This window comes from Carettochelys insculpta, chromosome 6 (assembly GCF_033958435.1).
Source record: "Carettochelys insculpta isolate YL-2023 chromosome 6, ASM3395843v1, whole genome shotgun sequence".
Lineage (NCBI taxonomy): Eukaryota > Metazoa > Chordata > Testudines > Carettochelyidae > Carettochelys > Carettochelys insculpta.
The window spans coordinates 23,591,107-23,735,285 of record NC_134142.1 but is presented as its reverse complement, the minus strand read 5'-3'; the positions used below and the strand labels follow the sequence as shown (position 1 = coordinate 23,735,285).

At 43.3% G+C, this 144,179-nt stretch overlaps 1 long non-coding RNA gene across 1 annotated transcript; it reads left to right on the top strand.

Annotated features, from left to right (window-relative positions):
* The first annotated feature begins 61,885 nt into the window (after positions 1 to 61,885).
* On the top strand, positions 61,886 to 128,244 carry LOC142015275 (uncharacterized). The gene is made up of 3 exons (XR_012646115.1): positions 61,886 to 61,904; positions 126,727 to 126,845; positions 128,206 to 128,244. It is a non-coding gene; the product is annotated as an uncharacterized LOC142015275 (long non-coding RNA).
* The last annotated feature ends 15,935 nt before the right edge of the window (positions 128,245 to 144,179 follow it).

Sequence of the window (144,179 nt, the reverse complement as noted above, 5' to 3'; positions counted from 1 at the left end):
AAAAAAGGAAAGAAAAGAAAAAAAATCCAGTTTTGATTTTCAAATTGCCAATGATGGAGAATCCCCATAGAGCAGTGCTTCTAAGAACTGATCCCCATGGATTAGTGGATATTCTTTAGAATCCTCCTGAATTACTGTTTGAATGGAAAATATTCCATCAGCACATCTTGATTTTATCTCCTATCTTACAGAAAATTCAACCATTTCCATCTCGTACATGGGTGTCCAACCTTTTGGCTTGCCTGGGCCGCATTGAGTGAAGAGGAATTGTCTTGGGCTGCATATAAAATATATAATATAGTTAATGCATATAAATCACATAATAATGTTAAAAGTTTACAATCTTGTGGGGCCGCATTACTAGCTGTCCAGGGCCGCATGCAGCCCACGGGCCACAGGTTGGACATGCCTGATCTAGTATTAGACCAAAGAGACCGTTAGTATTCCTTTCATTCCTAATATCATTTTAAAACCAATTTTTTGTTGTCCTTAATGCTCTAGACAATAAATCGTTCCTCGTGACGTTCTGAGTCCCTTATCTATTTTTCTAGAATTCCTAGCTTGAGTTATATTAATTAATATCAATTTCCTCCTTCTTCCATCTGTAATGTAAGTTTTATTTATAACCACTTTAGCTTTCTCTCTAAGGCAGGCAGTTTATTAACCAATATGGCCTTCTTTCTCTATTATGATGTTCTGAAGAGCTCCATTTTGCCCCTAAATTTGTGTGTTGTTTATGTTCTTATCTTGTGAGATCTTCAGACCTCAGACTGTGGTCTGTTCTTCTGTTAACACTGACATCAGGGAAAAGACACACTGTTTCCTGTGTTGACATTAACAGCAACTGTCCCACAAAGCCCAAAATTGCACAGTGGTTTTATAAACTGGAAGGCCTTCTTCCCATTTAAATCCCTGTAAATTGTTCTATGCCTTTTTATGATTGTCTAGCCTGAAGCACACATAGCAACTCTCCATTGTGGTTTACAACTGCCCAAGTGGCCATGCCATCTACAGGTTCCAGATGTGCTCCAGCTTGGAGACCATTGGAAATATCAGATCTTCTGGGCCTGTAGGGAGATGAAGTAGCGCCAACACACACATAGAAACATAGATATCTATCAATACAAAAAAGCAGTAAAGTAGCACTTTAAAGACTAACAAAATAATTTATTAGGTGAGCTTTCATGAGACTGACCCACTTCTTCAGACCATAGCCATACCAGAACAGACTCAATATTTAAGGCACAGAGAACCAAAAATAGTAATCAAGGTTGACAAATCAGAAAAAAAATTAAGGTGAGCAAATCAGAGAGTATAGGGGCGGGGGAAGGGGGGTGGGATTCAAGAATTACATTAAGCCAAGTATGCAAAAGAGCCCCTATAATGACCCAGAAAATTCGCATCCTGGTTCAAACCATGTGTTAATGTGTCAAATTTGAACATAAAAGAGAGTCCAGCAGTGTCTCTTTCAAGACTGTTGTGAAAATTCCTCTTCAGTAAGATGCAGACTTTTAAGTAATTAACAGAATGGCCCACTCCATTAAAATGTTGGCTGACCGGTTTGTGGATCAGGAGTATTTTTATGTCTGTTTTGTGCCCATTAACTCTTTGTCCAAGAGAGTTTGAAGTCTGTCCAATATACAAAGCATCTGGGCATTGTTGGCACATGATGGCATACAACCTTGATTACTATTTTTGGTTCTCTGTGCCTTAAATATTGAGTCTGTTCTGGTCTGGCTATGGCCTGAAGAAGAGGGTCTGTCCCACAAAAGCTCACCTAATAAATTATTTTGTTAGTCTTTAAAGTGTTACTTTACTGCTTTTTTGTTTTGATAGTATATAGACTAGCACGGCTTTCTCTCTGTTACTATTCAACGTGCAAGGCACATAGACATCTATGAGCAGGTGGTACAGCAGATGAAGAGAAGGAGGTATGACTGGGACAAGCCGTATTCACCTTCCCTGACCATCCCACAATAATGTTAGTGAAGCATCCCTGGCAATCTACCAGTGCTTGCAGAACCACAGAATAGTAGCCCTTTCTGTTGACGTACTCTATGGCAAGGTGGTCTGGTGCCAAAATACGGAGGACCATCTATGGCTCCACTGTATCTCGGGAATCCAATTGCTGCAGATACTTCTGCTATGTCTGTACAGTGCGCCATGTTACACTTCTGTGTAGCAGGAAAGGAAAAATGGTCCTGTACACTTGTATAATAACAGCCCCTATGGTGGATTTTCCAACTCCAAAATGATTTCCCACTGTCTAGTAGCCATTTGGCTTTGCAAGTTTCCACAGTACAATTGACACTCGCTTCTCCACTCCTGGTGCAGCTCTGATTCTATCATCCCTGCTTGGGCAAGCTCAGCACACAGACCCAGGAATGTACCCTTATGCATCTGAAAGTTCTGCTGTCACTGGTCATCATCCCAAGCCTGCACTGCAAAGCGAATCCACTAGTCAGTGCTGATTTTTTGGACCTGGAAGCAGTGCTCCACCATCAGCAGCCACCAACTTTAATTAGTTCTTGCTATTACCCACAGCATGTGTCCTCCATGAAATCATCAGGGCCTTCCAATTTGGTTCTTGAAGCTCTGCAAATACCAAAGTATTCTGCAACAGGTGGGGAGGGATAGCTCAGTGGTTAGAGCTTTGGCTTTGTAAACCCTGGGTTGTAAATTCAAACCTTTAGGGGGACTTTCAAAGGTCTATATTAGATTAGGTTAGATTTCAAAAAATCTGTCAGGGATGCTGATAGGTCCTGCTGTGAGGGCAGGGGACTGGATTCAATGACCTCTTGAGGTTTCTTCCAGGTCTATGAGATATGATAAAGCATGAGTCCTGCAGTTGCAGTGCTTACAACAGGAGTCCAGAGCTCTGCTGGCACCTCAGAGGTTTATGGGATTTTTTAAAAAGGCACAAACATTATGAATTACAAATAACATTATGGGGTGGCATCAATTACATGCGCTCAATGACCCCAATCAACTAATTTTTGGCCTCAATTTTTGGCATTGCCAAAACTTCCCCTGAATGGTGATGAGTTTCATACTAGGATATCTATCAAAGGTGCACTGCCCTATGCATCAGTACAAGCACTTCTGATAAGTGTGCACACTCCAGACACAAGAAGCAAAATATGCACGAGCGCAACAGAGGTACTAGCTGCATCAGATTTAGCCAATGTAACTTGTATCGAGCCAAGTTACAACTGTGTAGATCTGGCTGGAGTTTATATATTTGGAAAGTACCTATCTTATTATAGCATAACCTAAGCCATAAATAAAAATTAATTGACATGTCTCTGGGTTCCAGACACAGCGAGAAACATCAAAATAAAGCAAAAAGCCTGTTTTTATATTCACTTTTGCCAGGGACAAGAAACAGAAGTTTCAGAAAATTCTTGGGAAATCCTGTCCACACATTTAATTAACATGCCAGTTTTGCAAATCCAGTAATCATAAACAAACCAACAAACACAAAATGTTTGCACTGGAGGGACTTGGGGAGAAGAAATTAGGTGCATCAAGAGTCCCAGAAAAACACAGAATTAGCAACAGATGCAGAAGTGGCAGCTCCAGATGCAGCTGAGGTCATGGAAAGGGATTTGGATACAAAGCCATGTCCATTTTACCCTTGATGCGCGCCCAGCTTCTTGGGCCAATGCTTCAAAAACACCACAGCTGCTGTCTTGCCCAGAGAAAAGAAGGCCCTTAATTAAAGGGAATGTTCATTTACAGCACGGTTGGGGACTGGGCACAGTTTCAGCCATGTGGCAATACAGACATGTGGGAAAGGAGAGCTGGCCGTATCTGAACTTGACAGCAGCATGGCACAAGATGAAAAGGTCCTTTGAAACAGCTTGGAGGACTGAGTCAGCTAACTTGGACTCGCAAGGCTCAGGCTGTGGGGCTATACTATAACAGCGTAGACATTTGGCATGGGTTGCCCCATCAGCTCTGGGACCCTGGGGGCAGGAGCGTCCCAGAACCTGTGCTCTGGTAAAAGCCAGATTATCTACACTGTACTTGTATAATACTGTAACCCAAGCCTGGTGAGACTAGGCCAGCCTTGGCTATTTTACTAGTGTTCCCTAACATGTTGCTCCTCTGAAGGATCACTGCTACCTCCAAATTTGCTTTTTTCTGTTGCTCCCAAATGTTCCCCTGCTGTTGCTACCAACCTGCCATTAGTACAAGAGGTAGCACAGATGTCTGAGAAATTCAGTAACAAAAACTATAAAGACCAAGGTTCCCAACCACCACAAATCAGCTTAGCTCTGCTATTTCTGTTTCTGGCCCCTGGAAGAAGTTACTATTGGAGCAGTCAATGGAGTTACACTGATTTCATGCAAGGGTCCTTTAAGTTTTATACACTTTATAGGCCTACTCATGCATCTGATGAAGCGGGTCTTTGCCCACGAAAGCTTATGCTCCAAAATATCTGCTAGTCTATAAGGTTCCATAGGACTTCTTGTTGTTTTTATACACTTTAATGAAGCTATTGATATGCAGCTACTGTTACACAGTGTAGAAATACTGTAGAAGCTCAATGGAGCTTCCTTAGTTGACATCAGCTCACGCTCTTGCCCAAGAACCTTGTGCCAGTATAATTAGGCAAAATTCTACACAGAATTTGCAAGTACATGCATGACATTGCACAGGGCAGTGGAGAGTCAGGCCTCAGGTATAATGCCACCAGGATATAAACAAACACATCCACTACTGTGAGCAGATGAATCTCTGACTACGACAATGGATACCATGCCATGCAGCCTGAACAAGATAGTGGGTTAAATATACAATTGATCACTGGGAATTGGTGTTTTAATGGTGATTGGTCTCACTGATTCAACCATCTGACCACACAAAAAAGCAATAATTTAAAATGAAGAGCTACATTCTAAAAAGGCACCGGATGGGAGAAGCACACAGACAATTGATTAGACTGGAATACACAGCAGAGATGGCTGCATAAGGGAAGGCTGCTTTGTCTAAGAAAAAGTTGGCAAAAGTGAGACATAAAGAGTGTCTCATATACATGCCATTCACTGTGGTCATTTCCAGTTCAAAGACTATTAGCATCACTGTCCTCCCTGAGGCTCATCTAGGCCATTATAACCTTTGCTAAGCAGAATTACTACAACTGGTGATAAAAAGGAGATTACAAATATATTTGTTGCACAGAGTTTAAAATGAAAGGACTCAAAATTGCCGTAGGCTATAACCACAATGGTGGCTAATTTAATGTACTGTTCAGAGCCATTCTTCTTTAGTCGAGACAGGTGATTTGGTGTGATTCGTACCAAAAGGTAAGTTACATTTTGCAGAGACTATGCCCATCACTCTACAGAAGGCGGAACATCAGCCACCCGTTTAACAGATTAAAAGTCCTGGGAAAATTGTGCCTAATTCTGTAAACTTGTCCTCATTTGACCAGACTTTCGGTGTGACACAATGTATTAATGCACTAGCCCTTCACATTTTAAAAAAAAAAGGCCTGGTTTAAATCAGGCTTCAGGGAAATTAGTTTGATGGTCTAAATTTAGCCTCTACTAAAAATGTATCCACATAAAGAAACCCTCACCACACAATTATGCAGATGCCTGTGTAACTGGCAGACTGCTCAACAGAACATGAGACTGGAATAGCAGGGGCAGTACAGGTCAGTATGAGGGGGTCTGGCAGATCAAAATGGGAAATGTGCACAGTGCCTGGTTCTCACCAGAGCCATGGTCCATCCCTCACTTTCAGGAACACTTACCCTTCTATTTTCAAAGCAGTGTCTCAGGATTTAGTCCTAGAATGACATGTTTGAGTACTTTTTTTGAACATTGCAGGAGTTATAGCCATGAAATATTTGTCTGTTCAAAAAAAAAATCAGCTGAAGTTCAACCAAAATTGTAAAGCACTCATGGGCTTTATCCATTTAATCCAAAAGTCAAAAGCCACCCAAAGCACAGGGTAAAAACAATGAGACTGTAAAACAAACATCAATATTCAGCAGAAAGATATTGATAACACTTAATTTATGTTAGAGAGAAGAAGCCATGCTCATTATTGAAAGCAGTGATTTGCAAGTGTCGTTACTCATGTGTAGTCATTATTTAGCGTCACTGTTACTTCCTTTTTGAAATACTCTCCAATTTTGCGTGGTCATCATTCAGGCAAAATCCACTGATGGTAGTGGCAATTTTACAAGCGTAAGGACTGAGAATAGATAGAAGGCCATCTGAAATTTTTTCTTGCATTGGGTAGCACCATGACTGCTTCCACTGAAGTCAACTGGACTATTCCTGCCTGGGTAAAGTGCTGTTCAGAGGCCTGGACTAGTACTTCACAATCCAGTCCAAGTAAGCAGCAAACAGAGCTCTCTCAAGAACAAAGCAGGGACAAAACTGTGACCCAGCATCACAGTTTAGCTCCTGCTTCATTCTTATTCAGGACTGTGCAATAATTTTTGATAGGAGGGACCACTCCCAAGAATTTGGAAAATGGTCAAGGGCTGAATTCTTCCATGATATTGAGAGGAGGTGTAGGGAATGGCATGGAGGTTGGTTACAGAAAGGAACTTGGGGTCAGGGAGGGAGGTTGGCTGAAGGACGTGGTTGTGTCCTGGGGCAGGCAACAGGGCAGGTTGCATTGTTTCTACCGTAGCTACTGTGGCACAGGACTGAAATAATCAGATGCTACCTGCCACCAGAGTAAAAGAAGAAATTGATAAGCAGATAGAATTTTCCTGTCACAAAATGAAGTTTCAACAACAATAAATGTTTTTATTTTCCCAAAAATTGTCAATTTGTTGATGGGGGTGTTAAATGAAAAAACATCCCAAAATGTTCCCATTTGGAGTTGTGAAGAAATTCCCACTTTTTAATGCTTTACTTTTTCACCTGTAAAGTAGAAGCAAGGAGAGGGGGAGGAAAGAAGGCTTTTTAAAAAGTGAGAGAAAGTGGGATTATTCCTATCAAAAATAAACTAGGAAACAAAACGTATTTTGTTCAGTCAAAAATTAAAAAGTTCATTAAATACTTCAATTGAAATGAAAACAAACTCTGATTTTTAAAAAAATGATTAAACTAACTTACTTTTGTACTTGTCTTACCTAGTTTATAAATTAATAAAAATTTTAAGAAGTATGTGTCACATTACAAGTGGACGAGCATAATAAATTATCACAATTGCATGGTATAGATGCATTTTACTTGGGTGCCAGCCATTTATGTCAAGGATGGGCACAAACATACCCTATTAATTTTGACACAAAAGATTTATAAGAATACTACTCTTAATCATGTACATGCACACCAATATACACACAAAACATGTAAAGGAACTATAGAAAAAAGCAGGAGTAGCTTCCAAAGAGTTTTGTTATTTAATCTACTCAAAGAACAATTGTTAAAAAAAATGTTTTCATCTCTCTGAAAATAATCAACTACTACTAAGGCAAACCGCCAACTCCACAGAATTCAAAATGTGCCCAGGAATATACGTGATGGAGAGGGGAGTGAAAGATTTACTTTTTTGTGCAAGGAATAATCTGCAGAATCTGACCAATTTTTTTTGTGTTTACTATTCAAGTTACAACACGTTAAAATAATTTACTTATTGTCTGCAAACACCATGATGTACTGACTAAAAAAACTATCATCTATCTATTTCTACACTGAGAAAAACTGTGCATTAAAAAATCCATTAAGCTAATACTAAACTGGGCCTTGAAAGGAGTATGTGCAGAGAAAATCCATAAACACCGACATAAATTCACTTCAGATTTTTTTGGCAATATTAGATTTGTGTAGAACATATTTGCTAATGAAATTTCAGTTCAAAGTTGTGTTTTGAAGCTGTTTCTACATCCTTGAAGGCCTTGGAGGGGTTTGTTCTTGGCTAACAGTTTGAATCATACATCATACAAGAGCTCTGCATAAACAATGATCAAACAGACAGGAAGAATAACCAGGAAATGACTAAACAACTAAAAGAAAGGATAATGATGAAATGTTGATTTGCCCCTGTGTGGCAAGCTTAAGGAACCTGTACAGAGCGGATGTCACATTTTTTTTATCAATGCATGTACCAGAATTTGCTTTTGGCAAACATTGCTTAACTGCTGCTGTTTTTCATGAAGTCAATGAAGACTGAGTTAGATAATGAGCTGGCATGCACTTTTGAAATGTTTACTGTGTTCCTTAAAGTAAGGGGACATGCTGGTTCTTAAGCTAATTTGGGGTGGGGGGTTACTGGTTCCCTCGGCTACTACTCCCATTGCCCCCTCTTCTCCCTTGTCTTTGGAATAAACAAAAAAAATTTTAAATGTGTCAAACGATTGAGTTATACAGTTATAGATGCTGGAGATTCCAAATGGCCAACCACTGATTCATGTCAACAGCCATATTAATTTCATCTGTTCTCTCTGTAGTTAACACTGAAAGAAGAAAAAAACGCTAAAATCTAATTGGGGTAAATGTAGCAGAAATATAGTATCTGAATGCAAGAGCTTCCACAAACAATTTAGTCTTTTACTTCTGTGTTTTGTTTTGTTTATTTGATTTGGTTTGGTTTTATTGAGGGGGAAAATATGTTAAGGGGAGCCACCTTGCTAATGCAGTGTTCAGGAAGGTTGCCTATGGGAATTTCCCGTCCTTTGTTAACTAGGAATTATATGTGAAAACGCAGTTTTTAATTAAAATTGGCATTTCCCAGCTTTATGCTGGCATTGTCTATCTTGCTAAACAGTGAACTCATTTGTGATTCCAGCAGTATCCAATCCCATTCTCAGAGGTGATAAATCAGTTCCCACCCCACTTTCTTTGTGCCAAATCCTCCAACCTGTACTCCAGACTTGACTCTTATCCCTTTGTAGTGAACAGATTTGCTTTTGTGAGAACTAAACAAGGACTGCAAGATTTGGCCTCTTTCTGAGAAGAATCTATAGGACTCCGTCTTTACTATTTTTAAGTTCTTTTTGGAGATCAGTGTTCCTGTAAAAAGCTCATGCCAAACTCTGTGTCACTTGCCTTCAATATATCTACACATGAGAACACCAGAGAAACCATAATGGTTTGTAAGTGGTATAAGAACCTTCAGTGGTTGCACTTCAAAAGTCCATTCTGATTTTGAAAGCTTCTACCATTTTCTGAGAACATGCTGCTGAAAACAGAAATCCTTCTAACCCCAGAATAAACCTTTTAAGTGAAACCATTGGAGATGAACAGATATGCACTGGAAATGAAGCAAGATTTGTCCCATAGTATAACAAATTATATGTAACAAACAGTGTTGCTTGATACACCCATTAGATTAATAAAAATCCCTCTGACACATAATGAAGCGACATTTTATTCTAGGTTGGAGCTTTCAAGGTTAAATATACAATCAAACTCACAATGAAGAAAAATGTTAAAATTAACATTACCTTCATAGGGTGAGAAATCAGACCCTATAGTTGAAAGAGGTTTTCACAGTTAGCTGCATTTTATTGTCTTTTTTTCTTTTTATTTAAGAGGGTTAGAGAAAAAAAAATCTTTAGTTGCTTACAATTTCACATAGTCTGATAGCTTTTATTTAATAAAATAGTATTGCTGCCTTTTAGAAATCATATATGGTTACGTGCCATGCAAGCAATTCTAAATAATTCATTCCATCTGACAGTGTAAGTAAGAGAAGAAGAAAACTATGTAGAGATTTTGATGAAGATGCTGAATTCAAATTAATGGCTAGATAGCTACCTGTGATTTTACTGTTTAACCAATCAAGCAGTTGTTGGCTTTTGAAAGCTAGCGAACCATCTACTTTATCCAAAGAAAATTCACAGGCTACCTCTCCAAACAAATGGCCAGCCAGGTACCAAACATAATAGGACAAAATCATGTATTCATATAACATAAAATTCTGCATATAAATTAAGGCAACCACCAAAGCTAAACAATCCTTTATTAAAAATCTGCTACATGGGAGTAATCCCAGTGCTGGACTTCAGTAGTCCTAAATCATTGCAGTTCGGGGCCTTTTGCAGTGATATTTCTGTATCAGTAAATCAATGTTCCTGGCCTTCTAATGTTATTCCAAGAAATACTTTCATTTAGAGCTACATTTAAGGGAATGAAATGCATTGAGAGACAACTACCCTAGGTTGCTGTACTCCACCATATGTCTCCAACTCTCCTGAACAGGACCACGTTAGACTGCTTTCAACACAGCACACTGAAACCCTTCCTGGGGCGGAAGGACTTTGTCCAAAAAAAGAAAACTGAAATATCTCTCTTATGTGCTGTATTCAATGAGGGATAACCATGGGGGCCAACAGCTTACACACACACACACAGGCCTCAGAGCCCTATGGAGCAGCACTGCAGTGGGAATTTAAAGAGTACTGGGGGGCAGCAGCCAGGTGCCCCAAGCCCCTTTGAATTGCTGGGCCCTGAGGCAACTTCCCCTTCTACCCCTTGTCAGAGGGCCTAGGGCTAACCTACCCAAAATTCTCAAGGACTGAGGCCTGGTCTACGCCAGGGATCAAAATTGATCCCAGATACACAATTCTAGCTACACCATTAGTGTAGCTAGAATCAATGGATCAGGATCGACTTTATTCCCTGGGGTAGTTTGGGGCTCTTTGGGCTCATGCCAACGTCCCTTACTCCATGCGATAGTGTGGAATATCAGGGTCAACGGCCAAGCCCAGAGAAATCGATTTTCCAGCATCTTCAAAGATGCAGCAAAATTGAACTCTAGATGATCAACTGCAGCATGTTGAACATGCAGGAAGTACAGAAGACCCTCAGGGGCAGCCTACACACATCATCATATTTGCTTCCCATGCTTTGCTTCCTACTCTTAATACAGGTTGAAACTCTCTAGTCCAGCACCCTCCAGAGAAAACTTACCAAACCTCAGGAAGTCAATATTGTCTAGCACATTACTAACACATCCACTGCTTATTGGGCTCTTTGAAGACATTTAGGGGAAAATTACAACTAAATAACAGTGCTGAACACTGCGAGCCAGGACGGCTGGTTGTAAATAAACTTTATGGGACCACAGGAAACTTGGACACACCCAAGGTAAGTGGACATCCGGCTAACCAAAATCATGCTGGACCAAGGATGTTGCTGAGCCAAGGAATGCCCAACTAGAGAGGTTCAACTAGTAGAATCTTTTATCAGTGCTGTACCCAGATACATGGATGCAGTGGAAGATCACTCAAGCAGTGGACAGTGTGTCAGGCCCAGAGGACCACCCAAGCAGCAGTCCCTGGGGAAACTGCTGCTCTGGAGGCCTTCAGCAGCTGGTGCCACTGGCTCCACCCCCACAACACCAGCCCCTTGTGGCATGCCTCTCCCAGTAACTGCTGGGCCAAGATTTACTCAGGGGTATTTATAATATAGGCCATGCTCAAGTCACAGGCCATGATTTTTTTCGTTGCTTGTGAACCCCCATCCAAGGATTTTACTAACAGCACCTGTGATTAAATCTGAGCCTTAACCATGATGCAAAATATCAGACCCACCTGCCAGAGTGTATATTCATAAAGGACAGCTGTAAAATCATTGTAAATTTTCAACAAGCACCCAATACACTTTAGGACAAAGTTTGTAAGCGTAACTACAGATTATGCGTGTTCAGCCTCAGCCATCTTAAAGGGGCCTGATTATCAAAGGATCAGTGCTTTCTGAAAACAATTTGGCTATGTCTACAGAAGAAGCCTTTGTCAACAGAAGTGACTGTTAGAAGTGACTTCCTGGCAAAACTTCTGTTGACAGACTGCGTCCACACATAAAAGCAGATCAAAAGAGCAATCTGCTCTGTCATCAGGGAGCAGCCAGACTGCCCAGCCCTCTCTCGACAGAACAGCTGACAGGAAGTTCTGCAATAAGGGCTGCCCAGTGAAGTGGAAACCCTATCTGTCGACAGAAGGGCCCCGGGACATCTACATGGCCATTTTGTTGACAGAACATTGTCGAGAAAGCCGCTTTACCTGAATGGGGAGAGGTACAATGCTGTCAATGGATGTGTCACGTTTTATGGACACACTGTTGACAAGGCACATTTTGCCTGTAGACGCTCCACTATTTTTTCCAACAAAAGCCCAGTTCTGCCAGGAAAAGCTTCTCATATAGATAGAGACTTCCTGATCGAGGAAGCGCCTGGAGAAGAAAAGATAAGTGATTTGCACCTGGTCACACACCAGTTGATGACAAATGTAGAAACTGAATACAAAAAGGTGACTCTGGTCTCCTAGCTGCTAGCTAAAATACCCTCCTATTTAACGTGCTAGAGCACCACATATATATTTTAGACACCTAATTGTGTGCTGAATAATAGTTTGTTTGCATCCAGGCATAATTAATCTTCCAAATATTGGGTCTATCTATTTCATAAGCTCCTCTTAAGATAGCTGCAAACTATTGCTAATAATTTTGAGTCAATGGTGTGTTTAGAAGGTTATCTAAGGCTACCGCTTGGAGGATTAAAAGATTTTCTTTCTTCCAGAGCCCTCTTTGTTGTAAGCAACCAAGGTAATACAAACCAAGGATTTATTCAGGAGAACCAGGACAAACCAACAGAGTAGATCTGTGAGACGCTGAAGCAAGAACACATCAGACCAGCGAGCTTACAGAAAAAAAAATTCTCCAAACTTACCAGGTTACTGAGGTAAAATTAAGCAGAATTTTTAAAATTCTCTATTCTTTTAAATTAATACCAAGAGACATCTTATTTTTAATTATTCAGCTGACATCCTGTTATGGACATCCTCATAAAGCATCATAGCTGGCAAGTTACTTGAGGCACTAACACATTTCCATGTTTCTGACATACAAATACTTGATTTCGTATTTAATAACTAGCTATATTTGTGAGGGGGGTGAATGAAAGAGCTTTCACATGATTGTGGCTCAGAAACAGTTGTCCATTGGCACTAGTGACAGAATTAATTCTTCTTTCTAATAAGTGTTTGTTAATAATTTGTATGTGGAAATACGTATGTAAGCTACACAGTATGGTTCTGTGTCCTCCTCAGAGCTGAGTGAATAACTACATTTTTTATTCAGAGGACAAGCCAAAAATATTCCCCTCAAAATTGGTGTACTCTGAATTGATGTTTTCCTATCACCAAACCAACCAAAAGTGGTAAAAATTTCATTTGGGGTTTTTTTGCTTTATTTTGGATAGCTTTTAGATGTTTGTCACATGTTTGTTTGTAAACGAATTAGTTAAATTTCAAAATGAAAAATCAAAACACTTGCAAACACAGTAGCCAAAAAGAACAGTTCTGACATTCTTAAAAAAGTTCCCCTTTTTCTACCAGAATTATTCACTGAATTGGACCTAAAGTTGTAAACAGTTTAGGTACCTTGAAAAATGCACTTTTTGGTGAATTTGCTATTTGGCCCCCGCTCCCAAAAAAATGCACTCAAACTCTCCTCTAGCAGCCAGAATAGAGGTTTATGACTCTGCTGCTGGCTTTGAGCTCACAAAGCTGGGTCTTTCAACTCAAACAGTAGCGTCTTACCTACACATCCAGAGGTCTTGGCTCCATTTTCTGCTGCCAACAACCCAGAGATGTCACATCTCAAGAGGATGGCTGTAGTGGGGATTCAAGTGTGAACCCACCCGGGGCAACACATTATAGGTATATGCATAGGGCTAGATCCTGTCCTGGCTGGGTTAGTAAAAGGGACTGAAGACACTGTTCAATATGTCCTCCCCTATCGGAGTCTTATGAACAGGACAGCCCAGAGAGTTTGCACTATGATGTTGCTCGCACCTGATCACAAACCACATACTAAGTGCAGAAGATGCCCATTCGAGAAAGAAGTGGCTAGGCATGTGTATTAACTGCCTCTCTCTCTCTCTCTCTCTCTCTAGAAAACATGACCTATGAGGGACAATTGAAAAAGTTAGCTTTGTTTAGTTGGGGAAAAAAATGAGACATGAGATGATCACTGCTTTCAAGTATCTAAAAGTTACAAGGAGGACAGAGGAAAATTATTCTCCTTAACTTCTGAGGATAGGACAAGATGCAACAGGCTTAATTTGCAGCAAGGGAGGACATTAGGAAAAACTTCCTCGCCGTTACAGTGGTTAAGCACTGCAAAAAAAATGCCTACAGAGGTTGTGGAATCACCATCTTTGGAGATATTTAAGAGCAGGTCAGATAAATATCTTTCAGGGATGATCTATATGGTGCCTGATCCTGCCGTGAATGCGGGGGACTGGACTTGATGATTTCTTGAGGTCCCTTCCAGTTCTAGTATTTCATAATTCTATGAATGAGGTTCAATTTAGATCCCTAATTTTGCAGTCTTTCCACGTGTTTAATTCCCATGGAAGTCAACAATATATAAGTATGAACTGGTTGCAGATTCCTAAATGCTCAAATATTAATCAATACAACATGTAGGCCTGCCATGTAGGCCTCCCATCCTTGTGCCCAGATCACATCATCACACATTAATCATGAACCCCAGCAATACCCAGACATAGTTATGAGGACTGAAGGGAAGCTATCAGTCTGCTGTGGCTTTACACCAGGTATTCATCGTTCTTTTTGTGCAGTTTGTGTGTTAGTAAGTTATTGCTGTAGGGAAAAGTATTAATACCAGGGTGAAAAGAATATCAACCAAATAATCTTACTCTCTGAATTAGCCATGTTAAAATTTGAATACGGCAGGATCAAATCCGTGACTGCGTATGTTCAAAGTTCATTGCTAATAATACAACATATTTGGGAAAAAATCAAAACCCAATAAATCTTTTCAGTGCTGTGACATTTTCTGTCCCTCTCAATCATTAAAATCGACCTCCAAAATGCATGAATTGCAGCTCTTTTTTCCCTGAATTCCCCCAATCTAACAAAGCACTTGTGCTTACCATAACAGTCGGTTTGAATAGGAGAGGCAGACCCCACAGAGAATAGGTACATGATACCGTAGATTGGTGAGGAGCTAGTCTACAGAAAGGAAGCCACTCTGCAGTCGACAGGGAAAGATGGAAGGAAATAGAGAGGCATCAGACATCAACCGGTGCCCATGGTTGTTGATGATGATGATTATGATGAACAAAGCACTTAAGCTTATGAGCAGTCCCATTGAACAAGGGCTTTGAAATGTTACGGCAAAATCTCTTTTGAATAACTGAAGTCAATGGGAATACTCACGTGTTAAACTTAAATACACACTTGAGTGGTTTGTTGGACCAGGGAATACATATTTCAGACCATTTCTAAATGAGTTTTCTTTGCTATCATGAAAAGGATGAAAAATATGGAAGCAAATCTGTGTACAGTGCCTATAACCACAATTAAAGACATTCAGAAATTGGATCTAGACAATGCGTGGCTTTCCCAGGTAGATAGTACTGCCAGCTTAGACACTAGAACTTTGTGAACAGATGTTTTGAAGCATTATCAATAGGGTTACTGTAGAATTTACTCATCATACATCAGTATTTGCAGTGGCGTTCCTGCTGGGCAGCTAATTTACCCTGCTCCTAAATGTTCAGTTCAGACAGTAGTTCACATGAGGATGAATGAGCTCACAACTGTTTGAGATGACAGTCTGATGCAGCCTTTTAAGGCCACGATGGCTTAGCCTAACTTGCCCTCGACACCAAACACTTGCAGTGAGCTGAGAGTGTTGCACACATGGACAGCTGCAACAATCAGATGACAAATGTCAGATGCAATTTAAAACCACTTACCGCTTGCATTAAAATAAGAATAATTATTAAGTGCTACCGCCACGTTCTGCATGGTGCAAGCATACAAAATGATGCAGTCCCTGTCTGTGGACTTTATGCCCTAGGTCAGTCATATACAAAACACCTAATACATAATACACTGGTACAGCAGCACAAGCTTGAAGCAGTGAAAAAACAATCTCAATGTCAAGATTGTTAGTGAAGTTGTTATCATGTGTACCCGGCACTGTATGTTACAGCCTGTCTGGTGCCATGTACCTCCAATAAGGAATGCAGCTCAGTCATGTCAAAACCACCTAACATCCATTAGAATAGCAGGCACAAAGTAATATAAGATGGACTCACTAGCAGCTTCTGCCAGAGGCAAGTTATATAACCACAGGTATTGTAAACCAGAAATGCCTCTGAGAGGGAGTGAAATGGAAGATAATTGGGTGAATTCCAGAAAAAAAAAAAAGAAAAAGCATGTGCTTTTCGCTTATTGTAACTAGTCCCTTGCAGAGACAAAGCTCTGACTTCAGGCTGTAATTGCTCCTTGGTTACGTAAGCTTTCCCCTTTTCAATCATTTTCCACAGCAGAAAATGCATCGGTCTACTTCGACCAGACATTTCCCATGAACTCAGAGCCACCAATACCAGGGCCAGAATACCTCTCCATTACAGTAAATTCATCCATATCCAGCAGCCCCACGACTGGGAGGTTGCTGGATAGTAAAACAGAGCTTTTCTTCCTCTGGAATGCACTAAAATGACATTCCGGCCCCATTTTTCCAGCCACGCACAGCTGGAGCTTTCCCGCCGCCCACATCTGGAGGGATCCTGCCACACGCACCTAGAGCTGACCCACGACACAGCTGGAGGAACCGCACCACACAGCTGGAGCTACTCCCTTAGCCTGGCAAAGACTAAGATTTGTTGCATCCACACAGATTGGGCAAACTGGTTTATAGCCCAATTCAGTCACAATTGACTACCACAACCATTGCTGAACTGGGTCGATTTGGCATGTGGCAGAAGATCCAGCAGCACTGTCTCTCATCTCCATTTCTCCCAGCCAAGTCCTCAGGGCTCTAGAACCCTTTCATTTCTCTTTCCCACCATATCACTGGCCCACCTGTCACCAGTCAGCACACACATGTGTGTATAACAGTCTGCAGAATCCTTTGTCCTGCACATGAACAGAAGTAAAGCTCTCTGTTGTGCGTTAACATTATTGCTAGTTACTTGGGTGGGAAAGAAAACCAGTGGTCCTGAGATCTGGCACTTGAAAACAGAGACAATGCAATTATAGGAATAATTAGCCCAATCCTCAGCTGATATGAACTGGTGCTATTCCAAAGGCTTCAATCAAGATATGCCAATTCACAAGCATTAATAGTAACACACAGCTCTTATGCCATGCTTCTCATCAGTAGATCTCACAGAGCTTTACGAAGATAAGTATCATCAGACCGAGCCTGCAAAGAGGGAAACTGAGGCACAACTCGCAGGAAGTGATTCACCTATGGTCACCCAACAATAGTACCTGGAATAGAGCACAGGACCCAGTGCACTATTCTATTGGCTAGCCCACACTGGAGAAACTCTGATCCATTGTATTTAGGTGATGCAGTATAAGGGTATGTCTACACAGCAGCCTGATTCTGAAATAAGCTGTTCTGGAATAGATATTCCAAAGTAGTTCATTTCGAAATAACACTGCTAAACACAAAAAATGCATTTCAAAATAGCACTTTGCTATTTCAAAATACATCATCGAAACACATAGGCCGTGTCTACACTAGCCAAAAACTTCGAAATGGCCATGCAAATGGCCATTTCGAAGTTTACTAATGAAGCGCTGAAATACATATTCAGCACCTCATTAACATGCGGGTGGCCATGGCGCTTCAAAATTGACGCAGCTCGCCACCACGTGGATCGTCCAGACAGGGCTGCTTTTCGAAAGGACCCCGCCTACTTCGAAGTCCCCTTATTCCCATCTGCTCCTAGGAATAAGGGGATTTTGAAGTAGCCAGGGTCCTTTCAAAAAGGAGCCCCATCTGCAGGAGTCACGTGGCGGTGAGCCACGTCAATTTCGAAGCACCGCGGCTGCCCGCATGCTAATGAGGCGCTGAATATGTATTTCAGCGCTTCATTAGTAAACTTTGAAATGGCCATTTGCATGGCCATTTCGAAGTTTTTGGCTAGTGTAGATGTAGCCATACAGACTATTTCAAAATAGCGCTACTGGACGCACTATAACATTTCAAAATAGACACTGATCCTCATTAAATGAGGTTTACCAATTTTGAAACGTCAACCGCTATTTCAAACATATTTCAAAATCGCAGTTGGTCACGTAGATGCTAGATTAGTTATTCTGAAATAATGGCTCTTATGCCTAAACAACTTTGTTGTGTAGACCAATCCTAGGTCCAACCCAAAGTCTGCGCAGAGCTAACTGCTGTCTTTGCCACACTCCCAGTGATGGCTTTGGTGGAGGGAGAGACGTGAGTTGTCTCTCATAGTCCATTGGAAAGCTGATTGGAGTTGTAGCTGAACTATAGGTTTTAGTGCATTGGGGTAGAATTGTGAATGGATGTTCTTGCCACGTTTTGTGATCTCTGTGAAGCAGAAAGGCAATTTGGAGAAATATGACTTGCAAAACCAATAACCCCATCTGGGCAATATATGCTTAATCTTTTCAGGACTGTAGGGCTAGTCTGAGAAGGATCCACAACACAAGAGGTCCCAGCCATGCGCAGCGGAGCAGCTCCAGTTGTGATAAGGTTCCTCCAGCCGCACAGCAGCAGGGTCCCAGCTGCAGTGGGGTTTCCCCAGCTGCAAGGTGGTGGGCTTGACAGCTCCAGCTGCAGCCATGGGTGGGCTCTGGCAGCTCCTCCAAACATGGTGGCTCCTTGGTGACTTGTGGGCATTTTGGGGTTGGGGAAATGGGGCTGCAGCAGCCTGGTGGGAATGGGCTCTAAAACTTGGGGTTCTTCCCCAGAAATCATGATGGAAGGACACCAGCATCACAAATATCTCTTGAAGAACCCAGCTTTTTTTTTTTTTTTTTGCTCTCATGGATAATATGGTTCATTTTGAATTTCATCCATACCTCACATGGTAGATGTACCTACATTTTCCGTAAATGGAAACTAAATCAAACTCCTATTTAAGACTGGAGAGACCAACTTCAAATTATGGAACATCTTGTCAATCGATGTCCTAAACAATCCTCTCCCGCTAGTATCTCATCCATCTACTCTTTGTCACCTGAAGAAATTAATTGGATTGCCAACCTAGACTTGGACATCTAACGCTGCTGTTTCTGGACCACATCAAAGAAGAAGAAAGAAAGTGGAGCTCTTCTGAAAATTTTGACCCCTCGTTACAAAGTTCTAGTACCTTCATTTTTAAAGGTCATAGGGCCTGGCGTAAATTGTCGTGGTTCTGCTGACACCAACATACCTAACAGTTTCTACCAACTGAGGATCTACCCCAGATGGCATGCATATGCATGGGTGTACGTACAAAAAGAGACAAAACAAGCTCCCTGTGTCTACACGTGCCCCTTCCTTTCAAAAGCGGCATGTTAATGAGCGAGTTCGAAAGATGCTAATGAGGCACTGCAATGAATATGCAGTGCCTTATTAGCATGATGGCAGCTGCGGTGATTCGAAAGTGTGGCTTTTCGATTGTGCACTGTCCGTGGAGATGGGACCTTCCAAAAGGACCCCCTCCCAGTTTTTGAAAGCCTTCTTCCAATCACCAGATGGGAAGAAGGGCTTTCAAAAACTGGGGGGGTCGTTTCAGAAGGTCCCATCTCCACAGGTGGCGCGCAATTCGAAAAGCCACACTTTCGAATCACCGCGGCCACCATCATGCTAATGAGGCGCTGGATATTCGTTGCAGCACCTCATTAGCATCTTTTGAACCTGCTCATTAACATGCCCCTTTCGAAAGGAAGGGGAACATGTAGACCCAGCCGCTGTCCTTCTATCCAGACCCTTTTTCACCCCTGTGCAGAGACCCATTACTTCTCCAGTCCTTCTGTTTCAGAGACTGCTCCCTGGTAGTGCCCAACAAAAGGAGAAGGGTGAAGCCACCAACGTCCATAGTCCATCATCCATGTTGGCTGAATGCACAGGGAAGTAAATGCATGATGTACCCTGATAGGGGGTAATGCAGCAGGTACGCTCTCCAGCATTCTGTGGTGCCCCACTAGGGATTGTGCTTTGTTGAGACCCAATGTCTCGAAAAGCCACCCCGCCCCCACTCAAGATAACTGAACCCACCTCAAGACGCAGGGTTCAGGTTAGTTAATGTTCCAAGAAGCTCACATATTTATAGAACTGCTTGGAGGATTCACCCATTCCTTCTCCATCTATGCCCTGATCATGTCTATTCCATAGGTGAAATCAGCAGTTGTGAGAGGCAGAGAAAAAAAGGGCAACATTTTTTCTATTGTGAAACTTCCTTCTCTTCATGCCATAAGGCAGCTGTAAGACCAACTCCACTCTTCAACACCAGTCAGCTTTTGCAGCTGCTGTATCCTACCTACTCTTTGGAACAACGCTATATACAATGTAAAAGTTAACCAAAGTTTACAAATTCTAACTGAAAGCGCTTTAAACAGCTGTGTACTTAGAAATAGAGCTACAGTCATGTACTGTACTTTGTGTGCTTAAATAGTGCACGTAATATAGTTCACTGCAATAACTTCTCAATACTCAGGTTTCTAGCATGTTTGGAGGATATAGACAGGAATTAAATTTCAGTCCTGGAACTAGTACTGGAGTACAGCCAGTCTCATGTGATTCATAAAAATTTCCCTGTCCTGATGTCTTGATGCCTTGACAAAGTTTCCCGAGGTTCTTCCTCTTATTAAGGTCTCAAGTGTTAAACATAAGTGAGAAGTATTTTCATCTAGCAGCATCCATACTGAAACTCCAGTTAGAACCTTTGAAGTTATTTCTCCATCATGCATAACATTCAATATCACCTCTGTCTGCATATTAAGTCTTCTGCTATATAAAACTGAATAAGGTAATTTTAAAATAGATAACAAAAAAGTAAGAGTTTATAGCAAAATGGCAACCATCACCATCCCACCAAATGACGCTTGTTAGCTGTAACACAGCTAACGTATTTTAGCCTATTTCTTAATATTCAGCTCTACAGTTCTCTAAAAAATCCTACAGTTCTCTTACACTCATGTTTCTCAGCTGTCCTTGAAAATGAGCTCAGGTCATCCATGTTTGTTCTTATTTATGGATTTGCTGGGTTGGTTTTTTTTCTGTTTGTTTTTACTTTCCCCTAGTTCTTCTGTGTGGGAGTATCAGAGTGACAATACGTCAGAGCATTTGGGAATAAAGATGGTGAGAAAAATGGAATTTTTGAGTGTTTTGCATTTTGACAAAGTCCCTTCTAATATTCTAGAAAACTATGGAAAGGCAAAGAAAAATTAATCCCTATTATAAAGTAGTAAGTCTTTTTAGGATTATTAAGTAGCCTCTATATTCTCATGGAAATATTAGTCCCCCTCCCCTTATTTCAGCCATAAGCTTTAATCAGCAGATGGTGAATGCACCCCTCACTCAGGCAATCTGAAAAGCACATGACACAGAATGATTCTCCCACTATCCCCATATAATACAGTCTTATCCCAGCAGGATTCTTGTGGAAGGGGATGCACCAGGCAGCACCTGGGATTTCCCCTTGCTGCAGTGACAGTGCAGGATTTGGTCAAGGAAAGTGGGAACATATGTTCAGAGACACTATGTTCTTAGGGTGTCTTACACTGCACTTAAACAACCACAACTGGTCCACGTCAGCTGACACAGGCTTGAGGGGCTCAGGCTACTGGGCTGTTCAGTTCTGGAGTAGATGGATGGCTCAAGCTGGAGTCAGAGCTCTGGGATTCCATGGAAGAGGGAGAAAGGGTCCCAGAACCCAGGCTCCAACCCAAGTCTTAATGTCTACACTGCAGTTAAACATCCCCATAACCCAAGCCCTGCAAGCCTGGTGTAACTGACATAGGCCAGCCACAGGTGTTTACATGCACTGTACATAGACTCTTTGAGACTGAACGCCTGATAGATGCAAGAGCTGATATTTTCAAAGCCATCCTTAAATGATTTGAATGACTAATGCCTCTCAAAAACAGTATCAACTGAGCATACCAACCACTTAAATGTCAACCAAACCTGCCCCTCCTACCTCCACCTCACTGGCTAACACTGCTCATGCAAGTTTTTGGAAGGACATACTGCAAAAAGAGGGGTCCATGCTAGAAGCAGGCCAGAACTAGGTGCTGAGTCTACACAGTCTGAGTTCTGGCTTAAAAGTCCAGTTCTTCAAAAAGCTCCAAAGATGTAACACAGCCATAAAAATCACCCTCACCAGTTAAACCAAGTGGGTGGCTGTTTGGGGTCTCTAGGGTGGCTCAAAGAAAGCAAGTCTGCCAGTGCATCTAGGCCAAAAAGTTTTGAGATGGGAGAAAAATCTACATTTTCATTAATAATATTTTCATTCATCAGAAAACTCATTTATTGTGTCAGTGAAACTGCCATGCTTCACTAGCCTATGGTGATAATTTGATCATACTCAAAATGATCTAAGCTGATTTTATGATTATTCTTTTTTGCTTCATTTAAGTGACACCAAACAACCACACAGGCACTATAAAATCAAGCTGCTTTTCCATGGGGTCTTTTATTCCATTTTACAACTGAATTGACTGAGCTACAAGAAAGAGCAATTACTCTCCCTGCACCACTCAGAGTGAAGGTCATGTCTGTGCACAGGGGTGAATTTCTAGTACACATTTTGGACCAGATCCCATACTCAGATGGAGAGGTATAGGTTGGATATGAGGAAAAACTATTTTACCAGGAGGGTGGTGAAGCACTGTAATGTATTACCGAGAGAAGTGGTGGTTACCGAGAGAGGTGGTGGAACATAGTTATGGCTGGGATGATTTAGTTGGGGTTGATCCTACTTTAGGCAGGAGGCTGGACTAGATGACCTCCTGAGGTCCCTTCCAGCCCTAGTATGCTATGATTCTATGATTCCTTGTACAACCAGTTCTCCCACAACTTTCACTGTGTTTTTAACTGGTATGACTTTAGTGGAAGTTTGTGGGTTTCCCAGGAATGAAAGAGCAGGCCTTCAAATGCAGAACTCTCTTGCAGCTTTCATTATTAGAAAGCATGCTGCTTCTTGCATAAGCCACTCTTCCTGGGGAGGTTAAAAAGTCAAGCTTGACTGAAATATTGCATTCAAGTTCTCTGTCCTGAAGCCAAAGACTTCATATTTGAATCCCTAGTGTTGTAAAAAATAAAAATAGCAACGTTTAACTGGGGCAAATAAATTAAAATGAACATTTTCCAGTGCTCCCTAATGAGGAAAAAAGTCCAGTCTTTTCATGCCAAATATCTGTAACGTGATCCAGAGGATTTGGATGCATTTGGGGGAGGCTGATGATATATGCAACAGGTAAAGAAAAGGGTCAAAGACAAATCATGGCAGTGATTAAAAGCCAAACAGTGTTTTGAGTCACATTCAATCATCTGGACCTCACTGGAGGCAGCTGGCTCTTTTGACCACAAAAAGGACTACCTAGCAAGCCATGTGGCTTAGGCAATCCCAGCTAGGTCACTCTGAGATCAAGTTCGCAGGAGGGCGTTTAACCTTTGAAATTGGACACAATGGGATGCTATTGGATTTGTAAAGACTCCTTGAACACGTGCTTTCCTGAAAGGTTGTTGTGAGAGTGAAGATTAACTATTATGACCCAGAGCATAGCCAGTCCTTTCATGGATGTACCATGAGTGGAAGGATGCAATAAGCATTCACCCATTGTCATTAAGTATCATTAATGAAGAACAGATTATAGGCTGCATTGCTCAGGGACTGCTTGTACAGCTCTAGCACAGTGGAGCTAGCTGCAGATCCGGACTGTGCCCTCTACTGAACAAAAACAAAATAGCTTCTCTATCAACGGAGTGCAAGAGGCCCCATAAGTGGGGCATAGAAGCAGGTATGCCAAAGAGAGCAGAGCACAGGGTGTATCTTCCTACAGAACTGCACAAGCTCTCTCTACCCCACATGCCAGGAAGCTCCCGAATCCATACGGCCTGCTAGCATTCTCCCTGGGGTGATGCAACTGTATGCAGTCTCTGGGGCATGCGGTTCACTATCACCTGGGCCTTAATGGGTCATGTTTGATCTGAGCTGTAATTTAGGTGCTAACTTAAAATACTTATTATCATGCTTGTTATTGGATAACTAAAGGGAAGGCTCAGACTATCAGCTGGTGTGAATTGGCATAGCTCCTGTGAGGACCACTGAATTGCTCCAATTTGCACCAGCTGAGAATCTGGCCTAGTTAAGTCTCTACAGACTCAATACACAGCACTGCATAATCTATTAGATTAGACTCCTAATATGTGAAGGTGAGATTCTTCAAAGGCTCTTATGTGAATTAAGGCATTAGATTCTAAATCACTCAAGCTCTTTCAAAAATCACACCTAGGCTGTGTCAACACTAGCTCCCTACTTTGAAGGGAGCGTGGTAAGTAGGGTGTCGGGAGATTATTAATGAAGTGCTGCTCTGCATATGCAGCACTTCAGTAAACTAATCCTCCCCCGTGGCAACTTCGAAGTGCAGGCTCGCATGTAGCTGCAGCTAACCCGAAGGTACTTCGAAGTGCCTGGTGGGTCAGCTGCAGCTACACGCAAGCCAGCACTTCGAAGTTGCCACAGGGGAGAATTAGCTTAATGAAGTGTTGCATATGCAGAGCAGCACTTCATTAATAATCTCCCAACACCGTATTTACCATTCTCCCTTCGAAGTAGGGAACTTGTGTAGAAACAGCCCTAGACTATTAAATCCACATGTACACAACAGATTGCAAGGTTAAAATCAACATTGGAATATTCTAGGATAGCCAACTTTCTAACCGCACAAAACCAAACCCCCTTGTCCTGCCCCCTGCCCTGCCCCTTCCCTGAAGCCATACCCCCTCTCAATACAGCGCCCTCCCTCTGTCATTCAACCTCCCCCACCCTCACTCACATTCACTGGCCTGGGCCAGGAGGCTGATGATGAAGAAAGGGAAGAGAGCTCCAGCTGGGGGTGCAGGCTCCAGAGTGGGGCAAGAAAAGAGGGGTTCAGGGTGAGGGGGAGCTCTGGGATGGATAGAGGGTTGGAGTGCAAGAGGGGTGAGGGCTGTGGATTGGGGCAGGGAGTTGGTGTGCAGGAGGGGGTGAGAGCTCCAGCTAGGTGTGCAGGCTCTGGGGTGGGGCTGGAAATGAGGGTTTAGGGGTACACGACAGGGTTCAGGGCTGGAGCCAAGGGGTTTGGAATGCAGGAACCGGCTCAGAGCTGGGGTAAGAGGTTGAGGTACAGGCTCTGCTGTGGTTGTGAGCTCTCAGCTGGGGCCAAGGATGAGAGGTTTGAGGTGCAGGAGGGGACTCTGGGCTGGAATAGGGTGTTGAAAGTATATGAGGAGGGTTTGACCTAAGGCAGGGGGTTTGGGATGTGAGCGCTGGTCAGGCGGCTCTCAGTGGTGCAGCGTGGCTATGGCAGACTCCCTGCCTGCTCTGTCTCCCCTATGCTCCCAAAAGGAGCCACCCATGTCTGGACACTAGTCACGGAGGCAGCCAGGCAGCTCTGCACAATGCACACTGCCTCTCCTTGCAGGCCTTGCCCTCACGGTTCCCAAAGGTTGCAGTTCCTGGCCAATGGAAGCTGCAGAGGCAGTGCTTGGGGAAGGGACAACATGCAAAGCTTCCCTGGCTGCCCTTGCAACCTAGAGGCCTGACATGCTAACTGCTTCCGGGAGATACGTAGTAGCTCGACTGAGCTGCCAATTGGATTTTAAAGGCCCAGTCAGCAGTGCTGACCAAAGCTGCTAATGTCCCTTTTGGATTGGGTGTTCTAGTCCAAAACCAGACACCTGTCACCCCTAGAACAGTCCCTAAAATGCTAAGTGTATGTATTTACATAAAAGAATCCTGTGGAATCATCTACATCTCAGATAAAGTATTTATTACGGCCTTCTCATCTCTAATAAATATAATGTCCATAAAAGAGCTGCTTAAATAGCTAAGCTAATCTGTTAGGGTCCAATTGAAGAAAGCACTGACGCACATGCTTATCTCTAAACACGTATTTAAATGCTATTTCCTTCAGTGGGACTCAAGTATTTGTTTAACTGTTGTTCCGAACAGGGAGATTTCCATGAATTGGAAATTCACATGAATACCTGAAATAAATTTTGGAGCCTGAGGCCTAGCTGCAAAATGGAAAAGTATAGCTAATGGGCAGTCAGAGCTCTTAATGCAGTAATTAATGAAAGAGAACCTTTTTTTTCCCAAAAAGTCCTGGCTTAGAGCATTTTTATACACACATAGGGTGCGTCTACACTAGCCGGCTACTTCGAAGTAGCCGGCACAACATTGAAATAGCACGTGTCACATCTACACACGCTGTGTGCTATTTCAATGTTGAAATCGACGTTAGGCGGTGAGACGTCGAAATCGCTATTCCTATCCAAAGATGGGAATAGTGCCCTACTTCGACGTTCAACTTTGAATTAGGGCATGTGTAGACGATCTGCGTCCCGCTACATCGAAATAGCAGGGTCCTCCATGGCGGCCATGAGCTGAGGGGTTAAGAGACACTCTGTCCAGCCCCTGCCAGGCTCTGTGGTCACCGCATGCAGCAGCCCTTAGCCCAGGGCTTCTGGCTGCTGCTGCTGCAGCTGGGGGTCCATGCTGTGTGCACAGGGTCTGCAACTGGTTGTCAGCTCTACAGCCCTCGTGCTGTGCAGGCCGAGTGTGTCTGGGAGGGGCCCTTTAAGGGAGCAGCTCACTGTTGCCCCAGGGCTAGTCCAGCCTGTGACCCTGTTCACAGGCTTTGCTGGCCCCTTATTTCGACGGGGAGTGCTTGTGTGTGTGGACGCTCCACATTTCCTTCCAGGGCAGCTCCTTGTGACGCTCCCCATCACTACTTCAACGTTGAACGTCGACGGCACCAGCCCCGGAGGATGTGTAGACGATACGCATCAAAGTAGCCTATTTCAACGTTCTTCCTTCAAAATAGGCTACTTTGACGTAGTGTGCTAGTGTAGACGTACCCTATATGTCTACACTTGCCTCCTTCTTTGAAGGGGGGCATGGTAATCAGGGTGACAGGAGATTATTAATGAAGTGCTGCAACGAATATGGAGTACCAAACTTCGAAGTTGCCGCAGGGGCTGAGGGAACTATGGGACATGTTCCCACAATGCACTGCTGCAACAGTAGATGTTTGGCCATTCAGTGTGGCAACACTAACTTGACTTTGTGTGGACTTTGTGGGGAAGTGAGGATACTTGAACTTATAAAACTCAGCCTTATAAAATCAAATTTAATAAAATCGAATTTATCTGGTAGTGTAGTGTATGACATTGCCTTAGTTGCAGTAGTAATGTAGGACTGGGCCTAAAGAGAGCAAAAGGCTAGTAATTTGTTACTAGGGTTTATTAATGAATACCAACTGAACATTCTGAGAAACGCCTACCAGGGAGCAGTGCTCTGAAGATGGTATTCAGGAAAAAAAATACAGTGCAGGAAATCTGGACCCCAATGTGCATCTTCCCTTTTACTTTAGTACAGCCGGGATTTCACTGTGCAAGAGATGTGAAGCCTGTTCTTGGAAACGATGGAAGTAAACAATGCAAGAAAAATATTGGAAGGGAGGGTACAGATGGGAGAAATAAAAGTCAATCACAAGGGCTAAAGACAAATTTAAGAAGACGCAGAATAATTTGCAACAGAAATGGCTCACAAAATGTTAATTCCTCCCAACCAAATGGAAGTGTGCGTATAGACAGCAGCAAAAAAGTCAGTCACAATGTCATTGCTCACTATATTTGCTATTATCTGTGTTTAGCTAAGATAACCCTTTTATCTTGTGTCTCACTTACTGCAACATCCTTCTCTCTCTGGCCTTGACAAATACAAATTTGCCCTACTCATATCCCTTGAAAATGTTGCTGCACAGACCATCTTCCTAGCCCGTTCCTTTGACCATGTCACCTCTTCCTTTGCATCCCTTTGATGGAACACCTTCTCTATTGCAGCAACCATAAACTACTTGATTCACTTTCAAGGACTGTCATGACTTAGCCCCACCTTACTTATCACTTCTTGTTCAGTAACCAAAGGTCAACTCTTACCTCCAATCAGACCATTATCTCAGCCTCCCTCCCCTCCTGCTAAATTGTCAGACATTTTCCCCAAGGCTGCCCCTTGTATCTGGGAAAAGCTGCCTGTAAGCATCCACAAAGCTACCTCAATACCCTCCTTCACAACACTCCTTAAAACAATCCATTGTCTTGAGGCCTACATCAGGCTGATGGAGTGATGATGCAACAGCCTAGCATGCTGATGGGTACTGTCTCATCACTCCGTGGTACTCCCTCATCTGTCTGCGTGTAACCACCTACTGTCCCCTGTCGTATTCAGATTGTCTTGTTCTGTTTTTTGTACAGTGCCTAGCACAACGGGGTCTTGATCCACGACTAGAGCTCTTAGGAGTTACTATAATACAAATAAAGGGAAGGAAGGAAGGAAACCGTTTGCAGCCTACACTGATGTAACTACCACGTACATTAAACTAACTTAACATACTCAAAAGCCAGGAAACTGAGAACTGAGGGCCCCGTCCTGTTCCTATTCAAGTGATTTTAGATTTTCACCATTACTGTCAACGGGCACATAAGTGGGCCCCCTATGCCTGACATTATGTTTTTGACCCCCTGTGCTTGCACTGTATAGCTGCGTCTACACGTGCACGCTACTTCGAAGTAGCGGCAGTAACTTCGAAATAGCGCCCGTCACGTCTACACGTGTTGGGCGCTATTTCGAAGTTGAAATCGACGTTAGGCGGCGAGACGTCGAAGTCGCTAACCCCATGAGCGGATGGGAATAGCGCCCTACTTCGACGTTCAACATCGAAGTAGGGACGTGTAGACGATCCGCGTCCCGCAACATCGAAATAGCGGGGTCCTCCATGGCGGCCATCAGCTGGGGGGTTGAGAGATACTCTCTCTCCAGCCCTTGCGGGGCTCTGTGGTCACCGTGGGCAGCAGCCCTTAGCCCAGGGCTTCTGGCTGCTGCTGCTGCAGCTGGGGGTCCGTGCTGCATATACAGGGTCTGCAACTAGTTGTTGGCTCTGTGTATCTTGCACTGTTTAATGAAAGCGTGTCTGGGAGGGGCCCTTTAAGGGAGCGACTTGCTGTTGAGTCCGCCCCGTGACCCTGTCTGCAGCTGTGCCTGGCTCCCTTATTTCGATGTGTGCTACTTTGGCGTGTAGACGTTCCCTCACTGTGCCTATTTCGATGTTGGGCTGAGCAACGTCGAAGTTGAACATCGACGTTGCCAGCCCTGGAGGACGTGTAGACGTTATTCATCGAAATAGCCTATTTCGATGTCGCAACATCGAAATAAGCTATTTCGAAGTTGGGTGCACGTGTAGACGTAGCCTATATGACATGATCCTTTCTCAGAGAGCCTGGAGTGGAGGTTGGCCTTACATATCCTGGCAAATTGTCACAGAGGGGTCATCATGTTAGTCTGTAGCTTTACTAAAAACAAGCAGTCCTGTAGCACCTTAGAGGCTAATAAATTTATTAGTCTTTAAGGTGCCAGAGGACTGCTTGCTTTATCCTGGGAACAACTTCACCTCTGGATGACAGGGAGTTCAGAAAGCTCTAGCCTGATTTTGCACTTTCTGAGATTTTGCAGGTCTTGGGCAAACTGTCAATGTTATCTGAACACAAGTTTTTGTACAAGTACAAAATGTCATAACTTTTGAACTAAACTCCACAGGAAAAAGGAGACTTAAGTGCAAAATTGACTTTAATAAACCCATTGTAAGCTCTTTGGCACAGAGATCATGTCTGCCTATGTGCTTATACAGCCCCATCAGGCCCCCGTCCTGACAGGGCAGTGGGTCTCTGGGTGCTGTTGTAATGCAAGTGATAATAAGAGATGCTTTTGATTTCAGTTGTCATTCAGTTGGTTCAGACTCTTGCTGACAGGGATAATATGCCAATTCTCCCAGTGAAACTGTGCAAGCCCATTTTAAAGTGCCGCTTTTACTGCAGACTCTCAGACACAGTGAGACTGCCAGACACAACCGTGTTTATGAAATTTCTGTATATCATTAACCATTATGTTTATCAGTTACAAAGGAAAAGAAGGTGGCAGAGTTCTACTGTGACTCGAAGCCTTGGATGAACCCTTTAAAGATTTGATTCTTTACTCTTTACTAAACAAAACCGTCGGATAGCCAGGTCAGAGTCTGATCTCCTCAAACCAGGTCAGTAGCACACTGATCTACCATTAATCCCACTAAATTCCCCGGACCTCCTTCTGATATCATTTACGCCATAATAACTCCACTAACTCCAGTGTGAGTACTACCCTTTCATACCCTTTCATACCTGAAGTGTGTGAGGAAGGTCCAAAAGAAGTACAGGTGAAATAAACTGATGTTCAGCAGGAATGTGGATATCAGCACTTGACCTACAAAGACTTTAGGTGTTTTCCCCAAACATGAATTATGGAAGTGGTCAGTACAGGCAGATTCTGAACCCCTTGCTCCCATGACTGGTCCCCTGACTCCCATGATTTCACTCGGGCTGCTTATGTACAGGACAGCTTACAAGGAGCCACTGATTTGGTCTGACAGTTGCAGTGCAACAGCAAATTGACTTTTTCCTTTTTTGCCTCCACGCTGCACAGGAACCACTTTGCTAATTTGCAGTTCATTGTCACTCGGAGGGTTCCTTGCAGCATGACAGCTTTGATGTGTCTATCTTCTACTGACTGTCATTTACATTTGAGGTCGCTTCCCTCTTCCTAGCTCATTCGCTTACATTTTGACAGATCAGTTTCCTACTCTTGAGCTGTATCATGTCACTAATTTTCAATACACTTGTTCAAATGAAGATTTCTGCTGGAAAAGCCATGACTCAGTGTTGCAGGGGGCTGCCCAATGACCAAAACAAACTGTACTGCAAAGACAGACGAAGAGACCAAAATCAGAGTATACAGGGAAAATATAAGGGCAGTAGAAGTTGGTTGTCCTCTTGCAGTGGTCATAGTTAAAAGCATAAGGGCTGACTCCACAGTCACCTCCTATATACTGAGGCTGACCAGGAGGTCAGCTGACCTGGATTTGCACTATCGTGCTAAAAGACTTAGCTTTCCAGTTGGACAAACATAGACTAAAAAATTTAGGCTACCTCTACAATACCCCAGAAAATTGACCCCTGCCCCAGGGTCAATCTCACAGGCTTTGATTTTGCATGACTAGTAAGGATGCACAGTCAACTCCTGTACTTCTTGCAAGATGCGAGGAGTGTGGGAGGTTGACAGGAGAAACTCTCTGGCCAACCTTTCCCTGTATAGCCAGACAACTTAGCCGAGTGCAGATACGTCGATTTTAGCTAAGCAACTGGCAAAGCTAGAATTGCGTACCTGCCATTACCCGTGTTGCCGGGGGCCATTCAAAACGACCCCCCCGATTTTGAAAGCCCCTTCTTCCCAAAACCAGATGGGAAGAAGGGGCTTTCGAAATCAGGGGGTCATTTTGAAAGATCCCCGGCTACACAGGCAGTGTGCCTTTCAAAACTGGCAGTTTTGAAGCCTGCGTGGCTGCCATTATGCTAATGAGGCACTGCATATTCATGGTAGAGCCTCATTAGCATATTCCAAAGTGCCACATTACCATAGCCCTTCTGAAAGGAGGGGCTAGTGTGGCCATGGCCTATATTCTTATGTCATGTCACAAAAATGTTATTAATTCTGAACAAAAAGCTAAATGAACCCTCTTAAAACTACTTAACTTCAAAATCTCTACAGAAAACAAAAAAGCAGCTTTGGTCTCTGAAGTAAGTTTTATGCTTGATTTTCCTTTTCCAACAAGATTTTTTGGACAATCTTTTTTCACTACAAATGTTTATTCACTTATGGCAGGGAGAAACTAATCTTGGAGCCTTTTCACATTTAAAGTTTAAGAAGAATTATGCAATCCAAGTGGGACTTCTTATGCATAGTGTTTGCTTCCAATATGTTTTTGAAGGAGAAATGTGACCTCGAAATCTGTATCATGTTTATGTTAGGCTTTCCATAAACATTCTGGCAGAGTGTTGTTTTCTAATATTCTGTCACCCAAAACCACATTGTGACTGGTTTGAAAGGGGAGTGAGTAGTTAATGTTAATTGGGCCTGCAAACACATAAGTACATACTGACCTTTATTCCCACGAGTAGTTCCCTTGAAGTCAGTGTAAGGCTACGTCTACACTGAGAGATAAATTCAAATTTCTGAATTTAAACTTTATAATGCTGGATTTTATAAATTTGAATCTGACTATCCTCACCTCCCCACGTGCTCCTCACAAAGTCGACTTATTGCTGACACACTCAATCAGCATGCATTGACTGTTACAGCAGTGCATTGGGGAACCTACCCCACAGTTCCCTCAGCCCCATAGCATTCTGGGTATTTTTGCTGGTATTGACATCATCATCCCACATTGCCCTCATTCCCCTCTGTGGTAAGCACAAATTCATTTTTCCAGGTGGAAGGAAGGAAAAGTCAGGTATCAATAAAGGTCTCCAAATCAACAGGAATCTCTTTATCTCATAACTCAATCACTTTTTAAAATTGTAACTATAACTGAATTATCAAGGATTTTATAAAAATCAGCATCTGTGTGTCTTCTCAACCGGCCATCCACTGACTGACCCCCCTCCCTTGATTGCATCTGATCCCTGGAAAATAACACAGGGGCAATGAAAAGCATGAAGAAAGAGTAGAAAGTAAAGATTTGGATAAAAAGAGTTGCTGATGGGAGGGTTTTGAGGTCCATCCTGTCCACAATACAGCATCTCTGCAGGCTGTATTCTCAACTGGCCCTCTACCCACTCTTCCCTGCATGAAGGGGTCCAAAGTTAGAAGGAAGAGGATAGAAAAGGCTAGAAAAAAAGATTTTTCTCTTCACTACACAGATATTGCCAACACAAGGGATGGGGCTCCCCAAATTTCCTTGCCATTGTGGGGCAGTTTTGTGTTTGGGATGTAGAATGGCCAGATGACATGGTCACCAAAAATCTTTTTGGCTTTAGGGTGTGGGGTCCATGGCTCGAGGGCCACTTGAACCATTCCCCCAGGCAGTTGCAATCCCCTGCAGTTCGTAGCTGCCGGGAGAGATTTCCCCCCGGCGGCAGAAAGGCACCAAAAATCTTAGCTGCTGGGGGAGACTTCCACCCAGCAGCAGCTATCACCCTCCCAGCTTTTTGTTGGGGCATAGCATGTTGCAGGGGCATTCAGTGGGGCCAGCTGAAGTATTCTCCATGGGCAGCTGCAAGTCCCTGCAATTCGTAGCCACCAGGGGAGACTTCCCCCAGCAGCAGCAATGCCCCCAAAATCTTAGCTGCCAGGGAAGACTTCCACCTGGTGGCAGAAAGGCCCTGAAAATATTTTTGGTGGGGCGCCAGTTGAAGCAATCCTCCCAGACAGCTGCAAGCCCCCGAAAATCTCAGCCACCAGTGGCAACTTCCCTCCAGAGGCTGCAAGCTCCAAGAAATCCTTCCTGCCCTTGGAGCCCTAACAACGTCAAAGCCAGGACATGGTGCTACCTGGCAGCATGGTCAGCCCCAAATGGTAGACACGTCCTTTTATTGGGTCAGGGACTACCCACGTGATGTGGCTGAGTGCAGGGAAGACCGTGACTGCATGCCACCTGTGGAGGAGCAAGCGTGGGGTGCACACAAATGTAAACCACTGATAAGAAGTTTCTCGGCCTCTTATGCAAGTATCACCCCCAAAACAGCCTACCTGCCATGTGGTACATTGGGGCAGCAGCTGGCACCAGGCAGCACAGAAAAAAATACCAAGTGTAGAGACAGAATCACAAACTTCATGCTGGGGTTATCTGTAATGGGTAGGTGAGCTCACAGTGCTAATAGCAAAGAAAGACAGACGTTTCTCATCAGCCTCTCAAACAAATATGACCCCACAGACACAGGGTTCCTGATCCTGATTTGAAATTCACAATCTTCCTCTTACCTAGCTCCTGTGCACGTAGAGAGCAGCAGCCAGAGCAGAGCACTGTGGAGCATTGTGGGCTGCACACCGGACACCTCTGGAGGCCAATAAATTCTATTTTAAGATGTGGCGCTTCCACACTGGCCTTTATTCAAACTTTTAAATTTGAACTTGACACTACGCCCAGCAAAGCAGGTCCCAACGATATTGTAATATCGATATTAGTGCTCCCTAAATCGAGCTAATGGTATTTACAGTGAAGACAGTTATATGGTAACATCGAACTAACTGCCTTAAATTCAAATTTACTCATAAGATGGACATAGCCTAAGACTACTTTTGCAGAAGTATTTGTAAGAGTGTGTTCTTACTGGCTACTGGACACCACTGAGAGGGTGAACTTATTACTGAAAGGAAATATCAGCAAGAAACAGGCAAAGAAAGAAGAGAACAAAATTATTCTCTTTTCTTCCTTTCCCATTCCTCTTGCTTTCCTCTCCTTCCTATTTTGCCCTTTGTTTAATCAAAAGTTTATATCACTGACTTGCCAGAAGGAATTCACAAGATCAGTCTAATCTAGAACAGCAATATGTATTATTTCTAGATCAGAAATATGATGGAATTGTATGGGCTTCTTACCAGAAAACATTACAGGTTGTTCCTCCCTAGACCATTACCCTGGGAATATGAATGGTCCCAAAAGAGGGAATTTGCCAGACCAGGGGATCTCAGGACTCAGGGCTCACCTCAGGGTCTCCCAGCCTCATGGCTGTGCTCCCCTCCTGGCTGCTGCCGACTCTCTGCCCCCAGGCTGCCCAGGGGTCTTCACTCCTTGTGAATCTCCCCACCTCCAGCTCGGCTCCCTGCTGTCATGGGGCTGCCAGTGGACCTGCCTAACCTCGGCCAGGCTCCCAGCCACCCTGGGGCTACCAGCAGGGCTCCCAGCCACCAGCAGGCCTCTGCTCCCAGCTTGCCAGGCAGACCACCTCCAGGCAACTGGGACTCTCTGTTGCAGGTGCTATCTGGTCCAGCTCAGGAGCACAAACATTGCCAGATCAGAGTATGCCGGACCGGGGAGTTTAAACTTGTATTAATGTGAGCTATCAACTGCAGATGAAAGGACAATTGGATTTTTGGGAGAGTATCTTTAACAAAGTCTTTAGGTGGTACTACTAAACATAGCAGCTCCTTCAAACTTATAGGACTAAAACCCACTTGTGTACTAACTAATGAATTTTTTAAGCCTAGTCCTTCATATGATCTAATTCATACAAGTAAGCGGCGGGTGGGGAAGGAAGAAAGAGAGAGAAAGAAAAGATATTTATCTAAGATGAATGAAATTAATGGCCCAAATTCTGCCCTCATTTACATCTGTGCAGCACTGTTGATAGGACCATTACTGGTTGATGATAATGGGTTGTGTGAATCTAACTGTGACTGAATTTCGCCCCGTAATTTTTGCACATACTGGTACTTTTCCCCCTGCAGAAAAGGGAGGTAATGCTAAGATTTTATAATTTTTGACATTACACTGAGAAGTTAAACACAAAACATATTTCTGAAGATTCTTCCTTCTTCTATGACATCAGTTGGTTACTGTTAGTTAACACCTGTGAGAAGAAGATATTCCTACTTTATTACACAGTGGAATCTTTCTGCCTGGGGACCAGATACAGAGATTATATTTTAAGGGTGTCCTTACACAGATTTAAAGTACTTCTGTATAATGTTTGAAAGAATCAAGGGAAACGGTATTCTGGAAAAAAAATGAAAAATATGAAATTACATAGTCACCACTGATAGTGGGTCAAATTCACCTCTCACTTATGGTGATAGCAGTAGCAATGCCACTAAAATCAGTGGATTTAAACCACTATAAAAACAAGGGTGAAATCCCGACCACATTAAACAACGACAAAATTCCCCCTGACTTCAGTGGAGCCAGGATTTCATCCACTGCATTTGACATCAGAATCAGGCCTAGGATACATACCTCACAGGTGCCCCTGGATGGCCTACTGACCTTTTTAAACATAAGCTGTACTTCCTACTCTAAGGTAAACCCTGTGCAAAGGTAGCATTGACTTTGTTTACTGTCTGGCTGTATAGATGTCTGGTACAGATTGCAAGGTACAGTAGTACCAAAAAAAAACCAAAACCCTTGCTCCGTGCAGATGTGCATAAGCTTCCTAAGCAGATTTCATCATACACTGCACATCTGAAATTAAAATCAGGGTTTTAATGCCTTTTGTACTATTCATGGCTTACAAGATGCACGTTACCATGTGAATAAATATCTCATGGTTGATTCTGATCTCACATTAATGTAACGCCATTGGCTACCAATGGTTTATTTAATATTAACACCATATAAATGAGATTTTTTTTTTATTTCTACGTAGCAAATAAGAATTGTCTTGCCCTAGGAGGGCTCTGATTTGTCTAACCCAGTAGCCTGTCTCTAACAGCAACTAGTATTCTACCAAAACAAAAAAGCAGTCACATAGCACTTTAAAGACTAACAAAACAATTTATTAGGTGATGAGCTTTTGTGGGACAGAACCAATTCTTCAGATTATAGCCTTTCCAGAACAGAGTCAATATATTAAGCACAGAGGGACGTTATCAAGGTTGACAAATCAGAAGAGCGGGGGGGTGGGAGTTAAGAGTTAGATAAAACATCAGAGTATGTGAAAGAGTCCTTATAATGGGTCAGGCAATTGCTGTCCCTGTTCAAACCACGTTAATGTGTTGAATTTGAATACGAATGTTACTTCTGAGCATTCCCTCTGTAGACGGTTGTTAAAGTCCGTTCTCAGTAGAACACAAACTTTCAGATCTTTAACAGATTGGCCCACTCCATTAAAGTGCTGGCTGACAGGTTTGTGTATTTGGACTTTTTTGATGTCTGTTCTATGTCCATTCATTCTGTGTCGAATAGTGTTTGCAGTCTGTCCTGTGTACATGGTGTGTGGGCATTGGGCACATGATGGCATATATGATGTTAGTTGAGGAACAGGAGAAAGTGCTTGTGATTCTGTAATTAACATGCTTAGGTCCAGTGACGGTATGTCCAGAATAGGTATGTGGACAAAGTTGGCAACAGGGTTTGTTGAAAGAAAAAGTTCCCAGATTAGTAATATTGTGGTTGCTAGTGAGAATTCTCATAAGGTTGGGGGGTTGTCTATAGGAAAGAACAGGAATGTCACCTAGAGCCTTATGGAGTGTGGCATCATGACTGTATGTTGTAGGTCTTTAATAATGCGTTGCAGTGGTTTGAGTTGGGGGCTGAAGGTAATGACATGTGGTGTTCTGTTATTGACTTTTTTTGGGCCTACCTTGGAGTAGTTGGTTTCTGGATATTCATCTGGCCCTGTCAATTTGTTTTTTTACTTCTCCCAGTGGGCAATTTAGGTTTATGAATGTCTGGCAGAGATCTTGGAGTTTCTGGTCTCTGTCAGTAGAATCAGAGCAGATTCAATAGTATGTCAGGGCTTGACTGTAAACGATGGATCGTGTCGCGTGTGCAGGATGGAAGCTAGAAGCATGTAGGTAAGTGTAGCAGTCAGTGGGTTTCCGGTACAGAGTGGTATTGATCAGGCCATCAGTGATTTGTACTGTAGTATCCAGGAAATGTATCTCTCGTGTGGAGTGGTCTAGGCATAAGTTGATAGTGGGGGGCAGATTGTTAAAGTCTCTGTGGAATTGTTCTAGAGTCTCCACATGAAGGGTCTAAATGATAAAGATGTCATCAATGTATTGTAAGTAAAGGAGAGGTAATAAGGGACGAGAGCTGAGGAATCATTGTTCCAAGTCAGCCATAAATATATTAGCATATTGTGGGGCCATGAAGATGCCCATAGCAGTGCCACTAATCTAGAGGTGTAATTGTCCCAAATCGGAAATAATTGTGGGTGAGAACAAAGTTACACAGGTCAGGCATCGGATTAGCTGTGGTAACATCAGGGATGATATTCTGATTGCTCATAGTCCATCTACATGTGGAATATTAGTGTAGAGAGTCTCTACATCCATGGTGGCAAGGATGGCCTTGTCAGGAAGTTTTCAGATGTTTTGTAATTTCCTCAGGGAGTCATGGTATCTCAGAGATAGCTGAGAGTGTTGATGGAGTAGGGTTTGAGGAGGGAGTCTACATAACTGGATAGTCCAGTAGTAAGGGTGCCAATATCCAAAATGATAGGGCGTCCAGGGATTGCCAGGTTTGTGGATTTTGGGAAGTAAATAGATAGAATAATCCAGGGTGGGGCTCAGATGTCTGAGTGAATAAGGTCGTGAGTAGAAGTAGATGTTGGATGCTTCAAAAGAAATTCCGGAAATTCCACAGTGGACTATTATCAAGCCACTTACCTAACATTTTGCTAAAGAACAGCACAGCCATTTTCATTGCACAGAGCTCACGAACACTAAAAAAGCAAAAGTTTCATCTTCATAGAAAAAATGTATTGTCAAGCCTAGAGTATTGAGAAAGCAAAGTTCCATTAGCTTACTATGTGTCCAAACAAAGGCAGGCAGGTTTCTGTTACTGCAGTAGCAGAATCTGCTGCATTTGCTGATGCCAGGAATTTAAGCTATATTTAGTTTAGATAAGCTAGTGATATAGAAATGTGATTTAATTACCCAAGCTAACAAATCCAGATACAATACAGCACAGAGGGCAAGCTTCAGTGTTACCACTGAGGGCATTCCCAGCACAGTGCCAAAGGAACACTACTATTACTCTTGCCATCACATATACAATTAGTGCCCAGCTTGGGCTTTGCTATAGGTTTTAAATCCTGAGGCACTGCACACTTTGCTGCCAGTGACAATCAGATAAAGCAAATAATGGGACCTGAGAATCTGCATCCCACAACAAACAGACTTTAACACAGTTTAATTACACTAACTCCGAGATACACACAACCAAGTTGCACATCTTGGGTTAACATGACTGTCGCCACTGACAGGAGAGGTCAGTGTCAGTGGCGACGTCTGTTCCTATCAGTGGCAGCAACAGAGTCAGGCTCTCAGCTGCCGCCACTGACAGGAGCAGGGGAATGCTGCTGGACAATATTGACCTCTGGTGGTCCAGCAAATTCTTTGGTTCGGCACCAGTCAGGTCCCCAGCGTGCCGGACTAGAGAGGTTCAGCCTGTATCTCATTTAGTGTGAGCTAGCAAAAGCACAGTAGCAGGCCTAGTAAAGCTCTTTTATCACATTAAAACTCCAGGTTAAAGGGTAAGGAGAGTCACAGACTTGCTGCCAAAAAAATGTTACGGTTCTCCTAACAATGAACTTTCTGTGTAACAGGATGGGTAAAAAGTTAATCAACTGTTTGTTATAAAATCATTGCATTAGTGGGCTGACTGGCAAGATTAAAGTCTCGCCATTTAACAGCAAACCACAAAGAACAAACTAATTGACAGGAAACAACAACATGGTATTAACTTTTTTTTTCAACAGGACACAGTTAGGAACTGCCAGATCTCAGTGTAAAATGGACAGTTTGTGGAACCTACAGGATACAGCAACGAAGGGTCCTGTGGCACCTTATAGACTGACAGAAAAGTTTTGAGCATGAGCTTTCGTGAGCACAGACTCACTTCATCAGATGCTGGTCAGCATCTGATGAAGTGAGTCTGTGCTCACGAAAGCTCATGCTCAAAACTTTTCTGTTAGTCTGTAAGGTGCCACAGGACCCTTCGTTGCTGTTACGGATCCAGACTAACACGGCTACCCTCCGATACAGGATACAGTGACCTGCAAATACATATTTTCCCTCCTTGCTGCTTGTTGTCGCCCTTTGGTTTTTTGACTGAGACCATCTTGTCCTACAGCATCAAACCCTACTCACCTTTCTTGGGTGAGCATTTCCTCATGTCAGTGGAACCCCTTTCCCAGCAGTAAAGTCACTTGATTTAATTCCAGCTGTCACACTGTCTGCAGTGGCTCACAACCACGATTGTCAGCCTCAGGGCACACTATCAAAAGGCAGGGAAGAAACCCCAAACTGGTGGTAGATTTCACCAACTCAGTAACAAGTTTGAACTCCTAAAGCACCAGAAAAGTGCTGCCATGGGCTACGTCTACACGTGAACGCTACATCGAAATAGCTTATTTTGATGTAGCGACATCGAAATAGTCTATTTCGATGAATAACGTCTACACGTCCTCCAGGGCTGGCAACGTCGACATTCAACTTCGACATTGGGCAGCACCACATCGAAATAGGAGCTGTGAGGGAACGTCTACACGCCAAAGTAGCACACATCGAAATAAGGGTGCCAGGAACAGCTGCACACAGGGTCACAGGGTGGACTCAACAGCAAGCCACTCCCTTAAAGGGCCCCTCCCAGACACACTTGCACTAAACAACACAAGATCCACAGAGCCGACAACTGGTTGCAGACCCTGTGCATGCAGCATGGATCCCCAGCTGCAGCAGCAGCAGCCAGAAGCCCTGGGCTAAGGGCTGCTGCACACGGTGACCATAGAGCCCCGCAGGGGCTGGAGAGAGAGCGTCTCTCAACCCCTCAGCTGATGGCCACCATGGCAGACCCCGCTATTTCGATGTTGCGGGACGCGGATCGTCTACACGTGCCCTACTTCGACGTTCAACTTCGAAGTAGGGCGCTATTCCCATCCCCTCATGGGATTAGCGACTTCGATGTCTCGCCGCCTAACGTCGATTTCAACTTCGAAATAGCGCCCAACACATGTAGCTGTGACGGGCGCTATTTCAAAGTTGGCACTGCTACTTCGAAGTAGCGTGCATGTGTAGACGTGGCCATGGAGTCACAAACAGTCTCCTTGTGCATTCCAGTCTATCTTGCTACCCGGCCAAGCTGGACTATGTTACAGATGGTTACTTTACACCAAAAATCACAACAATAATCCCTATCTCAAAGAACCAGAAGCTTCTCCAGATCAACTGTATTCAGACCTCAAACCAAGACAATGCATGTAGCTAATCCTGTAATAAACTAAAGATTTATTAACTCAGAAAAGAAATAGAGTTATTTACGAGGTTAAAACACCAAAATAAATTACAGTCTTATATTTATAAATGTAATGTCAGCTCTATAATAAGATGCTCTATAAGCAGCATGGGGACCTTTTGCTTAGGTTTAGGTACCCATTCCCCACAGAGTCCAGACAGCATAAAAGATCCGTTTTCTCCCTGCCAAGGAATTTTTTCCCCACATCACAGAATCCAAACTGGTAGGATAAGTGCTCCTGCCCATAACCTTTTCCTGGGTAGGTAGGTGGGTGGTAAAGCAACCATCAAGTCCTTGTTCTACGATAAGCCATTTGGTTTCAATGGTCTTTCCTGAGGGGCAGGAGATCATGCCTCTTGGGGTACACTAGTACTTCACACTTGACGATGCTTCTCCCTGACCATGGGGAATTTATAGTCAAACATTTTTATAGTTATAGAGCAAACAGTTCATCATCAAAGTGAGATATGATCAGTGAGGCCTAGGAACCTTGGCATGAGCTGGGACCTTGTCTGACAGCATCATGCTGGGATTCTAACACCTACCTAATAAGAACTACTCTTACATTGAATTAGTAACACCACAGCAAGCAGTAAACACTGTATCCAAACCCATGAAAGTAAACAAGTTATTCCAATGGCTTAAGTGGCTTTGGATCAGGCTCTAAAAGACTATTTGCGCACAGTCAGCATTCCTTTTAAACTGAGTGCTTGGGCAGCTGCCCAGGAGAGATTCAAGGGCCGCCCAGCTGATTAGCTGGGCACCTATACTCACACACAGAAGGCAGAATGTGTTTCTATTGGTGGTCCACATCCATACATGCCTTGGTGCACATAACAAAATTTATTCCACCCATGGAAGGAAGCAATTAGAGGGAACACTATGGAGTCTCCAGTGTTTCCCAGTTTACTTAAAAATCATTTCTCTGAAATCCAGGCAGCAAGGCCCCGTTATTTTTAAAAAAAAAAATTGTATCAGGGTGATCTTTCTGGTTTGGTCCAATGCTGCTGGTAGTCTGCGTCCATGTGTCTAAAAACTGCACCCAAGGAGAAATCCATCACAGTATAAACAATCACTGTGAAAAAGAATGGAAGAATGAGCTGTCAAGCTCCTTCAACAGCCAGCATGCTCACTCTACTGGGAAATAATAGGCATATAGTAGCTAGCTGATCCTTTCTGATCCAACCAGTTAAAGAAATTGCAGAGCTTAGATGGTCTAGTTGGGAGTAGAATGAATGGTAGGCATTTCTTTGTTGTAGTTTTGTTTATTCACAAGGATATATAAAAATCTGCGTCTCCGAATACAGGAGGAGCCAAGAACAAAAGGAGCAATTTCTAAGCTTGCAGCTCTGACCCTCTTTAGCCAACATCCATCCCAAAAGCTCTCTCTCTCTTTATCTTTTCCCAGGGTTACATTGTGCTCATGCATTACTAACAGGCTTTCTTGTTTTTCACTTCTGCCTCTCCCCCTGTTCTTGTCTGTTCCCAGTTTCAGTGTGTTCTCTCAGGGGTTGTCTTCGTGTGCAGCACTAAAACAGCCCAGGTACATGGGTTCAGTTCTGCCACTGTAGCGCTTTTGTGAAGATGCTACTACTCATCACTTTTGCACAAGGATGACAGATGCTATTGTGGCATTGAACCAAGCCAAAATAATGAGCTGCCACAGCTTGAGCCGAAGCACCATACACTATTAAGTGGGCCTGCAACAGGTTCATATCCTCAGAGGAACAGGACCAGAGAGAGAGCAATAAAAAACATTTGTCAGTGGTTACAGAAGTACTGCAAGATCAGATGTATATGTGTAAGTGATCTTAGGCCATATCCTACCTTAGAAGTGCTGGAAACAAGCAGCCCACAGGGAGTACCAAAGAAGATTGCAATTTCAAGATGCAATGATGCCACCTAAAATAAACAAACAAACAAATAAATTGCTTCCCTCTGTCACCTTTCATATAACCACCAATTCCAGTGAAGCACTGAGCAACAAGGCCACAATAAGAGTGAAGGGGGCTCAGCACCTCTCAGGAGCTGCTCTGCACTTCACCAGATACAGCCTTATACTTTTGACAACCTGCCAGCAGAAACATTGCCAGGGCTCTGACTTCCCACACTTGCATGTCAGTCAGCAGCAGTAACCTCGCTTCTACCAATGAGCCAGGGGAGGGATGTGGGATTCTGCAGACATCTTCAAGGACAGGCAGTCCCATCATTTGCTTTCCACCTGTCAACATAGCTGATAAAAATCTTTTGGTTTTGGAGGACAAACCTAACGTCTTTTGTAGAGCTTTTACATGTGCAAGGCCATCTCTGGTGAAAAAGTGAGAACGCCCTGGTGTAGCTGGGATCTGTGGGTGGAGGATGTGGTGGAATAGCTCTAGAAGCTCATCCTGCAATGTGCTAATCACCTACTGTTTCTATAGCAATCATTCACAGGATTTTCTAGATAGATAGATAGATAGATCCCCTGTCACCCATTCCCAACTTCTGGAAACTCTAAAAGGACCACCCATTTTACTGATTGCATGACATATTTGTATCGACTCAATTTAACAGAAATCGTAGATGCTTCCCGCCCCGCACCACCAAAGGCTGTGTTCCTCAAGGCAATGCTGGGCTCTTTATTAAAGTTCGAGAAAAAGTACAATTTAAAGAAATCAAATAAGGTGCTGCATTGTAAAATGTGAATTACTCTGGAAACCTTATTTTGAGGGCCCAGCCTTGTTTTCATAGATTCAGAGAATTGGAGGCCAGAAGGAACCACAGTCATCCAGTCTGCCCTCCTGCATAACTAATTTAGGTACTTCTATAGTCCCCTTTGCCACAACATGTGATCATCTCCAAATCTTTAACGTCCTTATGCCTGAGGGAAGGGAAGTGCTACCATCCCCCTTCTACGGGTGCAGAAATAAGAGAGGCAAGTGATTTCCCCAAAGTCACACAGGAGGTATGTAGTGGAGCCAAGACCTGATACCATCTCTGCCAAAACCTAAATTACTGCCCTACCTACTCGATCACATTTCCTTTGAGAATGTGCAGCTGGTCAGTTTTCTACAGTAATAAACTGGAGCAGAGCTGGTAGAGAATCTTCTGATGAAAGAGCTTCATTGGAAAATGCCAATTTGTTACACCCCAGATATATCATCCATAGGGCTCTGACAAAAAACTGCCTGGTTTCTTGCTCCATCCTAGGCTGCTTCCATGATAGTAGCATCTTTCTCAATAGCTTTCTTTTATGCTACCTGTTTTCTTCTTCTTTTCTGTCTTCAGCCTTATGTTTCCCAAATCACTGTCTATACAGTCCATTGACCCATCCTTGATAACACATCAGTGTTAGTTACTTTAGCCCACCAGCAGACATCAAGTTTTCTCTGCAAACATCCCTGATGGGATGCCTTTCTTTTCCTGTTGTGAGCATTTAGTATTTGCTACATTTCATCAGTGTGCAGCTATGTGGGTATCACACTGATATTCTATAACTATCTTGGTTCATGCATGGATCTTCTTATTTTGCCAAATATTTTCTAATCTTGAAAAAAGCTCGTATTGCCCTTTCAATTCTTTCTTCTTCCTACTTATGGAATTGGCCACCAGCACTGACTGTGCTTTAGGATATAAAATCTCTTTAACCATGCCATGCTCATTACTATCAATCACGTGCACCATCACTGCGAACTCCTCTTTCAACAATCATGATTTTCATTTTCTTTTGTCTCATTTTAAGCCCATTTTGGCAGCCTCATATTTGCACTGATAGCAGTGGTTTTCACAGTCCTGTTTTCTAACACATCAGGTGTAAAATGAAAATCTTGAAATTTTCTTCTACTCTACTTAACTCGTTTTATCTTCTTTTGCCATTATTTTTCACATCACATAATCTACTACAGTGCAAAAAAGGGGTTATTAAATGTAACCTTGCTGCCCTCCAATGCCAATAACAAACCACAAACAACAAGCAGTCCCATAGCACCTTAATGATGAACAAATGCATTAGGTAACAAGCTTTCATGTGTAAATCCCAATCTGAGGAAGTGGATCTTCTGGCACCAAATCAGGGAATAAATCTGTTTGTCTTTAAGGACTGCTTGTTATTTGTGAAGCTACAGACCAACAAGGCTACCAATCTGAGACTATAAAATGAGTTGGTGTCTCCACTTTCTATTCTTACACAGTATTTTAAAGTTTCATACAGCATTAGGATTAGTGACACTATCTTTCTGGATAGCCCGCATTGTTGTAAGATTTCAATGCAATGTTCTTTCAGAGCAGTTGAAAGCTTTGGTAAAATTGACAAAGTTGACAATCTTCTCTTGTAGACAAACTGTTTCTCAAATCAACCTGAGGATAAAGACTGTGGATGTTAGTTAATCACAGTTAATTCATGTGATTAACTCTCAAAAATTAATCATAATTAAACACCATTTTCTATTGTACTGTTAAACAATAGAATACCAACTGAAATGTATTAAATATTTTAGATGTTTATCATTTTTACAATGCAAACATTTGTAATCAAAAATAAAGTGAGCACTGTTTACTTTGTATTCCATGTTGCTATTGAAATCAACATATTTGAAAATGTAGAAAACATCCAAAAATATTTAAATAACTGCAATTTTATTATTATTTAAAAGGATAATCAATCACACAATTGTGATTTTTATTACTTGACAGTCCTAGTAAAGACATGATCTACATACATTCTTTCAGACTCAATGCTACTTGTTTATTATGCAATTTTTCATGAGATTGATTCTGCTCAGTATTGTGCTACAGAACACATTTGGGCCACATGAGCTATCCTAGTTCTAGAGAGTCCAGAGTTTTGCAGGTTCACAGCTCCAGGACAGCCCTTCAACGTCAGGGCTTCCCAGCCCTCTGCCATGAAGCTGGGAGCTGAAAATCCTGACTCTAACTGGGGGTCACCTCTCAAATGTGCAGCAAGGAGTCCAGAAGCCCCAAATGCCATGACTCAGACTCTTAGGGCTTCCAAGCTCCCCACTAATTTTTGAGACGGCAGCCAGGGAAGCTGGCTGTCCTGGGGGTGGGAAGCCCTGATGCAGTCCTCTTGGCAGGGCTGCCTTGAAGATGCAGCCTTCAGAGCCATGGCAGCTGCTAACTGAAACCATCAGTTTCACTGCTGGGCTACCAGGGAGCATCTTTCATTTTTGAAAACACCATGTGTCTGTGTTTGTGAAACATTTTTTATCTGAGATTCAGAAATCCTAACTTATAACCAGCTCTAGTCTGGAGTAGCCCAATATTGTATGACTCTTGCAGGAATATTGGCCCTACTCCAATTGATATCAGTTAGAATTATGCAAATAATTCCAGTGGAAGCCAAAGTAGACCCCTTGTTTGCAGGGCATATTATAGAGTACTCAATAGGAAATATCACCCACTGACAGGCAATATAACAGATAAAGCTGCATAACTTACAGATATAGAAACACAGCCATGTTGTGGACATGTGTATATACATGCCATATATGTTGTCAAGAGAAAGTGGAAGAATGGAAGACCTTTCTTTCAATAGACATAGACCAACCTGTAAAGTCCTGGAATAAATTGCATTTAATCTTTGCCTATGGCTTTTTCACTTGAATTCTGTCCATTAACTCAGCTCTGCTTTTCTAACATTCCAAGCACGTCACAGTTTTCAAACAGCCACCATTTATATACATCGCAGAAAAATTATTCCTTTTTTCCCCTAAAAAAAGGATGGAAGGATACAAGTATTTCAAGTTACATTACACCAAGATCCAGAAGCAATGACATTCAAAATTAGGCCAGTGACAAGCCTGAGAATCAAATTTCTCCTAACTTGACATAACTAGAAAAGTCCATGGTCTAGAATTACAGGCTTCTGGAATTCACTGTTAGCTAAGGCAGACCAAAAGACAGAACACCCTAAAGAGGTGATACTCAAGATCTTTATCTTATAAATTCTAAGCAAAAATTAAGGATTTGCAGATAGAGTCTATTGTGTAGACATTCAAATGGCACTAGTCAAATCTTTAAAAGTCCCCAACCCTGTTCTGTTTCTTCGGATTTTAGTCAGATTTGAATAGGTGGCTTCTCCTGTAATCTTCTTGTCCAGTTTGTTTTGTCCACTTCGAACTCATTTGTACTTAACTAGAGGCATTATTTAATCAGTTCTATTTGTGGGGTTTTTTGTTTCTATCTAGAGAAACTTAGCTTTTCCACAGTTTATACTTGAAGCCTACATTAAAAAATTGCAATGGCATTTAGCTTGTCAAGATCCTTCAGTAGAGTAGTAACACCATGCTTTAGGTTCTAGAAATAAAAGGTGTTAGGGCACACCAAGTGGTCTTTCTGAAAGGATTTACTGAGGGGACTTCAGCACCACAAATGAAAAATTGCAGAATGCTTTTAATTCCCAAATGACAACAAGATATCAGATTTCCCACTACCAGTTCTTTCCCACTACCAGAAACTTTCATTCTAATTCGGTAGTTTAAGAAGGAGTCAAGTCCTACATTCCCAAAACTCTTCATTGACCTCAATGGAAGTTCCCAGATCTGCAAGGTAACCCCCAATACAATATGCACTCATTAAACCCTTCTGCCTGCACCCAGATTATCAAAGTCTTATACTTCAGTGCTGGAGATTCCAAAAACTTGAAAAACTCTTAATATAAGTGGACACTTCCGTCTTAACTAGAAGTGAGTGAAATGAGCCAAAAACTATTAGTATAAAAATTTTTTCGGAAAAAATATTTTTGACAGTAGATCTAGACCAACAAATTAGTCCCAGAAACTCCACATACCATTTAGGAACTATTACCTGTGCTAAAAAAAATAGAAATCACCACACTTACAATAGCTTTACAAAATTCCATTTACCTTTTCTCACAGGCAGAGTAATTTTCTTGTACCTGTGCACCAGAGATAAAATTTTAAAATTGCAATCACCATGGCACACACCAAGTGAGCAGATTTTGTATCACAGCTACAGGTTGAACCTCTCCATGCCGGCATCCTCAGGACCTGACTGGTGCTGAAACAGAGAATTTGCTAGACCATGAAGGTCAATATTTTCTAGCAGCATTACCAACCTTTCCACTGCAAACCAGGCATTTAGAAGGCATTTAGGGTAAATTACAGCTAATAGCACATAACACTGAGAGCCAGGGATTGGGGGCTGTAAACAAATGTTCTGGGACCACAGGAAACATGGCTGCACCCTAATAAGTGGATATTTGGCTAACTAAAATCATGGTGGACTACAGATGTTACCACACAAAAGTGTACCAGACTAGAGAGGTTCAACCTGTAGTAAGTTTTCATAACCTTTTTGAAAAGCTGATTTGTACAGAACACTAGAGAAACCAGATTGGAGAAATAATACCTTTCACTGGACCAACTTCTGTTGGTAAGAAAGACAAGCTGCCAAATGTTGGACCAATATAAGATATTACTTCATCCATTTTGTATTCCTAATATCCTAGGACAAACACAGCTACACCACTCCTGCAGCAGCTGTGAAAACTGTGCATACTTTTAGGCATATTAGAAGTTCAGTTGAAGTCAGTAGTATTACTCACATGCTTAAAATTAAGCACTTATCTGTACATGTTAACAGGATCAAGGCCTAAAAACACTTCCTCGGTTTCCCCAATGCACATACACTCCTTCTGCACAACACTTTAGCTACAACAGCACTCAGATGCCAAGGTGACAACTATCTTTGAAATGCAAGAGAAAGACAAACAACCCCCCTTTGTCTGCTGGACAGTTATAAAGGCAGCTCCACAAACCATGAAGGACTTAAATTTTGGAGATTAACTTTCTACCACCACTGCCCCTATATGCCCTACATTCCTTTTCTATTGTAAAGAACTTACACAGATTGCTAAATGAGTAGTATTGCAGCATTTAAACTGGTTACAATCTTTGATGTCTGGGGTACTAGACATTTCTAAATGTTTATTTAAAAGAAGTAAACTTCATATTATAATCTAAAGCAATGGAATGAAGATGCTTCTGTGTCCATTGGGAATTAAGTGCAAGCTGTTCCTGAAAAAAATAGCTTTTACTGCTGATATATGAATTTTAAGAGAGACAAGTGTGAGCAAACAAAAGCTGTTTCATCAAATACTGTGATAGGAAAATTCAAGAAAAACTGCCAGAATGTATGATGTTAAATAGATGCATTTATTGGTACTTTTAACACTTTCGTTGTCAGTAAGGTTGAAACCCATCACATTAATCACATATTCTGAAGTAATATATACTCTATTTTCTCTGTCCTGGACAAACCAGTATTTTAGTTCACTTCAAAGTTTATTTCAGTACAAAATTAGATGACCATTTAACCCACATAGTTAAGCAGAAAAATGGCAATGAACACAGTAATCTTTGTGCAGTGTCTTTTTGCAATTTGTAGAGAAAACGTAGGTTAGGTAATATCTTTTACTGGACTACTGTTTGTTGGCGGGAGGTACATGCTTTCATTCTTCACAGAGCTCTTCTTGAAGTTGTGATAGCTTGTTGAGCAGGAGGGGTAATGCATGTTGTAGGCAGTCCCTTGAAAAGAAGAGAGCAGTTGAGGGTTAGATTATCATGCATAAGGGATCTGAAGGGGGAAATTAAGGAGTGGGCAGTATGTGGTGCGTTACCAACTGTTGCAATGAGCTATAAAACCAATGTCTCTGTTGAGTCCATGGTTTTAGGGGTGTAGCAGAATTATACATTTAACATCTTTTGAAGCTGGTTTCATCTGAGGGTGAATACCAGAAGATCACCTATGGTGCTTTGTGAAAAGTGTTTGCTCTCGTTGATGGAACATTTTTGCCTTTTATCATATTTTTGTGCGAGTTCATTCAAGAATATAGTGCTGTGGTCCCCAAACTTTTTTACCTTCCACCTCCTCTTGCCCCTGGTGACCATCCCTCTCCCCAGCCAGAGCCAGGAGTGGGGCCACAACTCTGGGAGACAGGGAGGATGTGGAGATGGAGTAAGGGGTTTGAAGCCAACCCCACAGCTGGGGATGCACCTGGGAGTGAAGCCAGCAGCCAGGGCACCAGAACCTCGGGTGCAGGACTAGAAGCAGAGCTCCAGCAGGATGGGCAAGGGGTTCCCTGGCATGGGGCCAGCAGCCAACATCAGGAGCAGCACTGGATGATGCTCCCTCCCTGCTCCCCAAAGGAGCTGGCCCAAGTCCAAGCGGTGCCCCCCAAATGGTCCCCCCCACAGTTGGAGGACTTCAGAGACACTGATTGTCTGGTTTCACCCACATAATTGTTACTGGTGCACTTACTGCACTTGATGAAGTATACCCCATGTTGTGATTTGCTTGTGTAGGAACCATGGATCTTGAAAGATGTGTTGCAGGGGATACTGATCTGTGTAACAATGCAGAGATGTCTGAGGCTTTGCATCCTTTGCTCTGGCTAGGGACTGGTGGCACTGTGAACTGGTGTATCCTGCTCTGTGGGGAGCTTGCTTCTGATAATGAGTTTGGGAAGGTTGGAGGGGGCAGGGGTTGATGATTACAAGAAGGACTTCAGGAAAGACTTCTTGCAGAAAGTAGTCCCAGTCAAGTATGGATTGTAAGTGATGATACTCCATATAGGCTCTAATGGGGGGTGTTCGATTGCTGGGGGGGACGGTGATTTTTCTGGTTCTTCTGGGGTATTTAGGTGGTCACTTCCTTGATGCAACTTACAACTGATGTTTTGTAGCTGCCATTACTCACATGTCGAGAGCACTGACATCTGCAGATTGTTTATTGGGTAGTAAGATAAATGGCCTCATAATATGTGGCAATTAAAGGTAAAATGTTGCCAACAGTCAAGCACAAGAATAGGCAGGTAGGGATATACAGAGAGAGCGGGTAGTTAAGCACAGCTCAAAAAGGGGGCAGAAGCATAAAGCATTGATATTGGAATGAGATTAAGACACCGAGTTATTAATGTACCTCAAAGATTAGCCTCACTGTACAGGGTTTACAACTGTGAGGCAAGAAACCATTCCTTTATGCCATGGCTACACTAGCCCCCGCCTTTCGAAAGGGGCATGGTAATGAGCCACTTCAACAGATGCTAATGAAGTGCTGCCATGAATATGCAGTGCCTTATTGGCATAATGGCAGCCATGCGTGTTTTAAAATGCCGCTTTCGAAGTGCACACCACTTGTGTAGATGGGGGCCTTTCTAAAGGACCCCCCCCAGATTTCAAAAGCCCCTTCTTCCCAAAACCAAAGGGGAAGAAAGGGCTTTCGAAATCCAGGGATCCCTTCAAAAGGCCCCTCTATACACAAGCAGCACATGTGTTTCAAAAGCAAGACTTTCGAAACACACACAGCCGCCATTATGCTACTGAGGTGCTGCATATTCATGGCCACACCTCATTAGCATCTGTCGAAGTGGCTCATTAGCATCCGCCTTTCGAAAGGCCAGGGGTAGTGTAGCCACGGCCTTATAGAAATACTGCACAGTCCCAAGCAACACTGTGACCTTACAAGAGCAGAGAGGTAGAGCCACAAAGAGGACTTTGGTGCAGCACTGCTACACCTGACTTTAAGCACCTGGCTGCCCAATCAAATTGACCCATTAGGCACCTATATGTTTTATGGGGAGAAACAGGCACCTAAGAATGGGATACAGAAAAGCCAGCAAGCTGAGCAGGGAATTGTCTCAGTTAGCCAGTAGGTAATACTGAGGAGAGGGTGTGGCCTCAGCCCCACCCCTCAAAGGGACATAGGCACCTGATTATGGGCTGCAGGGAACACCTATCATGCCTCAGGAGTCACAGATGGGAATCCATATGAGTTAATCACCTGAGCTCTTTATCACAAAAGCTACACCTACATTAGAAGCATCTAGCAACAGAAGTATCGGAGGGGTAGCCGTGTTAGTCTGGATCTGTAACAGCAACGAAGGGTCCTGTGGCACCTTACAGACTAACAGAAAAGTTTTGAGCGTGAGCTTTCGTGAGCACAGACTCACTGTGCTGATGAAGTGATCTGATGAAGTGAGTCTGTGCTCACGAAAGCTCACGCTCAAAACTTTTCTGTTAGTCTATAAGGTGCCACAGGACCCTTCGTTGCTAGCAACAGAAGTTACTGTCGACAGAGAACCGCCAAACTGCACTGCCCTCTGGTGACAGAGAGCGGAATGGCAGCTCTGCAAAACGGCTACCCGGCAAATGGAAGCCCTCCCTGTCAACAGAGTGTTATGCCTCAGATTTTTGATGGATACCTCTGTAAAGGCAAAAGCAGAGCTCTGTTAAGACTCTTTCGACAGAAGGCTTTATGAGTGTAGACACTCTCTGAGCTCTGTTGACAAAACTCTCTAGCCCAGACATAGCCAAGTAGTACAGTAGCAGGCTTACATGGGAGCACTCTCCTAGGCTGTGGAGAACCAGGTCCCATCCCCGGTGCCTGAATTGGAGCTGAGATGTGAACCCACATATTTCAGCTCCCAGAGAAGTGCTCTAACCAGTCAGATACGGGCTGTTCTGAGGTGGGACACTCACTCACTCCTGCTGAAAATGTTCCACTTTGTATAAATAATAAAATAGCCATGCAAGCAAGTACTTGAAGTTGGGCTCCCCCATCCAGGAGGCTGCTCCAGCCACTGAGCAAAAAATTATGTCTCTGGCTCAATGGATATTTAGATACTTACACGAAGCAGTAAATACCTCAATGACGATGACCCAGTGGTTAGGACACTTGCCTGAGAAATGGGAAATGTGACTTTAAATCTCTGCTGCAAATCAAGTGCTGGAGGAATTGGTTATTACCTCTGGAATTTAGATGATACTCTGACCAAGAAATTATACTGGAAATTGCACTAAATGTTGCCATCTAAGAGATAAAAATTGAAAAACAGGCCTTATAGTGATAGACTCCAAGAGCTCAATCTATTTATTTTAACAAAGAGAAGATTAAGTGGGAATTTGATTACTATCTCTATGTATTTAAATGGGGAACAAAATAGTCAGTAATGGCCTCTTCAGTCTGGCAGAGAAATATATAACATGATCCAGTGACTAGAAGCTGAAGGCAGTCAAATTCAGACAGAAAACAAGGTATAAATTAAAAGTGAGAGAAATTAACCGATGGTTGTGGTAGACTCTCCATCACTAACAATATTTTAATTTAAGATTGAATGTTTTACTAAAAGGTACTCCCTCGGAATTATTCTGCAGAAATTCTGTGTCTGGGCTATACAGAAGGTCAGACGAGACAATCCCAATGGTTTCTTCTGGCCTTGGAATCTATGGCTCTCTGGTAACTGTTCCAGGCAGGTCAGAAATACTGTAAAGGTATCTTTTATTGTGTTGCAGAATTTCTGCTTCTAGCCTCTTTCAGAACAATAAAATGGAGAGGAAGCTTGGCATTTAGAACAGAACTTTAGAACTGGAAGGGATCCCAAGAGGCCACCAAGTCCAGTCCCCTGCACTCACAGCAGAACCTGGCACCATCTATGTCACCCTTCACAGATGTTTATCTAACCTGCCCTTAAGTTCTTGAAAGTTGTTAGCATGAAAGACATTTGAGGCCCCAACAAGGATCAAACTCACAAACCCTGGTTTATAAGGCCACTGCTCTAGCCACTGAGTGATAGTCATACATTATCTGATGGGGAAGAGAAGAGTAAAGAAAATGACAATGTTCTCAATACCTCCTCACAGAGCATCTTGTCAAATGTTTGTCTTTCAAACTGCATGCTCCTCAGGGCAAGGGACTGTCTTTATTTTTGTTTTGTACAATGCCAAACACATCATAATCAGAACCTGCTCATTGTTGATCCTATCATACAATTCAAAGTTGGGTATGTTTGTATTATTTCTGAACTGAAGCACCCAACCATGTAGCATTTGGTGAATGTAGCCAAAAGAGGCAGCTGGTTTGGTTTAAACATTGGACTGTTCAGAACTGCCCCTAATCTCATTCTTCTGTTACTGTCTCTCTGCTGCTTTTCCATTAGGTTGGGGGTTGCGGGGGGGTGGGGGGTCAGCACGTGTTTTTAAACTGATCTTAGTTTAGAAGAAGGGATAGTAAAGAGGTATTGGCTTTCTATGGCACACATCACCCTAGTGTCATATAAACATTTATTTTCTCTATTGTTTTCTACTAGAGGCCTCAAACAAACTGAATTTTACTAGGCATTACACGCATACATGGAAACAGTACCTGCCCCTTAAAGTTTACTGTCTCCCCAGTGATGAATTTCTCCTCATAATAACCCCCTGTGAGGTGAAGAGACACTAATAATCCTACTTTACAGACGTGCAGCCAAGGTACAGAGAAATCAAGTGACTTAACTGAGGTCACATAGGAACTGCGTGAGAAAGCCAGGAAGAAAACACTGGTGTCTTGAGCCCCAGGCTAATCCCTTAACCACAAGACTTTCTATCCTCTTTTAGAATACCACCTATTGCGACTTTCTCTACTAAAAGTTTTCAAACTATAGTCACTGCAGACTAGCCCTTTCTGGCACACCACACACTTAAACATTCTGGGAGCCAAGCCGTGGGAGATAGGAGAGTAGAAGGGAAGAGACTCAGCAGAAGCAGATTTTTCTGTAGCTAGTTAAAGAACCACAGCTGCAAGTAAGTGCTTGCAAATTAATATTGCTCCTTACCTACTATACAACATACATCTATAGACACTGTATGCTCTCTCCATGAAGTATTTGGGTTACCTACTTTTAAGGTACTTCCGATGAGCTTAGATTGATTATAAAATTCCTTTCTGCAAATCTCTCTGTAACTGTGAAATTAGCATTTTTTGACAAAAAGACTACATGGCCAGGTTTATATTCAAATGTCACTTAGGAACAGTATATAAAGGGTTAGCCAAAGGTTAACAGCTGTTTTAATAAATGATTAATTATTTTAATAGATTGTTACTGAGTCCCACGTGACAATAGATTGCTCTTTATTATAAATTAAAAGCATCTATATACCTTCTACTAATGTGTTGATATAACCACCTATAATACACATTACTTGTCTGTAACAAGCTTACAACTATTATTAATTATCTGCATAAACTGTTGATAACTGGTGTAGATAAAGCTGGTGACAGGGTATGTTTTATACAAATAAATGTTTCAATCACACCCCTTCTGAAATGTCTTTCAGCAGGTTGTGCCAAGTGAAATGATCTCTGCCTATTAAATAAACAATTAAAGCTGCAATTTGCATTGAAAAACTCTCACCCACTGAAGTGAAAAGTTGAACCCAGCAAATCGCACAGCACTGGTGTATGCTGGAGGGGTTTTGACTCCTGGCTGGTGGGTGTAACAATCTATTTGAGGATCAACCCAAAAAAGCATTGTGATGAAAAAGTGCTTTCCTTTTCTTAACGCCAGATGCTCCATTCATCACTTCTGACCGGAGAGAGGTTTCCAAAGATACCTCTCCTCTGCCATTGGACTCCAGGAGGGATTAACCCACAGGAAAAGGCAGGTAGTGCTTGCAGTGCTGCTCTCCTATAAGACAGCGGTCAGGTCATAGCTCTACAAGGGGCACTGAATCAGCACATTGCCTTCCTAGGCCAGCTGCTACCACTCTTCCGGTTGCACTAATAGTGAGCCCATGGCAGGATAGGGAAAGTGAATTCCTGCTTTCTCACAAATCCTTTTCTAGTGGACTTTCAGCTGTGGCTCCCACACAGAGTTAGGAAGAAAAAGGCATAAAATGTTTATTTTCTGCCCTGTCAGAAATTAACTATAGTCTCTACATATCTCCCCGTAGTCTTACTTTTGTTGCCGCATGTTTGCTACAGGAGTAGATTTTCTGAACTCTGCAGAGATACGATGCATTAGGCACATAGGAATCAGGCACTTTCAATATAGAAGTTATTTCCAGAAGCAAATCATTAATAATCTTAATCCTTACAGCCTGTTTACAACATTCAATGTGGTCCCATTAAAAGACACTAAACAAGGACGCTAGAAACTCTGGTTCCGTTTCTGGCTCTGATACTAAGTTGCTATGTTTGAATTAACCACTTCATCTCCTTATGCCTCTTAGAATCTTTTGTCTGGCTTGCTTATTTGGACTGTCAATTCTTTGTCAGGGAATATCATTCACTGTGGCCAGGTCTACACTATGCTGAAAAGGTGATTTAAGATACAGAACTCCAACTACAACAATTGGATAGCTGGAGTCAATGTGGCGTAGATCAATTTTTCTGGCCATCTACGCAGTGGGAGGTTAATGGGAGAAACTCTCCCATTGACCTTCCTTACCCCTCGCAACAGGAAGGAGTACCAGGGTCAAGGATAGAACCCTGACAGTTTGATTTAGCATGTCCCCACTAAGCATGCTGAATCAAACCCCAGAAGATCAACTGTGATTGAGTTGATCTTCCGGTAAGTATAGACATGCCTGTATCTTGATGCAACACCTAGAGTTATGAGGCCCTGATATTGGCTAGAGCCTCAACTACAAATAACAACCATAATAATTTGCTATGGTTCTTTAGCATCCTGTAGAGTCATAGAAGTCCTGCAGGATCAGATACTCCTCAGAGAAAGGGAAAGCATTGGAAGCAGAAGTATGTGCAGTTTAGTTAGGGAAATTATCCCTCAGAGAAATCCTTGAGACAAATGAAGCAAAGGGCTAAATTCAAAAACCCTCACTCACATTGAATAGCAGGTTACATCACGAGTTGTCCAGCTGGCTACACTGAGACGACAGGTGTCATAGCGCTACTCTGTGTGCGTAAGGTGTTGCAATCTGAGCCACAGTACACAAAGGGTTTTCAGGAGCAATAAGACCCAAGAACAAAGAAGGAGAACTAGAGGTGGATGCCACTACTGGGACAGAATTAGGCTGTTCAAGAGCTGGAAGTCCACATATATTTACGAACGTTTGGATTTGTTTTAGAAATAATCTGAGCTGCGGATTTCCTTGGTTTCTAACGAAATTTTAACAATACAAGTGCAATTTTTTTATACAGTGTTTGTATGTGGGATTCACTTTCTAAGTGGTGATGTTTTTCTTTCTAGTTCCTTAGTTATGATCATTTATTTTCAAACTTAACTTCTGTTTAGTTTTTTTTATCCAGGATTCCTTATAATACATATACGCTGCCATGCACTAAATAAATTAAGTAGATTTGTCTCTTAATCTTACTTTTCATTATCTTATATGTGCCATCACTTATAATTTGGCCAAATTGCACCTCCAGTGAGAAATGCCAGGCATAGGAAATAAGACATAGTTCAACTGAAACAGGATCCCAGGACATTATTTTCTGTCTCCTGATTGACCTTCACCACAAACTCCTCCTTTTTCTCAGCCACAGTCATTCTCATGGCAGCCTCACTCTCTCTGCCTTCCATGCAGTACTCCCTCCTCTCAGTTCTCCAGACAACCCTTCTCTGTCTCTCTCTCTCACGCTCATCTATCACAACAAAAACGTTTACAGAAAACAAATAAATGATCACAGATTGAAAAAGAAGAGCTCTGAAGTAACACGTTCCCATCATCCAGATCACTTCATTAATATACACATTTCTTTTCCCCTCCTCGTACATGCTCAGCCTTTCCCCCTTTGGGGCAGGGACTGTTGTCTTCCTACATGTTCATGCAGCACACAATGCAGTAAGGCCCTATTTGCAGTCGTGACAATATAAATGATAAATAATAAATATCTTGAATTTCCCTGTGCCACAGACAAACAAAATACGGCAGCTTTCCTTCCATGGTTTTTGTCTTATTTCTTCTGTTATGTGATTAAGAAGAATTCTGAAATTGTTTATATGCTTTAAACACGCTTTTCCAGTCAGCTTAGCAATATGCAGGTCCAACAGCTATGTAACGCCAATCAACTGAGACTTGTCTGGATTTAAGTCGGATAGCAAGCAACTGCAATCCATGAGATTTTCTGTAGCTCATATGCATGCATTCACAAATGGCTACAATATTTGCAGTCAGACTATGCTTAGATGACAAATCGAAAAAGAGGGTTAACGTTGTCCTAAGCTGATGAACAAGGTAGTCACTGTAGTGGCTTTAGCCTACTTTTCATGAGTACTAGACAAGCATGTGACTCATTTGTGAGTGGAACAGTACGCATACAATTCAGAAGGCATGATTTTCTAGAAATTGAGAACAAATCCAAATAAAAGCCATCAGGGTATTTTCAGGATTTGTTGACAGTTTTTCAGGAATTTGCACATTTTCTTCTGCTTCACCTCAAGGTATTTTTATTGCTTTTTGTGAATGACTGGAGGGACAATTACAATTCGGTTACATTAATTCTTTTTCTATACTTATACTGCCTTAAATTACTGTAACTTACATCTTGTTCTTGATATCGTTGAGTTCTTTAGCATCTTTACTAATGGCAAGGTGGGGAGATAAAGGTTTGGTCCAACAACCCATTTATGGCCCTGACTCCCATGGGCTTTGTTATCAGGCCCAAGCTAGGAGGAATTCCACTGAAGTCAGTAGTTCCACAAATAGAGTAGATGGGCTACTCAGCCTGCTTCTTCCATCTTTTTAATTTTCTCTACCAGTACAATTCAGCTATTCACATTAGGTAGAATCCTGTCCCCATCCTCGCAACCTCCCTACCACTTCAACTAATGACAAACTTTCATTGATTTCTGTGAGGGATAGGATTTCAGCCAGGAGGGTTTAATCTGCTATTGCATAAAAGTTAATTAATCTGATATTGCATAAAAGTTAATTTGACTTGCTTTGTACTGAGATCCAGAATGGAGCTACCTCCAAGAGTCACTGAATACAGGACCCCTAAAAAAGTTGCTGACAAGAAAGTGGCTCAAATACATAAACAGTCATTTACATTTCTTTCAGATACCTGAGGCACTTATCTGTTGCAACACAATTCTAAATTTCTAACAGGGCATCTATCATTTCTTTTTCTTCATCCCATCTACCCTCCCACCGCATCCACTCTTAAAATGCAGCTGCAAATCACTCAGCACTCATTCATTAACTTCCTCAGAGGAAACTTCTGTTTTGTAAAATGAACATTTGTGCTTTGAAATGCCCTCCATAAACCTTCAACTATTTTCCATAATTGGGGCTTTCTTTACTACAGGTCACTAGCCTGAATGCATCTTTTAGTCACTGAAAAAGCACTTCTTGTCCCTTGCTAAAATATGTTTTTGTCAATCTGCACTGAAGTGGAAACTATACATTTCTAAATGAAGAAAAGAACTGTGTTTGATTATTTAAAACAGCAAAGGTAAATCTAATTGCCTAAATCCTAGAATCTTACTATTTTTAAAAGAAATGTTTATGCCAAAACTAGCAATAAAATAGACCAATTCCCAGTTTCCTATATTGCAGCCAGCAAGCTGATTACATTAGTGGATAACATCAGCTCTTTGGAATTAGTCTGCTAGCTGAGGTGAAGGTCTTATTATAGTCGTGAGTTCACACCATTATGGTTAGCATTGTCAGCATTTCTATTATAACAACATCTTCAACTCTTTTTTCGCAAAGGGTTATGGTGTGCACAAAAAAATTAACTTCAAGCTGAAACACTGATGACATGATGCCAGCCCTAGGACTTTTTTAAAGCATATTTGAGACAGATATCTTTGCCTGGTTTATAAATTTTCCCCTAATCCTGCATTCCCTGCAGGCTCAGAACTTACAAAGTGCATAAGAAAGGAACACAGGACTCAGTCCTATGAGTTTTAAAAAAATGTATACTATAAAATTGTTAAAGTGCTGCATGACTGCTGGCTTGTTTAACTTGCACATTTAAACATTGGCTTTGAATTCAGATTTAAAATGCATTCAATAATAGCTACACATTAGGATGCAGTGGCTTTTGGAATTATGCACACAACGTAATCAAAATGGGCATTTGTCCTTTAAGGTGTGTCCACCATTTGCAATGTTAATACATTCTGCAATTGACATGGCATGTTTCTTAAAACCATTGCAGTGATCACATTACATAGCACAAAAGTGTAATAAGGCATTAACACAAAGACTTGGGTTAGAATTTGTTTGAACAGAAGCAGGAAAATATGTGAATGTTCAATATGATTTCTGCTTTGGGCCTTGCCATGAAGATTCCATGGAAACCATAAATAGTTAACAGACATGTTTGGTAAACATGACTGATCATCAGCAAGCTCACTTATGCTCAATAGTTTTCAGGGTACTATGTCTGATTCTAGATACTTTACAAAGTCTTGCTTCCCTGACCCCCTTCTTTTCAACTTCCTTTGTGAACAGGGGCCAAGCAAGCTCAATTGCCATCTCTTCCTCTGACCTCCACTGTAGCAGCTCACTGGTACCTTGTGACCGATGATCCCAAGGATGAAGCTGTACAGGGCCAAGTAGAGCATTCTTATTGGAGAGCCCTGAATTGCAGAATACACTGCCATGAGAAGTCATTTAGAGCCAGTCTTGCAATTTGCCAGGCCTGATAAAAAGAACTCATCCTACAAGAACAAGTTCTGTAACAACCTGGAGATTAACAGTGTTCTTAAGGCACAAGCTTTCATAGGAAATGGGCAGGAATAACTTCCCAAATTCTGATTGTCAGAAACTGGGAATGGGTGACGGGATGGATCACTTGATAATTACCTGTTTTGTTCATTCCCTCTGAGATACGTTATTGGCCACTGTTAGAAGACAGGATAGTGGACTAGAAGGACCTTTGGTCTAACCCAGTATAGCCGTTCTTACGTTCTTAAGCTTATGCCCTAAAAAATCCATTCGTCTCTAAAGTGCTACAGGACTCCTCATTGTTTTTACAGATACTGACTAACACAGCTACGCCTCTGAGATTTTTCATCCCATAAGTTCTTTCACGCAGCTACAGGGACCAGCACAACAGCCTGGCAAGATTTTCTACCCCTCCCCACATTCTCCTTGAAAGAAGCTACCACGAATAGTATCAATTCAGAAGGCAGCTTACAATGGAGGGGTTTCATATTTGGACACATCTAATTGCAGTCTAATTTTGACTAAAGCACCAAAACGCTACAGTTAAGGGTGCATTAAAAATGCACATACCGAGATGGTTACACCCATTGCACTTAGTACCCAGGGACAGTTCTAGCTCTGTATGTGACCTAAATGGATAAATTCTCTGTTCTGTCAAGGGGCATCCAAGCTTCCTGTCCAGCTCTGGGTCCCGGGCTAAATCCCCTCTGTGCTCACTGGGCACAGTAAAGTGGCAAACATCCATCCCATGCCTTGCAGGGCTAGTACACATGGCTGACAGTTCTTGAAGGCAGCACCTTGCTTTTGCCATCCCCAACCAATGGCCACCCTGGGCAATCATCTATTTAAAAAGTAAAGCTCACTCTTTTTGACTTGTTCGGCCCTGCAGGGCCTGGGCAGGGCCAGGCCAAGAGAGTGGGGTGTCTTCGGGGTGGGCTCACCCATCTTCAACGGCAGTCTGCTAAAGGCTACCATGGTTGATGGTGCAGGATCCAGAAGGAACCCAGCTTGACTTTCAGATCCCAGGGGGAGCTGGCAGCACAGGCTGGCCTGGTGAAGACATCAAAACTCCTGCTTCCTTCCACACAGCAGCAGACTGGCAAAGCTCTGACTCAGGCAACCGAGAACACCAGCGAGCCTTTGGTTTTCAGAGTCCGCCCGCAGCAGAGAAGTGCTCTTTGGAGGCGGCAAAAAAGCAGCTGTGTTTCCGGGGCCGGCGGGCGGCGCCAGTGCCTCCTGCTGGTCTGGGGGATGCAGTGGGGTAAATGGAGCACGCTGCAGCCTGGAGGGACGGAAGGAGGAGGGGGTCTGGGTCTCCTGCCTCCACCCTGCCGCGGAGCTCGGTCCCGGGGCAGGAGAGCGGCGCGGCCCAGGCGTGCCACCCGCTCGCTCGCCGCTCAGCTCCTCGGCGGCCCGGGGAAAGTCACCTCCCGGCCGAGGCAGCCTCGGCGGCATCAGTATTCCAGAGCCATTGGCAGGCAGACTAGCGCAGGCTGGGAGCCGCCGCTGTCCTCGGATGAACCCGGCGCGGCTGCCAGCAGCCGGCCGCGTGCGCGCGAGGCTGGAGCGGGGGCTCCGGAGGCCGGAGGCGGCTGACACCCTTTCGGGAGCGTTCGTAGCGCTGCCTCGGGCCACATAGATGTAGGCGGGGGGGCCTAGATACGCTCGGCACAGAAGCTGGCAAGGTAAGATCCAAAGGGACACCCCCCCCGGGGGAGCCCAGGAGAAAGCTGCCGGCGGCAGCCTCACCAGAGAGGGGGAGGGGGGCTTTCCTTGCAGGGTGCCACTACGCGGACCGGCTTCCAGATGTTGGGGGCCTGCAGCATCTGGAAGCCGGGAAGGCCCCGTCCAGCAGGGCTGGGTTGTAGCGGGGAGAGCCGGTGTTAGCGGCGGGGACAGACCCCCTCGGCGAGTCCGTCTCAACCCCCCGGGCAAAGTTGTCTGGTGCTCGCCAAGCCCCGGCTGTTGAGTCTATCTCAAGGGAACGGCGGCGGGGGAGGGGGCCGAGGGACCAGCGCTCCGGGTTTTCCCGGGCGGGGGGGTTACTGGTAGGACTAAAGTCATCGCCCTCCCCCCTGCCGAGAGCCCCTGTTTAACCCCTGCCGCCCGCCCCTGTAAATCAATAACCCTCTGCGCCGCCTGCGTCAGCAAAGCGGCGGCGCCGCTTGGGCAAAGGGGGCTTGTTACCTAATGAGCTTATCGCCTAAAACCTGGACGCAACGCAGGGGAGGAGGGAGGCGCCCCGCAGCGCCGGCCCTGCGACTCAGCTGCTCCGTCTCCCCCAGCCCACCAGGGCCCGGGGTCTCCTGCGGGGCAGATCCCTTCTCCTGTGAACTCAGGGCGAGTTTTGCTTTGGCTTCCTGGCACCGTCCAACCCCGTCTCGCGCCCCCGCCCCGACATGTCTCTGCGGGTCACAGGAGGGGCCGGATCCGGGGCGGGGGGCGCAGGCCAGCGCCTCTCCGTGCTGATTTCGTTAGCTGCGATGAGCCAGGAGCGATCGCACGGAGCCGCTCAACGAAAGGAAGGCGTGAAATGCCCCCGGCTCCTCGAGGAGCCTGCCCCGCGTGCGGGCCCCCGCCATGTAACCCCGAGGGCAGGGCCCCTTCGGTCCCAAGGGGAACTTCCCCTCCGCTCCCTTAGCGTCTCCCAGAACCTCTGCTCCCCCGGTGATCCCAATGCACGGGGGGGGCAAATTCCAGCCCCTCCAACGCGAGTTAAGAGCGGCGGGAGACTGAGTCGCCCCAATGTTTGCGTTTCATCCGCCGGGGAGGGGGTGTTCAGACGTGCGCGGGGGGCGCCTGGGGCCTGCAAGCTAGCGCGGGGGCGGGGGTAACGGGGAGCGCCTTAAAGTTACGCCCTACAGTATGCGAGAGCGGGGGCGACCTCCTCGCCAGCAGTGACCCTTGCCAGGTGTTTAGGCGGGGGTGTAAAGCGAGATCATCCTATGACCGTCCAGGGCTATCGGGCAAGTTTATAGTGGGAGGGAGCTGGAACCAAACTGTGAACCGTGTGTGTGCGAGAGACCACTTCAAGTCAGGGTCAACCGCTCCCACACACACACAGAAACACACCCCAAGTTTCACACACACACACACACACACACACACACACCTAGTTTCCCTTCCCCCACACCCGTAGCTCCACACACAGACACACCCCAAGTGCCCCTGTCCCCACACAACCACCCCAGTTCCCCTCCCTCCACACAAACACCCTAGTTCCCCGCCACTCACACACAAACACACCCCTAGTTCCCCCCCACACACACCTAGTTCCCCGCCACTCACACAAACACACCCCTCGTTCCCCCCGACACACACACACCTAGTTCCCCGCCACTCACACACAAACACACCCCTAGTTCCCCCCGCCACTCACACACAAACACACCCCTAGTTCCCCCCGACACACACACCTAGTTCCCCGCCACTCACGCACAAACACCCCCCCTAGTTCTCGCGCCGATGCTATCGCCCACCTATGGCACAGGGAGCTGGGTCTGCCCCCGCCCCCGCCCCGCCGCCCCGGCCCCGGGAATCAGCCCGCTCCAGAGCCCGGGTGGAACACCTCCCCCTCTGCCGGCGGGGAGAGGAAGCGGCGCAGTAGGAAGGCGTCTGCCGGCTGCGCCCTCCCTCGCTCGGCGCTGCGCAGCCCCTGGTGGAGAGCCCTTGTCCTCAGCTGACACCGCCGCCGGCGGCTCCTCCCCGCGCGGCCTCTCGCGGCCGGAGCGGGGCTCTGGCTAATGCGATTAAAGCCCAGTTAAACGTTTCTCGCTGCCCTGCGCCGAGCGGCCTCCCCCGCCCCGTTACAGACAGGCGCAGGGGGCCCCCCTTGGGCGCGGGGAGCGCTGGCGGCTTCCACTGGGGCTCGGCGTCTGCGGCTGGTGGCGGCTCGGGTCGCCGGGCTGGTGGGTCCCACCCGCCGGGGCTTGATGTACCCGGCTACCGGCCAGTCCCGGTCCTGGGTCAGGGGCTCCTGCGGCACCCGCTGGGCTCCTGCATGGGGGCTGCCCATCCCCGCCCCGCGCGTTTGCTTGGCAGCGGCTGAAGCAGGCTGGTTAATGACTCCTGCATCAGACCCCGACCACCCACCGCTGCCCCGGGGCCCCAGGCCCGCCGTCGCTTCCACTGCGCGGGCGGGCGGGAGTGTTCTGCGCTGCGCGCGGATTGCGCCGTTTGTTAAAATCGTGGGTTACAGACACGTCCAGGGGCGCAGCTCCACGCCCAGCCCCTGCCAGGCCCCCGCCCGCTGCCTCGCTGCTCTTTGCGGGCTCCTTGCCCCGGGGGCTTTGGGGTTCCCCCCGTGCCTCGGCGGGGCCCGTTTGGACTCAGCAAACGCCCCCGTGGGAAAACTGCGATCAAACAGGAGGAGTGGCTGGAAAGGAGAAACGATGTGGGGGCAGCTGGGGGGCCGCGATCCAGGCTGACTGTCCCGGCTGCGGGAAAGCGGGGGCGTCGGGGGGCTGCTGGGGCTGTCCAGTGTCTGACTCATGCGAAGGGCACGCGGCGTGGTGAACGCCTGGTGAATTTTCGATGGTTTTTTCCCTGCGCTGTACGAGCTCCCCGCGCGGATGCCAACCCACCACCACCGCCGCCACACACACACGCGCACACGCACACACACACACACACACACCCGTGTGCTGCCGATTTCGTTACGGGCGGCCCGAATGAGGACAGGTCCAAGGAGATCAGGTCGCCCCGCCAGGGGTGCAATGGGCTTTGGTGTAATTGCGCTTCTCGTCCGTGCCTTTGGCCCCGGCGGAGAGCCCGTTTCCTGGAGGCGCTCCGGAGCCGCGCAGGTGCCAGGGACGGTCCGCTGCGGACCGCGGCAGGAGCGCGGCGCTCCAGTGCGGCTCGTTCGTTGTGTCTGAGTAGTGACTCGTGCAGATTTGATCATTTTCCTCCCAGCCCAAGCCCGGTGTGTAATGAATCCCAAAACCTCGGACAAGCCGCGACCGGGACGCCCACCGCAGCGCACGCTCGCAAAGCGCTTCCCGGGGATGGACGCGTTGTGCCTGCCGAGGCCCCCTGTCCTCACAGGCCCATTGTGTCGCCTCCTCCTTCCCGGGACCCCCGGCCGGATGACACACAGCGCTGCACCCCGGGCTGGGTTTTAATAAGGCTCGCTAGACTCTGGGAAAGGAGGGCAGTGGGGGGCAGAGCCCAAGGGTCCGGCAAGCGAGGAAGAAAGAGGGAGAGAAAAGAAGAGGACCGAAAACAGAAACCCGAGTACAGAGAGGCGGGCAGACAGACAGGGAGGCAGGAGGACAGACAGACAGGTGGGCGGGCAGACAGACAGACAGGGAGGCGGGCAGACAGGAGCACAGACAGACAGGTGGGCGGGCAGACAGACGGACAGACACGTAGGCGGGCAGACAGACAGGCGCACGCCCTTTTCCGAAAGGGGAACACACGTAGGGGTTTAAACCCGATTACTTGGGTCACTCCAGCTGGCCACTCTCTGAGTGGCGCCTGCGAAGCCCAGAGAGGTGCGGCGGAGCGGGGCAGCTCGGCGCTGCTTGGGGGGCTGGAGGTGGGGAGAGAGCAGAGCGTAGCCAGGCTGGCGCACAGCCGAGGGAAGGGGAGAGAGGCAGCTTTGGGCTCGGGGCTCTCGCCTCTCGGGCGTCCCAGCGCTGGGGGAGGGCTGGCGCTGAGCCGGGGAGAAGCGGGGCGGGGGGCGTGACGCCCGCGGCAGGGGACACCCAGCCCCGCCGTGGTGACAAGGGAAGAGCTGTGGCGGGGCTCGGGGAATTGCAGCCCGCCCCGGCGGCGGGAACGGGCCGCTGAGCGCACCCGGGGAAGGCCATGGGCGGCTGCGGGGAATGGACTTAAGGGCTGCGCTCGCCGCCCGAGGCGCCCCCAAAGGCGCAGCCCTGGCGGGGTGTGCATCGGGCGAGCGCGGGCGGACACCCATTTCCACCAGCGGCGGGTGCTGGTCCCTGCTCTCCCGCCTGTCCGGTCCAGCCCCTTCGCCCCCGGGAGGGGTCCCGGCATCTTGCAGGAGCCGCGCCCCCCCTTATTGCCCCCACCCGTTGCGGGTAGGGGTCGCTGCCCGCGGGGCGCCCGGCTGGGGCAGATCGCCGCTGTGCCGAGCTGGGTGTGCGCACGTGCCCGCCTCTCCCGGGACAATCTCGCCGTCAGATGCGAATTTGGCCGCCGGCTCCTTCCTCCGCGCCCTGCCCCGGGGAACGCGCTAGTGCGCCGGGCTCCGTAATCCCGCCCCGGCTCCCAGCCTGCCGGGGGTGGGGGGCAGGGAGCGATAAATCCTCCACGCCTCCCACCCCCTGCCCGGATTTCGATCCCCCGGCGCCCTCCTGGTGGTCGATCTCAGCAAGCGCAAGGGTCCTTCGCAGGGCTTCGTCCGCGCCAGTGGGGAAGCTCCTGTTCAGTGCTGTGATCGATCTGAATTACACACAACCAGCGCCCGGGCGGACCTCACGTCCGGCTCGGCGCTGCCTTTCGAGGAAGCCGCGTGGCGTTTCCGAGCTCTTTCCTAGGAGTAAGACGCACAAGAAGCCAGCGCTGGTTTTCTTTGCGAGGACATGGAAAGCCCTGTTTTATCTTCGGTCCACACCGAGAAGACCCAACTCAGATCAACTCACTTGTCTTACAAAAAGCTGCTCCTGCGCTTAAGGAGGGAAAGTAAACAGCAGCTCTGAATTTAAGACCGTTTTCGTTTCAGAAACAGCCTGCCCCACAAATCTCAAACCACCTGTTTACATTTGACGACCAAATAGAAGTTATCAAGTAGCTTTACAGAGTGTGGAGCGTGGGGCGGGGCTGGAATACCTTTTTGAATGTTTAGGAAAACGGGCAGCTCTGTTTTCGTTTCAGGGCAGTAACTTTTAAATAATATTTAACAGAATAATTGACCTTGGTGTTTAAACTACAGCTCCCTTCACGTCAATAAACCCCGTAGCTTTTTTTAAAAAAAAGTTCATTATCTGAACTCTAGCATTTATTCTGCTGATCTCGTCACAGCATTTGTCTCTGTTCAGGTTTTGTTTAATCAACTCATCAATGAAAGAGAAGTGAAGTTGAGAAAGAGCTCCATAAGAATACGTGCGTTAGGGCTCACTTGTAATTTCCTTTCCCCTGAAAAACAGAACTACATGTAGAAGTAACTTTTCAGATGGGCGAAAAACAAAAAAAAACTTTTTAGGGTAAATTATGGTCTGTCTGCCTCAAACATGCAGTCTCACTTCTTCAAAATGTACAGTAATCATTCATTACAGGAAAGATTTTGTGGAATTTGTCTTCCAAATTCACTAGAGCTTCCGCCTGCTTTCTGGGTGTGAATAGAAAAGGAAATAGCACACACTGATACTTGCCCTTGGAGTTATTAAGACTGCTTTCTTTGCACAGTTTTCTGCTTTTTATTTGAGCCAGAGATCTCCATCTTCAGAAAGTGGTGCATAGCTACAGTGTCCTACTCAGCTAAATCAAAAATGTTTTGGACCATTTCTGTATTTCTTGCACACTCAGCTCTTACATGGAAGTTCTGAGTGTGCAGACTCAAATGCGCTCCATTACAAAATTGAGCATTTTCCCAGCTCTGCAGTTTTCATGCATGAAGGAACATGTAAACATCCCTCCCTACCTCTTGATTCATGTGTTTTTTACATATATTGAGGTACTACTCATTTTTTTCTCCATCAGAATCCTCCTATCACATCAAAAATCTCATCCATATCACAGTCAACAAAGCACACATCACTAACTGCAAGCAACATAATCCAGTGATCAACATTTTGACTCAGTCCAGCACACAAACAGCTATCTCAAAAATCACTGGAGGCCAGGAACTAAAGTTCGTGTGGGTGTTTCACAACTGGAGACCTGACATTATCTTGCAGTTCTGACAGGGTCACATTGGTCAAGGGGTAATGAGAGTGGCATTCAATGCCATGAAGAGCATTGACACACATTAGTGGTATCTGTTGATTCAAACCAGGGGGAGTGACAAGAACCACTTATTTTTTCTAAATGAAAGATTGAACTCCAGGGTAGTGGAGATGTGACTTCCCTGCCCAAATAATCTGGGAATCTTTATAATAGGCATGTCTTAAAGCCACAATAATCCACATGGAACTGCAGTTTTCTATCCCTGCAGCTGATACACACATTTGCTTATCTCCCTGATAGGCTGTCACAAGCAATAGTGGTACGTCATAAAGAGTTCAGCCATGCTGTGTTGTCGTGCCTTCATCATCTCCTGTCACTTGAATGTGGCTTCATAAATACTAAAACTGTGCACACTAAGAACAGCTATAAATTGGGGAGAAGCACAGAGCCAAACTGCCTTGCATGCTGCCCCTCCCATACTCTTTTGCAGCAGTTTACCTTATGATTGTCAAAGTCTTTAGGTGAGATGTGCAAGAAGTCCTCCTGAGATTTCCCTGTATGCTCCCTATATTCTCCCATCACTTTCCCCTTGGTCAAACCAACCAAGATGAAGAACATATGCTTTTTATATAGTCTTGGTATCTGAAGGTTCAAGTGTCTTATCTACAGCCAAACAACTCAAGCACAAATGCAGTTATTTACTGAAGAAACAGTGCCCAACCTAAAGGCTGTTTCTGAGGTTTGCTGGTCAAACTTGCCACTTTTAATGACTTCAGAGAAGATGGATACTAGTGCAGTGCTCGCAAAGAAGATTAAGAATAAAGTTTCCCACTGCTACGCCTAGTCAGTGTGAAGCTTGGTTTGCCAGAGCAATCAGCAAAGGCAATGCTGACAAACTAAGTGAAAAGACTGCAAAACAGGAAGCCTGTGGACTACACCCACATGCAGAAGCCTTACAAGCCAGTCACTGTCAAAGCCTATTTTAGAACTGCTTAATGAGGCTGTTAAGAATGCTGGAAGCACAACACAATTTATGTGAACAAACGTGGCTGTCACATCATGCTTTCTATTAACCAAAAGATGACATAAAGTACAAACGGAAGGCCAATGTTCAGTGCATTGTCAGTGGTTAACCCTGAAGTTGGACACTGTTTCCAAAACAAGACCTGCAAATGCTCTCTATCTTTCTGCAAGAAATTCAGTGGACTTATTAGAGGCATAGGGTGCAACAGTGAGGCTCAGCCATTGAAAAAAAAAGAACTCTCAGCACATTTAAAAAAATTGTGTGCATGGCTGATGAATGCACCAAAGCTAAGGGGCTTCAATTATTAAGTCACTGCACATGTTCTCTGGATGTCAGTTGTAGTGAAGCAGGTGCATTTCTAGATGCTCAGGTTGTGGAAGACATGTTGGGTACAACCTATATCTTAAAAGAATTAAATGCTTGTAAATTAGACCTCAAACAAATGGTTGTTTGTGTATCTGTGGAGTGGCAAAGTTCTCTGAAGACACCATGGAGTACAAGCTTTGCTCAGGGAAAAGTGTAACCCTAATCTTGCCTATAAACACTGCAGAGGCCATCCTAACTTCAGAATCTGGCAAATAATTAAGGAATCAGTCTGCAAACACCTCAAAGATAAAGATGAGAAGCAACAGTCAGCATGGATTTGTCAAGAACAAATCATGTCAAGCTGACATAATAGCTTTCTGTGACAGGGTAGCAAGCTTTATGAATATGGAGGGGGGAGCAGTAGATGTGGTAATATCAAAAGCCTTACTAAAGTCAAGCTAGATCTCACATGACCACATCAGAAACAAAGGAGGGAAATACAACCTAGAGGGAACTACCATAATATGGGTGCGTAACTGATTGGAAAAATCATTCCTTGAGAGTAGTTACCAGTGGTCACGGTGAAGCTGGAAGGGATAGCCAGTGAAGTCCCTCAGGAAATGGTCCTTTGTCCAGTTGTGTTCAATATCTTCAGTAGTTTAGATAAGGGTACAGTGTATATTGATCCAGTTTACAGATAGCAAGGAGGGAGGCGTTGCAAGCATTCTGAAGAATTGGATTAAAATTCAGTATGATCTGGACAAATCGGAAAAATGGTCTGAAGTAAATACAATGAAAGTTAATAAAGACAAGTACAAAGTACTCCACTTAAGACAGAACAATCAGTTGTACACAAAATGTGAAGGGACTGCATAGGAAAGAATACAATGGAAAGGGATGTAAAAAGGAAAAAGGAAAATCAATATAATTCTGGACTGTATTAGAAGGAGTGTTATAAGCAAGACATGAGAAGTAATTCTTCTACTCTACTCTGTGTTGATACAGCCTGAACTGGAATAATGTGTCCAGGTTTATGCACTGCATTTCAGGAAACCTGTGGACAAATAGGAGAAAGTGTAGAGGAGAGCAACAAAAATTCTTAAAAGTCTAGAAAACTTGACCTACAAAGAGAGATGGAAAGAGTCGTGTTTGCTTAGTTTGTAGAAGAGAAGACTGAGGAGATGGGGGGGACATGATAGTTTAAGTACATAAAAGGTTGTTAAATAAGAAAAAGAAAGAGAAATGGTTCTTTTCTGTTAGCCCCTGAGGTTAAGAGGGCAATTGTAGCAAGGAAAGTTTAGGTTGGACAGGGAAGTTTAGGTTGGACATTAGAAAAATCTTCCCATCAGAGTAGTTAAGCAACAGAATAAAGTGTTAAGGGAGGTTATGGAATCTCCATCTCCAGAAGCCTTTAAGAGCAGGTTAGACATTCACCCCTTCAGAATGGTCTAGGTAATACCTAGTCCTATTTCAAGTACAAGGGACTGGACTAGAAGACCTCTCACAGTATGACTTTTTTTAGCTAGTGTAAGTACAAGTGTAGAATATTTGAAAGACATTTAAGAGGCCATAAATTTAATGTCTTCATTATAGTATACGCGTTTTCCAACAAGAATCCAAAAATGACCAAACATCTTGGAAAATATAAAAGATGCTCTGGGATGGAAGTTCAAATTAGTCCAAACTGGGAAAACCCACTGATTTTCTCAAAACTTGATCTTTGACAGTTGTCTTAAAAATGACTGCAAGCATTATTAGGTAACCAGCCAACATCTCAGCAGATGAAAAGTGACTCAAAGTCAGTCTATCACTGGTTCTTACCAATTGTGTGTGAAAAGAGCCAAGCACAAATGACAAACCTTCTTCCCATCGTGGCATGAGGTTCCCTCAGCAGATGAAAGCTAAAGTACATTCTGCTTTCTGGCTTGTCTTAGGGCCTGAGCCTGGGCTCGCTGGTGGCTCTCAGTGGTGACTGCACCAGTGTGGAACCAGCTTCTCCAAACTGAAGAACTGTGAGCAGAATTTTCTCTTGCCAATGGACATGCTGAATTTATTGAGGCCCTTGCTTGCCCTTGTCACTGTATTGGAGCTTTGGCTCTTCTCTGCTGTCCTTAAGATAATAGAGTCCAGTCTTTGGCAGACAATTTTGAGGCATGCAGTCCCTATGCCCAGCCAGCAAAGGCTGTCAAAGTTCAGCACATTTCACGTAATCTGGAGGCCAGTACTCTCAAGGCTCTTCTTTCCTTGGACAAAAGTAACTCCAAGGATTTTTCTAAAATGACAGAGGTGGAAACTGTTTAATCTCCCCTTCTGCTTGAAGTATGTAACCCAGCTTTCACAACCATAAATGAGGGTACAAAGGACATAAGCTGGATAAACAAACATAAACAAACAATGCTTCGGCAGCTTCATGAATGCTACGAGCTAAGCCATCGTGGATGAGTGCAGTCTTCAGCACTTTTTGCAGGGCAGTGTTAACATCCATTACACCTCCAGCAGTAATGCTTTCCTCAGCCATTGTCAGTGGGGGTTCCTCCCACCCAGATTTTGCCTACTGCCTCTGTGAGACACCAGCAAAGGAGCAAGGTTAACAAATAAGATTAGCAATTTATTGTTCAAAACATGTGAGATAAATTTGACAAAGATATCAGCAGCTTTGCCAGTTCTATCATTAAGTTCCCTGTCAAGGGTAAATCAGATGGTAAGACATTGCAGGCTTTTGAAAGTATTTACCAAGATGGGATGGATCTGACTAGTGAGGCTGGTGGACTACTTTTGCTACTATGTTTAGAGAAGACAGTTATCATTCTGTCCACTTGGGCCATTAAATAATGTCACCCAGGCATCTGATGTAGCAGTAGATCTTTGTCCAACAACAGAAGCAACTTTTGCCTCAGAGAGCTATTCATTGAAAATGTACTGGAAGAAGCAGAGACATTCAGAATTTGGATAATGAAGGCACTTACACTGAATCCTTAAGTAAAAGACATGTGAAGTGTGAGTTAAGACTGCTGGAAAAATACACACACTTGATTCTTACGTAACAGCAACTTCGGGATTCTACTCAGCCCCTATATGGCTTTTACTCATAAAATCATCTCATAAAATACCAACTGTTGAGTGAAATGAGGCACTTCCGGCAATGGGGCTGTGCTGTGATCAGGACAGAATACAGAATTGGAACCACGTTGAATGTCATACAGTAAATAACTAAAAATTTGACTCTAACTTCTTCTTTATCACCACCTGTAGCTTGCCCCAATCTTTATGCTACATTTCCTGGAATGAAAGTAGTAGAAATTCACCTCTTACTACTCCCAGTCACAACAGCTACAGTTAATAAACATGTAACTGTAGCTGTTATGACTGGGAGTACTTTCAGCCCAGGAATCATAGCACAAAGATTGGGTCCAGCCACTAAGTGGATACATAATTGGCTAAACCACAAACAAGTATTTCATGAAATGTCAGATTGGAAGAAGCTCTCAAGTAGGTCTCCAGAAGGATCTGTTTTGGGCCAGGTGTTATTTAACAATCTTTATTAATGACCTGCATGTAAGAACAAAGAGCACATTGATCAAATTTTCAGGTGACACAAAGCCAGGATAGTTGCAAACGCTGTGGAGGACACCATTAAATTTCAAAGGGATCGTGATAAATTGAGGAGACCTGAGCTAGAGACGCAAAAATGAAACTCAACAATGGCAAATGCAAATAGTAAAGGAAAGCCAAATGCACAGATGGAGAATGGGGGATTACTGGTTTGGCAGCGGCACTGCTGAGAAGGCCCTGGGAGTGATGGTGGCTCACAATCTCATCAAGCAATGCCACGCTCATAATTTTTAAAAAAGTGCAATTTTGATAGCATTAACACAGGTGCAGCTTGCTGGTTACAAGAGGTGAGGGTAGCACTCAAGTAGTGCTCAGCTGCAATACTGTGCCCAATTTTCTATACATCCACCAATGTATAGAAAAGATGCAGAGAAGGTGGATAGGATCCAGATAATCAGAGGGATGGAATGCAGGCTACATGAGCAAAGGCTGAAGGAGCTGGCTTTGTTTTGTTTGGAAGAGAGGAGATTAAAAAGGAGGAGGAAGACCTGATAGCAGTCTTCAAATACTTGAAAGGCTGACATAAAAAAAGATGGAGAAAAACTGTTCTTTCTGGCCACAGAGGGCAGAACAAGAGACAAAGGTTCAAACTTCAGCATAACAGATGTAGATTAAATCTCAGGGGAAAAAAATCCTGATGGTAAGAACAGTAGTACAATGGAACAGTCTAGAGAGGTTGTGGAAACCCTTCACTGGAGGTTTTCAAAAAAAGACTAAATAGCCATCTGTCCTGAATGACTTAGACACAAGAAATTCTGAGTCTTGGCAGAGGGTGAGACAAGGACTTGAGATCTCTTCTTATCCTATGGCTTTATGAATCTGTGAAGATAGAGATTCACTTTCCATCTTTTCCCAGTATTACCATGGAGGTAAACTGAAAGTGAGTCAAAGTAAATTAATATGAAGGTTTGACAGGCTTCATGCCCAATCCATTCACATAGGAACAATTACAGTTAAACAAAAAACAGTGGCATTTCCTATGCTAAGAGTCAGGCGTTGTTTCTTTGGAACAAGGATATCCACTTCCATATCAATGACTGGTTAGCTGCACATCCATAGTTAAATTGCAGTCTGACTTTACAATAAGAGCTACTTGTTTCCCCAGGTGTAGCTTTCAGAAAATAACACCTTACGGCCATTAGTACTCAAAAGAAGGTGAATTAAATAGGGCAAGATCATCACTTTACAAATTGCCTTGAGCAGAGGGCTGGTGTTTACCTGCATTCTCCCAGGAGCAGAATAGGGAGTAAATTCTGATTCTGGGGCTATGTCTAAACTTCTGGCCTAGAGGTCTCCCAGCAGAAGTCTGCCACTCCAGGAGCATTCTGCTGACATCCCAGTCATCCTCGTTCCATGAGGAAGAAGGGATGTCTCAGCAGAGAGGGTATTCCTGACAGAACAATCTGCAGGGGGTATGCAAATACATTGCACAATTGGCATATTTTTTGCCGACAGTTCTCATCAATCTCGATACAGCCTGAGAGTCACAATTAGCTTCACTGGCTCAAAGGGGAAAGTAATATACCACAGGCCTATACCAGTAGTAGCAGATTCTTCTCCTCTATGCTGGATCATCATAGGTGGTGGAGAGGCAAGTAAAATGCTCCACTCATTCTGCTTATTTGTTTCCTCTCCCAATGGCACTGATCTCCCTCCATGTTCCACACAGGGAGAACTGCATATCGCAGCATGCAGTGTTATTCAGCTCACACAGGAGCATTTTACCCAGTGAGTCAGACCAGAGGGAGGAATGTGTGGTATGGGTATTGATGTGAAGAAGTGGATCTGTCCCATGAAAGCTCATCACCTAATAAATTATTTTGTTAGTGTTTAAAGTGCTACTGGACTGCTTTTTTGTTTTGACAATCACACATGTGGCACATGAGCATAGTCACATTTCCAGACAAATAGAACTCCCACCCAGCATGAGTGTAGTATCTGCTCATATAGATGGTGTGTGTTCTCTGTCCCTTGTTGTTATTCATTCATATGATTAGTCTGGTTCTGATTATTTTTTTCAGGCACCCTTATTCTCTTGCATGGGCGCATTGGCCAAACCACAGTCTTGCCCTTAAACTATGCAGCAGAGAAAAAGAATAATCAGAAACAGACTTATCACTTGAATAAATACCAAGGTAGAGAGATCAGATATTAAACTCAGGCTAGGTGGGAGATCCAGCTGTCTTGAGATGTGATGCAATTATGCTTGTGTGCCAGATGTGCAATGGGGGTCACAGATTCCTCTTCACAGCCCAGCTCACTGGGGAGAATTGTGCTAACTCAGGGAAACCAAACCTTCTTGAAAACAGCATTTTAAAATATCAAATGGTAAAGTCAGGTCTGTGTTCGCATGGAGAAGATGGGCTGCATATAAGTCGGAAAGAGCCACTAAGCTTCTGTCATTACTGGTTGCTTTCCAGGGACTTACAATCAGAATTGGCAGTGGTCTGAACACAGAGGTAGGCAGCAGCATTGCTATGGATTAGATATGTCTGTGCACAGCCTTATTTCTTCTCCTGAAGGAGACTGGAAAAAACAACAGACACTAGTTTGCTGAGTGAAGTGAAAATATAAAGCACCAATAAATAAGAAAACTTGGTGTTGTGAACCTATAGAAAGAGAAACACCATTGGAAAACAACAATATTTCTCCATACCATTAAAGTGCATTCACCATGTCGATCATGGAGGTTTCTCACTCACATCACAAGGTTAGTATCCCTGCCTAGGAAAAAAAGGAGTCTCAAGCCACTAAGGCTATGTTTACATTACAAAGCTATTCCAGGATACTGAGGTATGCCAAAATAGGTACCCCACATCTATGAAATGCCCCGGTATTTCAAAATTTTTTCAAAATATTTTTTGAAAAACTGGCATGCTCTTTCAGCATCCCTCTATACCTCCTTGCAGGAGGAGTAATGGATGCCTTAAAATAGTGCAGTATTTCAACATTTGGCGCTGTGTAGACAGCACCAAATGCCAAAATAGCCTGTTTTGAAATTAACTCAAAATAGGATAAGCATTTTGCACTAAAGGCACAGTGTAAACATAGACTAAGACAGATAAATAGTGCAGTAACTCAGGGTTAAGCAGAAAGGGAGGCAGTGCTTGGTGCCAGACCTCATTCCTTCCAAGACACAAGAATTTTTTAAAATGACTGAGGTTCAATCTCCACAGTGTGCTCATACTTGATCCAGCCACTTTGGCAGTACATGTAACTGCTAGTCCTCCACTGAACATCATATTTTATACAACCTCATGGCTTCTACAGCCCTGTGGTCCTGCATCCCAGCATCCAGTAATCTCAGTGGCTTTTTAGAAGTTTGTCCATATGATAAACAGTGGGCATATCCTTCAAAAAGAATAATCCACTTGTCTCTAATTGTGAGGGACAGATTTTTACTTCTCTTGGGTCCAACGATGCACAGAGGCAAAAGACAAAAATACCTTTTCATTACCAGTCAAGTTAAAGGTATTGCATCTGGAACAAGAGCACTTTCTCTCTCTGAAACTGGTGGTGTTTCCCAGCTTCTCGTGACTCTCCCTGCACCTGCCCAGTGCACCTACTAGGAATTCTGAATCTACCACTGATCACCTCATTTTCACCCCCAGCTTTCCAGGCTTTGCATTTTGGTTGAATTAAGCATGTGTTAAATCTTGAACAAAACATGAAACAACAGACGTGATCATGAAAGACAGACTGACGTTTCCTTACTTCCCACGAAATGGATAATTTAGAAGAGCCAAAGTGGTGAGCACAAAATCTTGCTGATAATCACAAATACTTGGCATATATTCCTCAGTCATTAGCAGAACTTGTGCAGTTCTACAAACAGCAGAGTCCTTCACCTCCAGTTCCTCATTCATTTCCAGAAAGGGTTTTAGTTTTATTAGCAGCTACCTATCTAGCCTCTACAGTCAGAGAAGACCAAAATCATCCTCTAGTCTTTGTATCTCTGACATCTCATAGTAGAAATTGTCAAAGAAATAGGTTGATCTCATATTTGTAGCCATATGTCTATCCCTAAACAAAGTGGATCATACTATTTGCTTACTGTAGAAGAGTCTCAGGGGGTAGCCATGTTAGTCTGTCTCTGCAAAAACAACAAGGAGACCTGTGACTCTTAAGGTGCTAAAGCACTGGTTATTTTTATTTATAAGGAAGTATGTTTGCCAGTGACGGCACATTACATGCATATATTCTCCTAGATGTGCTGTTATTAAAGGGTCTCAGAGTGGTTGCCATGTTAGTCTGTATCTTCACAAAACAAAGCAAGCAGTCCTGTAGCACCTTAAACGCTAATATATTTATTACCTAATAAATAAAATTGTTAGTCTTTAAGGTTCCACAGGACAGCTTGCTTTGTTTTTTTATTATTATTAATGGGTGCAGCTGCATTGCAAAAATAAAAATGAAAAGACCCCTGGTAATGAATCTCAGGGACCAGTCCCCTTACCGTGTGGAAGAGCCTCAGCCTCAGAAGGACTGTCTACACTCCAGTGTTATTATCTGGAGCAGGCTGAGGAGGGTGGTGTTTGCAGTGTGGACATACCCTTTGTTCACATACCTGCATTTTGGGGACAGTACATTGCCCACAAATGTATTTGCAAGGATGGTGCTTACATGGTGCCCAGGGATATATGGAGTTCTTCCAAATGCTGTCAGGCACTGCACTGAGGCTTGAGTTGTGCTGATCTCCTCAGTGGAATGCTTTCTGTCAGCAAATGCAGTTTCATCACAATCAAAATGTTTTGTTTTGATCCCTATTTCATTTTGTTTTGACTTTTATATTACATGCTGTTATATTTCTAGGCTGCATTGAATATTAAATACACGTTTAATATTTCATATTACATTTCATCATTGTCAAACCAAAACAATCATGCCATCATAAGCAGTTTTTCTGTGCTGGAAGTATAAAAACCATGTACGTATGTGATCCTTTGTAGCTGCTCTGTCAACCAAACCCAGAAGTGAGCACTGAAAGAAGGAACTGAGTGTAGCATGGGATGGACAGTTATTCACCAAACTAGAGTACAGACAGACTGTATCTGGGATGAAAAGGGTGAATCAGAATGAAACAAAACTAGACAAATGGTGTGAAAGGGAATGTAGCAAGAGAATATGGGTACTCTGTGCTGAAGTTCATCTTCAGAGGGAATATTTAACTTTCTAGTACCTGGGAGAGTTGATTAATGGAGGCTTAGAAAATGGAAGTTCCACCGTAATCATTCAGTAGCCTTTTCCTTCTTATTTACCTTACATCCTGTTCCTTGGCTAATTTCCCCTGACTAATTACTAATTTTATGGAATTAAAATGCAGCAGACGAGCTTTTAGATGAACTATGAAATACTACATAATAAGAATTATAGTTAAAATTGTGTGATATAATTCAGGGCATTAATATACTGCAAGAAATATTGCCTTCAATTATGATATAGCTTCAATATACAGTTAAGACTGAGTCAAATCAAACTCTAGTAATTTCTTTATTAGCCTTATATAATCACCTTTATCAATACTATTCGATTAATCCATCATACCTGTTTTAAACCATAACAGAAGGTGTTCTTGACTATTTCCTTCTAGCTGTCAAACCAGTTTTATTTATCCGTTTAGACTTGGGATTTCAAAAAATCTGAAAAAACTGGGTGCACAGCACCATCTGGCTCTCAACTGGATTTGAACACTTGTATCTCTCCAACTCCTTTGAAAAATCCTTCCTCGTAGAGTCAATTGTCTTTTAGCCCCAATCTACCCCAAACCAAAAAGATGGCTAGAACAGGCTTGATCCCATTATGATAACAAGTGTTTTATCACGCTTTCTGTTTTGCACAGCCTTATTATTTAAAAAACTCTATTAACGTCCTCTGTAAACATGAGAAATTCAGTCACAAAGGAATGTTTTTACAAACAGCTGTAACTGCACGTAAGAGCTTATAATAGAATGGGTCCTCCAACCTTAAATTATGGAGTTGCAATTGCAGCTCTGTAGAATCAGAGAACTGAGAGATGGAAGAGAACTTGTACAACCCTCCAATTTAACAATATGGGATTGTTCCACAAGAAGCATTTTATGGTGTTTGTCTTGTATGAAAAGTCCAAATAGCAGCTGTTCCCCTTGAAGGACTATCTAATGCTTCTCAGTCTCAAAAATACACCATCACCTCATCTCTCCAGTGTAATAAGTGACTGCAGGACGAGGTCTCTAATTCTGCTCCATGCTTAATCTAATGTAAATAAATGAAGCACCTAACGTCAGTGAAGATAATTTACGTCATTCATGTACTTGTCAACTTTTACCCTGCTTCCCAAGTCACGTTGGGCTCATTCAGGCTCCAATCTAGCAATGCACTTAAGCCCCTCCTTAATTTTAAGCACATTAGCAGCTCCACTGATGCCACCTGGTAGAGACAGCGACTGTGGTTCCAAAGACAAGGGTGAGAGTCAATGGGACTATTCATGTGCTTAAAGCTAAGCATGAGCATAATTATTTTGCTGGATCAGAGCCATAATCTTTCTTTCTGAGCCAGTTTTCAGGTAACATTGAGCCCAAAACTAAATGTATCACCAGAATCCTAGAAGCTATTTTCTCCCTGCTCTATGAGATGATGTCTTTTGCAGCCGGTCCATATCACATTGAAAACTTGTATCTCATTCTCTATCCACTCTTGTCCCTATTTGCCCTTCCTAACAAATTTCAGATTCTTTCTTCAGATGCTTGCACTGTGTCATGATAAACCACATTTTATTCTGTAGCCATGTTTCTGATATGCCAAGGGAACTTTGTGTTATTTCTCTGTTGACTGTTTGCATCTCCTTTTGGGTTAGTACCATCAGCAGATTTCACTCTTCTGCTGTTTACGTCCTCTTAATCAAGACATTAAATAGAACCAGACCGAACAGTCCCTGCCATACCCACAAGCCATCTCCACCAACTTCAATGTATTGCCATTTATCATTACCCTTCTCTTCAGCCAGTTTTCAGCCCACACAATAGTGTTCTTATCCAAAACAATTTAAGTTCATTTTTCAACTAAAACTTCATGAGTCAGTATCAAATACTTTATTCAAATATATTACATCTACAACATTGTTTTCATACCCTGGGCCTGTTCTTACAGATACAGGTTACTGGCTGACGTATTTGTCTCTGTTCATATATCTTAGCATACAAACACTTTCATAGTGACTTCAGTGCGAGTTTTCTTCATGGAAATATCTGTAAGATTGAATCCTAATTCTATGGTGTTCTAAAATCAGGTTTATTTGGCAAGCTTCATAACATTTTAAACCCAAGATGTTTATTGTGCATGGTCCTCTTATTGTCTCTTCCTCATCCTTGTCAAAATGAGAATGATTTAACCCTAGATGTTTACCACCATTGCACAGATTTGTAGAGCTTAAGGTCATGAGCAACCACTGTATCATTTAGTCTGTTAGATTTCACCCAGTTGCCCCAGCATTGAGCTCAGTAACTTGTCTTTGGCTAAAGCCTATCTCCCAGAGAGATCTTGGGTGTGTCTACATTAGGAACTAACTTCAAAGTTAGGGGCTACTTCAAAGTAGCCTGCAGAGCACCTACACACATTTTCCCTTATTCTGAAGTTAACTTGGAAGTAAGGGAGCCCAACTTCTATTCCTGGGATTGGAGTAGTGCCCTACTTCCAAGTTTTACTTCAAAGTAGGGTGTATGTAGAAGCTCAACTTCAAAGTCTGTTACTTCGAAGTAAGCAACTTTGAAGTTATTTTGTAGCATAGACACGGCCCTCTAGTGGAACAATTTACCAAGACTGGATTTTTTCCTTAAAGATCCATTCAAGGAATTCTTTTCAGATGGTCTATAGCCTGTGAATGACCATAGAAGTCCCTCGGAATCTATGTTCATTCGCTTGCCTGCTACTAAACAAGAGAGGAACAGGGGAGTTTGGCAAGGGGGTTTAGAGTGGGAGTTTGAAGGGGGTAGGTAGCATTCTTTAAACATCTTTAGACTAAAACCAAAACCATCTGATTTAAAATGAAAACACACACACATGAAAAAAAGAAATAAGCTCTAGGTGCAAAAAAAAAAATAATGCAGGCAGATACCCAGAAACAGAGTGGGGGCTGTCCAGTTTATTGCACCCAATCTACCTTATATGATTACTTGCCCTATGGATACTGGTTGTATGTGTGCACTGGATGCAAGGAGCTCCTGGCCCTCAGAGAACATGTGTGTGGGCTTTGGAGACTAGGTTGGCTGAACTGGAGAGATGCAGAGAGTACACAGATGAGACTTTCCAGGACACAGAGAACGGTCCCACCTCTGGTCAGACAACCTCTGTACTGTTGAGGAGGGTGAAAGTCTCAGGGAAGGAGGAAATCCACCTGGAGGAGAGGGAAATGATCTCAGAGTTGGGACCAGTGTTTCCTGTGAGCTGTGTGCTTGTGCAGGTTCAGCAGAGATTCAAATGTCACGTTATCTGATTAGCAGAGCACCCACAGCTAGATTTTTTGTTTCCAGTGGTGATGTACGTTCACACACACCTCGGTGCACATAAATTGTTCCACACATGGGTGAAAAAGGTCAGAAGAAACTTTGATTGGATCCTCCTTCCAGATGTTGTGGTGTGCTCTTGTACTGAGGATCTCTCTGGGGGAGGGAACTTCCTAATAACTGGAAAGACCTAAGACCTGTTAGTAATGGAGGATTTGATCATTAGAAACATAGCTGCGTGCATGATGACCAGGAGAGCATTGAGGTCACTTGTTTGCCTGGTGCAAAGGTTGTGGATCTCTTGAGACATCTAGATAAACTTACGTGTAGTGTTGGGGAGCAGCCAGTGGCCGCAGTATATATAGATACCAGTGACAGAGAGAATGCTGGGAGAAAGATCCTGGAGGCCAAATGTAGGCTGCTAGGTAAGAGATTGAAATCTAGGACCTCCATGGTAGTGTTCTCTGAAATGCTCAGTTCTATATTCAGGGCCAGAGGCAGTCAGACTTGCTGGATCTCAATGTGTGAATGAGACAATGGGGTAGGGAGGAGGGGGTGAGGTTTATTAGGAACTGGGGAAATATTTGGGAAAGGGAAAGCCTATATAGGGAGGATGGGCTGCACCTAAACCAAATGCAACTAGAGTCCTGTACTTGGAATGGAAGAATCCCAAGCAATGTTACAGGCTGGGGACTGACTGACTAAGTAGTAGTGCAGCAGACCTATGAGAAGATACTGAGGGATATGGGTTTATTTAGTCCTCAGAAGAGAAGAGTGAGGGATGATTTGACAGAAGCCTTCAACTTCCTGAAGCAGGGTTCTAAAGAGGATGGAGAGAGGCTGTTCTCAGTAGTGACAGATGGCAGAACAAGAAGCAATCATCTCAAGTTACAGTGCAGGAGATCTAGCTTGGATATTAGGAAAAACTTTCACTAGGAGGGTGATGAAGCACTGCAATGTGTGGTGGAATTTCCACCCCAGAGGTTTTTAAGTCCAGCCTTGACAAAGTCCTGACTGGGATGATTTAGTTATGCTTAGTCCTGCTTTGGGCAGGGGGCTGGACTCAATGACCTCCTGAGGTCTCTTCCAGCCCTAGGACTCTATCGTTGCTGTCACTTAAAATTAAAAAGATTGTAGAACATTTTTAAACTAAGTGCTGGGAGACAGCTGACAGGCGCAGAGGAGCACATGGATCAGACAGAGATATCCCTTATGAGAGGGTCTATTAATAGAGATTCTCTTTGTCCTAGTAAAGAGGAGAGGATGGAAGATGATAAAATATGGGAAGATCTGGTAAGAAAAAGAATCAAATGAAAAGGGTCCTTGTCAACAAATCACGTAATCTCAAAAGCTAAATAGTGACAAAATTTTAAAGAGCTTGTCTGCAAATGCTAGAAGTAGAAATAATAACTAGAGTGCCTCATATTAAATGGTGATATTGATATAAGAATCACAGAAACTCGGCGGAATGTGGATAACCAATCAGACAGTAATGCCAGGGTACAAAATATATCGGAAGGACAGAACAGGTTGTGCTGGTGGGGGAGTGGCACTATATGTGTAAGAAAGGGTAGAAACAAATGACATACAAATTGTAAATATACCAAAATGTACCATAAAATCCCTATGGACAGTAATGCCATGCTCCATTAATCAGAATATTGCAGGAGGACATACTACCGACCACCTGACCAGGACAGTGACGGAAATGCTAAGGGAGATGATAGGATATAAATATTTTTTAAAAGCTCAATACTAGGAGATTTCAACTATCCTCAGATTGACTGGGAACACATCACCTAAGGATGGGATGCAGAGATAAAGTTTCTTGACACCTAAATGACTGCTTCTTGGTTCTAAAATCCACAAGGGGAGAGGCAATTCTTGATTTATTCCTATGTAGAGCACAGGATCTGGTCTAAGAGGTGATTATAGCCGGACCACTGGGAATAATGATCAAAATATAATTAAATTTAGCACCCCTGTGGTGAGAAAAACCACCACAGCAGCCCGACTCTGTGGCATTTAATTTCAGAAAGGGGAATTACACAAAAATGAGGTTAAGCAGAAAATAAAATGTATAGTGCCACAAGCATGGAAACTTTTCAAAGAGCTCATAATACAGGCTCAATTTAAAATGTGTACTCCAAATTTTCAAAAACACAGTAAGAAAACCAAAAAAATGCCACTGTGAATTAATAACAAGTGAAAGAAGCAGTGAGAAATAAAAAGGCATAATTTAAAAATGAAAGTTGAATCCTAGTGAGAAAAATTAAAAAGAGGATAAACGTTGGCAAATGAAGTGTAAAAATATAATTAGGAGGGCCAAAAAAAGAATTTGAAGAATAGCTAGCCAAAACCTCAAAAAGTAGTAATTTTAAGTATGTCAGAAGCAGGAAGCCTGCTAAACAAGCAGAGGGGCCACTGGATGATTCAGATGCTAAAGGAGCATTCAAGGATAATAAGGTCATTGCGGAGAAACTAAATGAATTCTTTGTATCATTCTTCAAAGCTGAGGATGTGAGGGAGATTCCCAAATCTGAGCCATTCTTTTTAGGTGACAGATCTGAAGAACTCTCCCAGATTGAGGTTTTTGGAGCAAAATGGTAAATTAAACACAAATCACCAGGATCAGAGGACATCCATCCAAGAGTTCTGACAGCACTCAAATGTGAAATTGCAGAACTACCTCCTGGAGATTGTAACCTATTCCTTAAATCAGCTTCCATCCCAAATGACTGGAGGATAGCTAGTGTGACTGCAATTTTTGAGAAGGGCACTAGAGGTGATTCTGGCAATTATACGCTGATAAATCTAACTTCAGTATTGGGAAAACTGGTTGAAACTACAGTACAGAACAGAACTGCCAGACACATAGATAAACATAACTTGTTGGGAAAGAGTCAGCCTGGCATTTGTAAAGGGAAATCATGCCTTAATCTACTTGACTTCAACAATCATGTGGGCAAGGGGGAATCCAGTGGATCTATCAAAACAAAAAGCAGACAAGTAGCACTTTAAAGACTAGCATAATAGTTTATTAGGTGAGGTTTTGTGGGACCGACCCACTTCTTCAGACCATAGCCAGACCAGAACAGACTCAATATTTAAGGCACAGAGAACCAAAAGCAGTAAGCAAGGAGGACAAATCAGAAAAAGATAATCAAGGTGAGCAAATCAGAGAGTGGAGGCGTGGAGAGGGGAGGTCAAGAATTAGATTAAGCCAAGTATGCAGACGAGCCCCTATAGTGACTCAGAAAGTTCCCGTCCCGGTTTAAACCACGTGTTAAATGTGCCAAATTTGAATATAAAAGCAAACTCGGCTGTTTCACTTTGAAGAACGGTGGGAAAGTTCTTTTTGAGTAACACACATACCTTTAGGTCATTAATGGAATGCCCCATTCCATTAAAATATTGACTAACTGGTTTGTGGATCTGGAGTGTTTTGATGTCTGTTTTGTGCCCATTGACCCTTTGTCTAAGGGAGTTAGAAGTCTGTCCAATGTACAAAGCATGTGGGCATTGTTGGCACATGATGGCATATATGATGTTAGTAGAGGAGCATGAGAAAGTGCCCGTGATTCTGTGAGTAACCTGGTTACATCCAGTGATGGTATCTCCAGAGGAGATCTGTGGACGAAGCTGGCAGCGGCCTTTGTTGCAAGGAAAGATTCCAGGACTGGTATTCCTGGGGTATAGACTGTGGCTGTTAGTGAGGATCCTCATAAGGTTGGGAGGTTGTCTGTAGGAGAGAACAGGCATGTCGCCCAGGGCCTTCTGGAGTGTGGCATCCTGATTAAGGATAGGTTGTAGGTCTTTAATAATTCGTTGCAGTGGTCTGAGTTGGGAGCTGTAGGTGATGACCAGTGGTGTTCTGTTCTTGGCTTTTTTGGGCCGATCTTGGAGTAGCTGGTCTCTGGGTGTTCGTCTGGCCCTGTTGATTTGTTTTTTTACTTCTCCTGGTGGGTAATTCAGGTTTATGAATATTTGGTAAAGGTCTCGTAGTTTTTGGTTTCTGTCAGTTGGATCAGGGTGAATGCGATTGTATCTAAGAGCTTGACTGTAAACAATGGATCTAGTTATGTGTGCAGGATGGAAGCTAGAAGGGTGTAGGTAAGTATAGCGATCAGTAGGTTTTCAGTACAGTGTGGTACTGATCAGGCCATCGTTAATTAGTACTGTAGTGTCCAGGAAATGTATCTCTTGCATGTTGCAATCGAGGCATAAGTTGATGGTGGGGTGTAGATTGTTAAAGTCTCATAATTCGTTGCAGTGGTCTGAGTTGGGGGCATAATTCATTGCAGTGGACACCCCACCATCAACTTATGCCTCGATTACAACATGCAAGAGATACATTTCCTGGGCACTACAGTACTAATCAAGGATGGCCTGATCAGTACCACACTGTACCGAAACCTTACTGATCGCTATACTTACCTACACCCTTCTAGCTTCCATCCTGCACACATAACTAGATCCGTTGTTTACAGTCAAGCTCTTAGATACAATCGCGTTTGCCCTGATCCAACTGACAGAGACCAAAAACTACAAGATTTTTACCAGATATTCATAAACCTGAACTACCCACCAGGAGAAGTAAAAAAACAAATCAACAGGGCCAGACGAACACCCAGAGACCAGCTACTCCAAGATCGGCCCAAAAAAGCCAAGAACAGAAAACCACTGGTCATCACCTACAGCCCCCAACTCAGACCACTGCAACGAATTATTAAAGACCTACAACCTATCCTTAATCAGGATGCCACACTCCAGAAGGCCCTGGGCGACATGCCTGTTCTCTCCTACAGACAACCTCCCAACCTTATGAGGATCCTCACTAACAGCCACAGTCTATACCCCAGGAATAGCAATCCTGGAACCTTTCCTTGCAACAAAGGCCGCTGCCAGCTTTGTCCGCAGATCTTCTCTGGAGATACCATCATTGGACGTAACCAGGTTACTCACAGAATCACGGGCACTTTCTCATGCTCCTCTACTAACAACATGTATGCCATCATGTGCCAACAATGCCCACATGCTTTGTGTATTGGACAGACTTCTAACTCCCTTAGACAAAGGGTTAATGGGCACAAAACAGACATCAAAACACTCCAGATCCACAAACCAGTTAGTCAACATTTTAATGGAATGGGGCATTCTATTAATGACCTAAAGGTATGTGTGTTATTCAAAAAGAACTTTCCCACCGTTCTTCAAAGAGAAACAGCTTTTATATTCAAATTTGGCACATTAACACGTGGTTTAAACCAGGGAGGGAACTTTCTGAGTCACTATAGGGCTCGTCTGCATACTTGGCTTAATCTAATTCTTGACCTCCCCCCCCAGCCCTCCACTCTCTGATTTGCTCACCTTGATTATCTTTTTCTGATTTGTCCTCCTTGCTTACTGCTTTTGGTTCTCTGTGCCTTAAATATTGAGTCTGTTCTGGTCTGGCTATTGTCTGAAGAAGTGGGTCTGTCCCACAAAACCTCACCTAAGAAACTATTTTGCTAGTCTTTAAAGAGCTACTTGACTGCTTTTGGTTTTGATAGTGTATAGACTAGCACGGCTTCCTCTCTGTTACTATCCAGTGGATCTAGTGCACCTAGATGTCCAGAAATTCTTTGATAAGTTCCCTCACCAAAGGCTCTTAAGCAAAGTAAGCTGGGATAAAAAGGCTGGTCTTCTCATAGACTGATAACTGGTTAAAAGATAGGAAACAAAGGGTAGGAATAAATGTTCTTTTGTGTAATGAGAGGGGTAGATAGTAGTGGCCTGCTGGTGTCTGTACTGAGATCAGTTGTATTTAACATACCCATAAATGGTCTTGAGAAATGGGTAAAGAGTTAGATGGCAAAATTTGCAGATGCTAAATTGCTCATGCTAATCACATCTGAAACAGACTGCGAAGAGCTTCAAAGTGATCTCACAAAGCTAGGTGACTGGGCAACAAAATGGTAGATGAAATTAATTGTTGATAAATGCAAAATAATGCATGTTGGGAAACAATCTCAACTATATCTATAAAATGGAGATTAAATTAACTGTTTTCACTCAAGAGAAAGAGCCTGCAGTCATTCCTGATAGTTCTCTGAAAAGATCCACTCAATGTGCAGCAGCAGTCAAAAAAGCAAAGAGGATGTTGGAAATAATTAAGGCAGAGACAGAGCATAAGACAGAAAGCTTATTGCATCTATATAAATCCATGATATGCCCTTATCTCGAATACTGTGTGCCAATATGGTCGCCTCATCTCAAAGGAGATATGTTGGCACTGGAACAAGTTCGGACAAAATGATTAGGAGTATGGAATTATTGCCATATGAGGGCAGATTAGGGCTATCTTTTCAACTTGGACTAAGGAGAGCTAAGATAAATGTCTGCAAAATCATGACTGGAGAAAGTGAATAAAGACAACTCCTTCCCAGAACACAAAAACTAGGAGGCTACATCTAAACAAGAGGATTTTTCCAGCAAAACCTGCAGAGCATCTACACACAAAATGCACTTTGTCGACAGTCTGTTGAGAAATCTTGGCACATCTGCCAGCAGCATTGTGCCTCTCTGCATTCAAGTATAAAGTCTTTGTTAACAGTCCTCTGTAGATAAAAAAGCTGCGTAGATACCTAAAACTATATTTAGCTATTCAAATGGGCATATAAACCTATTTGGTATAGGTATCTATATTTCAAAATCAGCACAATATTACATTAAATCGGTTTTGAACTGGCTAGCTGACAGATTTCAAGTTGTTGTCTATGGAGGCACCTCAAGGTGTTTACAGTAATGGTAGCAGTTCCATTAACTTTTTCAGGGCAGAAGTTAGAGGAAAGAGTAACTGTCAGAATTGCAAATGTTCTTTAAATAAAACAATAGTAATTTACATCGGGTTTTCGCTTATTCCTCAATACTGCCCCCGGGACCGATAATTTTTCAAAATTAGTTTACAGTGGCAGAATAAGTTTTCTAGATAATATTTTTATTATCCTCTGGTGCAGTTTATTGAATGGATGGTCTGGTTTTCCAAGTGTTCCCTTCTCTTTTCTAATCAGTCAGATTTTATTTTTGTCAGGGTGTTACTTCCTTATTAATAATTTAAAGTTATTTTCTGTATAATTGAGGACAGATGTCCAAGCCAAGTTCAATGGCCCCTCGATTTGTTATTCAGTGGTTTATGTAGCTACATAAATACAACAGAGATGTTGTGGATTCTGTTTGCTAAATACTGTGCTTTAACACAGTAGAAATTAAATCATCTCCATTGAAGTAAATGGCAGATTTCCCACTGACTTCAGTCTGGCCAGTATTTCACCCCAGGAGACCCTGGGTGGAGGCAAATACTAGAGTAGCACTGTGCAAATAATGGCTTTTTCAGTTCAGCTGCCAAACTGAAAAAAAATAAAAAACAAAAAAACAAAACAAAAAAACCCCCAACAATTGTTTGTTTCTGCGCAACCTGAAACAGTTTAAAATTTTTCAGAAAAATGAAATGTCACAACATGTTTCTTTCCAGTTGTTTACGAGGAAAATGTTTTACTTCATTTGAGGATTTTTAAACATTTTTTAAAACAATAAAAAGGGAGGAAAAAGCTGAAGAAAATTCTGAAAAGGGAAGTTAAAATGTTTTGTTTCTGAATGCTGAAATAAACTGTTTTGATACTTAATTTGTTTGAGTTTTCTTTTCCCAACAAACAATTTGCCAACGAAAAAAATCAGCCCGGCTTTGTGAATTGTTTTGACGGAAATAAACCTGCATTTTTCACACAAAAATTTTTGCCCTGTTCTAGGTATAAGTCAATTCAAGAAGGGTTTTACAGTTTACCCAAGCACACCATACTCTGTCTCTTGGGCCCTGATTCTGCTGATCAAGGACAACTCAGCGTCAGTGATGTCCACAAGAGCTCTGAGATCCTAGTCAACTGCAGGATCAGGGCCATGGAAGCCCAGCTGTGGCCCTTCTTTCTTTGTTCAGTCCCAGCTTTGCAGCCAGCTATCCGCAAAGAGCTAAATGAGCTGTCAGTCTGGGGGACTTGTCTTTCAGACTAATGAGAACAAGATTGCCAGCATTGCTCCCAGCAGGCAGACACAAGGCTGTACTTCAACCTTTACATAGGCACATATGCTCTTATCAAATAACCATTAGTTTCTGACCACTCTTAATTTATGAATGGACTTTTCTAAGCCCCAACACTCCCTTTCCTCCAATCTATTTCCAAGAGTGCTTGTCACCCCTCAATTCTTTTGTTGTCCTTAGTGTTTCCCCGCAGCTTGAAATGACTAAAGATTCTCATTTGCTTTTCTCCTCTCCTTCCTGAGTGTATTTAACTGGAGGACAGAGCCAATCTGCCATGGAATACATGTCCAGCAGTCACAGGCTACGTCTACACGTGAAGCCAACATCGAAATAGCTTATTTCGATGTAGCAACATCGAAATAGGCTATTTCGATGAATAACGTCTACACGTCCTCCAGGGCTGGCAACGTCGATGTTCAACTTCGACGTTGCGCAGCACCACATTGAAATAGGCACAGCGAGGGAACGTCTACACGCCAAAGTAGCACACATCGAAATAAGGGTGCCAGGCACAGCTGCAGACAGGGTCACAGGGCGGACTCAACAGCCAGCCGCTCCCTTAAAGGGCCCCTCCCAGACACACTTGCACTAAACAACACAAGATACACAGAGCCTACAACTGTTTGCAGACCCTGTGCCTGCAGCATGGATCCCCAGCTGCCGCAGCAGCAGCCAGAAGCCCTGGGCTAAGGACTGCTGCCCACGGTGACCATAGAGCCCCGCAGGGGCTGGAGAGAGAGCGTCTCTCAACCCCTCAGCTGATGGCCGCCATGGCAGACCCCGCTATTTCGAAGTTGCGGGATGCGCAACGACTACACGGTCCCTACTTCGACGTTGAACGTCGAAGTAGGGTGCTATTCCTATCCCCTCATGGGGTTAGCGACTTCGACATCTCGCCGCCTAACGTCGAAGTTAACTTCGAAATAGCGCCCAGCGCGTGTAGCCGTGACGGGCGCTATTTCGAAGTTAGTGCTGCTACTTCGAAGTAGCGTGCACGTGTAGACACGGCTACAGAGGAGTAGTCGTGTTAGTCTGTAGCTTCACAAACAACAAGTAGTCCTGTGGCACCTTAGGCTATGTCTACATGGTGGATGGTATTTTGAGATATGGCGGTATCCCAAAATACCTGCCCACATCTAAGAAATGCACCTGTTGTCTCAAAACAGCTTGAGATAACAGGCGCACTATTTCAGCGTACCTGTACTCCTCTTTGCAGGAGGGGTAGAAGGATGCCTCGAAATAGCACTTTATTTCAAAATCAACTCGTAATTGCAAACTGCATAGCTTATTTCAAGGTTAGTCCCTTAGGCTGTCTCCACGACAGCCTAACGCATTTAAGTCATGAGTTTTCATGGATAAAATCCATTTCAAATGAAAAATGGAGCAGAAAAAGCAGAATCCAGGGTTTATATCTCCCAGCTAGATAAACCCTGCATTCTGTTTGGTTTATATCTCCCAGCTAGATAAACCCTGGATTCTGTTTGGTTTATCTCTCCCAGCTAGATAAACCCTGGATTCTGTTTTTCCACTCCACTTTACATTTGAAGAAGTGGGTTTTACCCATGAAAACTCGTGACCTAATATATTCGGTAGCTCTAATATGTTCAACAGTAGCAGCAATGGGTTTCTGAACAGCTTTCTTCATCTGTCTCCTCCCTTCTCTTGTTCCAGCAAGTAATTTTACTTTTTTTCCTACTCATTTCTAGTTAGTCCCTTTTGTTCCTCACATTCTTGTCTTTCCACCATCAGCCCATGTGGCGGATAGAAAACATTACTCTTCAATTAGACTCTGAGGATCATGCTGAGAATCACAGGTCAGTTTGAAGATTTCTGAGCTAAACTGGGTTATTGTATCTGACAAGACTTCCAGTAAACAAGTTTGGAAGTATAAGAATCTCCTGCTCCCCGTCGAGCAGACCAAATTAGAAAGAGCTAAGATTTCTAATTTCTATTGTGACTCATGCCCATGCCAAGCACATGTTTGATGAGGTCAGCAACAAGGATTGCTGTGTTCGGGCTATAGAAATTAAAAAAAGGGACTCTGCTAAATGATAAAACAGAGCAGAATTAAAAAGTGGAAGAGTGCAGAAACCACAAAGGCCCTTCAATCACAGCAGGAGAACAGAGGAGATTGGACAATTCTTCTTGGAAGAGTAAGCAGAGACAGATCACAAGGGACATTTTGCACTTCCATTCACCTACCCTTTCTATTCCTTAAACAAAAGATTCCCACTGTCCAGGAAATCACCTATTCTGCTCAGCTTAAGTGGAAGTGAAATCTCACAGGGTTTGAATCATTCCGCATCTCTCACTGTACAATTTGGTTTGAAACAAAAGGGTCTGAGTTTGGAAAGCCCTATTGGTATGAGTCCCTAATGGCGTCCTTATTCATATTAGCGTTTCTATTGACACAGTCGCCCTACTTCAGGATCACCCAGGCTGGTCAGGACAGCATTTAAGCACATGCTAAAATTTCAAAACCAATGTAACAGCCAAATGCTTAAGTGATTTCCTGAATCAGGGCCTGGGTGAACAAGGACCACACATGACAACAATGATTTGCATGATGGGACCAAAGCTTGTCACATAGGATTGCAAACTATTACTACAGGTGGCCAATGTTTTTATATATTAAACAGAGTGACATTTGTGACATTAGCTGAATTTAGAGCCATTGAGCGATCATGAGGACAACTGCCCCCCCATCAACTTTAGCCCCCGGGGAAAGAGCTGGAATGTCTAATATGTGATGCAACATCCAATTTTAAATGCTGATTGGCCTTTTGTGATTGTTAAGTGCCAAAGCAGGATACAGCCTGTTGCACTGGGCTCCTTTTCAGCAGGATGGTCCCTGTCAACACAAGGTTCAGAACTGCCAGTTCTAATTAAAGATTTTATTTTAAAGATACCTCCAGAATAAAGCATGAAATATAAGTGCTTCTTACCCTCCAAATTGTTAAATTGTTGTATTGGGCAGAAGATACTGGTTTGTTTTTTGTTTGTTTGTTTGTTTTTATAATGATTCCCAAGTAAGGGCTTTAACTAATTGTTCTAGCAATTCAGGATTGATGTTCTGTGTCTGTTCAAGTCACTGGGTTTTCATTGATTATTAATTTAGTATTGATTTTCTAAGTAGTCTCTTGTCTTTGACAGTGATTTAGATGGAGGGTTACAAACCACTTGCTTTCCCTTGCAGTTTTATAATAGAGGAGTTTAAAATGGACAAGGATTATAATAACTTCAGAAATTCCAACAGAAGTGCTTCTGTAGCCTCAGTTATAACTGATATGCAGCTCACACAATTTGCATTGGCAATTCCGGTAAAGTAGTATTGTGAAATCTGTGTTTTGTAAGCTTATTCCATGGTGCAAACAACCAGGAAAACATTCTGATGACCTTTGCATCTCATTCTGATGGCCAGCATTCTGCCTTAAAGGGGAGGAGTGGGTGAAATATTTGCCTGTTAGATTCAGTGTAAAGGTTTCTTATAAATACCAATGCCAACAGTAAATGGCTTGTAAAAATACCAGCTGTGGAAATATTTTGCACATAAATGGTCAGATTTTGCTCTGGATTACACTCATTCTCATTCAGGGTGTTCAACCACCTTTGTGAAACAGGTCAGAAAAGTCTCCATAACAATGTGTTTGAATTAGAGCATCTTTTAGGACAAAAAAAAAAAAAAAGAAAAAAAAAACCCAAAACCAAGCAAACAAAAATCCAATATTGATTTTTAAAGGGTCAGTGAAGGTAAACTGAATTTCTGAATCTGTATCTCATTTCATGATTGTTATTCCTCAAAAAAAAAAAGCTATTTGTACAGTGTAGGTACCCAATAAGTATTTGATTATGGTAAATATTACAAACTAAGATCAGTCTATTTTTAAAAATAGATTATCCTGTAAGATATTTTAAAAACTGACCACATTTAGTATCAAGTGGTGCAATGCTAATCAGGTCTCATTTTATTACTTGTATTTCCTGGGGTTAAAGGCAATAAATAGCATTTTTTGTCCTCTCCAGTATATAAAACTCAATAACTTAGTTACAAAGAAGGAATCCTTACAATAACTTCAACAATGACAGACTCATGCTAGTTCTCTGCAATTTAAAAATTGCTCTATGACTTTATACTCAGATATTAGGGCATCTCAATTATTTTCCAAAACAAATGTTTGTATTTACAGAACAGATTTATATTTCTCCAAAGGATTCAATGAACAGTCGAGCCCCAAGATATGTGCACTCAAGTTGTACATTTCTCAGGTTAACGCCACTCAGAGGAGTGGGGAAAGTGACTAGTGCTGCTTTGCTGGTCAGTTTCCCGGCTCCTGTGGGGGCGGCAGATGTTCCTGTCAGGAGCAACAGCCAAGAGTCAGGCTCTCAGTGGCTGCCACTGACAGAAGCAGGGAAACTGACCAGCACAGCAGCACTGGTCTGTTTTCCAGCTCTGAAAGCAGATGGAAACTGGGAGCCAGGCTGCTGCCTGGTTCTCTAGCTCTCATCCACTCACTGGAGCCAGGTCAGTTTCCTGGTTCCCCCCAAGTTGTGCAAAATTTGACTTATGTGGGGGTTGCATTGCATAAGTCAGGGGTCTACTGTACAATATACTGTGGGGATTTGCAAAGAGTATATTAGCCTACACCACATCTTAACAGTGATACTGTGTCAGGGAGCCCTTCCTTCCATTTGTGTCCTGCTTTTGGTTATTAAACAGGCCTAGTCTATAAGGGTTTTTATACCACACCATCATAGCCAACAACCTTCCAGCAGTACAATAGCAATGTGCCTACACCCCTGTCATGTGTTTGTTCTCTCATCCTCACCCCAGGGGGAGAAGCACGTGAAGCCAGGTGTCTTGTTTTCATACAACCTTGTGTTGTTAAATATACCTAGTGTTGTTTGTATTAGAGAGAGCAAGGCCACAGAAGTGTGACTTACCAAAGCAGAAAGTCATGAGGGTTTGCGATGGTCCTTGGTTCCACAGAGCCTTCATTACAACGTTACATCACACCACCTTAGGAAAAGATTCTGTAATGAAGGCCTGTTAATTCTTTGTAGATTGTTGCCCTTAAGACCCAATCTATGTTGTGAAACAAGGTTGGAATGATTATGTTGTTCAAGGGTGTAAAAAACTCCACACAACTGAATGACGCAGTTGAACGTACCTTACCCAGGTGCAGACAGTGCTAGGTCAACAGAGGACTTCTGTCATCAACCTAAGTACCATCTCCCTGTTACAAAGCCAGACTCTGCTGCTCCTCCACTGAATGCTGCTGAAATCATACATCTTACAATGTGGTAATTACAGAGCTGCAGTGGAGAATATAGCAAATTCAGAGAGTGCTCCCCTGACAGAGTCAAAGGAAATTGCTGTCAGAATAGTCACTGGAACCTGAATATTTTGGGCCACATTCTGCAAGACTTGCTCATGCAGAGTAATATCCTACCCCATGAGTAGTCCCATTTATTTACCCGTTTGATACTACTCAGTTTCTTTTATAGCGAGGTACACTCATGTTGCATCCTGTTCTGCTGTTAGAACCAGGAAATTTCAAAGCTCAATATTGTTCTTTCTCAATCACTACAGAAGTGTCTGCATTGCTGTCTGTCTTTTAATATGGGAAATATGAGTAGTTACATATTTGTAAGCACTCTCGTTCTACACAAAGCTGAAATTAGGAGATGAACAGCTTCTGTATAAAAAGAAGAATACTTAATGGAAGCTTTTATCTTATGAAGTGATCAGTACTCTATCGTTAGGTCACACTTGTATAATTAGAAGCAAAATAACATCTTTTATAGATTGCAGTAAAGCAATATTGACAGACTTAACTCAAATGCAGCCTTATTCTTAAACATAAAAGCACACTACCATCTCCTTGTGTAGGAATTATAAATTCAATGTTATTTAATCTGTCATAATTTTTCTTTAAAGCTGCATCTACGCAGCCCCTCTCTTTCAGAAAGGGCATGCAAATGTGGCTGATCAGACATGCAAATGAGGTGTGGATTTAAATATCTTGCATCTAATTTGCATATTCCTGTGTGATCTAGCTTGCAGAAGAGCCATTTCCAGAAGCCAAAGCAGCCATGTGGACAGAGTTCCTTTGAAAGGAAACCCCCCCTTTCTAAAGAACCCTTCTTCCTAATTACAGTAAACCCTCGAGTTACATAGGGGTTGCATTTTTGCAATTCCCATGTAACTCAAATTTTTGTGCAAGCCAAGGGGAGACGGGAACCAGGCAGGAGCCAGGCAACTGACCAGCCCCGCTTCAGTTTCCTGGCTCCCAGAGTGGCGGGGAGCTGCGAACCAGGGGGCAGCCTGGTCCCCGTCTTCCCACCACTTGCCACTTGTGGGACGTGGGAAACTGACCGCTTGCACAGAGGGAAAATTAAGCAGGGCAGCAGCCTTGGTCAGTTTCCTGGCTCCAGCCAGTAAAGGGGAGTCAGGAACCAGAGGCAGCCTGGCTCCCAGCTCCCCTCCACTCCTTGGAGCCAGGAAACTAACCAGGGCTGTTGCTCTGCTCAGTTTCCCAGCTCTGCAAGTGGAGGGGAGCTGTGAGCCAGGTTGCTGCCTGGTTTCCAGCTCCCCGGCCCTGTGGGGATCAGGAAACTACTCATGTCAGGAGCAGCAGCTGCCACCTCTGACAGAAATACCTGCCACCCCTGACAGGAGCAGAAAACCATTCTTGTCAAGGGCAGCAAGAGTCATGCTGCTGTCCCTGACAGGAGCGGTTTCCCTCCTCCTGTCAGGGATGGCAGCCTGCTTCGCATCTGCTGCCCTTGACGGGAGCCATTTCCTGCTTCTGTTAGGGGTGCCAGTCACGTTACCCTGAGACACGCACAACTTGATTGCGCATATCTCAAGGGTTTACTGCCTCAAACGTCTTTCAATAAGGCACATTTTTGAAGTGCCTGTGCCATTTTATCTAAATGAAAACAGCATGTCTGACAGCAGCTGAAGAAGAAAATTCCCTCATTAATACCAGGGAAGTTTACCATATAACACCTCAGAAATAAAGTACCTAATCCAATTTCTAAAGCAGAGAAAAGGAAGTCATGTGGCCAAATGTGCCCCCCAGCCCACCCAAAAGGAGATACGTATACAAGAGGCCAAAAGCTGCATTTTCCAGGATGTAATTAGTGTCTGCAAATCTGGTCATGCAATGCAACGCAGGGCTTTCAAATGACCATCTCCAACACAAAACATTGTCCCTAGCTTCAAAGAGATGGATTTTATATCAGGGGCCCTGCCTGCAGTCTTCATAGCCAGAAGTAATTCAAAAACACTGAGGTGCTTTGAATATGTTGAGTTCCTTTTCGTAGCACCTGCCTGTAAATAATGGCATGTTCTGTTTTATTTTTCTTTTCCCATGAGCATGTGCATCTCCTTCTCCTTGTGCCCTTTACAACACTTGTTCTACAGATCCTCTCTTCCCAGGAGGGTTGTTAGAACCTGACACAAAGGATCACCAATATCAGTTTCAGAAGTGAGATGACTGTCACCAGGCTGCTTGCCACATATATTACATTTTCTGCATGAAGAGTAGCAATAAGCACCTTTCCCATGTAGCAATGTATGATTCACTCCTTGCTTCAGAATTACTGACTTAAACCTTCATAGATGACATGGACTCTGGGTGGAGAATAGGTCATCTACAAGTCTCCTTCACTTCACTCTATCTTGGGACCAAATTTCTAGCTGACCCCAAGAGTACCTCAGTTGTTGTCCTTCAGTCTCAGTAGATCTTTTCCATGTTATCCGAGGTCTTCCTCTTTTGTGTTTTCCATGTGGGTTCCATTTCAGAATACCCCACCCATTTTCTCAGAGTCCTGTTCCTCAAAAACGGTCTCCTGTTTTGTGGTGATAGAATTGCCTCGCTTGCTCCACTTCAGAGATGCATGCTTATGCTGAACTACAGAACATTTGGCCACTGGGTTTAGCACCTAAAAAAAAAAGAAAAAAGAAGAAGAAGCAAATACCTTAAGATAAATGGCTCCCTGCCCCTGAACTACCAGATCCTGAATCTTATGTTAGCTTATTTAATATACTGTATTCAATCTCAGGGGAATATGATACTGCTTAGCCAAGAACACATGGATAGAGCTCACTCCTTTTCTTTATATAGTCTTATACCTAGCTTAACCCTCAAAGGGCTTGTGCAGATGATTCCAGGCTGACAAAGGAAATGACAAGGAGATGCTCAATGAGAGGCAAATACACATGACACATCTGCAATCCCACAGAAAAGGAATGATGAGAAAGTAAGGGATGTCTCTATGCATCATAGGCATCAGTTTGAAATCATAATCCGATGTATGCCTCGGCTTCTTGGCAAATTTTGAAAAATCACCAGGGTTGGAAGAATAGAGTTGCAAAACTAATTCCATACAGCAAACTGCTTGAAAAACATTTCTGTTCAAATAAAGGGGGCATCATACATAGGATACTAAGTAAAAGGAGATGGGGTCTAGTTGCATTCTACCTTCTCTCAAACTCTTGTAAGAACAGAGAATTATTTCAATGGGAAAACAATGGATCTGGCTAACATAAGGCAATTAGTATAAATTGATCCACCAGCTTATCTTGTTGTCACGTTGTATCCAATTGAGATGATTCCTTATGTTGCCATTAAGCCTGCATTACAAAATTTAAAAATAAAGCTAAAAGAAAACTCTTGTGTTCTGGATTCTATTAACAAATTGAATTTTCCACTCTACCATACCTCTTCCCACATAGCTGCAAGCTATGAAACAGATCCACATCATACTCAGAGTACACGAGCCCAGTCTCTGCTGCCAAAAATTTAATCCCAAACGGTGTCAAAGGGCCCACTTCCAGCAGTGATGCATACGTTTTTAAGTCACTCCAGCAGAGTCATTGACTCAGGATATTCCCTCTGAACAATGGATGATTGGCAGTTAACATAATGGTTATCTTCTATCTTTACTCTAGCACATTTATGGCTAAATTGCACAACTGCTCATTTGTCAACTACACTATCTTGTAGCAGAGATGACATCAGATATTCCTTAGGCGCTGTCATGATTTCCTCTGGGCTCTTTGAGGTGGACTGTGATGCAACACATCCCATTACTAGATGTGTAAAAAAGAATATACCCTGGCATGCTAAAAATGAGCCAATAATGCTCACCCCACCTTGGGGCCCTTTAGTAGCCTCTTGAGGAAGTTTGAAGAGCTGCCAACTATTCAAGATGTGCTGTGTTCTGCAGAATTTGGCTTGCCAAAGAACGACTTCTCTCTTCCTTCCCACCCCACTCCACTCCCCACAGAAAACTTGCAGCCACTCACATTCTGCTTGATTTTGTTTATTCCTTCCGAGCTGCCTTGACATTTTACACTGCATGGAGGTTTCACTTCATCCAATCTATTATCAAAGTCTTGACACTGCCCTGTGTTCAAGCTGTATAAATGATTATTTTTCCTTGTTAAATGTTGTCTAATGGATACAAATATTAAACTACTTTTTTTTAAATAGTGGCTGCTGGTATATTGTGGTATCTGAAGCCAAATTCCGACCTTGTTTATGTGCCTAAACCTTATGGACTGCAATGGGCTTGTATGTGTGTAAATGATAGAATTTGACCTAGTATTGTAAAGACTTACAGCAGAACATTACAGTGTTATCTGAATTTTTATATTTCTAGCTAATCACCACCTATTTTTCTTGCAAGGTATTCACTTTTGTGAGGCTTAGTAAAGGGAAGTTGATCTAGGCTGTCCCCTCTTTCCTAGAAAGACCTCTGTGTCCTAGTGGACTTTGTGTCCAAGTGCCAACTGGAGATAACATGAAAGAGCATTGAGCTCTCTGCGTTCCAGACACCCAAGGAGACCAACAATCACACTACCGCAGGTGTAGGACAACATACTTGTACAGGCTAACATGCATTTCAGCTTCAGACTAGAGGTGAATGTAATACTAATTAAGACCAGTATTAGAGTGTTTTTTGTGGGGAGAAGTTGGATTAATTGTTTTTCCATTTCTACCCCTTCATATTTCGTATAGGTACAATGAAACACTGCCCCTACTAAAGTAAACTCTTTCGTATCTATTATCTGGAACTCCCAAATAACTGGCTTTTTAACCATAAGTAAATTTTACTTACATTTCCATAAGTACAGGATAGTGAAAGTAAATACAAATAAATACAGCAAATACTGTATGTTTACAGTGTACAGTACTACTGCTGTTGGTAAACAAAGTACTCTGCATATATTTTTTGTTGTTTCTTAATATCTAATCTTGTTTTTCTTTAGTGTTCTGCCTTGCTGGGGATACCTCTCTATTATCCAGAATATTTGAATATCTGGCAGCTTCCCGGTTCCAGGTCTGCCAGATATGAAAGTTTACAGTATACACCTCCTTGAGAAATAGGACCCAGTGGTTCCTAATCAAGGCTTCAGTCCAGGAACACACTTGTAGGTTCCCCTCCCATCGAGAAGATGTCCCTGTGTGTAAAGTTAAGTTTGTGCTTAAGTGCTTTTTTGGATTCAAGTCTTGAAAATTTACCAGGTAGAATCTAGTGTAATTATTTGCAATAGTTTTCAGCCAGCTCTCTCTCTATCATGTTAGAAATAAGAATAACTACTTGCCTGCTGGTATGATTGAAAGACTAATTAGTTCATGTTTGCACAGTGCTTTGAAGATATTTATACTGTATAGTAATTTCCAAGTACAAAATGCCAGTAGGAAACAGCACTAATACATTTAAGGTCCCCATACTAATAGCTGTTCTCTGTTGTACTTACAAATGTACGTTAATACTGTTAAAAGGTCCTGGAGCCTCAGGCCAAGAGACTGAAGATCTCCATTTCTTCACCCAACAGGAACCCCCTGGGGCAAGGGCAGTACAGACATTCTCACTCTCCCTTACCAATGTGCCTCACTATTAGCCATGGAAAAATAATAGAATAATTCAGTTTCCGCAGCCCATTAATTACTTGGTTTCTGCTTTGACTGACTCTATATGGCAGCCTTGTTGGCAATGGTTAAGGGAGCTTTCACGATCTATATATTTTGCCTAGGATCTGAGTGTACCTACATATTTTGCATATCCCTCTAAACTGGTATCAGAAGGGAACTGCTTACCGTTACCAGCAATCTAGGCTAGATACAGATCAGTGGCTTAAAGGTGAATGGGACCTCACCCAAATACCAGCCAGCTGAGCTAGCCAGATTCCATCTGCTAAAATTTAATTGGATGAAATTGATTTGTGAAGTTTCATTAAGTTGGGTGGAAGGGAGGCAGTTTTGAAATATCCATCCAGAGCTGGTCCTTAGGAAGCACAAACCTTTGGGTGAATCTATACTTACCAGATGATCAGAAGATCAAGCTGACCGTGTTGGAATTCGAGTTTGCTGTGCATGTTAGGATGCAGCAAAATCTACCTCTCTGGGCTTGACTGTCGACCCCTGTACTCCATGCTGTCAGATGGAGTGAGGGATGTCAGGAGTGGCCTGAAGAGCCCTGGCCTACACTAGGTAAGAAAGTCGATTCTGATGCATCAATTCTAGCTACACTAATAATGTAGCTGGAATTATGTATCGGAAATCAACTTTCTAACCTAGTGTAGCTCTAGCCTGAGTCATAGCTGGAGCCCTGGTCCTCTTATGTCCTCTGCCAAATCCCAAAGCAGTGAAGCCTTGAGTCAGAACATAAGCATGGCCATGCTGGGTCAGACTATCTAGCCCAGTATCCTGACTACTGCCAGTGGCCAAAGTCAGATACTTCTGAGGGAATGAACAAAAACAGGAAATCAAGTGATCCATCCCCACCCATTCCCAGCTTCGGACAGAGGCTAGGCACACCAACTCTGCTCATCCTGGCTACAGCCATTGATAGACCTACCCTCCATGAATGTATCGAGGAGTTGTTTGGTTTTTTGAACCTGGTTATAATTCTTGGCCTTCACAATATCTTCTGGCAAAGAGTTCCACGGGTTAACTGTGCATTGTATGAAGAAACACTTCCTTTTGTTTGTTTTTAACTAGTTGCCTATTTATTTCATATGGCAAGCCCTAGTTTATGAAAAGGATTACTTAGTGTTTCCTTATTTACTTTCTCCTCATCAGTCACGATTTTATATACCTCAGTCATATCCCCTCTTAGTCATTTCTTTTCCAAGCTGAAAAGTCCCAGTTTTATTAATCTTTCCTCCTAGGGAAACTGCTTCATACCTCTAACCATTTTTGTTACCCTTTTTGAACCTTTTCAAATGCCAATAAACCTTTTTTTAAATGGGACGACCATATCTGCAGGCACTATTACAGTTGTGGCCATGCCATGCATTTGTAGAGAGAGTCAATATGATATTTCTGTCTTATCTGTTCCTTTCCTATTGGTCCCTAATGTTCTAGTAGCCTTTTTGCATGTTTCATGCACAGCAGTTGTCATTTTGCATACCGTAATCCCGCGAGGTAGGTTCCATGCAACCCTCACATATCTTGAATTTCATGTAAGCCGGGGAGGGCTTGGGGGGATGGGTGGGGGCCCTGGAAGGGGACTGGGAGTTAAGCCTGGGGTGGGTTAGGGTGGCAGGGGTGGTGGGAGGGTGCAGTTGAGCTGGGGCGTGCAGGGGGTTAGACCCGGGCAGCGGGGAGTTGGGGTGGGGGTTGAAGCTGGGGCGGGTGGTGGGTAGGGGGTTGGAGCTGGAGTCCCGGGTACCGGGGGTTGGGAGCCCAGGGCACAGGTTGAAGCCGGAGCCCCGCGTGCCGGGGCATGTGAGCTGGGGCTGTGGGGGGGTTGAGGGGGTTGAACGGGGTGAACCGGGGGCGCCTAGCAGGAGGGTAGAGCCTCATGTGCCTGCAGCAGCTGACAGCTGGAGCCCCATGCACACTGGCAGCTTACAGCCCTGCACGTGCCGGGGGGGTCAGCTGGGGATGAGGGGGTGGGTTTGAGCCGGGCGGAGGGGGGATTGAATGGGGATGAACTGGGAGGGGTTGAGCTGGCAGGGGGGAGAGAGGCCCTGAATACACCGGCAGCAGCTGACAGCCAGACCCCAAGCACGGGGGGGTGAGCTGGGGCCATGGTAGGGAGGGGTTGAGCCGGGTGGGAGGGTTGAACAGGGGGGTGCACTGAGGCGGGGTGGTTGAGTGGAGGGGGGTTGGAGCCCCGTTGGGGGCTGGGAGCTGGAGCCCCACACAGGGGTTGAAGTCAGAGCCACATACATGGGGGGTTAGCTGGGACCACAGGGGGGTTGAGCCAGGCAGGGGAGGGTTTGAATGGGGGTGCACTGGGGTGGGGTGCTTGAGTTGGGGGGGAGGTAGGAGCCACATGGGGTGTGATCTGGGGCCACAGGGGGTTGGTGGGGGTTGTGGGGGTAGGGCTGGGTCTACAGGGGTTGGGGTTGTGGGGGGGGTCGAGGCCTGGATGCGGGGAGGGTTGGGACATGGGGGTTGTAGTTGGGTCCATGGGAGTTGGAGGGGAACCCCAGGAGTGTGGCTGGAGCCCCCCACTGGGTGAGGTGAGCTGGGCCCATGGGGCGGAGGAGTTGGGAGGGGCTGAGCCGGCAGAACGTTTAATGGGGATGAACTTGCATGGCTCTCAAGTGTCTCCACTCTGGGAAGCAGCAGGAAGGGGGTTTTAGCCCACTTGGGTGCCCACAGGGGCAGGCAGCTTGGCAAGCTAAAAGCCTTACCCTGCGTTCCCAGGGTGGTGCCTAGCACCGCTCTGGGAAGCAGGGGGAAGCAGCTCTTAGCCTGCCTAGCTGCCTGCAGCTGTGGGAAGCTAGGCAGGCTGAGAGTCCAGCAGCTTTGCATGGTGTGAACATGAAGCCGCATAAAGCAGTGCTTACGGTGTGAGTCGGGGATGAGCCGCATAAGAGCAGAGTCGCGTACTCTGGATTCGCATACTCTGAGACCTTACTGTGCTGTCCACAATGTCTCCATGATGTTCCCTGAGTGGTAATAGCTAAATTAGACCCTATCACCTTTTACCTCTAGCCGGACTTATTTTTTCCAATGTATATTACTTTGTATTTTCCAACATTACTTTTTATCTGCCATTTTGTTGCCCAGTAGCTCAACCTTGTGAGATCCCTTTGTAGGATTTCCCAGTCTGCTTCAGCTTATGTTGATTATTTTTTCATCACCTGCAAACGTTGCCATCTCACTGTTTATCCATTTTTCCAGATCCTTTATGAATACGTTGAATGCTACTGGCCTTAGAGTAGCTCCCTGGGGAACACCTCTCATTCTGGAAATTGACCATTCACACCCTTTGTTTCTTATCTTTTAGCTGGTCACCAGTCCATGATAGGACCTTTGCTCCTATTCCATGACAGCTTAATTTGCTAAAGAGCCTTTGGTAAGAGACCTTATCAAAGCCTTTCTAAAAAATGTAATTATACTCTGTCCTCTGGGTCCCACTTGTCTCCATTCTTGTTGATCAACCCACAGAATTCTAGTAGATTGTTGAGGAATGATTTCTCTTTACGAAAACCACGCTGAACATGATTTGTGGGGAAGATCCATGTGTGTGTCTACAGTTCTGTCTTACTATCCTTTTAAGCAGTTTATCCAGTACTGAAATCAGGTTTAGGGCATCTAGTTGCCAGGACTCCGTTTTTGCTATACTTCTGGGACATTAGCTAGCTGATCTTGAAATTCTTTTTTGGCCTTAATTATATTTCTATACTTCACTTGCAATGCTTATGCTCCTTTTCATTTTCCGCAGTAGGATTTAATATCTGCTTTTTAAAGGGTGCCTTTTTGCCTCTCATTACTTCTTTCATGTTCTTATTTAGCCAGGGTGGTGCTTTTTGGCTCTCTCACTAGGTTTTCCAATTTGAGGGACATCATTGGGTTGATCCTCCATTATGGTGTCTTTAAAAAGTTTCAAGCAGCTTGCAGGGATTTCAGGTTTGGTATTGTGCCTTTTAATTTCCATTTAACTAGCTTTCTGTATAGGCCTCGTTTCTGAAATTAAATGCTTTTATGTTGGACTGCTGTGGTGGTTCCCATCCACAGGGGTGTTAAATTTAATTATATTAGTCACTATTATCAAGGAGTTTAGCTATATTCCCCTCTTCGATCAATCCTCTACTCCACATAGGATCAAGAAATGCTACTCCTCTTGTGGGTTCCAGGACTAGCTGCTTCAAGAAACAGTTAAAGGGGTCAGGAAACTTTATCTCCACATCTGATCCCGAGGTGATGTGCACCCAGGCAATATAGAGGTAGCTTAAATCCCTCATTATTGCAGAATTTTTATAGCCTCTCTAATCTCCCTGAGCATATCACAGTCACTATCACCATCTAGGGTAGGTGGTCGGTAGTATATCCCTACAGCTTTATTGTTATTATTCAAGCCTGGAATTACTATCCCGAAGGATTCTATGGTACAGTTTGGTTCATTTAAAAGTTTAACTTCATTTGATTCTACACTTCTTTTAACCATATAATACCATTCCCCAACCAGCATGACCCATTCTTTCTCTCTAATATAATTTATATGCCGGTATTACTGTGTTCTTTGTATCAAACAAATACAGAAGTGGGGAGAGCAGCAGAAGCTGTAAAACAAAGTGAGTCTGAGATGCTTGGACACAGGGAGGGCAGTTTATAAGGTGGGGCAGGGGCAGGGGCGGGAAAGAAGGCTTCAATGAACTGACAATCCCTCCTCAGCCCTTTCTCAAAAAATATGTAGGACTGGTATTGTGGCTCTTCCTGGGTCTCATAAAACCAAGGATCATAAAGTGAATATTTCAGATAAAAGCTCCTTTCTCTCCTCTGGTATGTACTTAACATTTCTTCCTATCTCTGCTCACCCATCCTCATCCCTACCCCTGTCCCCTCGTCAGTATGAACCCCAGTTAAGAAAAGTGGTTCAGTCAAAGGTTAGATGATGCCAATCTCAGGTACGTCATGTGTTTGGCAATAGGTGTGACCTTTGCAGAGCTAAGGACTGGGGAGAGGGGAGCAGTAAAGATTATTCTGAGTTTGCATGGTTGATGGCCACGTCTTCATAGGCCCATGTATTTGTGCAGTTGCTTTTAATGCCATCCGGTCTTTCCTTCTGTCCCTAAGTGGCCTGTGTTGAAAATGTCCTTGCTTACAGTTGCTCAACTGGAATGAGGACAAGTTGTTTGCTATGGCCACCTTCCAAATGCTTGTGCTGTAACATTTGTCTTGATGAGTCTCTGGAGATAGCTCTGGAGTGAGTTTCCTATGCCTCCCATGAACTCCCATTGAGGGGTGCCCATTTTTCTTGACCTACCCTCTCAATTTTGTAGCTGGCTCCCCTTTTTAAGAAATAAACTATTACCAAATAAAACCACCAAGAAGTCCCATGGCACTTTATAGACCAACATGTTTTGGAGCATAAGCTTTCGGGGACAAAAACCTGCTTGATCTGTAAGGTACCAGAGGACTTCTCATTGTTTTTGTGGATACAGACTAACTCAGATACTTGTTACCAAACAGAAAATGTGAACATCTGCTCACCTAATGCTGGCATGCCATGCTCCTTTGTGAATTCAAATTGAGTTCCAATAGGTGCAGATGCTGCAGGAGCAGAAACATCAGGTTACTTTTGATCCCAGGAGAACAGAACGGGCACATAACAGCAAAGGGGCTGGGAGAATCTTCTCCAAGTGTTGCATCTGATTGGCGCTTATTCCTAATGATAGTGATCTTTTGTGCTAACCTATGAACCTTTTTTTTTTTTGATGTAGCTATTTCTTTCTTGGTTTCTCCATTTTACTTAGTTTGAGCAATAGAGGGAGATGCGCCTTCTCTGTAAATCCGTGGCTGTGCCCACACTTGCATTCCTCTTTCAAAAGAGTTATGCAAATGAGGGAAATAAGAAATGCAAATGAGGTACAGATTTACCTATCTGGTGCCTCATTTGCATATTCTCCTTTCAAAAAGGTTTCTTTGCAAGAAAAAAAGCAGGGTAGACACGGCTCTTTTGAAAATAAACCCTCATCTTCAAAAGACCCCCTTCTTCCTGAAACAAAATAGGAAGAAGGGTTCTTTCAAAGATGGGGTTTATTTTCGAAGGAGCTGCACCTACCCTGCTTTTTTTCTTTCAAAACAAGCTGTTTTGAAAGAAGAATATGCAAATGAGGTACCAGCTATGTAAATCTGCACCTCTTTTGTATTTTCAATTTCCCTCATTTGCATGCCTCTTTCAAAAGAGGACTGCAAGTGTAGACACAGGCCATGTGTTTTAATGCAGGCAGAGGAAGAAGAAAAATCTAGAGCTTTAACATCACCAGGTGAACTTGTGAACAGGGACACATTCGTACAAGTTATGAAAGAAAATTTACTTTTCTGTGTTTGATGTGTATGGTTCATAGCATCTAAGGGTGTATGTATTTTCCACCTCCTATTTCCCCCACCCCCAACCAAAAAAAAATCTGTTTCTAAAGGTATCTGTTACAAATTACTCAGCAGAGATTCTTCTTTATACCTGCCCTCTGTGTACATGTCCCTTTAAGGAAAGGGAAGAGAGCCCCTGTCAGAAACAGGCTCAGTTTTCCTTGGGTCCAAGGATGCGGGGAGGGAAAGGGTGCAGAGGAAGCTTCCCCTTCTCTGCAGGGCCATGCAGGAATTCAGCAGAACCCTGTTGAGACACAACTGTGATTAGACTGTTGGGGTGGTAGCAGGGATGCAAGGTGACGTTTCGGTTTCTGCCCCAACAGTGTCCCTGCCTGGAGCTGGCAAATGAGGCAACAGCGGGTGGGGCTCCTCACACTTCCTCTCCACTAGCCAAGGGAGCTGACTCAGCCTGGAGTCTGGAACATGCTGCACCTTTTCCAGTGGCGACAGAGCTACTGTTGGCAGAAGTAGTTCCAGGCACTTCCCCTCCACCCACTGTGTCACAAAACCTCTCTCCCGGGACAGGAAGTGCCCCTGCAGGGTGAGCCTGGGTGTAGGTTCAATCACCAACCCTCCCACCCCCAGTCTTTTTTGTTAGGGGCTTAGGGTCAGCTTTTGCCCCAGGTCTCCTGTTGGCTCCAGCTCCTTGGGGGGCCTCCCTGGGTGCAGTGTAGCCCTTTCACACACCCCTCGAGAGGGTGTCAGGATGAACCTCTTGTCCCCAGTTTACTTGTTACAAGAAGACAGTAGACAAAAGGGTGGAGAGGCTCAGCAGTTTAAACACAAATCTAGTCTTTTTTCTTAAAAAAATTTGAGCTTGCAGCCCACTAAACTGGCATCTCCCTCTCTGTTTTCTATTTTTATCCATTTAGAAGTATTATTATAGAGCTTCTCCTTCCCCTCCCACCCCAGCATTAATGGGCCACTTCACCTTGAATGGACCCTTGAAATATGTTAGCTATGTGTGCTAAACAATCTGTTCCACTCTGAGAACAGGTCCCAGACCAGAGAAGCGCTCTGTGTAAGCGCCAGCGTTTGTCCTGCCTGACAGCAGCAGTTAGGCAGTGTTTTACTGGCCCAAACCACGTTGTCACTGTATTGATTTGGCAAACATTGATAATCTCTGTAACACATACATCCTTGTTTTGCAGAGATAATACTCTACTTGGTGGTGCATACAATATGTTGGGGGAGAGGTGCCTGTTCAGCAATTTCAGTCTTGGCAGAAGAGAGATTTGGTTTGACTCTGCTTGTTATTGGTGGTATGTTAAGTTCTTGCCAACTTTTTTTTAACCCTATCAATAGCTGTGGCTGTCTCCAAGTTCAAGTCAGTAGAGTTGCACCCTTTTTCAGCTGGCTGAGCACTAAAAGTTGTTTCATTCCTACAATGCTAATGAAAAAAAGCCACACTGAGTTTGCTGGTTTATATTTGTACATGTAATTCACTGCTTGAAGTGTAAGTTAGCTCACTGGCCTTTTTAAATCATGACCATGGCCTCATCTACACTAACAAGTTCTTCTGAAATATTGTCCAAAAGAAGGAGACACACCACACATATACCCGCTCCACCCCCTTCACACAGGCTGCGTCTACACTTGCATTGCTTTTTCGAAAGAGGCTTACAAATGAGGGAAATAAAATGCAAATGAGGTTCAGATTTACATATCTGGCACCTCATTTGCATATTCTTCTTTGGAAAGAACTTCTTTTGAAGGAACAAAAGCAGTGTAGATGCAGCTCTTTCGAAAGTAAACCCCGTCTTCGAAAGAATGCTTCTTCCTATTTTTTTAAGGAAGTAGGGCTCTTTCAAAGATGGGAATTACTTTTGAAAGAGCTGCATCTACATGGCTTTTCTTCTTTTGAAAGAAGCTCTTTCGAGGCATGCAAATGTAGACACAGCCATAGTGTTCTTTCAAAATTAAATTGAAAGCACACAGCTCTCCTTTCAAAAGCGCTCTTCCACTCCCGTTTCAGGCAGAATGCCTTCTTTCAAAAGACACTGTAGAAAGAAAACATGTGTAGATGCTCCACAGGCCCTTCCCCCCACCAAAAGAGCAGTCCTCATAGCACCTGATTTTTCCATCCCTGGCCAGTTCTCTCAAAAAAGCAGTGGTTGCATGGACATTTTCAAAAGCGCAGATCACTCTTTTGATCCACTTTCTTGTGTGTGGACATACTCTTTTGAAAGATCTTCCGGAAGGACTGTTTTCAAAAGATTATTCCAGAGTAGACATAGCCCATGCGACTATCATTTGGTCAAATAAATGGTCACCTCAGAGGCAGAGAGAACAGTGTCACATATCTTTGAAAAAGGGTTCAGCTGTGCTTGCAAGTACAGTGGCAGATATTCAGAGACAAGCACTGATGTGCACCATACATCTGAGGTCAGGATCTGTCCTACTGAGTCTTTGGACCAACTCACATACTTTTACTGAAGTCCTTGGGACTGATTCTATGTTACTTTTGTACCAGTGAAACAACTTGGAGTTAATCTTAACTGGCACCAGTTAAGTGATGGGGACTGATTCTCCATATGGGACTACTCACATGCATAAAGGAAGCAGATCGGGTCCCTGACAGATCATTTATAGACCTAGAAATGAGGACAAGCATATTGTCAGTGATTTCCAGGGATTATTTAAAACCACAATCCCAAATTCTGCTGCTGAAAAGAGAAGCCAGAGGGCCAGTGAATAAGTATTATTGGAGTTCTAAGTGCTTTCTCTCCTTCTTTGCTAGTCTCCACTTTTAGAGGCACAAAAAGCAAGGAGAGGAAATCTGCGAATCAGAAGCCTTAAAAGTAAACACACAAAATCAATTAATATTCTATTGTTTTTCAAAATTTTCCAGACAGCCAAAACAGCATCTTTAAAGGGCTGGAGGTCTCTCTCCTCCTACCCTCATTGATTTTAATGAAGGCTGAAAAGGACTCTGGGGCTTACAAAAAGAAAAAGTGAACTTAGAGAAGTTGGATACACAAACTTAAAATCTGTAGGGCTCTAAGAGACCCCTGCATCACCCTTTTGCAGTGTGTCAGGATTGATTTAATGAAGCTATAACTGTTCCTGTAGATGGGTACTTAGCCTCAAATAACTCCCAAGAGCGATTGCACAACTCCCTTTGGCAGCTTGTCCCATCATCTAACAGTTCTTCTACAGTTTTGCCTAATATTTAACCTAAAAACTTCTCCTGCTTCAGCCAATTATTTTTCCTATCCTCAGTGACTAATGAGAATAATTGATCCTTGTCCTCTTTAAAACGTTCCTTTATGTTTCCTGTTTTGTCCCCCCCCCCCGCCACACTTGTCTTTCCCTTAGGCAGAAGATGCCAAGTTATCTTAACCTTTCCACTTAGATCAAATTTGCCAAACTTCTTACCATCTTTGTTGCACTATTCTAACCTCTTCAATTGGTCCATGTGTCTTTTTTTCATGCAGAACTGAAGGCAGTTACTCTAGTTAAGCTGTAACCAGTGCCAAGCAGAGCGCAATAATTTCTTCAGTAACCTGAATGACCTCAATAACAAAGGCAAAATGCAGCTTGTAATTAAAATGTTTTTAAAAATAATTTTATCAACTCATTTCCTTAATGTCCAGAACATCCTACTGCTTGGCGAACACAAGGAATGTAAAGACTATTGTTCACTCTAAGCATCTTTTTTCTATTATAAACTGTCTACTGTAATTTGGGCTATGTACCATTTTATTCCGATTAGGAACAGGCTGTACTTCATCCCTTGCATTCCCTCCTACTTCTTTTGTTTCACCCAGACTTCACTCCTGTCTGCTCCTTGTCACCCCCTCTGCATTTGTTGAGCTCCAGTGCCTTCATTATATATGGGAGACTTTGTTGACAGCTGCCACTGGTGTTTAACACCTTAGCCTGTATTAGTCTTCCAACTTTACTATCTTGAGTGAAACGGAACCAATGGTGGGAAATATTTGGAAATTTACCTCTTATACAGAGAATCTTCATTCATTTACACCAGGCCCACGCTAGAGTGGCTTCCCAGTTAGTAAACAGTCAGCACTAACCCCCCCAAAAAACCCATCTCCTGATAATTCATCTATTCTTCAAAACATTCCATTATGTTCTATTTTCATTAACTTGGTACCTGCCTATAGTTTTGCACTGCATTGTATACCCCACCGAGTTATAATCTTGTCAAGAGAGGAATTCTATTCTTTGGCACAGCCTACCTCTTATAAAATGCCATGCATTGTAATATATAAATAACAGCCTAACCAAAGCCATGCCTAGGGAATGTATACGTCTTCACAATAAAATAAATATGGACCAAGTAGCAAAGCTAGCAACCTCTGAGTGCAACCCTAATCTTAGATTTGATGGCAGCATTCATTGCTTTTGTATTCTACCATTAGGTAGCGTAAGAATTGCTGTCAGATTTTTTTCCCATGGGGTTTTGATCAAAGTAAATTAGTTCTGCTGGGAATTATTTCAGTCAAAACCTTGAAAGAAAAATAGGTGGTGATTAACTAGAAAAATAAAAATTCAGATAACAACGTAATGTTCTGCTATAAGTCTTTACAATACTAGGTCAAATTCTATCATTTACACACATACAACTCTATTGCAATCCATAGGGTTTAGGCATATAAACAAGGGCAGAATTTGGCTCAGATACCACAATATACCAGAAGCCACTATTAAAAAAAGTATTTTAATATTTGGATCCTGTAGCCAACATTTAACAAGGAAAAATAATCATTTATACAGCTTGAACACAGGGCAGTGTCAAGGCTTTGATAATAGATTGGATGAGGTGAAACCTCCATGTCAATGCAGCTCGGAAGGAATAAACAAAGCCAAGCAGAATGTGAGTGACTGCAAGTTGTTGGCAGACAACCAAGAGTCAGCTGGTGGCCAGGAGAAGAATTTGCAAGACCCACTACATTTGCATGTTTGCTTGTTGTGCATTTTCTGCCCCTGCCCCATTGTATTTGTTACTGTGTTCCAGACAAAAATAGAACCAAGACTGATAATTTTTAACCTACCTGGAAATGAGAGTTGCAAGCACTTTAATTAGATTGACAAGTTATCTTGTGGCTTTTGCAAGTACTTCTCTATGCTTTCCACAAAGGCTGTTTTGTAACTTCTTATACAACAGTACTTCTCTATGAGCCACAAGAGAGATCACTAGGCTGTCCCACACAAATACTGATGTACCTTTAAGGGACCTGGTTCTTCTTGGTCCTGAACTAGAAGAACATCTAAGTAAGATGTGCAAACACACAATACATGTCTTTCTGTACTGATAACAGGTGCTGTATTTAGTGCCAAAGCTAAAGCCTCTGGCAGTCACTGGAAATTGTGTCATTCATTTCAGTAGGATTAGAATCAAGCCCTTACAATACAGATGTAAGGGTGTTGACAGAGAGGATCCTAACCCCACTGAAATCAGTAGGGCCAGAGTTTCACCCTATGCATTTCTGAAATAACAAAGATCAAATAAAGGTGGTGGGCTGCCAAGGATTTATTCAGCCTTCCTGGTGTGTTCTGTCCTCAGGCTTGTGGAGCTTGTGTGGCTGGTGGGGGACAGGAGAGAAATCAGATAGCTGTCCCTCTCAACCTTGTCCTGTGTTAAGGAATTAGAGGGGTTATCCCTCCTCCTTGGATCAGAGATCGTGGCTTAACTTAGTTCTGTTCTTTAGAAAAATGATTGTGTTTCAGCCAAATGTTAACAAAATCCAGCAGGCTTTTACAGCATTGGTTGTTTTTTTTTTCTTTTTTAAGGTATGTGTTCTTATTGGGTCAAAAATATCAATTTTTGCTCTGAGATGCAAGTTTTATGAATGTAAAATGCTCGCATATCTGTAGGAGTAGCAGCAGCTATAAATATGTCTTGTAGAATTCCTTATTCCAAGCTTGGCTCCTTTCATCCAAGTCATACCTCTGTGCTGCAGATCATGGGTTCCAAGAGTGGAACAACTTTGACTGCATATGCTATTTTCACACGGGGCAGAGCTGAAAACAAGCAGACCACAAGCTGAGCATTATGAGCAGAGTTAAGCAGGCAAGCTGCCTCCCTAAAGGAGAGACAAAAATAGCAAAAAGATTTGCTGAGCCAGTGACTTGGCATATGGCAGCTGAACCTTATCTTGGGGGGAGGGGTACTTGGGAGTCTACAGAAAAGGAAAGTCTTTGATATTCGTTTAGGCTGCGTCTACACTAGCAAGTTCTTTCAGAAAATCAGGCCCTTTTTCGAAAGAACATGGAGCGTCCACACATAAAATGCACTCTTTCAATTCAAAAACAAAAGAACACAGCTCTTCTTCCAGAAGCCCACTTCTGCTCCCGGATCAGGAATATTGCCTCTTTCAAAAGCATGTGTAGATCCTCTGTGGGCCCTTTTTTTGAAACAGCAGTCCTCCTGGTGCTGGATTTTTCAATCCCTGGCATTTTCTTTTGAAAGAGTTGGGGCTGTGTGGACACTATTGAAAGAGCAGATAGGCCTTTTGACCACTTTTTTGTGGTGGACGCGCTCTTTCTGTGTTCTGTAGATGCTAGGATATTTATTTCCAAATAACAGCTAGACCTACAGCTGTTTGGTGTGGAACCTGCACCTTGACATTGGCTTCTAAGCAGGGTGGTTTTCTGAGGTACTGAACACCCACCATGTCCTGAACTCCATGAGAACAAAGGTCAGCCTTTCTCTATTAGTTACAGCTATTTCCTAAATATATACAAGATTGTCTTGAAAAAGGAAACTGATAAAGGACAGGGGAGAAAAGCCAGTTTTTTTCTGATGTTAAAATGCTTTAATGCTCCTTAATGTTAACCATTCAGGCAGAGCTTTGCTAACCTATGCAGAAGGGCTTTCGCCCAAGAATTAAAGCCTGCTGAGCTTGTGAAGAATTCTCAGTCACTATTTCCTATGGGGGCTTTTTCCAGCCGCATATCCGGAGGCATGAGAAAAGAAAGCAGAGGGGAAGGCTGATAAGTGCTGTATAGCTCATTTTAAATGTCAAAACAAGATAGCAGTCCAGTAGCACTTTAAAAGCTAACAAAATAATTTATTAGGTGATGGTCTGCCCCACATAAGCTCGTCACCTAATAAATTATTTTGTTAGTCTTTAAAGTGCTACTGGACTGCTTTTTTGTTTTGCAAGTATATAGACTAGCACGGCTCCCTCTCTGTTACATTTTAAATGTGTCTGATAAGACAGAAAGCATCTCAAAATATTTTACAAACATTAAATTAATTAAATCCTTCCAAACACACTGGAAGACATTATCATTGCTGGGAAGCAAGGCAGATTTACCCAGGTCATATTGGAAATCTAGAACAAGAGACTCTGTGTAAGGGCATCATTGGCAACAAACTTTGAGCACTCTTCTCAAGTGTACTAGGATGCTCTCAGAAGGACCCCAGATGCGTATAGGTTAATCGTGATAATCCATATATTGCCTGGATGCCTTATCAGTTGTGGCAGGGAAATCAGCTTTCAAAGATAAGTATTTTTAGTGCAGGTCTACACTAGGAGGTTAAAAAAAATCTGTTTTAGATACACAAATCCAGCAAGGAGAATTGCGTAGCTGCAGTCATCTAAAAATCAATTTTTTTCACCATCCACGCAGCAGGAGGTCAACAAGAGAAACTCTCCCATCAACTTCCCTTGCGCCTCACAACTGCCAGGAAAACTCTGGGTTGACAGTGGTTCCATGACATGATTTAGCATGTTCCCACTAGGCACACTAAATTGAACTCTGGAAGATTGGCCACCAGGGCACCAATCTTCTCAAAAGTGTAACTGTACCCTTAGAGAAGAGGAGACCTAGCTACAAAGTCCAGGAGCCCAATTTGCTTCTCATTTACAGTGGTGCAAAGCAAGAACTCAGTGGAGTTGCATTTGTGTAACTTGTTTGTGATAAGAATATTCAGAGTTAGTCTAAAAAATCCAAGTGCTTTAAAAAGAAAATGAAGAAAAAGAAAAAGAAAATGAAGCTTCAAGATGTCACCTCTAATTACTGGGAATTAAGCAGGAACTTTCTTCACTAACCCCACACTTACTAATGCAAGATTTCTTCCTCTGAAGCAGCTGGTACCAGACCAATGTCAGAGCACATCCTGAACTAGTCTGATGCAGCATGACAGATCCTGTTTAAAACTGGGAACAGAAGAGAATAAGGTCTCAATTCTGGAGCTGGATACCTGAAAACATGAAGGAGTCTGGATCTGGGTGTTTTGATTCAGCTCATTTCTACAGAGGAAAACATGTTTGCAAAATTCATATCCGGGTTCCTGTTTTTGAACACTTCCCAAATTCAGGCACAGATAGATTCTGGCCCTATTTGTAGTTTGTTCTATCCTTGATACATTATTGTTCATGGGATGTGCATGGCAGAAAATAGTCAATCCAAAAAGAATCCAACTGGCAACTTAAGGATCCACCTCTCAGAAGGGTATTAATGCTTGGATCACATTCAAGAGAAGCACAGACCAGATCTGCTCCACTTGACATCCACTATTGCTACTGAGCTGTCTGAAAGGACAATGTAAAAGCAAAAAACCCAAGGGTTTGAGAAGTTGATGCCACAGTTTCTTACAAGTCAAGATTTGCTCCACTTTCTCAAGGGCTTTCTTAAAGAAAATGTTGTCCAACTATCAAAAAGCCAAAGTCATGATATCCCAAGAAACTGAGGCAACAGGCTAACAAAGACTGAAAGGTCTCAGAGGTGCAGTGTATTTGTCTAACTTCACAAACATGCAGTCCCGTGGCAGCTTAGAGACTAATAATTTAGGTCATGAGCTTTCATTGCTAAAACCCATTTCAGATAAAGGGAATTTTTAAAATCCTAATTTTAATAAACTTATAAAAAGCAGTAAGATTGAGGTAAGTGTAGAAAAAGTTTCCTGTTTATAGTCATCTTTAAAGTTGATAAAGTTTGAAGGTGGCTATAAAGTGAATTTGAACTTTAGTTCCTTGTGGAGACATTTCAAAGCGTAAGCTTGGCTCAAGTTTTAGATTTCTAAAAGCAAAACAGCTCTAGATGAGGAGTCTAAAGAAAGAGCTTTTGGCTAGCTATAAACTGCCACCATTTAACAGGATTAAAAAAAGCAGAGCCAGTTATAGTAAAAATGCATTCTGGTTTGCCATGCTTTGTTTGTGCACATCATTGTTAAGTGATGATCAGGGACTAAGGATGACACAGCAAAGTAGCTCTGTCTGTTTGGTTTTGCTGGAATGGAGACAATGTGACTTACCCAAGGTGATTGTGAAAGTCTGTAGCAGAGCTGGACAGAAACATTGTGAAACAGCCTGCCTGATTTCCCACCAGCCCAGCCAGTCTGTGTTGCAGTAAGGGACCCAGAGATTCCAAGACTGATGGCAACCCCTCCATGTGGATTCTGTCTATGGGATGATCTAGTTCAGCAGAGCTCTAAGGCCCAGGCTTGGGTCTAAGCAATACCCCACCCCCTTAACTCCAGCCCTTCATCCTGCTCCATTCCTGAGGGTACCGTCTCCTGCTGAGCCACCTCTGGGTTTGCTGAAGCTTCTGCATTCAGGTTCCCTGGGCCCTGGTACACAATGCAGCCTTAGGACTTAACACTTTCCCATACCCACTATAGCCAGGGAATAGGTGGTGTCTGGGTTATCTTCAGTGCCCAGTAGCAGCCTTGGAGGGGTTAGCTGCTCTTTGACACTGTGGGCAGGAAGGGACAAGCTGCTTTTCTAGTTACATCAAAGCAGTGCTGGGGAAGAGATGAGCTCGTCTAGACCATCCCACCCACACACCACATTTCTGCCCTGCTCCCATCCCTTCCTTCCTGCACACTGCTCAAAGACTGCTGCTGGCCACATGCTGGTGAGAAACCTGGCAGAAATCTGAGGAGGGGGCATGTGACCGTACATTCCCTCCATCCACATAGTTAGGGGGAAGGCACGGTACCAGGTACCAGGAGAGGGAGGGACATCCTGGGAGCCCCACTAACTGGAGGGCAGAGAGAGACAGGCAGGAAAGGTTGAGCTCATCACCCCTACCCATGTGAGAGAGGTGCCCAGGAGTATGTGTGTTACCCCTCATTCTTTGTGCCCTAAAGCCTTGAAGTTAAGGAAAATAAGAATCAAGGGATGCAATATTTCTTTTTAACAAGGGCTCAACTTGATGTTAATTCAAATGTTTGATCAACTGATTGCCATTGAACTCACTTGAATGGGAGTACCAGGTATCCCTTAATCAGCTAGCATTCAGTTAACTTCTGACTTGTATTTATGCACATAACTCCTGCTTTGGGAAGAGACCAGCAAGACCACAATGCTGCAACAAAGGCTATTCATGGGGTGCAGGTGCACCAACCAGGGGGCAAAGGGCACAATTGCCCCAGGCCCCTTTGAATTACTGCAGCAGCACTGTGCTGGGAGGCAGGATGCAAGGACCCAGCACCACAATACTGGCCTCACTGAGGGCTGAATGCCCTAGACCCTGTCTCTTCTGGGACACAGAGCCAGCCCCCCCACCAACTCACTGCATGTAATGCCCCCTTGTTTCAGGTGTGATACAGCAAGACTCCAAAACCTGCTGCATCCACCTATCACCAGGTCTTCACCATCCAACTATATCACCAAGTTCAGGCCCCCTTAAGGGGACAGACAATCCAACTGAAAGACCACGATAAACATCCCAACAGTAATTCTTCCATCCCTCTTGGACTCTACTGCAGGGTTCTTACTGGCACTTGCTCAAAGCCACTCCACACTGGCCTGACATGAGTTCCTGCCACTGAGTTTGCATGACCCTTCTCAGGGTCAGCTAGGGGAACTGAGGTCTACCCTCTACTCTGGGTTCTAGCCCAGGGATCATAGGGGACTTGTGGTATCATTCAGGTGGCGTACTGCCCCCATGCACCACCCTACCAAAAGTCTTAAATGGTATTCCCCACATACACCCTCCTCGCCCCTCAAATGGGTGGTTGTGGGGGGGTGTCCCTTCAACCCCTTCCCCAGCAGGCTCCAATGGCCTTTGCCAGGGATCCTGAATGAAGCAGCTCAGTCTTTCCTCCAGACATGCTACTAAGGTCTTTTGGGCTGTGTCGCTCAGCCTCCCTTTGTCTCTCAGGCCTCTAGCTCCTACCTCTTCACTGACCTAGTAAGTCTTCCATCCCATTGCTCTGTACTATGGGTTTTTATTCTCCCTGTCTCAGAGCCTCTGACAGAAGCCTGACACAGCTCTGGGGGAGGTGGCAGGGTCTACCTGCAGAAGCATCCTGACTTCTCTATAGTCTCTCCCCTCAACTGACTTCCCAGCTCTTCCTGACCCTCTGCCACTGGGAAATGCTTAATACTAAGTTACCAATTCACCATCAGCTAGTGAGTAGGCAGAGGCAAGGCTAAGCCTCTCTTGCCTTTCAAGGGCCAGCCAGCCTCTGACAAACCCCATTTCGGAGCTTGTGCTTATTTCTGTAGCGTAAAGAAGAGATAAACAATAGGTAAAGCAAAGATTCCTGATATGACTACCAGGTAGTGAGAGGAGGTAAGGGACAGACTGGAAGAAGCTACTGAGGTCGCATGGTCTGGAAGAGTCTATAAGGGGCAGGCTAAACACAAGACATGGGTAGAGAGCAAGTAGAAATGCAAAGTATTAGGAGGCAAAACAGCAGCACAATGGGGTAAAAACGAGCTTTGTGTTGTATGTTCACATGGCCCCATTCTCTAAACCAGCAATTACCAAAATGTGGTGCGCAAGCCACGGATGACCCACAAATCACTGTCCACAGACAGCTGGCTGGTCATATGGGGTTCTTCTTTTACTTATTTCCAGCTGCTATGTCACATTAAAAAGATTTGTTGTATGCATTTTGGTTTGCCTTCTGAGCCATCACTGTAGCTGCCACAAAGGCATTATGGAGTTGCACATGGTGAGGCAGAATCTGACTGGGACTGGGGGGTGAGCTGTCCCTGAGGAATGCTCTGTTGGGATCTGCACTCCCTATGAAAGAGCCTGAAAACATCTGTTTTATACTAACTCCCTTTCCCTGCCGGCTTATTAACACCTGCTGGCAGTGGCTCTAACTCAGCATTGCAGTGATGATCCTTCTATGGCACATGGAATCAAAGCAGCAAAGTGGTAGTTTGAGGATCCGTTTAACTACAAAGCCATTGGGAGTAGAGCCTTAGCATGCTAACCACTTTCTACAACAAGCAAAAACACAGGTACTGCACATATCAAGGAGTTTCTGGCAAACATAAGTCTTCAGTTCTCATAGATAGACTTCCCCAAGTTTGACAATACACATTTTAATGTAAAAACAAAACAAGATTGAAATAATGCATTTCTTCCCTCCAGCTACCTAAAGATGCAGAGAACTGGATAAATAGCGTACAAGAACTATACGGTCATTAGAGATGGGCCAGAGCACATAAATCAGATCTAGATGCAAACTTTTCCAAAGTTAAGGTGGCGAGAGGAGAGTTGGTATGGGCAATTTCAGATTCAAGTACAAGTAGCAAAATTCAGATCTTGATACAAATGTGACCTTCCTCAAGGTTCTTTTGTCTTGGTTTGGGCTCGGTTCTACAATAATTCTAACAATAAGACACAAAGCACTTAACTTACAAGGACTATTCCCAGCTAAAGTGGTCACTACAGGCCAAATTTTCAGACAAGGCCCTAATCTTACACACACAAGTTGAGAGCCTATCTACTTGACTTGCATGTGTCACTGTCTGCATGTATGTAAAAGCAGGAATCTGTTTTGCCTGTGAAAAAAATTGCATTTGAGAGGTCAGTTGGAGATCTACTCCAAACTAGAGCCTGTGTCAATAATGCATTTTTCAAAAGTCTTCATGAAGAAAAGCAAAATTTGCTGCTGGCTTAGAAAGATCTCTTGTACAAGAACCCATGCTGGACACCAAACATCCCATGGAAATTATTCGAACACAATTTCTGTCCAAGTCAACATGGTCCATGACCCTTCTGGAGGCTCTGGTTCTCCTAATAGAGGGACTGTTATTTTAGTTATTTTACCCTGAGGAATTAAGGGGCGCTGGCAGTTGCAAAATAGGAATGAAGTACAGAGAATGGCACTTGGAGACAATTTAACATACGTCAATTCTCTGTTCAAAGCTTAATAGAAAGCAAATAAAACAAAGTGCTAGGCTGCCTCAGGAGAGCTTCCCAGACCTCAGCCAAACGTTCTCCTCCCACAAGACTAAAAGAGATGTCACCACACATATGCAGCAGCCCTACTAGCGTCTAAGAGTTCACAGCACTCAGCCAGCATCCTGACCCCTTTATATAAATTGCCCTGTTCCATGTTTTATTTAAGTGTACAATGAGTGCTAGACCTATAACTTCAACAAATATCAATAGGGGTCACAGCTAAAACCTTGTGCTATAATATTGACTATAGCGATTCATGTTTATAAAGAAGAAAAGACACAAAGGAGGATAGTTGGGTGCAATAAAAATGGGCTTCACCAATACAGTGGCCTAGTACCTAGAGCCCCACGCTGGGCCTTGGGAGAGTTGGGTTCAGTTCTGCCCCTGAACGCTATCCAGCAGTCCATCACTCAGTGCTTCACTGTCCCATCTATAAAATGGGGATAAAGATGCACTGTGCTCTGTAAAGTGCTTGGAGATCAACTAATGAAAAGCATCCTGTAAAAGGTAGGTATTCATAGTGAAAAGGAGGGAGGCACTTACAGGAGGAGAGCCACGGCCATTCTTGAAGAAGAGAAACATTATAAAATGTCTCTTTGAACCAGAAGATTTATTGGCAGGCATAGATGGCACTTTGCAGAACATATTTCATAAGGTATCTAAAGTGGACTGGGCAGAGCACTTGATAAAAATATATGAAACAAGTTAGTAGCTGGCAAACTATTGGCACCTAATCAGATTTTCCCCAGCTCTGACACCAGGAATGCTGTTTAAGAAGTGGCGAATGTCATGGTGGTAGCTTGTGAGAGAATACAAAATGCTGATGTAGGCTCTAAAATAAGCTCTGAAGAATAGCTCCCCTAGCCATGGCCTGCATAAACACCCTTTGGATTATGGCAGAGAGCTAAGCAGGTTGGAAGCAGAGACCTCTCACTTATTGTACACTAACTTCTTCCCTTCCCTTTACAGTTGGCCTTTTTTCCCCTCCCCTGCTTGTTTGTCTTATCCCCCTGGTGCTAACTGTAAAGGGAAGAAGTTAGTGTGCAATGAGTGAGAGGTCTCTGCTCCCAACCTGCCTAGCTATTCTGCCAGCTGATTATAACTGATAGACTTCTTGCTTTGTCAGGGCAATTGTTTTATGAAAGGTCCCTGGGGCATCATGGTACAAAAGAGCAAGAGTCATAGAAACACAGAGCAAAGAAAAGCATTCCAAGAGTTTTTTTGTGTGTGTGTGTGTGTGTGTGTGTGTGTGTGTCAGTGCTTGACAGTGTAATAAAACTTTTTTCCCCCAGTTTTGGTGTAAATTATGAGACCAACAATGCTGTAGTGAAAAGGGAGCTGTTCTGTACATGGGCGTGGCCACACTAGAACTGATCTAGAAAAACTCCATCCCTTACGTCAAATGTAAAAATAACAATAGATTAGAAGAAACAGGATAAGGCAGATACCAGCAATGGACAGACGAAACTTTGCAGTTGTCAAGGTGCTCAGCAAAATTTGGGTAGGGCCATCACATGCATCCAGTCCAGATTAAATGGCAGAAATCACAGAGAAATAGTTTATTAAAGCATAAAAAAACATGGATTCCATAACTGTCGTGACTAAAATCCACCCTCATTCATGAATAAACAGCAGCAAGGCTGGGGAGGGTAACTTATTATTGTTGGTAATGATCATGCATACAGCATGCTTGGTGCTTTCTGGAGAGTCATTTCCCCAAGTCTCATACAATTGACCTTTGTACAACTTTTGATTGAACTTGCATTAAAATGACTTTCTAGTACAGCACAAGTTAGTCATTGTAGCCTTAACATCAATCTAGTCTGTGTACTACCTAATGAAGCAATCCTGAAATAAATCAAGGCAAATAACTGTACCAGGGGCATTATGCCTATTCTTCCTGCTACACCTTCCAGTTATTGTCTGAACAAAGGGTCCTGTGGCACCTTATAGACTAACAGAAAAGTTTTGAGCGTGAGCTTTCGTGAGCACAGACTCACTTCATCAGATGTGCATCTATAAGGTGCATCTATAAGGTGCCACAGGACCCTTAGTTGCTGTTACAGATCCAGACTAACATGGCTACTCCTCCGATACTTGTCTGAACAAGATGATTTATTAATACTGAAAATCATGTTTTTACTTTGATTTCACAGGTAGACATAAGAAAGGACTATGGTATTCTGAATGGTGCTAACATTTTTCTTTTCTTATCATTTCTGCTTTTGTGGACAGTAAAATCACAGTTCACTCCCACAGAATAAAAAACAGCATTTTAAAAGCTTAATGAGTTAGAGTATAATATAGCAGGAATTTTGCTTCGAACGACCTACTCCACTATCAGTGTGTTTTGTAATATGAAAAGAAACTTTTTTTTAACCTTAAACTTGTATTTGTAATGTTCCAAAATGTGATTGCAAATCGTGGCTGCAGTTTATCATTAATCTGGATGGCTAGAAGTGCTTGTGCTTTTATCTGTGCAATATGCTGTATCAAAACATTTCTCAAAGACCATTACAAAATGTTGGGATAAACACATGCTTGATAAGACAACAAGGGATCCTGTGGAAGATTCATTTATTCAACAAAGTGGGGTTTTGCCCATAAAAGCATATGCCCAAACACATCTGTTAGTCTTTGAGGTGCCACAGGAGCCCCTCATTGTTTTTGCAGATACAGACTAACGTGGCTTCCCCTTGATACATCCTTGATGGAATTCCCCCCGAGTTCAGCAAGGTCACCCCAAGGTTTGAATATGGCCTTTGTTTGTAGAACTGAAGATAGCTAAGAGATAGTATATGAAAAGCCCAAAGTACTCATCTCACTTGGAGTTTGTTGAAGCAATAATACATCTATTAAACAATCTCTGAATTCACATTTACCCACTGGATGCTAAGATGTCCAGAGATTCTACAATATGGGGCTGTCCCTTGCTGTGGAGGAAACAGCACCATGTATATGAAGTGGATGAAACTGTCAATCAAGCACAGATCCATGTAACTGCCACATTTTCCATCATTAAAATAATATGAACTATTTTATGCTATAAAAGTTCTTCAGTGCTGGAACCTGATGAATGTATTGCACTTTTTATGGGGCTATATAGACTGACATGTCACATGTAAAGCAGCATGGAATAGTAGTTAAAAATAGTGGACAGCACTCAGCAGATCACATTTCTAGCCTTGAACTTGCTATTAACCTACTCTAGGGCCTAACACCTCTGTGACTGTTTCTACATCGCCAAGAGGAGATCACAATGGCTACCCTTGTAAAGCATTTCATGGAATCACAGAACTAGAAGGAACCTTGAGAGCTCATTAAGTCTGCTCCCCTGCACCCACGTCAGGACCAAGCACCAGTTCAATCATCCCTTACAGGTGTTTGTCTAACCTACTCTTAAAAATCTCTAGTTATAGAGATTCCACCACCTCCCTATGCCATTTATTCCAGTGCTTAACCACCCTGACAGTTAGGAAGCTTTTTCTAACATCCAACCTAGATCTCCCTTGCTGCAATTTAAGTTCATTGCAGCTTGTCCTATCATCAGAGTTTAAGGAGAATAATTTTCTTCCTCCTCCTTAAAACAATCTTTTAATTTCCTGAAACCTGTTATCATGTCCCTTCTCAGTCTTCTCCTCTCCAAACTAAACAAACCCAATGCTTTAAATCCTCCTTCATAGGTCATGTTTCTTAGATCTTTAATAATTTTTGTTGCTCTTTTCTTGACCTTCTCCAATTTGTCCACATCTTTCCTGAAATGTGGCACCGAGAACTTGATGACATACTTCTGTGGAGGCCTAATCAGTCCAGAGCACAGCAAAAAAATTACTGATTGTCTCTTACTTACAACACTTCTATTAATACATCCCAGAATAATGTCTGTTTTTTTGCAACAATGTCATACTGTTGACTCATATTTAGCTTGTGGTCCACTGTGACCCCTTGATCCCTTTCAGCAATATTCCTTCCTAGACAGTCATTTTCCATTTTGTATGCGTGAAACTGTTCCTTCCTAACTGGAGTACTTTGCATTTGTCCTTGCTGAATGTGATTTCAAGACATCACACAAAAACTGCTGATTTCTAAGTAGTAGCTGTAGTGATCAGTCAACACTTTTTGAACACGTGCCCAAATATGCTTTGATGAGTATGTGTTATACAACTCTAAATAAACAACTAAATGTCCCTCCAGAGAGTGGAACTTGGAGAGCAGAATGAGCAGTGAACATGAAACACAAAGAGAAAGCCACTGCTGAATAAGGTTGCTCTGGCCTGAGCCTTTATGGCAGATGCATCAATGGACTCTCCCAGATTTTATACACAGGCAATTGCTTCTAATTTGGCAAGCAGAAAGCAGTTCTGGCTTCCAACATGAAAAGAAGCAGAGGATTAGGGTAAAGCTTACTACCATCCTCCAAATATGTAGGGTGTAGTCCACAGACTGAAGCGCTGAATAAAGAAGTGGCAGAATGCTCCCACCTTCCAAGCCTCAGACTAAGAAAAATAAACCCTACAGGCAACAAAGTTCCCTTTGTTCATGAATAGGTCTAATAGATGAAATGGATCCAATGCAAGGACCCAAACAAGGAATAGCTTTGCCAGAGGGGAAGGTTCAGAAAGAGTCTCCTGTCTAAAAGGTTCCTCTAACAGAGTAAGTGTGTGACTGTCACATGAGCCTCACAATTTAAACTGTATCCATGTCAAAATAATTCAGGAAGGTGAAAGATTAGTAGTCATTCTCTGATGCAAGTAGAAGACAACAGGCTGAACCTCTCTAATCCAGCACCCTTGGGATTTGACCGGTGCCAGACAATAGAATTTGCCATACTACAGGATATCATTATTGTCTAGCAGCATTACCAACACTTTCTTTGCTTTCTTGTCTCTTTGGGGTAAATTACAGCTGAATAACAGCACAGAACACCGAGAACCAGGACTGGTGGCTGTAAATCAATTTTGTGAGACCATGGGAAACTTGTCTGTGCCCCTGATAAGTGGTCATCCAGCTAACTAAAATCATGCCAGATTATGGATGTTGCCAGAGGAGCGAGTTCCAGATTAGAGAGGTTCAACCTGTATCTTTAATCAAACTACAAGTGCTGAGAGTCATTATAGGTACCTGAAAATGCTTCCAGAAGGTAATCATGTTAACATGGTTCCCAGAGCCAAGGTTTGTCCAGTCCCCAGAATAAAGAAAAGCATCAAGCCATGAAGAAGCCAGACAGTTGGCCATTAAATATAGGAACAATCAAGTAAATTCTTCACCTGGGGGATTTTCAATCATCTTTGAGATCCCTAAAAGACTGAGGGGGAAAGTGTTGCATTTCAAGTCCTTGGCCAAACATATCACAAACCAAATTCACGTTAACAGTCTTAGTAAGGATGTTACTGGGTGCTGCCTGCCATCCATGGACTTGATATTTATCTTCAACATGTCCCTTCGCGCTAGCCACAGAACTGTTCTCAAAGTTGCAATATTAGCAACACATTCTTCTTTACAAATTGTCAGTGAGGCCAAGGTTGTTTATAGAGGTTCCCAGATCACTACTAGCACTTCTGTTTCAGACTTCCCACATACACCCCTCTTGACAAAATGGCTTGGATCTTCCATTTCATGGGCTTCTGCCCTCTGAGGAAGTTACAGCATGTGTCTGGAAACAATAGCAGGGACCTCAGGAGTTCCACCACAGCTGACTTTAACTGAGTCAGTCACCTGAGCTGTACCTTGCAGCTACTCTGAACATTTGGAGAAATCTTGAGTCTCTTATGTCCAAGAGCAGAGATGACATGTTTTCTTCAATACAAGGTTACAGTAAGGAAGATCCCTTTCCAACCTTCAGGGTGAATCTTTCCATTCATTTCAGTGGTTTTTCAATTGGGCACTTAACTTAGGGTATTTTAATTATTATGTATTCATTTGTATTGTGATAGTTCAGAAAGGCATCAACCTAGAGAATGGCACCGTGGTTCTAGCCTCTCTGCAAACACATGGGAGGGGACTGTCTCTGCCCAAATGAGTTTATGTTTTAGTCTGACTGCAAATCTCGCTGAGGGCTTCCTGATCCTCAGCTAGTTGTGGCCACAATGTCAAAATAAAAAAAAATTATATAAATTAAAGTTTTGCCCTTTGGTTTCCCAAATCAAGGAAAGTAAATGAGCACCCAAATATTAGGGCTATGTCCATACTACGACAACCCTTCAAAAGAAGTTCTTCTGGAAGATCTCTTCTGAAAAAGAGGTTCTATCAACCTCTTTTTCAAAAGAGCACGTCCACACACAAAAAAGTGGATGAAAAAAATGATCCGCTCTTTCAATAGAGAGCATCCACACAAGCCCCTGCTCTTTAGAAAGAATGGCCCAGGGATCCAAAAATCCATTGCTATCAGGACTGCTTTTTCAAAAAAAGGGCCCCCAGGGCATCTACACAGGTGTTTTTCCTAAAGAATCTTTCAGAAAAAGGTGCTTTTCCTCATCTGGGAAAGGAAGAGGGCTGCTGGAAAAAGTGCTGCGTTTTTCCAATTTAATATGGAGAGAATTCATTTTGTGTGTAGACGCTCCATGGGATTTTTCAAAAGAGCCCCAGCTTTTTCGGAAAAACTCATTAGTGTAGTTGTAGCCTAGGGGTTGCTGTGAAACAAACAAAATACAGCGCAAACACCAAGTGTGTCAATCACCATACTCTCTCTGTGTTTAGGAAGAACTTGATAGAGAAAATCTGAAGGGCTGGCTGCTTGAATTCCAGCAGTCCCCAGGACCACCACAGGTACAAACAAGCCTACTGTGCTGGAAGACTCCAAGAATAGGAATTATCAGGTAAGACCAATTCTTCTGTGTGGTCCGTCATGTTAAACAACCTTGGGTTAACTGGTCTGTGAGAAATGAGAGCCTGATCCAAAGCACATTGGAATCAAAGGAAAATATCCCACCATCTTCAATGGGACTTGTATCAGACCCATCCACTGACAAGTCCTAATGCAATTTACCATGTATGATTACTTCACAGATATTCAAACTGCAGAGGACCTTCCATATCATATTTCCTAATAGCCACCACAGTGTGTTTAGAATGTGCACCAGACTTAATTATGGATTTTAATTTTGTTCAATAGTACAGAAATTAAGATTACCCTAATTGTTCCTCTGCTTCCCATCATCCAAAATCTGATATTCATGCAAATGACTTTTACTAGTGCTGAGTGAAATAAAAGCTTTTCTGAACAATGGTACTCTCACTGCAGGCTGAGTTATTCTAATCCCCACTACGTGTTGGAAGCCAATGTTTTACTACTGTAAATGTATGATAAATCATTTCAAAAAGAGAACCCAAAATGATGGGAGAGATAAGTCACTAAGGGCCTGGCCTGACATTTTGTGTGGCCCCTTTTTACCCGAACCACAACACTTGATTTGATTCGCACAACCAAATACAGTCCTACAGCCTCATTTCCAGTCATCCTTATGCCTTATTTTTATTCCAAGTATTTTTGGCAAGGTTTAAAAGCTCCTGAAGTGTTTAATAGCTACTTAAAAGAAACAACAGGCACTATTTACAGCAGATCTAACCTAGGGAACCTAGGCAAGTTATTATGTTTACAAGAAATGAGTGTGTTGGGACAGGATATGCAAGGCACAAGGCATCAATCAAAATGCTGCATGATTCATAGGTTCATTAACAAACTAAAGGCAAAAATGGTCTTAGAAAGTTGAGGGCAGAACAGTTCAGTTAGGAACATTTAAAAGAGGTGGCTGACATTGCTGGGAACTGCAGCGATTCAGCAACCTGGAAAAATGAAGTCACTTAAATGGCTTGATATGGATACCTTAGTCTCAGCAAGCATGTTTGAACATGTTAGCCATTTTTATTGTATTAATTATAATGATGAAGCTGGAATGTATGAATTCAGACAGGGAGAGTGGGGAAGGGTATAGGATAAAGAGTCTCTGTTCTCTTAGGGTCTCACCCAAAGCCCATTGATATCAATGGAAAGACTTTCACAGATTTTTGTCAGGCTTTCGATCAGATCCCAAGAGAGCTTCTCTGTCTGTGAAATCCATTATTTCCCCTCCTCTTTTGTTGCTCAATTTGTTTTTCCCCTGATGTCAGAACTTTTTCCCAAATATTGGTAATAAATTTTCATAATCTTTGGCTTCTAATTGAGTCTTTCTTCCCCAGCACACTGTTGTATTGTATGTATGACTGGATGGCTGAGTGTTGCTCTGGAAATTACTCATGAAGAATGAATTGCATGGTAATAACCACATATGTAAGTATGTCTAGGTTGCAGCATCCCTTGTGGGTCTTTGTGGCAAATCAAATTCCCATTTCCAGGAAAGTTTCAAGAGTTTTGTTTTCTAAGAAGGAATGTTAATCATCAGAAGCCAGATGACCTGTCCCATTTCTCTATCCCTTTTCACCCTTTTATGCCCAGTTCAGTGCAGCAGGTAGGAGCACTAGAACAAACAGATTTCATAGCAATAACTCTTTGATAAATATTACACCCATGTGCCTGTTTGTTTATGAGATCTGCAAGAGTCATGGGGAGCCATGTCCACAAAGGCTGCTGCATAACAATGAAGCTGCTCATGGGGCACTACCTCCAGGCTTACAATAATCAGCCTGACTGCTAAATGATTCTGTATGGTGCAGTGGCCAAGGCTACCCTAGGGTTTAGAAGACCCGGACTCAATTCCCTGCTTTACCACAGACTTCCTATGTGATCTTGAGAAAGTCAAGCATCCTCTCTGTGCCTCAGTTATCCCCCACCTGTCAAATTTTGATGAGGGCTCACTGGGGTATTGTAAGGTTAAATGCATTAAGTATTGTGAGTTACTCAGATAATACAGTAATGGTCAGCATACCTATACCTTCGACAGCTATCCAGTAGATCTATATAGTTGTAAAGTCACCAGTGATATCCCCTCAGCATCATCAGAAACAAACAAACAAAAAGCCGTCTGCATTCGGGTCCTTCCGAAGGGACCCCATCTACAGGGAAGCCTTTGCTTCTGGAAAAGCTCTTCTGGAAGCAAGATCTCATGGGAATATGCAAATGAGGCATGAGATATCTACATCCACACCTCAGCTGAATGTTCCCTTTTGCTCATTAGCGTACCCCTTCTGGAAGGAAGGTGCAGTTCAGACGCGGTGTCAGTGACTCGCTGAAGGTCACAGTACAAAATTATAACAGAGGTGTCAATAGGACTCAAGTTACTCGTCCCTCAGTCCTCTGTTCCAGCTATTAGACAATGCTGCACAATATGTTTGATATTCAGGTTGAATCTAGAATACACTTGTTTTTTAAAAGTGTTTTTAAACTATCTTACCAGAAAGATTAGGCACAGAATCAATGTTCAAACAGGCCAGCAAAGCAAAGCCTCACCATTGATGGTTTGAGGTTTCACTTATTCATAGTTGACTGTACCTTATCACTCCCTAGCTGTGTCTACACGTGCATGCTACTTCGAAGTAGCGGCACTAACTTCGAAATAGCGCCCGTCGCGGCTACACGCGTCGGGCGCTATTTCGAAGTTAACTTCGACGTTAGGCGGCGAGACGTCGAAGTCGCTAACCTCATGAGGGGATCGGAATAGCACCCTACTTCGACGTTCAACATCCAAGTAGGGACCGTGTAGACGATCCGTGTCCCGCAACGTCGAAATTGCCGGGTCCTCCATGGCGGCCATCAGCTGGGGGGTTGAGAGATGCTCTCTCTCCAGCCCCTGCGGGGCTCTATGGTCACCGTGGGCAGCAGCCCTTAGCCCAGGGCTTCTGGCTGCTGCTCCGGCAGCTGGGGATCCATGCTGCAGGCACAGGGTCTGCAACCAGTTGTAGGCTCTGTGTATCTTGTGTTGTTTAGTGCAACTGTGTCTGGGAGGGGCCCTTTAAGGGAGTGGCTTGCTGTTGAGTCCACCCTGTGACCCTGTCTGCAGCTGTGCCTGGCACCCTTATTTCGATGTGTGCTACTTTGGCGTGTAGACGTTCCCTTGCAGCGCCTATTTCGACGTGGTGCCGCGCAACGTCGAAGTTGAACATCGACGTTGCCAGCCCTGGAGGACGTGTAGACGTTACTCATCGAAATAGTTGCTACATCGAAATAAGCTATTTCGATGTTGGCTTCACGTGTAGACGTAGCCCCTGATGCGCCACACTGTTGCGAGCGCATGATTCAACGTCCTCATGCTTTCTCAGAGCTCCCTCACAACCACCTTAAGGCCACTAGAGGAACACCCAGCCTTAATTATGGCACAAAAAGAAAAGCGAGTGATGCAGACAGTGGTCAGAAGGGTAAGAAGGCGAAAAAAGGTGATGACAGTTAAGCCAGAAAGTCTAATTACCTTACAGAAAGCCAGAAACTTGATCAGCTGGCAAGTGGTCTCATTGAGGCCTCAGTAGGTACACTTTATGCCATTAACAAGTCTACTGTCTGTTATGTTTTAAAGAAAAAAAAAAGAGCAAAACATAAAGGGCAGTGTTGCTGCAAGTGCTCCAATTGGTGCGAAGGTGTGAGTCGTGATCCCGTAATGGACAAAATGGAAATGGCATTAAGGATTTGGATTGAGGACATGGTGCAGAGAGGGTCCCCTGCACGTCGTGTTGTAATTCGAGAAAAGACTTTGAGCTTGTGGAAGCATTTTACACAAGCATCAGGTGATAAGAGAGGATGTCAAGGCAATGCAGCGTCTTTTGTTGCAATTAGGGGGTGGTTTCACAAATTTTAAGAAAGACTGAATTTACTTAATGTGAAGTTGGCAGGGGAAGCAGCATCAGCAGGGGATTATCCCTTGCAACTTCTGAAAATCATTGAAGAAAAGGGTAATGCACCCCAATAAGTTTTGAGTGCTGATGACAAGGGCTTGTTCTGGAAAAGGATGCTCACAGACATACTTTTCCAAGGAGGAAAGGACATTGCCAGACTACAAGGCAGCAAAAGACAGGCTAATGCCTCTGTGCTAATGCTTCTGGAGACTGCATGGTGAAGCCTGAACAAAGCCCTGGTTGGGCTGATCTGATGGGTTTGGTCCTGCCTAGGGCAGGGGGCTGGACTTGATGCCTTTTTTAGGTCTCTTCCAGCTCTATTGTTCTATGATTCTATGATTCTAAGCCTATGTCTCTGCATTGTACACTGCCCCCCAGCACGTTAAAGGGAAAGAATAAGAACAGCTTGCCAGTTTTTGGAGGTAGAAAAATACCTACAGTCCAAAAGGCTACCCTTCAAAGCGTCACTCATCTTGGACAATGCCCCAGGCCACCCCAGGCAGTCTGCAATTTGCTCATCCCGAGCATGTGGTTTTCCTGCCCCCTGACAGATGTTCCTCACCCAGCCTCTTGACTGGGGTGTGATTGCTACTTTTAAAGCCTATTACAACAAGAGCACTTTCACTCAGATTCATAGTTCTCTGGAAGCTCATGGAACACTTGGTTTCAGACAGTGCTGGAAGGACTCGGACATTGCTCACTGCATTGCTAATATCTAGGAGTCGACTGAGGAAATAAAAGCATCAGCCATCAATGGTTGTTGGAGAAAGCTGCGGAAGAAAGTTGTCAATGATGTGTGATGTCCTGCTACAAGGATTGTCAGAATGACCCATGATGTGAGAAGGAAGCTGTTCGAGGATATGGAAGAATCAGAGGTTGAAAAACGGATTGAGTCACATTTAGAAGAATTGAATGAGGAGGACCTAGCAGCACTCATGACAAATATTAGTAAGGATGAAGAAGAAAGGGAAGATGACACACAAAACCCCAATTTAAATTTGGAAGCACTGGCTGAGTTCTTCAGATGCAGCAAACAGCTCGCTGACAAAATGTTTGAATACCATCCCTAGATGGAGTGAAGCCTGAAAGTTCAGACACTGAAGCTGCAATGCTGCCATACTAGGAAATTTTAAAGGCCTTAAAGAGCAAGTCTAAACAGCTTCCCATCACAGTGTTCCTTTGTGAACCCACTCCTGTTAACTTTCCCCTCCCAGAGGAACAATAAGATTCCCAGGCAGAGAGTTCAAAGGATTCTTTTAGGTGATTAAGGTTGAAGTTGATTGCATTATCTGTGTGTTCCAAGCTTTGCTGTACATTTAGTTAATTTACCCACTTTTAAATTAAACTTGTTTGTTGACTGTTAAACAGCAAGCAATAAAACAGTCTTTGAAGACAATGCGTTGTTTCTGTCCCCCAAACACCTATTCCCCACCCCCTCATTTTTCCCATTCCCACCTTTCTCTGGAACTCACCCTCAGGAATGGTGAGGCTTTCCTGTATGTATACGGGCTGTTTTGATTTCCATGAGTCAATATTCCCATAAAAGATGTAAGAATTATCATGTCAGTATAATTTGCATTAAAATCAGAGTAAATGCTGCTAAGAGTTAATCCACCAAAACATACAAATATGCAGAACGGGCTCAAGAAGAATAACAATGCAACTTCAAAAGGATCCAGTTTAGGAGTCATGACCCCACTTTTTGCAATAACTTACGCATCATAAACTTACGTAACTGGCAGCAGATAACATTTCACATTCCTAGTTTTATGTCCTTGGGTTGACAACTGTGTAAACTGAAATTTTTGCTTACTGTGAAACTGAGGGAGTCCAATAACCCAAAATATTGTCATGTCCATACTAATGTTTTACCATATCATTTCCCCATTCTTATATTATTAAGTTCTCTCTAATAAACAGCTAGCTATTCTGAAGTTTCTGAGCAAATAAATAAATAAGATTAAGAATCCCTTATTTTCTGACTAGGACAAGTGTCAATGAATAAGAAATAGCTAAGACATGGAAAAATGTGTTTTCCTAATTCAAATTTCAGCAGAAAGCATTTGTTAGAAACACCAAATTATAAAGATTTGCTATTACCATGTTCTCCCCACACCTTGTCCATTTAGTCAGCTATTCCAAGAGTGAATAGCTATTGAAGCCTAGATTCTGAGCTTTCTGGGATAAGGACTGTGTTACTGTCCTTTGTTCAGTGCCTACTAAAACACAGATGTAGTCCCTGCTTGTGCTCCTCAGGCACTACCAAAATGAAATAATGAACAAAAGTAAATTATTATAAGCAAGGATGGAATTTCAAAGGAGCCTTGGTTTGCAAAATGCTTTGAAATTCAAGGGGAGAAGGACCCCTAAATCACTGAAGTATCAGGGGGTAGCCGTGTTAGTCTGGATCTGTAACAGCAACGAAGGATCCTGTGGCACCTTATAGACTAACAGAAAAGTTTTGAGCGTGAGCTTTCGTGAGCACAGACTCACTTAGTCAGATGAAGTGAGTCTGTGCTCACGAAAGCTCATGCTCAAAACTTTTCTGTTAGTCTATAAGGTGCCACAGGATCCTTCGTTGCTGTTACTAAATCACTTAGGCTCCTCTGACAAGCCCAGCCCCAAAATTCTGTAAGTAGGGCCCTATGGTCTATTTTTGGAAATTTCATTGTCAGATTATTTTTAAACACTTAATTTTCATGGTTTCAGATATTAAAAATCAGCAAAATATAAACAGGGAGACCCTTAAGTCAGCATTTCTCAAAAGGAGGGCCTGAAAAGGCAATTGCAGCGAGCGCTGTTGTATTGCCACCAATACTTCTGCACTCCCTTCAGAGCTGGGCGGCTGGAGAGCAGCTCCCCAGATGCCCAGCTCTGAAGGCAGTACTCCCAGCAGCAGCATAGAAGGAAGTGTGGCAGTTCACTGTACCATGCTGTCCTTGGTTCTGCACTGCTGATGGTGGTGGCACTGCTCTTCAAAGCTCGGTGCCTGGCCAGTAGTCTCCATTTCTCCAGACACCCAGCTGTAAAGGTAGTGCAGAAGTAACAGCGGCAATATTGTGACACCCTCCCCCCCGATAAGAATAGCCTTGTAGTAGTGACCCACACACCTAGGGATGTGGGTCACTGTCCTATGTAGTGGTGCTTAGACCACTTATTGAAAGACAACATGAGTCTCCTCTATTGCCTCAGCTGAGAGGATGCTGACTTTTAGCTCAAACCATAGAAGCTCATGCACCATACTCCGAAGGTGCCAGGTTTGAGTCCACCTTTGGCAGTTACATTGTCTCTTTTCATTCAGGATTCCTAATTTGAGAAATTCCATGTACTTCTGTATGTTTTGACCCTCTATGCTTTTAGTATAGTATGTGGTGTTTGTGTATTTTTACCCGATTTCACAGGGGAGACCAGACTTCATACTCCATGACACATTTGAATTTGGTAGATCATTACCTATAAGGTTAGGGTTGGTTTTGTCCTGGGAAAGAAGTTACGTTTCCAGCATATTTAATGATTCACATCACAGTAGATCACTGTTCCATGTGGGCAGGATGGTTCAATAGCTCTTCAAAATGTTCCTCCCATCAACTGAGCTGCTCACTTGTGTTTGTTAATACATGCCCTCCTTATCCTGTACTGGCTGATCCCGCCCTGCCCACATGGCACCTCCCAAGTTAACACCTGCCAATATGCTGCTGCAAATTAACAGCAGCCGACCTACAAAAGAAGAAATGAGAAAAGCCATTGCCCATCTGAAAAGTAGAAAAGCACCTGGTCCAGACAACATCCCCACAGAAGCAGTCAAGGCAGGTAGTGGGACATCAGTCAACATGATGTATAATCTATTTGGGAAAATTTGAGACACTGAAGAGATCCCGCAAGACTGAAAACATGGCTACCTTTTCAAGCTTCCAAAGAAAGGCAACCTGAAGGAAAGCAGGAACGGGAGGGGCATCACATTACCATCTATGCCAGGAAAAGTGTTCAATAGGATTCTCTTGGAGAGAATGAAGAGAGAAATTGATAGAGAACTCAGGGAAGAACAGGCCAGCTTCCAATGTGAGAGATCCCGTACTGATCAAATAGCAAATCTCATAGCGATCCTCAAACAGTCATTCAAGTGGAACTCCCCCTGTACATAACCTTCATAGCCTTTGAAAGTGCTGATAGAGACATTTTGCGGAAACTGTTGCAACACCATGGCATCCCATCCAAAATTATTAACTTGATTTGTTCAACTTATGAGCCCTCAACATGCCAAGTTGTTCACAATGGTGTCTTGACAGAATCCTTCAGCATACTGTTGGGAGTGCAAAAAGGGTGCCTATTGTCACCTTTCCTGTTCTTGATCACAATGGACTGGATCATGAACAGGACAACAGATGGCCATCAATGAGGCATCCAGTGGATGCTTATCAAACAGCTAGAGACATTAATTTTGTTGATGATGTCACCTTCCTTTCACACCAACACGAAAGCATGAAAGAAAAGGTCACAACACTAGACAAAACTGTCTCAATGGCTGGACTGAGCATTAACAAGGGAAAGACCAAGACAATGAGGATCAACCAGTCGAGCACCACCACCATCATACTTGCGGGGGATGACCTGGAAGATGTGGAGCAGTTCACCTATTTGGGGAGTATGATGGGCATAGATGGAGGAACAGATAAGGATATCAATGCCAGGATAGGGAAAGCAACAGCTGCATTCAAGACTCTCTGTCCATATGGAGTTCACAAATAATATCTGTAAACACAAAACTGAGCATCTTCAACACAAATGTGAAGAGTGTGCTCTTGTATGGATCCAAAACGTAGCATACTAAAAAGTCTTCAAATCACAAGCTACAGACATTCATAAACAGATGCCTGAGGTACATCCTTCACATCAAATGTCAAGACTTCATTACAAATGAGGAGCTTTGCAACAGAGCAGGACAAGAACCAACTGACATTGAAATCAAGAGAAGAAAGTGGGGATGGCTAGGCCACACTCTCAGAAAACCATCATCCCGCATAGTCTGTCAAGGTCTCACATAGACTCCTCAAGGAAAATGCAGAAGAGGAAGACCTTGGACAATGTGGAACAGGTCTACTGAGATTGCAGGACAACAACTGGAGTACTGCTGGAGCCAGCTAGATGTTTTGTCCCCGAACAGAGTGAAGCGGAGGACACTTGTAGATGACCTATGCTCCATGCAGAGTACAGGGGTTAAGTAGTCGTAGTAGTAATAGTAGATCACTGTAGTTTATCAAAATAATTAAAGGGAAAGAAAAATACAGTCATTTTACTTTGAAGGAGGGTAACCTACCCATCAAATGAAAGACACAATTTCAGTTGGGAAAGATGATGGACAAGTGCCCTTGTCCCCTTCCACTTTCAGCCCAAAGCATGAGCTAAGAAGCAGCAAGGAGGTGAAAAAAAGCATTTTGCCAGACATAATTAGTGCCCTGTTTTGACAGAATTCAAAGGGAATCCACTAAGTATAATGTATTGTGATTTTATTCAAATACATGATACCACATCTCAGGAAGTTTTATTTGAAAATTACTTCCAATTGACTTAGGTAGAAACACTGCTTATGGATTGAAACCTGTTTAATGGATCATAAGCAAAGAGCAATAAGTGGCAATTTAGTAAACTGGGGGAGATCTGCAAGGATAGAGGTTTGACCCAACATTATCATACATCTCAATTACCTGAAAGAGTGAGGCACTGTCAGTGAAATTAGATGGGAGCGCTGAAGTGGAAGGAGCTGTGAACAATCACAAAAGAAGAATAACTCAAAGAGGCTTATGAATATTAGAAACCTGAGTTAAAAATGAAATTCACTTTGGCAAATTTCAAGCTAGTTTATATAGGGAGAACCAAAGACACACAATCTCACATAAACTCACTGGCAGGAAGAAACATGAGAAGCAGCAGCGTTGAAAGATGCCTGGGGTTAAGTGTGAACGGTATATTTGAGCTGAGGCTGCAATGTCACTTGGCAGCAAAATAAGGCACATTTAGGCTGCATATGCAAAGGCCTCACATCCTAGAACTGTGTGATTAACTCCTGCTCTGGCATGGCTACGTTCAGGTCTGAGCACCATATTCCCAGAAAAATTTTGACAAATTAGAGGGAGTTCACAGAATCGTTAACTGCAGGAGCTAACATATGAGGAAACAATCAATTGTGCATTGATTAACTAAACAATGACAAAGGCAGAACATTGTAACAAGAGCATCGTAACAATTTACAGTTGTTCTTCAGGTCTAATGAAGGTAGAAAAAGAAGCAATCGATTTTTATCTGTGGTGAGTGGGATTTTAGGTTAGATAGTAGGAAAAATAACAAACTATAAAGGTATTTAAGCTATCAGAATCTATTAGAATTCATTGATGGGGTCAATAACTATGGCTGCAAAAACACTACAGTGAACTTTTGAAAGATGATTTTCTGGAAGATCTTCTTTCGAAAGAGCGCGTCCACACAGAAAAGCAGATCAAAGGAGCAATCTTCTCTTTTGAAAGACAGCATCCACACAGCCCCCGCTCTTTCAAAAGAATGGGCCAGGGATCGCTGCTCTTTTGAACAAAGGGCCACTGGAGCATCCACACACACTTTTTCCTGAAAGGCTTATTTGGAAAAAAGGCACTCTTCTTTATTTGGGAGAGGAAGAGGGCCTCAGGAAGAAGCACTGTGTTCTTTCGAAAGAGAATCGAAAGAGTGTATTTTGTGTGTGGCCGCTCTGCTTGTTCTTTCAGAAGAGGGCCTGATTTTCCGAAAGGACTTCCTAGTGTAGACGTGGCCTATGTGAACAAGGGGGATCCAGCAGATACGCTGTACTTGGTGCCACACCAAGGCCTTTTAAGCATAGTTAGCAGTTATGGGATAAAAGGGAAGTGCCTCTGATGGATCAGGCACTAAAAGACAAGAAACAAAGGGTAGGAATAAATGGTCAGTTCGCACAATGGGCAGGGCACTGATTAGGTGATACAACAAACAGGAGAGGATTAAGAATGACCTCGTATCGTAGAGGTAGCTGTGTTAGTCTGTATCTTCAAAAACAACAAGAAGTCTTGTGGCACCTTATAGACTAACAGATATTTTGGAGCATAAGCTTTCATGGGCAAAGACCCACTTCATCAGATGCATGAGTTCCTCTGACCTAAAGAGTCTCAAGAATGGACAGGGGTAAATAGCAGGGTGTAATCTGCACTAACATCTGTGCTCAGAGCTCTCTTTATGCTGGTACTTACCCGTACTTAGTACTGGCAACTTGACAGCCCCAGACATAGGACTGGCTGGAGATGAGGGGTGGGGAGGTAGCTGAGTACCAGCACCTCTCTTTTTACACAAAAAGCACTGACTGTGCCGTTCAGAATATCACAGAATCACAAAGTACTAGGGTTGTAAGAGACCTCAGGAGGTCATCAAGTCCAGCATATTCATAAATGCTCTGCAAAAGGAGGTAAACTAACAACGAGGTGGCAAAGTGTGCAGACAATACAACATTATTCAAGATATTTCTTATTTATATGCTGACAAGGTACTTGGTGCTGTATGAGGCACTAAAATAAGATTATTCCTCCCTCTAGCTTGAATTTGGCCAAAGTGAATTTCATTTTTAACCCGGGTTTCAATCTGCTTTCGTGATCGTTCGCAGCTCCTTCCACTTCAGCACTCCCAGCGAATTTCACTGAGGCCATTTCTACACAGGCCATTACATGGAGTGAAAGATGCTAATGAGGCATGGATGCAAATTCCCTGTGCCTCATTAGCATAACATCACATGATTTGGAGTCCAAAAGACTGTTCTTATGGACTCCAAAACACCATGTAGAAGTGTGGCCCCAGGGGGGCTTCCGGAAGGACCTTCTTCTTCCAGATGCTCCTTCTTCCCAAAAATTTTTGGGAAGAAGGGGCCTCCAGAAGAAGGACTTCCTTCCAGAAGCCCCCCCAGAGGCCACGCTTCTACATGGAGTCTTCCGGCCTCCAAACGCACGACATTATGCTAATGAGGCATGGGGAATTTGCATCCGTGCCTCATTAGCATCTTTCGCTCCGTGTATTGGCATGCCACTTCTGAAGGAAGTGGCCTGTGTAGAAACAGCCTGAGTGTTCCTCACTCTTTCAAATAATTGAGAGCTATGATAATATTGGATCAAACCTCAATTGAAATCACTGTTGGCATCCTTGATTACAAAAGTTTGTATTTTCTCACATTAGTAACTATCAAAATTCATTACTACATAGTGATTACGGAGTGACATGCCTTGACCATCTCGGTGAAGTCCCTCGTTATTAAGGGTATGTCTACACAGCAAAGTTATTTTGAAATAACACCCCTATTCCGAAAAAACATTGCAAGCCTCTACAGAATGCAACCTCTATTTTGAAATAATTTCTAAATAGCGGATGGTTTATTTTAAATTTGGCAAACCTCACTGTGTAAGGAATAGCGCCTATTCTGAAAAAGACATTTTGGAATAGAGGCTGTGTAGACAGGGAAAGGGGGCTATTTTGAAATAAGCCATTGTGTGTTCAAGGGCTTTATTTCAAAATAGGTTCTATTGTGTCTGAACACTCTATTTTGAAAGAGCTGAGCACTATTTCAAAATGCTTTTTGTGTGTAACTGTGCTATTATGACATAAGCTATTCTGGAAAATCTCTTCTGGAATAGCTCATTTCAAAGCTACACTGATGTGTAGACATAGCCTAACTATTCATGACAGAAACAACCAATGCAACTGTAACACTTGCAAGGACTCTCAGCAAAAAGGCCAAGGACTACATCTACATGAAGCCTAAGCTATCTTCCTGTCCCCTATGCTCTTCTCCTACCGATCAGGGTAGAATCTTGCTGACAGTACAGGATGGGGAAAAAGTATTGAATATGAGCAAAGGAACGTGTAACAAGATTCAGAGATTCAGGTGGTACTGCAGCTAGAAATTATGTCAATAATCAGCAATGAAGAACAAGTGTCACAGAGGTAGTTGTGTTAGTCTGTATCTTCAAAAACAACAAGAAGTCTTGTGGCACCTGATAGACTAACAGATATTTTGGAGCATAAGCTTTAGTGGGCAAAGACCCACTTCCTAAATATCTGTTAGTCTTTAAGGTGCTGCCGGGAATGCTTGTTCTTAATGAAGCACAGACAGCCCAGATGGAGAACGAAAGAACAGAAAATGAATATTCTTTACGACAATGGATTCTTTTAAGCAAAAAACATGAACACTTCTGAAAAGATACAAACTGAAGAACAAAAAAGCAGTCCAGTAGCACTTTAAAGACTAAAAAAATAATTTATTAGGTGAGCTTTCGTGGGACAGACCCACTTCTTCAGACCATAGCCAGACCAGAACAGACTCACTATTTAAGGCACAGAGAACCAAAAACAGGAATCAAGGTGAACAAATCAGAAAAAAAATTATCAAGGTGAGCAAATCAGAGAGCAGAGGGGCAGAAGAGGGGGCAAAGTCAAGAATTAGATTAAGCCAAGTATGCAAACAAGCCCCTATAGTATCCCAGAAAATTCCCATCCTGGTTCAAACCATGTGTTAATGTGTCGAATTTGAATATAAAAGAGAGTTCAGCAGCCTCTCTTTCAAGAGTGTTGTGGAAATTCCTCTTCAGTAACACGCAAACTCTTAAGTCATTAACAGAATGGCCCGCTCCATTAAAATGCCAGCTAACAGGTTAGTGGATCAGGAGTGTTTTTATGTCTGTTTTGTGCCCATTAACTCTTTGTCTAAGAGAGTCTGAAGTCTGTCCAATATACAAAACATCTGGGCATTGTTGGCACATTATGGCATATATGATGTGTTCTTCAAACTGAAGAACATTATTGTTTGACTTTGGTGCGTTCATTTCAGCAATCTGTGATACAATATTCACAATACAAGCTTAATTAATTCAAACCTTTCTGATTCAAGACTTCCTGTAATCCAAAACAAGGTTGACTCCCCCAGCATCTATTGCCTTGAACATTCCACTCTTTGAGTCAAAACCTCAACTGCTGGGGCTTACTCAGAGTCTCCCATGACATTTGGATGATCAAGGTTATACTGTACTAGTGAGTCACATTAACTATCTTATCTAATCTACGCATATACGATGTGCTGTATGTTCCTCATTTAAAAATATTTGGTTTATTAAAGATAAAAGTTACATGTTGTACTTCTGTTCATGTTTTTGGTGCTTTTTACCTAACAATCAGTCAGATCATGGCCAAACCTTACACAATCACATAGGAGCATAAGAAGTTAAATCCCACTCCCCCACACATCTGTCTACATAATCTTCTGAGGCACAGAGAGAAATGCAGGTGCTTCCCAATCTTACCTAAGTCAGAAGCTCAGTTGGCTTGATTCCACCCCAAAACAACACCCTAGCCAACAAAACTGAGCTTACATGGAATGGATAGGAAGATTTCAGTTCAACAATACCATCACCAGTAATGCACACAATCAGCTGAAAAAAACACATTGTAACGCTCAAACTTACACCCTGCATTCTAGTTTTATGTTGTTTAATCTTCCAATAACAATTATCACTTTCATATTTCTAGCTGGCACCTCTACATAACATACGATAGAGGAAGAATTCAAAACCTTACCCTTTTCAAAAATACAAGCTTGTATCACTACTGATTTCCTCAGAAGGTCAACTACACTGTACACAGCACTAAATTAAATCTTATCCAGACAGTACAGAAGCACACAGAAGCATACAGATTCATATATGTACTAATAATGTGTTATACAACAAAGCAGCAAGTTAAAGATTTGAAATCAAATGTGAGCATTGCCATGTGATTTTTCAGTTTTTTGGGTTGCATACTGAAGTCAGCGGTATTGTTAGACTGAAAGAGAGCTTGTTAGAAAGGGTTACTACCTGAGGAGCATCATGAGAATTGCCAGCTAACACTCTGAAACTAGCATTACACTGGATGTGAACGGTCTGTATCTTTGTTGCCTTGCTGTAGCGTAGCCTTCTTGACTTTAGCGTAAGGAAATAGAGTCAACATGGCTCAAATGTAACAAAGTACTTGGTGTGGTATAAAAGCAACAGCACCGACAGCTGCTACGGGCCTCAGGATAAGGTGGGAGTGGGGCCTGGCTCCATGTCCTGCAAGGAGTGGAGCCAAGAGCTGAAGGACCAGGGCCAAAGGCAATGCTGCCCAGACCGTGGCATTGCCACCCCTCCACTCCCTCACAGCTACATGCAGTAGCCCAGCAACACTGCCACAGCACTTCAAAGGGGCCTGGAGCTCCAGCTGCCACCGTCACCAAAGTAACGCTTCCTTTGTCACCTGTTGGCAGGCCTGGATAAAAGTTCATAGTAGACCTGGTGCAAAACTTTCAGGAACAGCACTGCAAAATACATTCCCAGTTCCCATGATTGGTCATGGAAGCATTTATTCAAGTACAGTATGCGATGACAAGATTCTTAATGGGTAATTTTGGGGTACCTGTATGCCACAGCTGTGGCATCAAAGGAATTTAATCAGTTACATCATCTTTCCCCTGATCTCATAGAGGAAAAGTAGTCCACTAAATTCAAACCAAATTAAAACCTTCACGGGAGACCTCTCAGAAGCCATGAAGAGTAGAGATCTTTGATGGAGACCTTCCCTGAAGGATGAAAAAGCTGAGCGAGCTTTATATTTCCTCAGATTATGTTCATAAAATTCTGGTATCAGCACTGCGTGCCTCTGTTGAGTGTTCTGCTGTCACCATCTATTTCCCACAGGTTGAACTGATGAAAAAAAGGGTATTTGGTGTTGAGAGTACTGTCCTAAGTTACACCCACAAAATAATCTGCAGCCATATGGATCAGCAACACGAAAGGCTGCTCAAAGGAGATCATATAGATGTTCCCAAGATGATTATGCAGGATTTCAGTAACCAGGAACTGAAACCAGGATCAGAGCTGGTATCAGACTCAAGAGTCAAGTTGAAGGTCAAAGCCAAAGTCAGGAAACAGGTTGAGAATCAATACCAGGGATCAAGGCCAGTGGTGGGATTCTGGATCTCAATTAAGAGTCCCAGTCCCATTCAGAACTGTTGTTACTACAGGGAGTTCAGAAACAAAGCAGTCATGGAGCTAGTCATGGAGCAAGATAGAGATCTACGTTGGTGCCTATGTAATGCACACACCTTGGAGCATGGTTCGCTGTTCCATGGAGTGGCACCTAAACACCTTACTCAGAGAAATAATGAGTTTCCTCTACAGCCTTAACTGAGTGCCAGCTGGCTTTTAGCTCAAACTGTAGAGGCTGTTGCACTAAGCTACAGAAGTCCCAGGTTCCAGTCTGACTGTGAGCAGTTACAAGTGGGCAGATCCCGTTGAAATCCTGGACAAGACATCGCTTTTAACTGCCCACAAGTGGACTGGAACCTCTAGATCTTAGAGCAGGAGTGTCTACAGTTTGAGCTAAAAGCTAGCTGGCGAGGTAACACTGTAGAAGAAGCTCATTCTTTTTCTGTGTAAGTGGTCTAGGTGCCACTTCATGGGACAATGAACTGCAACCGTAGATATGTGGGTTACACCTGGTCACTTCCTGGTATGCTCCATGAGCTTATACATTAACAAGGGCCCATGGGGTATCAATAAGACAACTGGCAGTTGGATCATTTGAGTCAGAGCTTCCTAGAATGTGAAGCCTATGCACTTCCTAGATCAAGGGGAGTGGCCAGGTTAGAGATGCTGCCAGGTGCAATTTGAGGTATTGGTTACTTAGTCCCATATCATAACTCACAGAGCTAGAAGGGACCGTGAGATGTCATCAAGTCCAGTCGCCAGCCCTCTTGGCAGGACCAAGCACTACCCCAACAGATTTTATTTTACATCTATTTGCCCCAGATCCCTAAACAGCCTCAAGGATTAAGCTCAGAACCCTGGGTTTATAAGGCCCATGCTCAAACCACTGAGCTATCCCTCCCTGTCAAGCCTTGCAGTGTTTCTCAGTTCTACAGGGATCCTTGAGTTTGTCTCCTTCATGATGGGACTTGAATGTGTCCGTGGGCTCTGCTAGACTCCTTGGGGCACTTAGTTTCTTCTTGTGTGGGGAGGGAAGAGTAGGAAATAAATGGTGAGTCTCTCTCTAAACTACCCACTTTGTCACCAAAACAAGGAGTCACCCATTGAATAGTACAAATCTGGGTCACTCCCTCCCATTTTTACAGGAAGAACAAAATGACAATACAAATATTTAAATCAGCTTCACTGGCATGGTGGGCATCTCACCAAGATGACCGGGGCAGGTTACTCCTCACAGACCTATTGATTCAGGGGTGTTCAGTTCACTTGGTTCACAGATTCAAGATTTTCTTCATAGACCAGCATTGCACTTGGGAGAAAGAGGGGAGCTAATGAAAGCTACGAGTCTAGAGCCTG